The sequence below is a fragment of the Ammodytes marinus genome (assembly GCF_949987685.1).
Source record: "Ammodytes marinus genome assembly, chromosome: 14".
NCBI classification, from domain to species: Eukaryota; Metazoa; Chordata; class Actinopteri; order Uranoscopiformes; family Ammodytidae; genus Ammodytes; species Ammodytes marinus.
Window position 1 is genome coordinate 6,868,099 of NC_137218.1, and position 113,538 is coordinate 6,981,636.

The 113,538-nt window shown below is 40.6% G+C and overlaps 5 protein-coding genes across 6 annotated transcripts; 2 read left to right on the forward strand and 3 right to left on the reverse strand.

Annotated features, from left to right (window-relative positions):
• Positions 1-22,710: 22,710 nt before the first annotated feature.
• Positions 22,711-35,593, reverse strand: LOC307261081 (protein sprouty homolog 3). The gene is made up of 2 exons (XM_080041521.1): positions 35,392-35,593; positions 22,711-24,176 (listed from the first exon to the last, which is right to left on the reverse strand). Exon 2 carries the CDS (start codon positions 24,097-24,099, stop codon positions 23,185-23,187), a length of 915 nt encoding a protein of 304 aa, XP_079897647.1. The 5' UTR covers positions 24,100-24,176; positions 35,392-35,593; the 3' UTR covers positions 22,711-23,184.
• An 11,037-nt stretch (positions 35,594-46,630) lies between these two features.
• On the reverse strand, positions 46,631-72,377 carry pof1b (POF1B actin binding protein). 2 transcript variants are annotated; one of them, XM_080040587.1, is made up of 13 exons: positions 71,681-72,377; positions 68,883-68,942; positions 55,994-56,265; positions 54,425-54,458; positions 53,930-54,010; positions 53,617-53,709; positions 53,344-53,457; positions 52,901-53,053; positions 51,568-51,690; positions 50,754-50,882; positions 49,363-49,442; positions 49,136-49,259; positions 46,631-47,895 (listed from the first exon to the last, which is right to left on the reverse strand). In XM_080040587.1, exons 1-12 carry the CDS (start codon positions 72,155-72,157, stop codon positions 49,148-49,150), a joined length of 1,728 nt encoding a protein of 575 aa, XP_079896713.1. In that variant the 5' UTR covers positions 72,158-72,377; the 3' UTR covers positions 46,631-47,895; positions 49,136-49,147. The 2 variants fall into 2 exon arrangements, with proteins under 2 accessions (XP_079896713.1, XP_079896714.1); XM_080040588.1 differs by lacking the exon at positions 68,883-68,942 and having other exon boundaries at positions 71,681-72,375.
• Positions 72,378-76,150: 3,773 nt separating this feature from the next.
• Positions 76,151-87,549, forward strand: LOC307261001 (putative monooxygenase p33MONOX). Its single transcript, XM_080041437.1, has 9 exons — positions 76,151-76,274; positions 78,263-78,392; positions 79,289-79,347; positions 81,089-81,264; positions 81,522-81,636; positions 81,907-82,034; positions 82,963-83,069; positions 83,447-83,625; positions 84,920-87,549. Exons 3-9 carry the CDS (start codon positions 79,323-79,325, stop codon positions 85,132-85,134), a joined length of 945 nt encoding a protein of 314 aa, XP_079897563.1. The 5' UTR covers positions 76,151-76,274; positions 78,263-78,392; positions 79,289-79,322; the 3' UTR covers positions 85,135-87,549.
• Positions 87,550-89,652: 2,103 nt separating this feature from the next.
• On the reverse strand, positions 89,653-94,971 carry LOC307260615 (rho GTPase-activating protein 24; the record flags this gene model as incomplete). The annotated part of the gene is made up of 9 exons (XM_080040889.1): positions 94,911-94,971; positions 94,101-94,214; positions 93,789-93,996; positions 93,567-93,699; positions 92,866-92,939; positions 92,332-92,453; positions 91,748-91,982; positions 90,036-90,995; positions 89,653-89,890 (listed from the first exon to the last, which is right to left on the reverse strand). The coding sequence occupies exons 1-9, from the start codon at positions 94,960-94,962 to the stop codon at positions 89,653-89,655; spliced, it is 2,136 nt and encodes a 711-aa protein (XP_079897015.1). The 5' UTR covers positions 94,963-94,971.
• Positions 94,972-107,113: 12,142 nt separating this feature from the next.
• Positions 107,114-112,061, forward strand: LOC307260616 (dual specificity protein kinase CLK4-like; the record flags this gene model as incomplete). The annotated part of the gene is made up of 12 exons (XM_080040890.1): positions 107,114-107,150; positions 107,842-107,936; positions 108,373-108,532; positions 108,657-108,723; positions 109,285-109,398; positions 109,622-109,788; positions 110,281-110,375; positions 110,575-110,704; positions 110,817-110,899; positions 111,075-111,154; positions 111,538-111,628; positions 111,912-112,061. 12 exons carry the CDS (start codon positions 107,114-107,116, stop codon positions 112,059-112,061), a joined length of 1,269 nt encoding a protein of 422 aa, XP_079897016.1.
• Between the last annotated feature and the right edge of the window lie 1,477 nt (positions 112,062-113,538).

Consider the following 113,538-nt stretch of genomic DNA (forward strand, 5'->3'; position numbering starts at 1 on the left):
TGGTCTTCCTAAAATTGTAACACAATGCAGTAGTAGCTAACAGTTGTGCTTGTACAGGAACCTCGGGGAACATGGTTTGGTAGGTAAAAAATGAAACACAAAACTGCCGCTCATATTATGTAAAAAGATAATCCATTGGGAAGCTAGTGGGAGCTTACCAGGAAGGACTTGAACCAATAGACAACGTGAGAGACACTTCATTTTTGATCTAGTTAAAGCTATCAGCCTGCATTCATTTATATGAAAAAAAGTTACGCGCTATAGCTTTAAACGACACTTGGGGCAGAGGAAAAATGTGAATGACAGGGGATGTAGGAAGAGACAAGGAGAGACCTGATTGAAAAGGGGGAAAACCCAAAAGAAAATAATATATAGGAGAAATGGAGAGAAGAGTAAATTAGTGCAGGAAGAAGCAATAGAGAGATGGATGGATGTAGAAAAAGAGAGAGAGAGAGAGAGCCAGCCAGCCAGCCAGGCGCGGGGTTAAAATTCTTTCAGATCAGGTACACATAATAGGCCTCGTTAATATTCATAGTTTCCTCAGGTACAGCGAAGGTTAAATTTGACTTACTTTTCAACTCTCATTACTAATACATGACGGCAATAAGAGTATTCAAAGCGGACGGGTGACCAAAGGTTGATGAGAACCGTACCTTTCCTCTGACATTTAAACACATTACCATTTCAGGGCCCCCTTCCCTCTCTATCGCGCCCACCAGAATAAATTGCCAGCTAATAACGACTCACCCTGCACGACCGGCCTGAATGATGATATGCTATATAGGCAAAGAGTCCACCCCTCCTCCATTAACACCCGCCTCTCATTATATGTGTGAATAGAGAGAGTCAAAGTGTGTGTGTGAGAGGACTTGATAGATCTATCTATCTATCTATCTATCTATCTATCTATCTATCTATCTATCTATCTATCTATCTATCTATCTATCTATCTATCTATCTATCTATCTATCTATCTATCTATCTATCTATCTATCTATCTATCTATCTATCTATCTATCTATCTATCTATCTATCTATCTATCTATCTATCTATCTATCTATCTATCTATCTATCTGTGACTAGCTACCTAACTAGCAGCTATTCTGATTCAAAATAAGAAGTGTGTTATTTACAGAGCATTTACAGGGTCAAATCCCTGTACTGAATCATTCAAATATGAGCAAATAAATTAAATTAAATCTAGGCGAATAATACTAAACCATCTTCACCCATCATCTCTTTCCCCACCTTCATCTTCCTCCTCAGCTCTGTTGCTCTGTTCTTCAGTTTATTTATGTAGCCACCTTTACGCCAAACACATTTTAGACATGGCAACATCCTTTTAAAGGAATGTCTTTGTTGGCATTCATACATACGTCTCCATTATGTAAGACGTCCATAGTGGCTTTATGTGAGCATGTCGGGAAGGTGGAGTTTGTTATTTGGCATTTGGTATGAGAGGTGAGATAAGCAATGTATTATGTTGTTTTTATATTTTATACAGACGCCAGTTTAGCAACTTCAAACAATAACCCGAATGATACACATTGAACTGCCTCATAACAGACACTCTAACTCTACATCCTTCACTTGTTTGGTTCTTTTTCCGTATCTCTGTCTCTATCTACCTCGGCCATTTCTCCTTGTCCCCCTCGTTTCCCTCTGTTACGAGAGGGGAGGAGGCTGTTTACCATGCAGAGATGGTGTTTGCATAGATCAGGCCAAAGTGGGACATGTGTGTGTGTGTGTGTGTGTGTGTGTGTGTGTGTGTGTGTGTGTGTGTGTGTGTGTGTGTGTGTGTGTGTGTGTGTGTGTGTGTGTGTGTGTGTGTGTGTGTGTGTGTGTGTGTGTGTGTGTGTGTGATGGAGGGGGTGTAACTCCCTGGATTAGGCCTTGATCAAGTCGCCATCAACGCACACACACACACTCTCTCTCTCTCTCTTCCACCTCCCATGAGGGCTTGGGGTTTTTCGGGGGGATTGACACTATCTATCTGAAATGGACAACAAAGACAGAGGAGATGTTTGCTCTTATTTACTGTCACTTATACTGTGTACATGTTAAATCTCAAAAACTGTCAGGCAGTGAGATTACTGTCTCTCAATGCAGAGACCACATTGTGTGATGGCGTGTGTGTGTGTGTGTGTGTGTGTGTGTGTGTGTGTGTGTGTGTGTGTGTGTGTGTGTGTGTGTGTGTGTGTGTGTGTGTGTGTGTGTGTGTGTGTGTGTGTGCAGACATGTCCATGTATCTGAAGTAATGGCCAACATCTGTGTCTTCATATTTCCATGTTTTAGTACTGCAGCAAATGTGTTCTAAAGCGCAGAGAAAAACTAAAAATAGCAGATTTTGAAGCAACTCCCAATGTTTCTTATATAAATCAAATCACATAAGGGCCAACATATGAGATTGAGTTGGACAAAAGGCACTTGTGTATAAATGAGGGTTTGTTTCCCAAAATTAGAAAATGTATTATGGTGGATAATATGTGCTATATGTTGTCATAATACAAAAAAACAAATATTGCATTCTTACATACAAAAAATATATACTGTGCATGTTTCAATGCATGTTTGTATTCAATGTCCATATATTATACATTTTCATATGAGATACTATTCAAGATCTAAATTACAACCACACCCCCCACCCACACTCACTTATCCCAGATAATGTCCACCAGCTTGGGCCTGTCATCCTTAACATGCGGCCTCCCCTCAGCCTCCTGTGATCTCTTGGCTAAGCCGCTAACAGCCTGGCTCTTATTAGCTTTCTTGATTGATTTGAGGAAAAGGATTGAGAGCTGAGCCACTCTCATTAGCACTGGATACATTCATAATCCACCAACCTGCAGGGTCAGGCTCACTCTCTTTCTCGCTCTCTTGATTCCAAGATAGCACTTGTTAAATGATAATGAGGATTTTTTACACACAAAAAACAATGCTGAAACAAAGTAGTTTCTGATAGCAATTAATAATAGTGTTAAATGTAATGGAGTTTGAATACATATGTAATGTTAACTACCTCGTTCTATGCATCAACGTGTTTTTTGGTCTAATGATTTGAAGTGTACAGGACTTTCAGTGAATTAAAGCTAGATGTAAATTTAGACTTCTTAAAGTTATCCTGTGTTGTTTTTGACCACAACTTGTGCTATGGAGCAAATTTTTTTTATGAAGAGATATCTATAATATTATCAAACTAACTGATAGTTGTTGGTTGGTAACAGGTTTACACTGGTTTGAAAACATATCAGGCAAATCTCTGGCTTTGCAAATGCATTCAACTCCTTTGTAAGGCCTAAAATGTATCATGAATTTGGCAGGGAAACATTAACGAATACATAACTGTGTTAACATAAAAACTAAGCAGGGAACCTTTGAGCAAAAGGTTCGTAAAATGTATTCTCAGATTTTGGGGAAATGACATCCTTCACAGCAGCCCCACTTGATAAATATTTAGAGACCCTACATTATCCCTGAACAAAACTCTAATCTGCCAACTAGGAGACTGTCCAGTGTACGTTTAAAGAAATCTAGGATGAGGAAAACAGGCAACTTCCATTCATCTTTTATGTGTCAGATCCTCAAGTCATCCTCTGCACTCTGTGAAATTGTTTCTGCGAACAACAACGTTTTAAGAATTTGATAGAGCTGACTGAAATCTGATGCCTTTTCATCCAAACATTGATTTATGAAAAAACTATTCATATTCCTTTAAGATTCCGACCTTTTCCCGTATTGTCATTAGCATGGATGTTTACGTTGTCTTTAACTTGCACTGTTTTGTCCTGAACTGATTTTTGTTGTTGCACTGTCCCTCGTTTTTTGCACTGTTTCTGTCTTTTATCTATTATCTCACTTTATTTCCTTGTATTTGTTTGCACCTTGGACTTAATTGTGTTCACTGTAGACACTCCTTATGGTACATGAAAATTAAGGTGAAGATGATTAATTCATTTATCATAAGATGAATATTCCATTATGGTTCAAAACTTTTCCCAAACTGTAACATTCAGACAATGTTTTTAATCATGTCTGGTCCTGTCTGATTTATGTCGACCTGTCAATCACTCTCACTTCTTCCTTAACAGGGCCAGTGGAAACCTTCCTCACCCTCTCCTCCTCCTCCTCTTCCTCCTCTATCCATCCCTTCCACACAGTACTCACTCACGGCCCTGTGCTGTGTGTGTGTGTGTGTGTGTGTGTGTGTGTGTGTGTGTGTGTGTGTGTGTGTGTGTGTGTGTGTGTGTGTGTGTATGTGTGTGTGTGCCCAGTACATGTGCGAGGGTTATTATCGATCTGCCAGTGTGATAGGGGTGGGAGGTGCGTTCACAATGCGCTACCCGGGCTGCATCTTTCAGAGGGCCAATCGATAGCGACTGCTTCTCTCCCCTTCAAAGCCTCTCGTTCACACAGACAAACAGCCAGAGAAAAGAAAGCAGACGTGAGCAGCAGGGGAAAGAGGAGAAGAGTGAGGGAGTGAGTGAGTGACGGGAGAGTTTCTTTTTTTTTGTTGCTTTCTCTCTTTGCTCCATCGTCTCCTGAGTCGTCGCCAATGGCCGCAGGGTTAAACTTTGTTCACCTTATATGGGTTAAAAGAAAGATAGCCTAAGACAAGATAATATAAGATAAGATAAGACAGCATTTATTCATTGTACAGTCATCATACATTCCATAATACATACATTGGGAGTGCCAACTGGAGGTGCATTATGAGTTAAATCAAAAGTTTGGTAGCACTGGATTCATAACCACTTCAAATGCAATACGTGTAGACACGTCTTGATATTTTCCACAACACATTTTGTGTTTCTACCTCTATGAGAAAAAATATCTGGGGACTTTTCCCAAACTTACTGACAATAGTTGTGAGTCATTAATGGGCTAAAGGAACAAGCATACGGTATATTGTTAATGGAGTGAGGTTTTTGAGTGGGAATTGGGAGAATCTAGAGGATATAATGCAACACTGAATAGTCTCTGACATTTGCCCTGAGCCGGCTTCAGCGATGGTACGATGCTTGCTGTCTCTACTTAAAGGAATACTTCACCCATACGGAACCAGCGTTCTATCATTATAAAATAACTATTATAATATAATGAATGAGGTTTTTCTTCCCTCAGTCTTACCTTAGTCTTCCCTTGGACCAGCTGTCCTGTTAATCCTAACCCTTACTGTGATGTCACAAGAAGGAAACTGTAGGGTTAGACAGTGAGACCATAGAACACTCTTTCTGCCTTTTCTCAGGCTAAGATGATCCGATTTCAATTTTGTTTGCACATTTATACTAAATAGGATCTCAGAGTTCAATACACCTTCATATTCCAACCGGTGAAGTAGGCCTTTAATTCTTCCAAACTCAAAGTAATAGTATGATTTCAGCATACTCTTCTTTCTCATCATCTTTCTTCCAAACAAACATCTCCAGGTGTTAAATTGCTCCCCAAACATTTAAGTTTGAAGCCATACTTGACGAGATCACACGTTTTCAGTCTTCGCACTTTGATCATTGTCTTTGAGAGAAAAGTAGTTAGTATTCCCGTATATTGATTGAAGAAAATCCTCGAGCTTCTGAATACAAATGCATCCCTCTAAACGAAGCAAGGAATAAGAGCGTAATGAGCTATATACACCGACTGATAAAAAGTTGCATTGATCAAATCTTGGCCACTGCGGTGAAGGTAATAATCAAATCACTTAAAATAATTATATATTTGATTGACGAAAGCGGAGTTTGTTTCATCCTGACACCATCATAATAACATCATAACACACTTGGAAAATACTCCACTAAATGTCAAAGTCCAGCATTAAGATCCTTACAGGAGTGAAGTGCATTTTTCAGCCTAACCAAGTGAGGTGCCTTTTTAGCAACTCAAACTGGACTAAAATGTTTGATTTGATGTCGACTAAAATATGAAGGATAACATGACAAATTTGACTATAACTAATTGGAAATCGATAAAAATTCTGCAAACCTTAACACTGCCAGGGAGTACATTTCTGTTCGGCAAAGGGTTGAGATTTGTAAGGTTAAACCCTATCCATTAACTAACAGGAATAAACAAAGCCTTGATTATTCAAAAGCTGATGCCACTGTATGGCCTCCTCTGGGACTGTGGATCACAGGCATCAAAGACTGCCGGCTCACTCATTCACTCACTCACTCACTCACACTCACTCACTCACTCACTCACTCTGCTGATCCACTGACAATAATATTCCTTTGTCAGCTTTAAAGCTCCTGTAAACCCAAGTCCACAAAATAATTTTAACCATGCAATTTGGGGAGTTAGTTCAATAATAGTATACGCATCTCAAAAGAGTTAGGCATATACAGGTATGTCAAATCAAATGAAAGATATAGCCATTCAAGTTTGATAAATGTATACATATATTGTGTTTAGATGAATGCTCTGGTTTGTTCATGTCTTACACTGTGATATACAGGGAAGATAAGAACATAAATGGAAAACAATATGCTACTGACTACTTCTGCCCTCAAGCTGAATACTAGCAATGCAATTCAACGTTAGCTTAACATTTGACAGGGTAGTTGTGTCCTTGTTCGAGGGACTTTTATTGAATGTAACAGCAGTAGTCGGTAGTAAAACCCACAACAGCGCCGCCAGTGAAGTAAATTTTCCTTGAGAGCGTTTTCCCCGCATGTGTGTGTGTGTGTGTGTGTCTCCTCTCGTATAGCGTTATCCGTGGCCCGGGGCGTCACAGACAATTACATTTTTGGCGATATCTCTTCCCCCTTTCTTCAGCAGAGGTTCTGGCTAATTTGATGCTCTGGTGTGGAAGATCGTTGGCTTTAATACAAATCATGTTTCAATCGTTACTTGAAGACCTCAAACCCCAACCCTGGCCCTCTAGAGGGGCCGTGGTAATGAGGCCTGCTGGGATTTCAATCATTTCTTCTTTTTTTTTACATCTGTAGAAAAATAAGGAGAAAAGAGAAGAGGAAAATGAAGAGAGAAAAAATACACAGAGAAAAAAGAAAAATCAAGTTCGACCCCCCCCCCCCCCACACACACACACACACACACACACTCCCTACCACCCCAACCCCTCCTCCTCCTCCATCGCTTTCTTACTCTGTCGGAGAAAAAATAATTTGTTTTGAGGATTGATAATGAAAAAAAAAATATATATATATAAAGAGCTCCTTTCTTTCCCTTTCTACTTTTGTGTTTTCAAAAAATATTTGGCCTTGGAATCTCTTAGCTCCCCCAACCATTTCTGAAGCCCTCTTGTCGGCCCTTCCCTTCGTTCCAAAATAAATAAATCTTTCTGATATTAGATTTCAGACACCTCTTTATCACACAAACTCACACTCTCTCCCCAAACTGTCCGGAAAAATCCACATCCACTTCAGAGGCCATTCCAGACGATAAACAAGTCGCCTTTAAAAAGTGAACTGAAGCTTTTGAAAAAGCATAATTCTGGATTAATAGAATACGGCGATGATCTATATAGTCTGAGAGAGCCTCCAGCTGAAAACAATGTCCTCATTCTGCTCACGAAAGGGTGAGGCCTTCTCTGACAAAAATCATTGCACAATACTTTGGTCTGGTCAAGCTCATTGAGTTCTTCACAAAACTGTTGGGGGAAAACACGTAAATGCAACTGTCTTTACACGTATCCTAAATTGTATGCTTTGCTTGTTATTCAGGGTTTGGTATCTATGGTATCAATATATAGTACTCAAAATCCTCAAGAAATCGTTTGCAGCGTACTTATGTGCACATTCTTTTCTTCTCAACCAAATGACACTATTAGCTTTGGTAGCTTGCTTGAGGTTCCGGAGCTAGCTGAGATACTTTTATAATTTCACTCTCTTTCCTCCCTCAGTGAGTGTAAGTTATTTGGTTGGGAGGAGCCTGAGGCGAGGTTAGTTGGGTCAGAATGTCCCAGGTGATGAGAAACTTCTTGGTAATCTACATGGCTAAGCAGCTATGAGGCGCATCAAAAGTCTTGCAGCACTGATGTAATGGTTACACAGCCAGTCGTGGTCCACACACAACGTCCCATGTACAAAGATTACCGTATTTCATCTGCATTTGACATCCGACCAACCAACTGTTGTGTTCCCTGCTGCAATAATAAACAGTTAACTGGCAATTTACAGTTTAGAAAATGTCCCTATTAATAGGAGATCCCTGCAAACAGTATTTTGAAAACACATTTTTTTTATTATCTTTTAATAGTGAAATTAAGCATTGTCCAATTCCCATAATGTTTTTTTTCTTCTGAAAAATAGCTAGCCCTACCCCTGTGTTTACACATGGTAGTCTACACCAATGCAGACACTGTGGACTGAATTATTTTAGATAGAACCATTTCTCCTTATTCACTCTTTCTACATTTTTCTTGTATCATTCCATCATGGTCGCAGGCGCAGAGAAAATGTTGTCTTTTCAGAGCCCTACAGCCAAATCAAACATATATTTGAATACCAAGCTATCAGGGCAGACACATCACTGCAGTCTGGCCTTTGAAGAAGCCTCGTGGCAGAGCTGCGCCAGGGAGCCCACAAACCTGCTGCAGTGCTTGTTGGGCTCCATTGAAGTTAGTGTTAACACTCCACCTCATGATGGATGAGAAGCCCCCCGCAGCGAGACCTCACCTCCACGCCACAACATCACAGGGGCAGGCCGCCTCCCTGGGTGTCCGCAGGGCGGCCCACTTGTGTTTCTGTGTGTGTGTGTTTGTATGTGTCTGCTTGACTGATGTGTGTTTTTGTTGTTGCCCACCAGTCTCCTCACATTGCCAGCTTGCTTGCAGCGCTGCCCTGCTTGCCCTGCCTGTCACTTTGACTTCCAAGCTGTCCGATTGCTTATTTAGGTGAATTTTCAGAACACTCTAAGCACTCTGTGTTCTTAGATCCACTCACGACTTAAACCGTGTAAAAATAACTTGACTGAGCAGTCAATTAGTCTATTAATCGGAGGGTTAAACAGTCGGTCAGTCAAACAGACATATAATTGCACAATCCATCACATGAAAAGTCACTCTGAGAATCAGTTGGACAGATGGCAGTAAACACATGAAGAGTCAGTCAGTCAGTCATCGAGGGTGTAACCGGCTCAGGCCTCCTCCTCCTCTGCAGATGTCAGACACTGGCTGAGTGACAACTAACCTCCCTCAGTGCTACTTATTGATCAGCCCGGGACTGCTGCAATAGCCTACACGTGTGTGTGTGTGTGTGTGTGTGTGTGTGTGTGTGTGTGTGTGTGTGTGTGTGTGTGTGTGTGTGTGTGTGTGTGTGTGTGTGTGTGTGTGTGTGTGTTGGTGTGTGAGAGAGAGAGATACATATGGAGAGATAGAGATGGAGAGACAGAAATAGAGAGAGAGAGAGAGAGATAGAAAGAGAAATGAGAGATGAGTCTCAGAGGTTATAAATACAGTTTTCAGTGACCCTCGTATGAACTCTGTGTTCACCTGAACAGGTCCAGGTCCATAGATCTATCCTTCACATATCCGAGCACACCACAGCTGAACTGATGCACAAATGATTTATTTTTATCTGGACAGTGACTCAAGGCAGGTTCAGAGGGGAATGGGGCTGAACACATGTGAATTGAATCACAACTCTTCATCTGAAAAATAAGTCCTAGTTCGTGTCCAACATTTTAAATTGAGGATTACGTGTCTTAGCGTTAGACATCACAGGGTTTTTTTTTTTATATTACTTTGAAAAACTTATTTTGAGGACTCACATAGGCCACTGAGCAGATCCCAGGTGTGAATTTGTTCAACAGAGTATAACAAGCTTTTGCTGAGTCAGTCTAACATTGTGGGACCTGTAAAAAAGACTTGGCTACAATGTCCACAGGTGAATCTAAACTAAATATACCTGCCAGGAAGCGCTTGTTGAGGCAGGAGTTCCCTGAAGGAAGCAGGCTTGCAGCAGATTGTCTCCAACTCCGTGTATCACATCGCTAGTTATGGGCCTTGACTTCTCACGGCACCAGGGGGAGCATTAAGCAGCAGTAAGGCATTTTAAGTCTGCCATATAGTGAGCGTTTTAGTGCTCCAATACTGACACCCAGTGGCCACAAACAGCACTGCACCGTCTTGTTGTAAAAGTTTTTTTTTCATTTCATATTCTGCCACATACCTTTTTTTTCATCCCCTATATTGTTGTTTTATATATATACGATATTTTACCCTTCATTTAACCCGTATCTGTTTTTCTTAATAAGATATTAACTTCCCTCCTAATTTATTTTTCCCTTACTGTAAGGCGAGACACTGTAGCATTTTTCTTTTTTCAAGCACTGGTCAATGTTGGGATTTTTACTATTATAAAAAACAAAACAAAACAAGAAAAAAACTACAGGTCATTATAGGCCTATGTATATTATAGTCCTATTTAAAATACTGTCTTCACTTTTGAAAATTGAAACAGCTAAATGTATATAGAAATATATTCCTTAGGGTAAGAACAGAGGGTAAAAAAACCCTCAATGACCCACAGTAGTCGCACACTGATTGGGCAGGTTTGATCAGGTGTGTTGATGCGCGCGGATTCAGTTTAAAACACATGCTTAACATTGTTCGCCTTTTTCCAAAACTGAGTGCAGACCAGACGGACCATTAACGGACAGGTGTAAAATTCAAACCTCAGTATTCGACATTCAACGAGAGGGAATTAAAAATCAATCATGTCCTGGACCTTTGGCTGAGACGCACGTGTCATTTATCCTCCGAACGAGTCACGGAGAAGCGGTCGACGTCATGGATGACAGGTAGGAATTTTTTTCTGTCAAACTTCTGTCAGTTCACTGCTGTAAAATGTGCTTTTGTCACGACTGTTGCTGAAGACAAACACATAGTAGGCTTGTATTGTGTTTTCCTTTTTGTCAGGACTACTGCTGGTCAATTACCCGTGTTGTCAGTGTCAAAATGTATGACAGTTTTCACCATTAATATTTCCTAGATTCTAGCTTCTCAAATGTGAGGATGTATTGCTTTGAATACTTTACATTTGAAGTTTGGGTTTAAGCCTACTGACAGTAAAAACGACATACATAAAATAGACCAACCTAAACTGAAAGCTGTATTGCCAGTTGCAGTTTGCTGCCTGACATATTTTCCGTGAGAATACTTCATAGTTATTGATATTGTGTGCATTGCTGGTCAACTATGAGCAGCTGGGTTGATGCAATATTGAAATATAAAAATGACATATTGAGACATAATTTCCCAATTATTTTATGGTAAGGATTCATGATGTATTACCAACAAGTTACTCTGCTTTGAAAACAATGTATATTTTTTTCAATTATTGTATAATTTTTTTTTTTAAATTAAACTTTTGTTTCAACTTCATTACAACCAATAGTAAAATGTGTGTGTAAACACCTGTCAACGAGCCTGCCATCCATTTTATTCATGACAATATCTCAGTAAGACCACAAGAGAGAGCTACAACCCCACAGGAAAGTAAAGGATCTTTTTCTTCTGCTGTGCCCCACAGTATCTGATGAATTGATACGTTTATGAGGAATGTGGACCATCTGAAACTCCAGTGTCTTTGTAATACTTTTATCTTCTCGACTATGTAACACATGAATCAATGAGCATATCATTTCAGATTAAAATACTCCATTTCTGTATGAATTACATTGTGTGTGTGTGTGTGTGTGTGTGTGTGTGTGTGTGTGTGTGTGTGTGTGTGTGTGTGTGTGTGTGTGTGTGTGTGTGTGTGTGTGTGTGTGTGTGTGTGTGTGTGTGTTGCTGTGACTCACCATACATTTGGAACACAGAGGAAAGATTCCCACACTCTCTCTGCTCCCTGAGCCGCACACTGTGGGAAGAGAAGGAAGTGTGTGTGTGTGTGTGTGTGTGTGTGTGTGTGTGTGTTGTGTGTTTCTAGTCTTCCATCTATAGACATGGGGGCAATTTGCTTTGCAGGCTTTGGAATGGAAACTGTCATTAGTTGGTTTTGAGGAGATTTTAGAATTTGAAATTCGGAAGAAAAATTATTTTAAGAAATAACCAAGAAAAAGAAGAGCCGGTGGTCGGAAAGGAAGGATCAGAATATAATACATGATGTAATGGAGATACAGCAGAATGAAGATGGAGACGGATACATGATCAAACGAAATCCGATTCTTCTTTTCCTTTTTCCTCTGATAGAATGCAAAAAAAGATTCTAACCCCGTCGAGTTAGTTCCACGTGAATGCTCCAAATCAATTTAACAGGAATGCTTATCTGCCAAAGTTGGGATGCTCTTGATTATGCACATGATAGATGTATGTGCTTTAGTTTGCACAGCCAGGCCACTCTCAGTCAAGTCAAATCTCCCCATTCAATCCCGCTGATACCCAACTTGAGTTTTTGAATGTTACACTTTGAATAACTACATTGTAATGTTTAAAGATTCTATGAAGAACAAATTGGCACTTTTTGGAAGCTTTAGTTAACCAAACTAGCTTTCTCCCAGGGTAGCTTTGCTTCAAGTGTGAAGTAATTGGTAGTTCCAAAAGTGATGTTTTCATTTGGGTTTTTTTGTGGGTGTTTTCGTGGGAATTTGAATCTTTCTGATCAGTTTTAGGAGTGCCTATGGTTTGCACGTTCTACATTTTGTCCCAAGTGTGTCATGTTATGTAGTGTGGGAACCGTACTGGTTTAGTCTTGGTCTCAACCCCTCACAGTCTTGGTCTTGATACACTCTTGGTCTTGGTTTACTAATCTTTGGTCTTGGCGACAACACTTCTAAAAGGTCTCATCTCTCAGTGCTATGCTTTACACTTGCGTAGGCCACTACAGCAGCAGTCCAAACATGATTTTGGTGAACCAGCAGAAACATTTGAACTGTATGAATTGAAAGCAATCAAAAGATCTCTAAGGTATTCTCAGATACATGCCCGTGTGTGTCGGTCGGCCCAGTGGTGTGTTTGTGTGTTTTTTTGCACTCTGACCTCTCCTTCCTGTGGATGCAACGGGGCAGTCCGTTACCCAGGGTGCTTTGCGGGTCCCAGCTGTCAGGGCCTCCGTCCGTCCAGGGTTTTTTAAGCTCAGACTGTGGGAAAGTGGGAACCCCGGTTTGTCCCTAAAGGCTCACTAATATCCAACAAACCCCCCCACCCCCCCTTTCTCATCCTGCTTCCTGCACCAAACCAAGGCTAAATATAATACACCCAGAGCCCAAAATGCTGCACTGACATCAGGCGTGTTCTTTCAGGAGGGTTTGACTTCCTTTTTGACTTCTCTGATGTCCTACCAACACTGTTACATCGATGGCAGTTCAGATAATTACATCAAAGATTTTCCCTTTCATAGCTAATACTTTTACACCCTGATTTGATTGAAAGGGCTTTGTTTTCTGATGGAGCTCTCAAAGAATCTTAGCTGGAACCAAAGCCGCTTTTACCTTAAATGGTAAAGTTTTGTTTTTTGATGAAGTAACGTCTACTACTGAGAGAAATGTGCCGTGTAATAGCACGTGTATTGATTTTTTTCAACATTTCCCATTAACCAACATGCATATGTGCACCGCCCTTTCTTCGGAGAGTCACTAGTAGACTTTCCCATTTCGTGAACTAGGCCAAAACCCAACCCAGATAGATAGATGGATGGATGGACGGATGGATGGATGGATGGATGGATGGATGGATAGATGTACGGATGAATGGCTGGTCGGCTGGTTGCATGGCTGGCTGAGTACACAGCACTTAACCCCATCACTGAATACCACACCACCATCAGCAGCAGCAGGCCATTACTGTTCAGGAAATATGCTGAATTATTCAATCACTTCCTCTCTGCATTCTCTACAGGATGCACAGAGTCTATTGAAAATCACAGAAAGTGTGTGCGTGCTGGTCTGGGTGTTTGTGTGTGTGTGTTGTAAGTCGTGACCTACATTAAGTGTCCTGCTTGTACTCTTACCAGAGTTATACAAGGCTACAAATACGAGAAAACTGAATCTGGTTTCATATTTAACTGATAGTCTTCAGAAGCATTAACAAGTTTAAAAAAAAAGGGAACAAAAAAGTTGTGACGTATGGCAAAACAATCTATCATCTTCTCTACATTTGGCATCCTTACAGCTTACTCACTTACAGCAAACCATGCTGTAGGATTTATAGCTATGCATTTTTCTTTCATGGAGTGTTGCTTTTTGGTTCATCTCGTACACTTTCTTGTGAATCACATGATCACGTCTGCTTGAATTTTTGACAGGTTTGTCTCTGCTCCGGACATGCCTTTTGAAAGTGCAGATTGGGTTGACAGTTTTCTCTAGTATTCGCTAAATACAACTATTGTGATGGGTTAGAACAAGAGTATTAGTCCTACAAACACATAAGATGGCTTGCTAGACCAAAAAGTAACAATAAAGAAGCTATCATATTAATACAGTTGCGTTTGCTTACAGACCCAACAACACCCATTCAGTGATTCTGGGTCAGACGTGAGACAGACTTGACAGACTTTCTACTTGAGAGAGCTGCGAAGTAATGCTTTTACTGCTTTCTAAAGTTGCAAAAGTCGCTTTAGTGCATTCTAAGTGATTTTGTACAAAATCTAGCAGCTTGTTCATTTGACGTTGGAGAAGCCAAACCACATACCGTACACACATGTTGATTAACCACTTCCTGGAGCCAAGATTATGAAATTTCATATAAACATCCTTTCCTGTCATCCTATCCATAAATCATTGAGTTTTAGGGGATTTTTTCTTCAGTTGGGATCCACACTACATTTGGATATTTCTGCATGTTAGCCAAATAAAACCAGCTAAAGTGATCCTTAACGTGCCTTTTATTACATGGGCGGGAACATTGTGAACCAAATTGTTTTAGTCCTTGAACACAGCTGCGTCTCTGACCGAACGCCAACTTCTTATTTTGACCACTGGGTCATCAACAAGCTCATCAACAAGCATACAAAAATCCCCCCCCCAAAAAAAAATCAACACACTTTAGTGTACGCTGAGGCTGGTTTTAATTGATAGTACATAAAGATGGTGGCAAATCAATGATGTTGGCCATATTAGCATGAACCAACTCTGGCTCATTCAGAGCATGTATGGAACATTCTTGGAAGTTTTAATGGACTTTAACTCACAGGCAAGTCGCTATGATCTGACTTGTGTACCATATTTTGAGAAAAAAAAGAATAACTGCTTCAAGCCAGCTCGAATGCTTTTCTGCAAAATCGAGAACGTTTCAATCTATTGTTTCCCGTATATCATAATGTACATGAAACTATCTTAATGCGGACCACATATTTTGGGAGGTTTGCTGGAGGGATAAAAAAGTTAAAGACTTGGCTTGGGGGAATGAAAGAATGAGAGTGGGAGGGAGGGATGGAGGGATGGATGTGAATTCCAGAGGAGAGGCAGAGCAGAGGAGTTCTGTCATCCCAGCAGCAGAAACAGGAAGTGAGTTAAAACCTCTGTCCTGACCTCTCGACCTCTGTAGATAACATTCCCACCCTCCCCCATCCTCCCTGCAGCTGTGTGAAGCCCTCCCTCGCTCCGGGGATCCTTCTCTCCTCGACTTGTTTCCTGTACGCAAGTCCGACCCATCAACCTTACCCAAAAGCATTTCACAAAAATGACTTATTTGAAATGAGTTTTGAAAACATGATTCACATTTTGTGTGTGTGTGTGTGTGTGTGTGTGTGTGTGTGTGTGTGTGTGTGTGTGTGTGTGTGTGTGTGTGTGTGTGTGTGTGTGTGTGTGTGTGTGTGTGTGTGTGTGTGTGTGTGTGTGTGTGTGTGTGTGTGTGTGTGTGTGTGTGTGTGTGTGTGTGTGTGTGTGTGTGTGTGTGTGTGTGTGATTAGCTGTTTGATATTTGAAGATGGTGCAAGTGTCTGAGAAACATCTAGCTTTCAGTAATAATGCCCAGATTGTGTTTAAACAGTTGTTTTTACAGGTGTTAGCTGAACTGGTAGATGCAGTGTGGGGTGCTGTTGAATGTGTAAAAGTGGGAGGTTTTGAATATTTAGTCTACGAGTCTGTGTGCAAGAAAATGTTCTCTTACAGAACCTTTTCTCATCTCATATCTTCTCCTTTTGTTTCTCCTTTCTTCCATGCAACCCAAACAAATCCCTGACATCCTATTGGTACACACACACACACACACACACACACACACACACACACACACACACACACACACACACACACACACACACACACACACACACACACACACACACACACACACACACACACACACACATACACACACCACAACACATACACACATGCAAACAGGAAAACCACAGCTATGACCTCTTATCTTTTCCCAACACCCAGCCAGTACACAAGCCATCTGAGTCCATTTGGTGTCTCGGATCATTACATCATAGACCTTGCCCACAGTCAAAATAAAACCTTGAAAGTTTCCCAGAACCACAGTATCATCTGTGATTCTTGTTCCATTAACAAAAGTTATGTTGTGAAGTGTTAGCTAAACTAAACTTGGCTTAACTTCCTTGATGATTTAGCACACATTTAGCCAAACACAATTTACTTTCTCTGTTAGGCTGAAATAAATCCTTCTTACATGAATAAATGGCAGACATCAATCGTTGTAAATAAAAAAAAAAATTTAAGTCACTCTAAGTTTAAAATAAAAAAAATGATTGAGTTGTCCGGAGCTATGAGTCATTTTTGACTTAATGATGTCGTCACAGTTGCATTAGATCCACTACATTGCTCGCATTCGCTGTAATTATCTGTTTTCGATGTAAAGTTTGAGCAACCATTCACACTGCTGAAGTGTCCTTGAGCAAGACACAGAATCCCTCCCACCTCTGTTAGCCGACCCTGACCTCTCTGACCTTCTCTCAATTGTGTGTTGTTGTCAACTGTCTTTTTGTTTTTGTTTGGCCATTGACAGAAATAAACCCTAGCGATGAGTGTGTGTGAGTGACAGCAGAGCTCCAGTATCGTCTATGTAAACACACGAAGAATGGTTCGTTTGGAGTGATTGACGGCTGTATGGGGTGTTTGACGGACAGGCCGTTTTGTCCCAGACTACCCAGGGTGCACCAGGACAGCGCCTGTATAGAGACAACAAGGGCCACAGTGAAGATGCACTAGTTGGGCAAAGGGGGTAAGGGGGTCGAGCGGGGTGGGGTGGGGGAGGGGGGGGGGCGGCTCCTCACCTCTGGATCCCATTGCTTAACAGAGGGGTCGGAGAGGTCACGGCTGGAAGTGGCATCACTCATCAGTCTGTCGTCAGTGGAGCGGAGGTTGATCTAGCTTATTTTAGTAAAAGTTGGTACACCTTTTTTTCTTCTCCAAAAATGTCCTTATCACATTCTTTAAATATGGACTTTTATCTATTTATTATCAGCAAGATTTGTAAGTTTGTCAATGTTGTTCAAATTGGCCGCATCATAAACATTCCTTATAGTTAAAACGATCCAGTTGTTTTCCACCTTTCTTCTGTCTCTCCAGTGGGAATATGCACTTTATGATAGATTTTGCTGAGACGGGATTGACAGTAGGTCAGCACTGGTGAATGGGTTTATTGGTAAAATCTTGTGGAGGCAAAGAAACATGTATTATTATTTTTCTCTGTCACCCTTTACATACACACACGCACAGATTGAAACACACACAACTTTGCACATGTGTAAACTGCAAAGTTTATTTTCATTTCAACGAGCATTTGTGCACTTTTATCTGTGTGTACTCAGTAGTTCTATACAGTGTGTGTGTGTGTGTGTGTGTGTGTGTGTGTGTGTGTGTGTGTGTGTGTGTGTGTGTGTGTGTGTGTGTGTGTGTGTGTGTGTGTGTGTGTGTGTGTGTGTGTGTGTGTGTGTGTGTGTGTGTGTGTGTGTGTGTGAGTGGCTCAAGAGGGAAGTGTGTAACGGTACAGGATGCTAAGAGCTCTGCTTTAATGCACTTTGATTTGAGATGATGAACAGAGAGGTTGAGCTTTTTTTCCTCCTAAGCCACACACACACACACACACACACACACACACACACACACACACACACACTTACGTCTTGTTTCTCTTCCTCTAATAATCTCTCTCCTCATCTCTTTTTGCGTGTCTCTCACATTCTCTCTCTCACACACACATCTGTATCCACTGCTCTGGGAAGCCATTAGTGTGACCCAGCCTTGATTACTTATTTATGGGCCCAACAGAGTAGAGTGAGGGGGTGGGGTACCAGGGGCCCTCATTTATAAAACTCTTGTTTGACTTCACCCAGATCTCACCACAGTTGATTTTATCATTCATAACAATGTCAACAAAAAATGTGGTAAGCATTTGCTAACCGTTATGCTTATTTGATGCTTAACCAAGCATTAGTAAACTAGTCATAGCTAAAGCTTAAAGCATTAATTTAGCTTTAACTAACGGTTAATTAATGTACCCTTATTGTTAAGTCTATCTATCTATCCATCTATCCATCTATCCATCCATCCATCCATCCAAGTTACTTGCCCATCACTAAAATTTGAGGTGTCATATACATATTTCATATTTCTTGTCCAAACAACATAGATGTATGTATCATGTAAACATTGTGTGATTGATGCTGGAACAAAGTAGACATTAGTTCAGTTTGGAAACTCCTTTTTATTGGTTCATCTTTAGCCAGGAGGGTAGCAGCAGCCACGCCACACCAAGAGGAACAAATAAACCAAAACCCAAAAGACAAACAACAACAACAACAACATCGGTGCTCTTCCTCTCCCCCTGACCACTGTAAAATAAATACTTCACTCATCGACACCATCCGCGTGATTATTGTTAACCGCCATTAGTTGCAACCATTTTAAATAAATATCCCATGAAGCAATATCAGCAGTGAAACAGAAAAGTGTGAAATGCATATTGTTCCATATATAATATATTCATTTTAGATAGATTTCTATATATATATTTGTTCCATATACTCTCCTTAAACTCTTTTCACAACATACAAGATGCCAATTTGTACCAAAAGCGATGCTTGCTAAGACACAAGAGGAGAAGTTGAGTGGTTATAGTAAGTGGCAGCCTGCGTACGTACAGCGTCAGACAGTTTCCTGAGGGAGGAATGTCGGAAAACGTTTGGAAATGTTTTGGGAAAATCTCGGAATTAAAAGATTTATATATTGGAACGCTTTATTTGTACATACAAATACACTCGGTTGAAACAGTAGAAATGCATTTACTTGCAATTCATAAGTCAAAAAAAAAATAAGAAAGATGATTTAAAATGAGAATTATACGGAGTTGATTTGCCTTGTACCTCACAATGCACTGCTTGTGCCACTTTGCATACAGACATGGTTATGAGTGGACCGTCACTGTGAATATTCAAAGCTACGTGTGAACACAAATGAAAAATAATTAGTGAAACAAAAAAAGGAAAGGAGGAAGGAAAACAATCTGGGTACAAATAAATGTTCCTCAAGTCATCTCCCCAAGCACCAAGATCTGACTGATGTCACTCAGCCGCCAGTGTGTGTGTGTGTGTGTGTATGTGTGTGTGTGTGTGTGTGTGTGAGTGTGTGTCTGTATGTGTGTTGGTGTAGAACTCATCTGAGGCCATGACCACAGTAATGCAGTTGAATTTGAAAACAAATGAAAATTCCATTCACATACATGTTTTTTTTTTCAAACAACCTAACATAAGAAATGTTTTTGTTTCTACCAGTGTAACCAGCAGTGTCTGCCCATGGCCACCAAGTGAATATCTTCTGCTTTTGAAGCATAGTTTATCATTCACAGAGCATGCATACAGGATAGAATGTGCCAGCAAGTTATCAAAAATGGCTCCCATAACAGGCATATTTAGCATTTGAAAAAGCTCAGTCTTTACGTTTGTCTGCACTGCAAAATAGGACCAGCTTTTTCCAATGTATCCACTTTGGGTGGCCGAAAACACTTTAGTGAAGGTGGAAGAAAGTTTTCGAATTCATCAGCATTAATGTGGACATAATGTGTCAATTACATAGGTTATGGTTGTTGGTTGCCAATAGTTCTATTAATAACAATGTCAAAAGTAATACTTAAAAGTGGAAAAAGTTGCAACATCAAAACAAATAAAATAAAATAAGCCACATTTAAATTGAGCGTGTCCTCCACCATTGCCAGCCCATCTATCAAAGTGAAACCAGGGATGAGCACAGGAACATGTGGGGCAACAGTAACATATCCTGAAGGCAAACAGCAGTAATGCATTAAAACTATTCAAACATGTTTCACCACTCTTCACTTAGTCAAACTTAGTCATGTTAATGGACGTTTACGCAACATGTACGTCAACTTACAAACTCTTTATAAGCCGCGAGAGCTTTTGTTGGATTGTCTACTCAGCCAGTAAGACAAACTGATCTGCACTTCCTTTGAAGCATATACTGAGGCTTTTATTTTCAAGCCATAATACTGAACAGTACATACAGATGTGGTATTACATTGATGCTGCAGAATTTTTCTTGTCAAATGTTTGCTTCAGTGTTGCCCCAAAAGTTCCTGAATTGATCACAAGTGGACGGTAAAATAGGGAGTGTGTTCACTATAATGGAAAACAGCTGTAATTTTATCAATCTCATAGAAACCAATTGAAGCAGAATAAAAATAGTTATGCAGTTCATAGCCCATATTTACATATAAAAATATAGCAAAGTAACATTTAACAAATCAGGTCAGTGTGTGAGTGTCTGTGCTATAGGTGACGCACGTACACACACACATAGAAAAGCCCATATGCATCCAAACATCAACAGACACACACACACACACACACACACACACACACACACACACACTGAAAAACATGTACATGCATACGCACAAGTCTACACACGCACACACACCCGACATTGTGTGTGTGTTGTTTTTGTATCGGCTTTGAATTATTCCTTCCTAGTTCGGCCATGGACTTCTGTTGCATTTAAGGGTCATTTGAAATTCCAATTGTGCACCTGACGCACTGAATATGGTCAATAGAAGGGATGATAGAAGTAATTTTAAGCCTAAAAAATAAATAAATAGTCACACTGCTATTGTTTTATTAATTTTTTTAAGCGTGCCTGGTCTCCATCCGACCTAATGGTGATATCAACATCCTCTCGTCTTTCTATTTCCTCCCAGCATCATCCCTCTTTCTCTCTCTCCATCGACTGTCCATCTGCCAAACACCACAACTCCACTCATCCTGTCCCCTCCCTCCCACGCTCCATTCTTCTCCGGCCCATTAAGAGCTATCATGAAGCTAATTGCCTGTTTGATCAACTCTCCACGGACCGCAAACTGGAGGCTTTTAGGCCTCTGAGCGTAAGAGGAGGGACGGATGAGGCATGAGGGATATAGGGTGTGTGTGTGTGTGTTTGTATGTGTGTGTGTGTGTGTGTGTGTGGAAAAATAAGCCTTGTGTCAGTTGCCTTTCACTGTCTGGGTTAGAATGTAATTGTTCTCCTTTAAAATTACAAGAGGACGAAAGGAAGAAGTCGGGAATAAAACAAACTATCCCACTTTTGGTGTTTTTCCACTACATGGTACCACTGCATTTCCACTATTAAAAAGTACCTGGATTATTTTTTTGGTACCGGATGTTACTTCAAATGTGCAAATAATCGCCCTGATGAAGACTGAGCTGCTAACGTAGCCTATGATGACCAGCTACACCGAGGCGGTACTATCATGGGTACTATCCTGTAATGGAATATCACATCCAGAAAAGCAACCGGTCTCCAAAGGCTTGTAGAGTACAGTCGGTACCATGTAGTAGAAATGGGCTATTTGTCACTTGCTGAAAGATTTGTATTTTTTGTTCTGTTAGCAGCACTTGTTTATTTTCCAAATTCTGCTAATTCTGATATCCACTACATTACCTTACCATAGAAGTCTTCTTGTCTACACGTAAATTCCAAGATTTTCTTTTTGTTGGGTGGGGTGGCAAAAAGAATAGCAAAGCCAATTATATGATTGAGTGAATAGAAGAAATAAAGCTATTGTTTCTGGGTCAAGATACTAACACACACACACAAACACAGTTCAGAGAACAGTGTTTGATTTGAGGATTGGAGTGTATTGGACCAAGTGTGGTAGAGGCGGATGAGAGAGGGATGGAGGTGGGGGCTGGTCAGAGAGGAGGGGAGGTTGGCGACAGACTGACTTCGGGAGGAAACCTGACCAGACCCTCAAAGCTCCACTGAAGCAGCGCTGCTAAAAATAAGACAAGGGAGGCTTCTTCTGCTCACAAAACAACACACACACACACACACACACACACACACACAGGCTATACATACACAGGTTGTCATACAGTAGGATGACACACACACACGCACACACACACACACACACAGACACACACATACACGCTGCCCTGGTCACAATGGATTCACCCTCCCGTTGGTTAAATAATCCCCCCATTCAGCTCTAGGCTGCTGGGGGAAAACATTGTCCATCTACCTCACAGTGCTTTTCCTTTATAAATGAGCTTAGTAGCATTGAAATTCACTCAGTTTGTACAGTGCATGGTCCCTTATTTTGGTTTCAGACTGTTAACGGGTGCGTTACAAGTGTCTTTGTTCTCACTTTAATTCCTTGGTGCTTTGAGTCCCAGTCTGACAGTTACTTTGCCCACAACGTTTATTGAACTTCAATCTTTAGTATGTCAGTGTTCTCTGAATGACATTGTGGTCTATGTCCTCAATCTCCCATCCTTCTCCCTCTCCAGAGAAGAGAAAACTCTGTTGGCATAGAACATATGAATCACCAGGGGCGTCTTTCCTTCCTGATTTGGTCCATGGCCCATCTCTGTGCGTTCTCTTTGCAAAGGGTGGGGAGGAAGGAGGCTTAACAATAAATAAATAGATTTCAACACGCTCAGACTTCACCACAAAACGTGATTTTTGTCTGGGAGTTTTGGTTAAGGTTGAAGGGCAGTCCAGCAAAGCACGACAGCTTCTCCTTCTTCAGGATTTAGTTTTTTAGGCATTGAGTCTCCCAACATGAACAGGCACAGTAAAGCTTTGGTCCCTCCTGGGCTGGAGCAGAAGTAAATTCAAGGTACCTAAGGTGAACACACACTTCACGGTTAGTTAGTTGATTGGTTGGCTTGTTGTATGTAGGTAGGCGGGTCACAATGGCATTGTCGTCACAATATGTCAGCTGTGGCACTTGTTGGCGACAGCGTTGCTTTGGCGACGGCTGAGGGGAGTTATAGGACATCCCTGGCCCCCGTCCAGGCCTGTCATAAGGGCTTCTCCAGGGCCTTGCTACGGAGCGAGGGGTGGCCGGGGTTTGGGTTAGAGGCGGAGATCTTGCGGCACACAGTGTTGGTATTGCTGCACCTGCAGCCTGGACGCTTGGCGCGGTCGTGAGCGCACTGGCACAGGGCAAGGCACAGCCGGGCGGGGGGGTAGCAGCAGAGGCAGGGCAGGACCAGAGACAGAAGCCCCATGGTGCCCCAACGGGAGCAGGCGTGGGCCGGAGCACAGGAGCACGGCCGGTCGGCACAGTTGTCCTCGTCATCCTGGGCCGAGCAGTGGTAGAACAGGCCCTTCACGCAGCACAAGCAGGTGCCGTACTCCACCGCGCTTTCGGCCGAGCACAGGCAGCGTTGACCACAGGCCCAACAGGAAGGCAGTTTGCGGGGCGCGCAGCACTCTTGGCACTTGCAGCGACCGCACCGCTCGCAGATGAACGAATGGAGGCCCAGCTCCGCCTCGTCGTCCGTCAAGCCCTTACCGAACGAATGATGATCGGGTTTGAGTTCTCCTTTAGGCTGAGAGCGCACCACTGAGCCCAGGCCGGAGTGGGACGGCGTCAGACCGGCCAGTAGTCTCTGGTCCGAGGTGCCACTGGTCCGGGACATGGAGGAGCTTACGGTGCTGGAGCGGCTCAGGTGGGACAGGTGGGCGTGCTGCTGCTGACTCTGGCTGCGGGGCAGGGCTGAGTGGAAGGAGGAGGGGTGGGCGTGGTGGTGGGTATGTAATCCTTGAGGGTATCGGTCTTCGTGGGCGTAGAAAAAGCCGGTCTGCGTGGCCGGTTCCAGCGCCACAGGCCTCTCCACATAGTCATTGTTGGCGCGGATGGCACGTATCTGGTCGAGCGACAGCACCGGGACCTGCTGGAGGTCCAGGCCGTCCAGCTGAGCGGGGTCCATCCTGGAGGGCCGGGCCCAGGGCCGAGGGCCGAGGCTGGGGCAAGCTGCTCCCGACGCTCACGGCACATCAGATAAACCTGGAGACACACACGGGGAGAGACAGTGGTTAGCGATGTTGAATTTTAATTTCAGTGATTCCAGATCATCAAACAAGCTTTTGATAAGACGGACAAATACAAGTTATTTCATGATTTCATTGCAACTAGCGCTACAAAAAAATCAGGTAAAACATAAAAATCATACAATTATTAAAAAAAGAAAAAAAAGCCTTTCCCTCAATTGTTAGCAGAGAGCGGACGCAATATACCAAACAGCAAGTAGTAGCCTACATGTTGCTTTTTTTCTAAATACTTAAGCAGCACTTGATCAAAGATGGTTTTGGCAGCAGAGCCTCCACACACAACAACCATCAGCTATGTCATCATGACCGCTGAGGTTCTCTACTGCTCGGGCTAACGCTATTATTAGCCTGCCAGAGCCAGAGATACGACCATCCAGTCCACACTGTAATTTAGCATCTGTTCAACACAGCTGCTGCTGCCAGGGAGGAAAACCCACCTGCGGCATAGAGGCTGGCAGCAATACCACGCAAGCAGTTAGAAAGACTATACAGGAACTGTTACGTCACAGGTTTTATTCTGAAGTAAATTTTGTCTGTAAATCAACAGACATGTTATCTTTACTTTAAAAGGATAGGGTTTTTAGTTTGCCAGTTAGGCTTTAATAAGCCCTTTATTGGGATACATTTCACTGAGTGAAATTGAATTGAAACTTTATACAATCAGTTGATAAGTAAAGTTAAAGTAGTTCATGTTAGGTTGTCTCATTGGTGAAACACTGTGACCTTACTGGGCGTTAACAACTATTTTTTTCTTCTTTTTAAAACAAATATGGGATAATTTTAGCTTCTGTTTTGGGTGTGCTAAATACTATAGCCATGGTACAAGTTATGCTAAAAGTTGTTCATTGGTGGAGGTTCATTCTCTTGACATGTATCATTCAGTAATACTGCAACTAAATGCTTAAAATGTGAATACGAATGTGCTCATGAGTGCAGTAAATGCATGAGAACAAAATATTAAATTGAATAAAAGCTCCCAGTCTGGTTGAATATGCAGCTAATTTTATTCCCTGCTGATTCCCAGACATCAGATGTGAGCCATGCATAAAAAACAGAACCCTTGAGAAAAAAAGAAAAGCTGAATGAAAATGTGTGTTTCTCCACATTTGTGTGAATGTTAAGGCAGTATAAACAATATTATACCATACTCTTATACACACACACACACACACACACACACACACACACACACACACACACTCGTACACGCTCAGCTGTAGACACAGAAAGGAATTGCAGTCTTGCCAAGTAGCCATGGGAAATAGAGAGAGAGAAAGAGAGAGAGAGACAGAGAAAGAGAGAGAGATAGTTGGCCTGCTCCTCACATGGTGCCAGTCCTCTCTGAGAGTAATGAGGCCAAATGGAAATGCATTTGAAGCAGCTCAGATCATGATGGAGGAGGGAGGTGAGAGGGAGTAGCAGCAAATAAGGCCGCGTCCATGTGACCACAGATACATTCATAAAACACTAGTAATGTATCAGGATGTTGTGTCCAGATTAAGCTTTTTAGATCGTTGATCTGACTATGAATGACACCTGTTCACCTTTACGTTCTAACCCTAATCCTCCTAAATTAAATTAAATAAATTCAGACATAGGGCGCTTTCACACCGGCCATGTTTGGTTCAATTGAGGCAACCTATAGGGTTTTTGTTCCACCTTTGCTGCAGTTCGTTTTGGGCTGGTGAAAACACAGCAAACATACTCAAGTAGGCACCATAAGTGGACCAAACAAGTGGACCAAGACCCTGTTGAAGAGGTGCTCTCTTCTGGAGTCTGTTTGAGATGGGAAGTCAACATGACCAGACTCGATCCGACCCAATTGCAGGAAGCAGTGAGTCATTTGGGACATAACAAGCTCCCATAGCCAGCCACGCTATGCATTATGGGATGAGGAAGACAATCTACTTCCTGTAGTTTCTTTCTGTAGTTGTACCTTATGGAAATTCTTACCAATTGTACAGCAGTTCAGAAACTAAGTTATTGCTCCCACACACCAGACACATCTGACCAATGGATATGTAACCAAAGGGGGCCCACCGTAGCGAGAAACATGCCTGTTTGCAGAGCTTAGGCTGTGTTTAAACACTTCTTTTTTCAGTATACAGTACAGACAGGTAGATAATGAGGAGATATTCACTGATTTTGATAACAAGCATTATCCAAAATTGCTGACTCCACCATTAACAACTTAAGAAAAACTGTCATGTTGTCCCCAAACGATTTCACTGAAGGTCGTTTAATGATCACCTCGTATTATTGTCCGGTTGTGTACAACTAAACAGTTAAATATAGAAAGTACAAACAAAAGTGGCCTTAGGAAAATGCAGTGCAAAGGCAATAAGAGAGGGGATGTGGGTGAAACATAAGAATGGCAATCCATCACTGGGAGGGAGGGAGGGAGGGAGGGAGGGAGGGAGGGAGGGAGGGAGGGAGGGAGGGAGGGAGGGGTGGAGGGGTGATTAGCAAGACGAACTGTAAAAACAAAAATAAAACACAAAAAAAACCTGTTCCTGTCCTCAATGCTTTACAGGGAGAGTATTTTCCCCCCAAAAAATGGCAGATAGACTTGGCCAAACCTTAAAATATGTCAATCTTGGGAATATTATTTGTGTTTTGACAGCTTTTTGAAATTAAAGATGAGCAAATCTTGCAGGAAAATCCAAGTCTTTCATTCCTTAGATATACTCGAAAAATACAAATGTGTTCCAAATAAAAGAAAAAAAATAATCAAATGTGATGGAAGTAGAGTATTTTAAGCCATTAGTTGAATTTACAGAAATAAAAAAAAATATGTATACATATATATTATATATTATATATTATATATATATATATATATATATATATATATATATATATATATATATATATATATATATATATATATATATATATATCGTGATACATACCGTTACCATGATATAAAATGATTTGTACTATGAATTGAAAAAGATTTTGATCATACCGCCCAACCCTACCTGACCCTAAGGTGCTCTACCCTCCAGCATCTCTGTGCATCTATCACTTAGATACTCAGTCCCTTCCAGCCATAAATGAGCAGATAAGAAGGCCCAGGTTGGTTAGATGAGGATGCATTTTCAAATTAGTCGGAGGAGAGAGGAGAGAGTCCTGGTGACTAATCTCATCAGGCGGAGCGGTGGCCGCGGCTCGCTCCTACTCTGCCCGACTATCGGCACATCTAATTGTTAAAAAGAAAGACGCCTGCCCTCCATTTACCATGACCTCATGTTTACTTACTGGTTGAGCCATCCTCTGCCCAACGCCCCCAACACTGCACAAATGACTGCAATGTATGTCAAGGAAGGGTATGAATGAACCCCCTAATAGTATCACAGCTAGGATGGACAAATGTGTTGGAGCATACCTTCAAGTTAAATGTAAGGTCTTTAACTCAAGCAAAAAGGATTAGGATTGAAACGATTAATCAAATAAATCATATAATTAAGATACAGCAATTTTCACACTTTCATTTATGGCAGGCAATGAGGTTCAAACTGAACAAAACGCAGACTATTGTAAACTGCAGCACATGACTGAAATCGGCCACACTGATTGGCTAGGCTAAGATCTACAGTTGTTTTGGGAAGTGATGCTCAGTCTGGCACTGCTGGGGAGTGTCTGTTATCAGTTCTCTGGCAACAACAGCTGGGATGAGAAGTGTGTGTGTGTGTGTGTGTGTGTGTGTGTGTGTGTGTGTGTGTGTGTGTGTGTGTGTGTGTGTGTGTGTGTGTGTGTGTGGGTGTGTTTTAGAGGATGGTGGAGGGCGGGGCAGGTAGCATTATCATCTCTCACATTACAAGTGGAGCTGAGGGCTGTGTATGTGTTTGGTATCATGTGTGTTTAAAGTTCCCTGTGGAGTTTTAGACCTTTGGTAACTGCTGTTCTATTGTGGAGCTGTTTTTCCATAAGTGAGTCCCCACTTTGTTTGTGTTGTGTGTATGTGTGCACAAGGACGTAAATAATCAGGTGTGCATGTAAGTAACAAGATATACAGTCCTACCAGTGGTGTAACACTGTCCAACTGATCAACAGGTCCGACTCGTAACCACAAGGTTGCTGGTTCGATCCCCGGCACCGGACAGATGGGTGTTATTTGTAAAACTAGTGGTGGCTGGTATGACATCTACAGTGCCCACCATATACCATTGTGTCCTTGAGCAAGGCACTTAACCCCAAAACTTCTCCAGGGTCGCGTAATGGCTGACCCTGCACTCCCCTCCGTGTGGTAACTTGAGAGGGGATATGCGAAGAATGAATTTCGATGTACCTTGTGTTAATTGACAAATAAAGAAACTAAACTTAAATACTAGTTTTATAAAGAAGGAAATGCACTTGACATGTTTGTTTGACCTCAAGCTTAAACAATATTTGTCACTGACACTACAACGGAGTTTTTACAATAAAAAGAAAGTCGTAACATTATGTGCAAATACACTCCTCATTAAACATAACCTCCTAATCAAATTCTCTGGTCGTCAACCAAAAAATTAGATAAATGTTTTTAATGCATGTGTAAAATGTAAAAATGGATGTCAATAAGGCAAACCAAACAGAGAGAGAAACGGTCACACACAGAAAGAGCTGCTGTTTCAAGAGGCTGTCAGTAGTAACCTGAGGATGGAGCTCTGTGCTGAGGGAGTATCGGTAATGACTGAGCCTCTGCCCTGACACACACACACACACACACACACACACACACACACACACACACACACACACACACACACACTCCTGCTCCATCACTCTGTTCCACAAAACACACACACTGTATACTCTGTCTGTGCTGCTCAATCACCAGTTACACTCCCAGGTTTTTAACGGTTGCCTCTGTCTGCAGTTTAACTGTTAGCATTAATGCTTTGCTTCAAAACATAGATCTTTAAGTTAAGTTTATAGTGCAGTGTTAGGATGCTGTAGCTAGGAAACTCATGGTATCTGCAGCAAATACTTAAAGTGGCTACAAGGAACTTTCAGTTTTTGTTCATTCTAGCGCCCCCTTTGGACAAACTCAGTATTTCCAACAACACTAGCGCCTGGTGTCCTAAAGATCGTTGCTTGCACGTGCCAGCAGCGCATGCATTTGTTTTGGAAGCAAGTGAAAGAGAGACGGCAGGATGCATGGCCATGACGTAATGTATATACTGTACATGTGACTATGTAAGATTAATAATGATACTATGATGAAGCAAAGTTAGCTATGACTTAGTTCTGTTCATACACACAGGATGTCTGTCTGCTTTAATTGTTTTGTTTAAGTTTCAGGAAAATCAGACCCGAGCAAAGACATTTATAATAAATATAGGAGGAAAAATGAGACATACACACTCCCTCATAGTCTCTTTAAGTTAGAAATAACTTTAAGGTTAAAATGTCAAGTGCAAACAGGAACCTCTACACACTCTGCTGATCCCTTGTCTGTGCGCTGGCTCCCTGACTTCCGCTGAGTGTGGCCTGGCCTTGCTGATGGTCGATGGAGCTCTTAACAGAGAGAGCATCTCTGCATCTCTCCACCATGACATCATGGTTTCGGGGGCTATTTTAAAAGCGACTGCAGGCAGTGACCCTTCGCCTTGGAATGAGGAGGGCTTGACCTCTCCTCTCGTTTCCTGTCTTCTTCTCCTCCTCTCTCTCATCACTCACTCTCCCATTTCATCTCCTGTCCTATACTCCCCTTGTCTCGCTCTTGTCTGCCTTTTGGCCTAGCCAGTTTCCTATTTGTGTTCCAGTCTCTACAAAGTATTTAATAAATAGTTTGAGCAACATGGAACCTTAACAGGTTTGTTGGCTGTACAATTTGGATAGTTATGTATAACTTAATTAGGGCTTTAAATACTTTTGGGATAGTATTTGTACATTTATATTTAAATTTAGTTTACTTTGAAGTAAAAGTTTTTTGTATGAGTTAATTGTGAATTAAGAAAAAAGTAGGGCTATATAAGTCTTTACAAGATCCATCTATGATCCAATTATAATATTAGATTGTTAAGTCTGAAACCACCCTAAAAGAGGCTGTCAGCTTAGTCCTATAGGTATATAATCCATATAATGTTGTATGGAAGTAAAGTAAATCTCCCTCTAGTAAAACTAATTATCACTATGTTCCTGTTGAGTGTTAAATTCATTTTACATGAACATAGTGGTTCTCACCACAGTATACAAATGTAATGTGTCCAGTATGCAGCAAAGCAGACGGTACGGATATGAAGGTCGAGGGAGTGGATGGGCAGTTTAAAATAAACATTTCACTTTTTCCTAACCCTCAACTACAGTCTTCCTAAACTTGACAATTAAATTTGATTTCTCACCAGCCCTCAACCACAGTGGTCCTAGACTTCAACCAAATGTGTTGGTTGCCTAACAATAACCATGGCTGATTTGTCATGACCACCATCTTTCCCCAATCTAAATGTTGACAGGTGCAGACTTTGCAAAAAATGAATAATTTCAAAAACATCAGCATTGGATGTTAAATTTTTTTTGCCCTTTTACTTAATTTGAGTATTGTCAACGTACTTACGATATGTTTGAAGTAAACATACTTTTTAATCTGCTCTGAAACATACCGGTTGAATACCTACCCAACTCCTATGTGCAAGACATTAGATTTGTATTGAAATGATGACTGTGGTGTGTTGTTATGAATTGAAGCTCATTTGAATGTGTAGGGGGAAAAAAGATGTGTATTCCTGAGTCAGTTGTGTTCATTTGTTTGTTTAATGTTATCAAAAGTGAGGCAGTAGAAATAGATTGTTGTTGGAAATTTGACTGTGATGTCACTATAATGCAAAGTCGATACAAAAGACTTTAAAAGAAAATACTGTCAATACAGAAAAAAAAAACACTCATGGAATCAATAAATTCCAATTAAAATCAATAAAATAAAGTCATGAGTTGCATAAAAGCCCATTTCAGACCAGCAGATGCTTTAGGTCAAAGCATTTGACTACTAACTATGTCAAGTACGGGTTTATGTTTGTGCATGTGAGGTCCGTCGGGCACTAAGACCCAGGGGCCTTCCTCCCGACGCCCTCCGGGAGCACAGCAGGATTGAATGACAATAAACTGGATGAGATACCGGATGTGCCGAATCTGACCCCAACGGAAAGACTGAAATAGACACTGCAGACCAGCAAGTCCAGGCAGGGGGGGGAGAGAACAAGTGAACGAGTGAGGGAGGGAGGGCCATACTAATAATGATATGAAAAAAAATACGAAAGTGCTGGAGCCAGATGTAGAGAGAGAGATAAGAAAGATGGGAAAAATCAAAACACGCTACAGTGGAGCTAAAGCGTGAGAGAGAGAGCTGGGGAGGAAGTCCCAGTTGTTTTTGGATATTATTTAATGACACAGTCACCCAAATTGAGTAATACCAAATTGTCACGCAACAATCCCCTTGAGCCGTTAAGTTAAATTAAAAACAATAACACACATGATAGGACCATAGTATTTATCATGTTTGCCCAGATTTAATCCTGGCTTCATTACAAATATTGGAAGAATAATAATGTGCAAAAAAAAAAAGAATGAAAACATGATACTGAAATGCAACAGATTTACTGTCTGAGACATTTCTTTCAGTGATTTATGGTGTGATTGCTTTCACTGTTTAGTTACACAATGTGTAAAACTGTCCTCCCTGCGGAGGAAAAAACAAACTGATCGCCAGATGTTTTTCAATGTCCGATGCCAATTTTTTTTTATGTTCTTCTTAAAAAAAAAGTAGCTTAACTCCAACCTCCGTTTTGTCTTTAAGCTATCAACCTCTCAGTTGTATGTGATCCGGGGATGATACTATGAGCAGTGCAATGCTTTGGTTTTACAGGTGGAGGGTTTTCTCAATGAAAGTCCCTGAAGCTCCTAAAAAGCACAAGCATTCCAGTTTCTCCCTCGAAGTCCTTTCATGTTAGAATCCACATTTCTCTCACCTATTTTGTGGAAGGACCATCACACGCACACATACACACACACACACACACACACACACACACACACACACAAACCTTCACTAACACACCAACATCAACAGTTTTTTCGGGAGCTTTTGGACAACCAGGCTGCAGTGGGAGTGTGATGCAAGTCCCTGAAACTTCAGATGGACATGATTTCATCAAGTGTCATTTGACCTCTAGGTTCAAATTGCTTCACTTTGTTTCACTGAATGAGTAACTGCTGGCTACTGCTGGCAGCAAACTGTCTCCTTATTTCCATAATTTATTGAAAATTGAGACTTCCTGTATACATTATTTTGTTGATTATGATTTTGAAAGTGAATCGAGATCTTCCACTTCCTTTGCACTGCTGTTAAGTTATCACAAAGGCGTCATTCATACACATACAAAATGCCATTGTTGTTGGCCATGTCGGTTGAACATTTTCATCCTGAGTAATTCTGAATAATTCCATCCACCAGTGACTTAATGTAACAGTAGTCACAGCTGCCATTTTTTCTCACTGTTTAACCCCACTACAGCTTCCACGATATGTTGGGGAACTGTCCTCCATCACACGATCATAGTTTGACATAAAGGCTGTTGTCTCTGAAGACATATTGTAAAGCTCAGATCATGGGAACACCTATCACAACAAGCTTTGTGCTAGTTGTTGGAGAAAGAATGTCAAATGTAGGCAAAGGAGATTAGACTGGGTTAAGCTGAGTTGGGGTAAACTGTGACCATCAGAACTGTAGCCGTAAAGATCTGCCAAACAAGCACTTTTTGCAAATATACGCCTTGGTAAGCAAAGACAATTAATCACAAGGCCCTGCAGGAGAACTTTTTATCCACGCCTTGGATGTTCTTATAGATGCATATTTTCGTAAATCATAAAAAAGAGAAATAGACTGTTAGGACGGCGTGTTGATAATCGCTCCTTTTTTTCTTTCAATTATTGGTTTAGTCCAATGAATGTCAGAAAATATGGTTAAAAAAAAAAAAATGCCAACCACAATTCCGGATAGCCGCCTTAAGATTTTTAGTTTTGTCTAATAATAGTAATAATATTAATAATGTAGTTGTGTTTTTTGTGACATCTAGTGGCTTTCAGGGGAACTACAACCAAAAACGTAAGCACAACTTCGATAGTTAATTTTCCTGCTCACCCTGCACATTAAATTATCCAGCTACTTTCTGTATTTATTCCTAACCTTAGAAAGTCTTCACTGTCTATGCAGCAGTAGTGGATCGACTTAAAAGATAGCTCCAACGCTAAAGCATTAAAATTGAAGTAAGCAATTTATTTATGTTAATAAAAGTGTTAAATCGCTCTTTATTCATACAGTGATCACTTATATAGTGTGCGCGTTTCATAAAGCCGATCTCTCAGTCACTCGCTCTGCATGTAATCGGCAAATAAACTTTTCAGGGATCCCGAAACTGGTATCCAATCAGAAGAGAGAAGGCTACAAACTGGCACCCGTCTCACTGACGGTGCACTCGCAGAGCGACAGATGGGTGAATGTGTATGCGCCTACAATGGCGGAGCAGGTAGAAATCCTTCCCAATGTCTGACAATGTTTTGATGGTTTTTATCATGTTTTATCACACTTATGGATCTGAGATTATGCTAGATAACTCGCTGCTTGAAGACCGCAGTGCATTAATGTGGTGACAGTCCAGGTTTTTTTTTTCTCTCTCTTTTACAAAGTGTTTTTGCTGTGAATCCCTCTCTCTCTCTCTCTCTCTCTCTCTCTCTCTCTCTCTCTCTCTCTCTCTCTCTCTCTCTCTCTCTGTATCTCTCTCTCTTTCTCTCTCTCCACAAGTGTGTGGTTGTACAGTGCATTAGTCAGTGCATTATCGCCTTTTACTGTGGCATAAGAAATCCCTTCATTCTCCATTCATCCCCTCCCTACCACCATCCATCCATCCATCCATCCATGCATCCGTCCATTTCATCATTCATTCATTTATCCGCCATATTCCTCCACTCCACACATATACTGTCCCTTGGCAATCCCCCCCCCCCCCCCCCCCACCCGTACACACACACACACACACACACACACTCACGCCCATCAGTCCATCCCATCATTTGCTCATCCACCCGCCCCTACAGTCCCAGCCTAGCGGAGATGGTTATTGACATTTCTGCATCCGACCTTGAGGACAATCAATCCCAACCCCACATGTCCCCATCACAGTTGCACACACATAACATACACACACACACACACACACACATGCAAACAATGTGCTAAAACACACTGAGCCTAATGTTAACGTGCCGCCTAACAGCTGGTTAATACGACTTTTTAATTCTGTTGAGGATTGTTCAGAAACGTGCTCCCTCACGCCTCCAAGTGAATCAAAAGAGTTTGCTTAAAGTCGTCTAACTTACTCCAAAAGTCATTAAAAAACACAAATTGTACAACATGACTTATTCACCCTCGGTACTAATGAAACGATAGCCAGAAATGGTAAAGAAAGTTACAGTTATGTTTGCAGACAGACAGACAGACATCCATCCAGATAAAAAGGCGAGAAGTAACAGAAGTAAAAGAAGAAATTGAGTGAATTTAAAATTGATTTAACATGAAGCAAAAACTACATCGTCCCTTGACTTTTGTTCCATCCAACAGCCGAGTGAACAGATGAAATATGGGACAGGGATTTGATCCGTTTGAACAAATCACCAGAATATGTGGAAGATTTGGATGAGTCGTGTCAAGGCTTAAAACAATTGGGTCTTCATTCATATAGTCTGTGTGTCTGCAGAGGATTTGGGAGTTGACACCGGTTTCATAGGGAAATAAACCTGTTCTGTGTCATGTCATACCAGAAGTCAATCTTGTCTTGATCTCACAATAAATGTAAGATGGTTAGAACTAAGGCTGTAAAAATATCAACATTTTAGTGTGAAGGTTGCAATGCAGCAAAATCGATAGAAAATGTACATGCAAATATCGATTAAGTAACTTTTATGAACCATACTTTATGTCCAACATCCGTTTGCATTAGCTGCCCTAAAATGTGTAAAAAAAAACTTGAATAAAATCCTATCGCAAGAAGCAAAGTCAGTTTGCAAAACTCGTCAACTCTTCTTCATAGTTTTTCCATAAAAATTAAAAAAAAACCTAATGCAACTTTTTCTGTCCAAGGTCATGCAAATCATCATCAGCGGATGAGATGGCGACAGGATGAATTCATGCTTACCTCTGATTTGAGGGAGATCCATTCTGCGGCGGCGTGTTGGGCGTCCTGTATGTCCGTGTATCCGTGGTGTGCCACTGACAAATCACCCGCACTATTCCTTTAATATCCCTACAGTTTCCCTTCAATGACTTGTAGTATGTCTGTGCATCCAAGAAATGAATTTATCTGGACCTTAATCTACTTTTGTAATCAAAATAATTCAAAAAAAACGAAATCTTGCCTTAATGCAATGGGGTTACTTTGCTAAAATGCACATGCATATATTTGATAGCCCTTAACTGTAATTTGATAAGATTGCTTTTGCCCAGTTGTCTTAAGGGTGTGTGTAGGGAGTGATAGGCTGCTCGACGCGCCCTGCACCTCCCTCCTCCTCCTCCTCCTCCTCTTCCCGGAGTTTTCCCCCCGGGCGTCCCCCCCACCCCCTCTGAAGACGGACACCACCTCCCAAATCAACCAGCAGCAGCCTGTCCCTTTAACACACGCTGCATTGAAGTTCTCAGCTCTCTCGGTTCCAAGCTGTGAAGATGTTCCAGTTGCAAGAGGATGCTTGTGATGTAGGCGTCCCGTCAAAAACGTGCACAGGCTTTAGCGCTTTGTAGTTTTTGCAGTTTGGCAGTTTTTTTTTAGAATGGAGTAAAGTGTCCTTAGATGCAATAGGAGGTACTCTCCACCCAGAGTAGAAGGATTGATGTAGATATATACTTGCAGAATTATTTTTGGGGAAATAAAAAAAAGGTTTTTCTAAAGTCAGAGATTGAACTCGGAACTTAAAAAACTAAAAATCTTCCTATTTTTCGAAACAAAATTAGAAACTGTTTATTTTTTCCCCGTCCTGCGGTAGTTTCCTCTCCTCTCCCCGAGAGATGAATGACTGGGAGCTGGATGCACTCCTCTCTCTCTGGCTCTCTCTCACTCACACACACACACGCACACTCACGCACACACACATACACACACTCCGGTCCCTCCTCCTCCTCCCCTCCTCTCTCTCTCTCTCCCCTCCCTTTCCCATCACTGAATTTAATTCACTTCAGTTCTGCTTTATGAACATGACAGGGCAGAAGTCTGTGTTTTACTCAAATAAATGTAGTAATGGATGACTTTTAATCTTTTATTTTATTCTCAGCTTGTTTTATTGGAAGCTCAAGGAAAGTTTCCACCAAAACACTGGTACGATATAACGGAATCCAGCTACTGGCTTTATACAGAATACAGTTTAATTAGACATGAGAGTTGAAACTGATTTGAGTTTGTGGTGGAATGAGAGGACTACACATTTCCAAATGACATCTTGTTAAAATTGGTTCGGGCTGTAAAGAAAAATATGTGGTCCTTGAAGCCTAACATAGTGATTATAGTTGTTATGAGTTAACTGGATAGTTAGCGAGCTAATCATTAAAATGCTACTGCTAGCCAGCCATAATACTCTGCCAACTTAGCTGGCTAACTAGCAGATAGCAAGCTAGCAGGCCATGTCGCTAACTGGAACAAGTTTTGTCTGAAATCACGTTTACTTTTCGATGCATATTTTCAGCTTTTTTTTGTAGTCTAAATGTGATGCTCTAAATACAGTTATATAAACACAATGACATTCTACTGTAGTCTATTACATGAATAAATGATTTTCTAACAATACACACATTCAAAACTAGTTGAAAGTGCAGTTAAACCAAACCAATTCATGAGGCCCCTCCAAAATCTTAATGAAGAAGCTAACACAGTTTTTTTTATTGTCCCACAACAAGAAATTCAACTTGTAACAAAAGACAACAAATAACTATGCAAACAATTATGAAAAAGTCATAAAAATTATATTGCTAAGTTAGATCAAATACAGCGCTGCAGTGCCTGGTACTTGTACTGGAAGTTTTCTGAAAAATTCCCGCTGTCAAGATTTTATGTAGATTTGTAATGTGCAAAGTGCAAATCATTGCTTGCTTTTTATTTTTCTTTGGCACTCTGAATTAGTCTACTCATATGTTAAACCTTGTCCACATGTTCTGGTTATGATGTGCTTGGTTGTGGTTGGGCCAGAAGAGAAAAGGAGAGGGGGGAGATTTTCATTCATTCACTCGTTCCATAAGGACAAGTGACATCACTGACAATATGCTGCATGATTGTAAAATGAACCTCTTCCTGTGTGTGTGTGTGTGTGTGTGTGTGTGTGTGTGTGTGTGTGTGTGTGTGTGTGTGTGTGTGTGTGTGTGTGTGTGTGTGTGTGTGTGTGTGTGTGTGTGTGTGTGTGTGTGTGTGTGTGTGTGTGTGTGTGTGTGTGTGTGTGTGTGTGTGGATTCTCAAGCGTGAGTGTGAATTTGCTTTTGTCTCTTTTCGGTCTGTGCCCTTACTCAGCAACTTGCAGCCATCCTGACTATAGCAAGACACACCAGTGTAAGCATACAAATGTGCGCACACACACACACACACACACACACACACACACACACACACACATTAAAGTAACCGGACACTGGTTCCTAATGGGGGTGGGGGGAGCTCTGTTTCCTGTTGAGGAACATATCTGAGATGAAACAAACTGCTGATAGAGACACACTGAGTGGGACAAAGAAAATGTGATTATGTAGAAGAAATCAAAACTACATTCAAGTTTTTTTCTATTAATATTTTATTATGTTCTTGAATGGAAGCATACAAGCATGCCTTTGACTTTATTTGCCTGTTTGTTTGATTGATTTTTAAATATTGCTTCTCTAACATGTGACCTGCATCGTAAATGAGCTAAATCACATAAAAAGAGGTGTGTGTGTGTGTGTGTGTGTGTGTATGTGTGTGTGTGTGTGTGTGTGTGTGTGTGTGTGTGTGTGTGTGTGTGTGTGTGTGTGTGAGATAGAGAGCTAGAAAGAGATAGTAATTGAGGGAGATAGATGGGGACATGTTCTGGGTCAGGCAGGGATCAATGTCAAATGGCCTGGTTAACAGCATACAGCTGACAAAGTCATTCATTTCTGCCGGCGTTCCACTCTGGATGCACTCTTCCTGTGTGTGTGTGTGTGTGAGAGAGAGAGAGAGAGAGATCTGGTGGTGTGTTATCGTGCTGCAGTAACATGGGGAGGTGTCCCACCCATCAAGCACATGGGTGTCAACTTACACAACACATTACAGTATATCTTTTTCACATGAGCTATACTGCACAAACATTTCCACACACACACACACACACACACATATACACACACAAACACATGCCTTTCACTTGATGCTTTTATCTGAAGTGCTGGGCTGAACCGTCAGACATGCAGTGAAAGGACATTTCTCGCTTTTGTTGCCCTGTGGTTCATCTTGAAACTGCTCTGATGAATATATGTGCGACAGGAATGACAGTTGCCGAGCAATTTCATGGTGTTGGTTGATACCTATTGTGTTATAGGTTGAAGAATGATGTAAATGTTTAAACTATATGAACTCCAGACTGTTTGGATTAAGGTTGGATTAAAGCAGCAGCTATCAGCCATTTAAGTAATCAATGATAGATTGTATTATACAATAATCTAGTAACCTGATAAAACACCCATGGGCCATCCGCTTTGTAAGGTCAGGTGTGCACAGCTTAAAGCTGGGGTATATGATTTCTGATTGGTCAAAGTTAACATGAGCTGTACACTTTGACCAATCAGAGCGAGGCTCCAATTATCTGTTCTTATTGGCTGTTGGGACTGTCCATTCACTTTGGCACCGACTGTTGGTGTAGTAGAGCGTGTCAGGGAGGGACCATAAGGGAGGGACCAAACAAGTGGAGCGGTTGAGGTATTTGGATTCAAATCTCTATCCCAACTGCTATTTTCTCCCCAAATCATATACCCCAGCTTTAAGCACGTTGTCCAACAGTAATGATCATCTGTGCAAAACACAGTTCACTGCCGTTCTATATAGTTCATATAGGTTTGACACAAATCATTTTAATCTGTGATTTAATTTCGGGCATACTTCAGATTGCCTTGAAAAAAAATTTGGATATCAAAAGTGCCTAAACATATCTGCCAAATAGAAAATAGTTTCACAATTTTACAGTTTTTCTTGTTGTCCTCACTCGTCTTTCAGAAAGGTCCCATCACCCTGGTCCCCCACCAACCCACCCACACCTCCTAATTGTCGCTGATATTGGGGTGTAGAGAAAGAGTCAAGCCACTTATCCTTTAACTGACCAGGCCGGTCTTGATTGGCTCCGGACAAAGCCCTGAAATAGCAGGATTGGCTGTCGGCCAAGCGTCCATTTCCTGTGTGTCTGAGAGGAGCTCCAGCCACCGGGGCTCAAATGCATTTCCTGACTGTGTATAAAACTTTTATTAATGACCAGGAGTGCATCAGCGGCTAGCCCCGCTCGCCCACACACACTCACTCACTCACTCACACACACACTCACTAATCAAGGGGAGAAAGAGAGAGAGAGAAGGGATGATGTGAAAATTAGTTGCAAAGAGACCCAACGTGAGACCTGCGAAGTGTGTGTGTGTGTGTGTGTGTGTGTGTGTGTGTGTGTGTGTGTGTGTGTGTGTGTGTGTGTGTGTGTGTGTGTGTGTGTGTGTGTGTGTGTGTGTGTGTGTGTGTGTGTGTGTGTGTGTGTGTGTGTGTGTGTGTGTGTGTGTGTGTGTGTGTGTGTGTGTGTGTGTGTACTTGTACAGGCACCTTTGTGAAGCTGTGCAAATTTTAGCTTGGTGAAGGCATTAATTAAGGGTTAGTCACCGTTAGTGTAAGGGTTGGGGTTAGGCATTTAGTTCTAGGTGAGGGTAAGGGGCTGGGGAATGCGAAATGTCAATGTCAATGTCCTCACAAGTATAGCTGTACAAACTTGTGTGTGTGTGTGTGTGTGTGTGTGAGAGAGAGAGAGAGATAGATACTGTAGAGAGAGAGACCAAGAGAGACACTGATGGATGGATCAGGAGATGGGGAGATAGAATTAAGTGAAACAAACCAGAGCCGAGACATTAAAAGAGAGATAGGGCGGAGATTTTCTATAGGCTCACAGGATCTTTTACGGTGTAACTCCATTATGCACCAACACACTGCAGGTCATTCCGTGCACCTTTCATTTCCTTTCTACTTAAATATAAGATTACAACAAAACTACATACTGTTGATTTAAAATATCTAGAAAAAGTTTCAATGAAAAAACTCAAACTATTAAAGCTACAGTGAGTGACTTCTGTTGTCGCCATGAGTAATTACAACAACAATGTCGGCACTTCTAAATGAGGTAAGCCTACCGTGATCGTGCATGGATGTTATACCTTCTGCTGAACGTCCAGGGTTTTTCTTAGCAGTAGAATCAACAACTGAACAATTTCTTGGGCACTTTCTGCCATACTGAGAAATACAGAGAGAGTTTGGTGGAGCTGAATAGAACTTTGTGTCAACTCGTTTGGCGATGGCTTGAATAGAACAAACATTCATTCTCATGAAAAAGTTACGTACTATAGCTTTAATAAGAAAATATCTAGAGTCACAGGTTGCAGTGTTTTATTTCACTTTGCAAAATTTGGAAAACAACACTTACTTGAAAAAGGTACTTGAACTCCCTTCTGGAGGGAGGGGGGGGGGGCTTCCATGTGCTCAGTGTATGTCATGGTTACTGTCTATTTTGATATAGTTGGTCTAGTGGACTGTACGGTGTGGTCTGATTGTGGTGCTATAGGGTGGAGTTTGGAGTCTATTATTAACAGTTTTAAAGATACATAGTCATTGAACAAAGTATTGGTCTTGAATGCTATTCCAATGAACCTGAATAACACCAAACAAAAATACAATTTTCACACAACTTTTGGCTGCTTGAGCAGTTCGAATCAATCAATCAATCAATCAAACACTGGGGCTGAGTTCCAATACACATACAAGACTCATGTTCAAGGCGCATTATGATGAAAGTAAAAGTATGTCCCGATTGTATGCCTATAATGCATGCAAACTACTTACTTTTTCTAGTCAGCTGTAGTATGCGCAATAGTAAAAAGAAAGAGTATGTGATTTGGAACGCACAGTGTGTTGCCTTTCTTCACACCATAACATGTGAATAGCTTTGAATGTGTACAGAGGAGCATTAAGAATAAACGGATGAAAGATGAGAGCTGTCAATGCTTCCCTGGCCGGGTGGTGAGAGGAAGTTAGTGTGAGGCTGAAAAAGTGACTGGTGGAAAAGTGAAAATATCCAGACTGATTTAGATACAACCTGGACAGTCATCCAGTTCAGGTGATCTAAGAGGATTATCAAGCTGTAGCTAACCCAGTCTCACTGTGAGATGTGTGAGAGCGGGTTGGCTGTAGCATGGAGGAACAGAAGAAGTGCTGAATACTGTACTGCTGTAGGAGTTGCATCACTGGAGGCTGCAGCATTTTCTGCTCCACAAATGCCTGGCTGTGCACCAGTGTGGAAGTGGGTGGTGTGTGCGTGTGTGTGTGTGGGGGGGGGGGGGGGGGGGGTTGGTGGTGGTGTGTGTGTGTGTGTGTGTGTACATTGACTCTCTCTCTCACACACACACACACACCCACACACACACACACACACACTTCCTGACCCCACATAGCGGGGTAGGGTGCTTCAGTGGGTCACTGACCCCGGGCATGGGGCCTGGTTACTTGGACAGAGGGGTCGATAGGCCTGCCTGTGTGGGGGAGAGGGGGTCAATAAGGATGACATACACAGAAACTGTGATTTTGGTTTGCATTTTTTAACCCATACCCTATATGAACATAGAAGATTATACCTACTATTGCACAGTTTAATCAGTCTGTGTGTCGTCTTCTAAGCCACCTCTGATTTTGTTATGACCATGGTTTAGTGACACAATAAGACCATAGCTTTTCTTTAAAGTTTAAATTTGTCTTGACACAAATTTGTCTGCAATGATACTCCCTTCTGGTACATTTGGCAAGTGAAGTGAGGATCCACTCCACTTAAAAACATACAGTATAGTACACACATACATACATACATACACACACACACACACACATATTGGTGTCAAAATCAAGTTTGTAAAACATTGTCACAAACAAAGGTATCCGTTGTTTGTCCTGACATTTTATTTTCTAGTTAATTCAAAAAGTTTAATTTCATATTACTCATTTAAACATTTTGGGAGGTTGTTTAGGTACAATTATTGTTCTGTGCATTGCCACCTTGTGTTGTTATATTTCCCCCTAACCCCCCCCCTCCCAATATTAATATCATACTTCCATTCTTACCAATACAACATATTGATCTGATTAGAGAGAGAGGGACAGTGTGTGTGTCTGTGTGTCTGTGTGTGTGTGTCTGTGTGTGTGTGTGTGTGTGTGTGTGTGTGTGTGTGTGTGTGTGTGTGTGTGTGTGTGTGTGTGTGTGTGTGTGTGTGTGTGTGTGTGTGTGTGTGTGTGTGTGTGTGTGTGTGTGTGTGTGTGTGTGTGTGTGTGTGTGTGTGTGTGTGTGTGTGTGTGTGTGTGTGTGTCTGTTTGTCTGTGTGAGAAAGAGAATTGTCTGAATATTTTGACTTATTGTATTGTATTTGATACTTTGCTTTAGCAATATTTTTTTTTAAACTTTCATGCCCTTTTTGAATTTGAATTGAATTTGAGAGAGAGAGAGAAGGGGACAGTGTGAGAGAGAGAGCGAGAGAGAGAGAGAGAGGGAGGTAGACTGGAGTGCGTAATGGGGAAGCATTGATTATGGCTGTTAACTCTGGCTCTTTGATGTGGATAATGCAGTCTCTCTCTTCCTGCCTCTGCACTGCCTTTACACTCTAAAACCCCCGGGCCTCAGAGGATATTGGGTTTACAGAGAGAGAGAGAGAGAGAGAGATGGAGAGAGAGTGTATATATTATCAGACATGGTGCATATACGCTTGAACGTGACAGAATGAAGTGGTATGCGAGATACAGAGAGAGAGAGAGCATTGGAGTAAAAGTATGTATTCATATAAAAAAGACATAAACGTGCAGGGGGGGGGGGGGGGGTGCGATATATTAAACAAGCTTGTGTTTGTGTGCGAAAGAGAAAAGTTTATGTGTCGAAGAAAAAGTTGGAGATTGTCCGTCCAAGAAAGTCAGCACCAGTGTTTGTAGTAAAATCAACAACAACAAAAAACGTTTTACCTTTAAAGGTGCACTCAGTGATTCTGGAGAACGCTTGTTGTCAAAATCACTTTTGTGTCAAAAAAAATAAAAATCCAGTGTTTATACACAGCCTAGGCCCTGTAAACTGGTATGTACATAAAGGGTGTGTAAAGAAACAGGGTCCACCGTAGCCAGTGACATGCCTATATACAGAGCCTAGGCTGTGTTCTACTAACACTGGATTGTTTTTCAGTGCACAGAAAGTACAGCCAGGTTGTGGATCTTGAGGAGATATTCACTGATTTTGACTGAAAGTGATTTTGCCAACAAGCATTCTCCACAATCGCAGACTCCACCTTTTAAGTGGCAAACACAGCTAGTGGCCAAAAAGGTAATGAAACACTTTTCCATTGCTCTCAATGGAGGAAATCGTATGACGTTAGTACAGAGCCAAACAGTCTAGAGACAAGGTCAGGGTGGATGGACATTGGGTCGACAAAATATTTGTTTGCTTCCTGTTTCCAAAGGAACGTCCCTGTTGTTTCGTTTTAACCATAACCTTAAATGGCTATAAGCTAATGTGTTATATTGTTAGTATTGAAATGTATAGGCCTACTACCTACTAACAATGCAAGTAGGCCTAATGACGAAATTTGAATAAATCCAGTTTCTCTTAGCTCTTTATCTTGGCAATGTTACGCCCGACAACAGAACTATTTTGATTCATTTCTCACAGCCCTCATCGACATGGTTTCCAGGCACAGCAGCTAAAGAATAGCTAGTGAATATTGTGGAGCATTTAGCAGATAAAGTCAGATATACACACGGATATATTTCCCTCAGATGTTCGCCCGGTAGCCTGGAAAAAGGGCTAACATAATTGCTAGTGTCGCTGTGTATCTGTCCGCTATAGATTATCATTTGTAAGCGTGTGCTTGTTTCTGCTGCCCCCAAGTATCAAAAATGTGTTAATGAATGTTTATACCTTGTTCAGTTGATCAGAAAACTGATAATTTTTTCAGTTTGATACTATTGATTTGGTTGATTTGATTTAAAAGTCGCAGACAGTGAAGTTTGCCCGTTAATAGAGGGGCATCAGATGGGAACATTTAGTTTTTATGGGAAATGAAGGGGGGAAAAAGTATTATTTTTAAATAAAGTGAAAGCAACAGAGAAATGGAGTGAGATTTTGCTGTAATTTTGGCTTCATGATTTGGGTGCAGTTAACCGTACCAAACACAAAATATACCCTTTAAAAACCCCATTCTCAAAAAAAATTAAATAATATGTCATGAATGAATCCAGGGTTGAATAACTTATAACATGTTTTTTTTGTTTGTTTTGGGGTTTTTTTCCTCAGTGTGACTCCTCATATTTAATGCATGAGGCCTACATAGAATGGGCTGCATAATCGATTCAGCCCAGAAATGTGTCAGTGAGGAGAGAGGAAACATGGAGACTGATTTCAGCCTTACCTTGAACTAATCCTGATTTTAAAATAATAATACCATACATTATCAGTCCCTGTACTAGCCATTTAACAGGCTGAGATGTAACATTAAAACATGTGAGACACACACCTCAAAGAGAAATATCACAGAAATAAATCATTGCATTATTGTGCCGACTCCAAATTACCTTAGGATTTATTTTGGTTCCTTTACACATTTACGTGAATTTACCATTTCTCAAAATGAATAAGATTAGTTGTATTGCTTCTGATGACTTACTTTGTGTTCCCTTTCAAATACAATGTAATACAGAACTAAAGTCTATAAAGTTAAGAATGTTCATTCTTTATAAAAACAAAAATACAAAATTATAATCTTCCACATATACCCCCCCCCCCCCCCATGTCTTCTTATGCCGAATCCAATCACCAGTATTTCAGTATGTGCAATCATTTAAAGCAACTAACTCTTGGTAATCTTATCACTTAATTTCTTCTTCATGTAATCTGTTATACATCTCGGGCCCTGGTTGTATGTCAGGGACAGTCAGGACTTTCTCTGTGGCCATGCGGGCTAGCTATGGGAGAACAGTGACTGAAGTCAAAATGGTTGACAAGCGGCCAACTGAGCCAAGCCCTACAGAGCTGCTATGACCTCATTCTGTGTCTCTGCTCCATCAGCTCCACTCACTGACCCCGAGAGAGGAGAGGGGTACAGAGGGGAGATGCTTCCCTCTGCTGGACACAAGGAGAACTGCAGTTTTTATACAGGGGGCCAGTAACTTGCCCTGAGTTCCAATCCCCATACTATCGTCTATTTAGTATGGTAGAATTTTTTTTTATGATGTCCCGATTCTTGTGGCCAGATTTAGTATGGTTAGAAATACCCGGATGTCTACTACATCCGGCCGAGATTTTAAGGGTTGAAAACAGCATCCTATTTGGGCGACTCTGACCCACAATCTTATACTCTTTAATAACTCAGACCATCAAGATAACACCATATATGAAAAAGTTCTCAGTAGGCATTATGAAAAATATACAGGAAGAAACAGTTGTTTTTAAATTACATTTTATTCATTTTTTTGAACATGTCCAATGTATATGCTCATAGCAAAACTACGGGTACAGGTTAAAATCTCACAACATAGACAGAGGATGTTTGTAGTTTTGACTGCTGTAATGAGTCATCTTTAGGAGATAAAAAAAATAAAGTAGTTTGACTTTTGTCAGAAGGAGGGTTACACATTTAAAGCTGTGGATTCATCAGAATTGAAGGACATCTGTTCAAAGTCAGCGACAATATTAAAAGTTCCATTCCATGTACTTTATTCAGCTCTAACCCACAACTAAATGTATGTGTATAATGTCGAAGAAGCCTGTATTTGGGACACAAACCACAAATAAACGCTTGTTTTATTGGAAGGTGAAAATCGTGTGAGGAATAAAGTTTGGGTCTGCCGAGCAAGAATAAATAAACAGCTTGTGTGTAAAGCCCAAACAGGCTGCAGCCAGCGCCTTAAAGAGGAGCACACAGTGGACACAACGTCATCAAGGTGCTTTCATAATGTAAAAGGAATGAACAGAGACAACCAGCAAAAAACTTTTTAAACTAAAAAGTTTACATAATATTGTGCTTTTAACATTTTCTCCCACCAACCATCATAAAAATACACCATAAAAGCATGCTCCAGTTCCATACATCCAGGCACCCACCCCACCCCCTTCCCTCCCTCCCCCCACCCATGGGAGTCTGTACAGGCTTGCAATTTTCCTCTCATGGGTGAGAAACATCACACGGATCCCAACCCACATCCCGCTTAGCCATACACAAACACATGAGAGCTACATGTAAACAGCACATATACTGTACCCACCAATCTCAGAGATGCAAAGAACTCAAAATTAAAAGCGCTTTTTAAAGGGCAATTACACTGTGGTACACATCAAATCTACCCATGTCGCACCAAAACAAAAAGCAAAGAAAACTTTCCCATCAGATTTTTTTATTTTATTATTATTTTTCAAAAACTGTATTCAAGGAGGGCGGCTCTACAGTCTCTCACTAGAGAAAACATTCACTGAGCGTGCCTATCTCACACAACTATATATATATATACTGTATTTAAATGTATATGTATATTTACAGGCAGAGTAGCAATCTAAGTAGTAACACATCCACTTCCTTGTTCCCTTGATCTCGTGCTAAATGCTAGATGGCACCAGGTTTGTCTGAAGGTGCATTAGTGACAACTGGAAGCTGAGACCGATCTCTTTTAGTGATGTTGGCAGCATTTTTTTAACACTGAGTTTTCCATAAAATTCAGTGAAATAAAAAATCTTCTCATCATGCAAGCGATAAATACAGAATAATATATCAAAAAAATGTGTCATTGTTATTGTACATAATTCGATTGAGAAATAAAATGTTACATTTCGAAGTAGAGTAGACTTTTATTTTCAAACAATCACATACGGTATCTCATACACATATATTATTCTACTATTTCTCAAATTACATTTGGTTTCAACAAGTGAAGGCAGAATGGATAAACAAGATCATGTTTTACTTGAGATCTTTTCAAGGATACATCTTTACTAAATCGAGCAGGTTACAGTTATGAAGGTGAGAAAGGAGAAGTGTTTACGCCCTAATCTGTCCTCTTTAGCTCAAATCTGGCCCAGCTCCCAGTTGTCATGATTGCCTCAGCACTGCCACCATCACCCACTGCACAGCCAACTTGCTGTCACATACTCTGAATAGATTTGCTCTTAGAATATTTCTTATCATGTGTTCCCTCGTCATTAAAAAAAGCCCAAATAAAGCAGTCACCCCAAAACAAACTCGATTAGTTCAAACCCAAAACATTTGAACCAATGATTCCATATTAAGAGGGGGGGGGATTTATACCAACACCAACCCTGGGAGCCCTGAGGATGAGGGAGGGGGGAGGGGGGGCATGCGGTGGGGGAGAGTAGGTGACGTCTTATATCTTCTTTTCGTTTGATGGTTCCTGTCGGAGAGAGAAGCAGTGCGTCTTTAAGGGCTTTGAATGGTTTCTTGTTCTACAACTCAAAACAGGTCGACTCGCATGTTATGTTTTAAGTATCCTGTCATAATTAAAAGAAGTTTGAAAATTGTAATCATGTTATACACGCAGCCTGAGCGCCCACATGGGTCACATACAATCTACAAATGCACGAGAGAACTTGTTTAAAGTCCATTTGCCAGAAAAACCTAAGTTTACCTTCTAATCTAATGTATTTATTTACGGTAAATAAATGCACCTTCATCTGTTTGTAATGACGTATACAGTAGCTGCATCTAACCCACATTTTAACCACAAGGGGGCACCAGTTCATCTGATTAAAAAGAATCAGGTTGTTAGAAAGGAGTTGTACCTTACTTCCCAACCAACGGCGTCATATTAAATCTGTGTGATTTTATAGCATAATAATAGTGGTTAGGTTTATAAATGAATCTCTATAACTGTAACACTGTAAAAGAATGTGTGTTTTGTTATTGTGCCCATTTCTTTATATGAATGGAGACCCAGCATCATTCAAAATTAAACCTAATTCCATCTACAAGCCAACATGTGCTGCTCTACATGTTTTTTTTTTGCTCTTACTTTAAAGGCCTACTTCACCGGTGGGAATATGAAGGTGTATTGAATTCTGAGATCCTATGTAGTATAAATGAGCAAAAAAATGAAAAGGCAGATAGAGTGTTTTATGGTCTCACTGTCTAACCCTACATTTCTCTTACTGTGACATCACAGTAAGAGAAATGTATCTGCCTTTTCTCAGGCTAGGATGAACAAATTTCAATTTGTTTTGCTCATGTATACTACATAGGATCTCAGAATTCAATACACCTTCATATTCCAACCGGTGAAGTAGGCCTTTAAGTTTAAATGTGTGTTAGGCTAAGGTCTTAAACACTGTCAGAAACCCCTTTTAAAAATGCGATGCTGTGTCAGTGTTGAATGTAGAGCGACTGTCGCACCACTCGGCAGGGACAGAATTTTGCGTGGGGCCTCAGTGCCCGATGTCACAAACACAAACTTCTCTCCCACCAAAATCCTCCACGACTAACAAAAATGTCCTTGTGTACATGTACTAATTGTATTGCATTTTGTACCTTAACATTTTTTTTTCCCTGGTCAAGTTCCCGTCCTCCTTAAATCATGTTGAACCATAGTAGATTGTCTCCAACTGTTATCTCTTCTGTTCTCTCTATCCAGTATTTACCTGTGTGATCATCTATCCCGTCTTCTGGTAGGTGAAGGTCCTGCTTTCTCTGGGAGAGCTGATTTTAGCCTCGTAGTCGTCGCTCAGCAGACGAAGCATAGGGTACCGGTTAGTGAAGCTACTGCTGTACTCACACACACATGGAAAGAGAGAGAGATGTTTAGTTATCGTTTGAACAGACAGATTTGTAATGCAATCTAGTGGGATGATCTGCTGTCATGCTGTACCTAGTGTTGACGGTGGTCTTGCTGACGTTTTTGTTGCTGGAGCTCCAAGAACTCTTCTCTGTCCTCAGCCTTCTCAGCTCCTGGTGGTCATGAAAAGTCAAAGAGTCAGCAGAGTTAATACAAGGAATACATTAGTAGATAGGTACTGTATAATGCAGTTCACAAAAACAATTGATCTGAATGTATCTTCTTTGTTATTTGGTATCGTCTTAAACTACCGTAATTTTCGGACTATAAGCCGCGACTTTTTCCCCATTTTTCGACCCTGTTATTACACAGCACAGTATGTTCTTTAGCTAGTATTGCTCTACATGGTAACACTTGAATACGTTATGCAAATATGCAACTTGTTTGTTGAAATGTTAATAAATGGGAGCTTCCTCAAGCAGCCATCTCTTTCCCGACAATCCCCAAAAACTCTTACATATGGTAACATTATAACACCTGCGGTTTATAGTCCAGTGTGGCTTATAGTGCGGAAAATACGGTATATACTATGCTAGATATCAATATTTCCTTGGCAATGTACGTGTCTGTCAAGTATCAAAAGTGATAGCTTTTAATTGTGCATTTGCAATTTTAAGACTGTTTTGTATTTCGCCATTATGGCTTCTTCTGCAAAGTTTTTTGTTTGCAGTGTCTTTATTTCATTGCTGATGCAACAAACCTGGCTGTTGCTCTTTGCCTGTGTGTTAGTGTGGGAAACTAGAACAGAATGTTTGTCTTGCCAGCACCCTGAGGTGACGGAGACATTCCTGAGGTAGAATGAATCAACAGCTCCCTTCAGTTGGTGCTGCGCTGCAGTGTGCACAAAGACACAAAGCGGGCCAGAATGCAGTCGGACCCGAAAGGTGACAAACTACGCAATGAAATAAAGATGGCACCCAGCTGGCTTAAGCCTTCATGGATTATACACCTTGTCCCAGGTGACAGACACTTTCTTTCTGCACAACAGATCTCACAAACACCGTAAAGTGTGGCTTTGAGGATATCCAGGTTTATCACTACTTGGGTCTTAGTTTTTTTTAATAAATATATATGCAATCTTGATGTTCAATTCAAATAGATAACACATTTCACAAGTCCTTTACTTGATTTTTTTACTATACTTAAATAATTGGAGACAAATGGCTGTCAAAATACCTACAGAAAAATTAAATGTTATGTTAAAAATTGGGTAACACTTTTTTCCTCTCAGCAAATTGAACTACAGGGGCTAGTGATATGCCGGTCCTCACCCTATGCGACTCAAGACAGAAGTCTTCAGATTCATATTTTACAGTAAAAGGATGCTTAGTTATCATAAAGAACCCAATTCTCTTGATTCTCAATGCGCTTTATATATCGCTATCATTGAACCAGGATCAGTGTATGGGTGTTATGTTACAGACCTCTTCCTGTGTGGTGATGGTTGTTTGACGTTTATCCAGCGTGGCAAGCAGCTCTGAGATCTTCAGCTTTAGAGTTTGGTCTGAGGAAGACTGCTGGCTGGACTGGGACTGGAACGTTGACATCTCGGACTGAAGGAGGACGGAGAAAGACGAGGGACAAAAAAAATAACTTGTGAAAAATGTTTACAGTACAGCTGTTGTTACAAGTGTTAGCACGCTAACTAGCACTGCACATAAAGTGATGTCATCACTGACGCAGGTAAATCAAAGTAAGTTATCTATTTATATTATTTCCATCTGCAATAGGTCATCTGTCCAATAATTCAACTGCACAAATAAATCAATGTTTATATTGCTGCATATTATTATTGATATGTATTTGTTTACACTGTATTTATAAGAATAACAAATTTCCGATTTTTGTACATTTTACATATTTCATATATTCTAGTAATTTCTATATATATTTTAGTTATTTCCAGTGCTAACATTGTGCATATTGTTTATCTTGTATTACTTTTGTTAGACTTTTTAATTGTTAAGCTATATATCGTAGCATAAAGTGCATGTTCTTTTACACTTGCATACTTCTTGTATATATTTCTAAATTGGAGCTGTAACTAACCAAACGTCCCCCCCTGGGAATCAATATAGTATTTTTTTTAATTCTGATTGTGAAAATGTTGACCAGATGACGGCCCTATTCGAAATTCCCAAGACCTCCCAAGTATCTAAATCTCATACGGCAAGGGAGCAGTGAATGTCTGAAGCAGAATGAATGGCCTTGTATCCAGTGTTGTTGTTAAATTCTCACCCTCAGTCTGGCTATCTCTGCGTCTTTCTCTCGTCTCAAAGCGTCCAGTTGATCCTTGAACTGACGTGACAGCGCGTCTGTCTGGGCGAGCATGTCCGACTTGCTGCTGCCCTGGCTGGCCAGCTATAGGACGGATGGACAAGGAAGAAAGACAGTCATCAGTTAACATATAGCCCACCTCCTAACTGTTAACTCTTCGTTTTTTGGTACATCCTCACCAAGATTTAAAAAGGTACAGTGTGAAATATCAAAGTATTTTTGGCGTAATCTAGTGTTGAAAGTTGAAGATTGCAATGTTGCATGTCTACCCCTCCCATGAGGGGAATTTAAAGAAGCTACGGTGGCCTTCAAGGACAATAAACTAGATACTCCACTACTGCCTCGAGTCTTTCCACAATATCAAGTGTTTCCAAATGACAGTGGATGCCAACAGCTCCAGACATTCCCATTATCTAGACTGCGCATGACAGACTCAACTCACTTTTATGAATATTTTTCATTATTGACTTTCTAACACAAAAACGTCAATCCTTTTATTATATACAACCTTCTATTGGAATCCTCATTCAGATTGATGTGTCATGAAGAAAAAACCGCTGGCTTGTAAATTAATAATAATAATAATAATTAATGAATAATAATAATTGATTGGATTTATATAGCGCTTTATTTCGATGTTGTTGACTCAAAGCGCTTTACAGGGTTCCAGGTTCAATTCGTTCACACACAGTCATACCGGTGGTGGTAAACTACGATAGTAGCCACAGCTGCCCTGGGGCAGACTGACGGAAGCAAGGCTGCCATTCCGCGCCATCGGCCCCTCCGACCACCACCTCAAACATACAGCAATCATACACATTCACACAAGGCAAGGTGGGTGACGTGTCTTGCCCAAGGACACAACAACCATGACACAGGTGGCCCCGGGCGGGGATCGAACCGCCAACCCTTGGATCGTTGGCCAACCCGCTTAACCACATGAGCCACAGTCGCCCCTAAAAAACTTGATATGTAACCGCAGTTAATGATTTAAAAGCTAAACGGTTTGAACTGCAGGCTACTTGCACCTGCAGCTGCACCTTGTTGCCAAACCCTTGATAAACACATGTTTTGATTGCGTAAGTATATTTAGTCAATAGGAGAAATAAAATAAACTTTAAATACAGTTTGGCATGTCAAAAAGCTTTATGTTCCCCCATTACAAGTGGCCAAGTCCACTGGCTATAAGTTATTCTTAGGATTAAATCAATGTTTTGTGATATGAATTGTCCAGATAGATGTATTTCATGGACAGGTACACCAACTGTCCAAAGTGTGTGTGTGTGTGTGCTACCTGTTGTTTGAGCATGTTGTTCTCGTTCTCCAGCGCCCTCAGCCTCCCCTCCAGATCCTGCATCATGAACTCATGTGATGAGCTGGAGCTCTGGCTGGATGAGAGCTGGCTCTCCAGGTTGCGCTGGGCTGCACTGGACTCCTTCAGGGACATCTGGAGAGGGACAAGACACACAAAATGAACATATGACAGAATATAATAGATTTGTGTATAGATAACTATAAATAATTACTTTCTTTACAGTGTAAAATTGAAGCTTGCCTGCAAGTCGCTGTGGTCAATCATAAAGCACATACATCTTCAGTGACATCATCAATTCTGTAATCAGTAACTTTACAGACCACACACACACACACACACACACACACACACACACACACACACACACACACACACACACACACACACACACACACACACACACACACAGTGGTGCACTGTACCTGGAGCTGTCTGTTGTTTTCTCTTACTGCCTCCAGTAGCAGGTCGTACTGCTGAGCCTGGTCTGCTTTGAAGCTCAGGTCTCTCTCCAAAGAGTCTTTCTCCATCTCCAGACGCTGCAAAACACATACAAACCACAGTCATGGCTTCAAGTGAACAGCAATACATCGGCATATTTCATTTTTCTAAGAGGGCCAGTCACATATTTCCTGTGCATTCTTCTAAGATAAAACTACTTAGCATCTTGCAGCTAGCAGTAATGTTTGTCCTCTTACCCTCAGGTCTTCAGACATGCGCAGCAGCTCCTCTCTCAGACTGCTGAAGGTGGACAGCAGCAGACGCATGCTCTTATCTGCAACTAGACGAGTCTGACAGAGAACACACACAGAAAGGTCCATTAAGGGTTACAGCGTCATAATAAAACATTTCAATTTAAATTCAGTTTGCTAAATAGGCCTATAAGTCCTTCAGAAATCAGTGACATAAATGCAACAAAAGATATTAAAGGCCAAAAGTTAAAATAAAAAGTGCATAGCTTGCAGAATGTTTAGATGACATTAGATTAATGAAAAACGTTGTGTTACTGACCTGCAGCAGGTAGCGGATTTGTTGTTTGGTCAGCTCACTGGATCCTTTGGGAAGCAGCGACTCCACCTCATCTTTCTCACACTGAACACACACACACACACACACACACATAGAAACAAATGAATAAAACTGCCCAATGGAAAATAAAGGATAAGATGATGAATCATTTTACACTTTTCAATTCATAATTCATCGTAATATCATGTATGTAATGGAACCAACATTTTGGTCCTTAAAATTGACATAGAGAAGTAATATCTGCATCATTAAAATAAAACAAATATTTGCTATTTGATCTAGTAAATATGTTTTACTGTAAAAACTGTATTATGTTACATATCACCTCTTAGTGTTTTTGTATATTTTTCTTAGTAAAATTGTCAATTAATTCCAGGTTATAGGTGGACTTTGTTCTGGGAGGATGTTGTGTCTGCTGATCTGTGACACACCAGATTCATTTATCAGATGTTTGTGTGATGCAGGTTCATTTCTCACCTTGTAGTCATTGCTGGGATCCAGCTGGTGCTTCCTGTAACACACACACACACACACACACAAACACACACAAAGGAAAGACAAACAATGAGAACGGCAGCATGACAGGAGCAAACGGGGGTGTGTATGTGAGTCGGAGAGAGAAAAGGAGGGGAGAAAAGAAAGTTACATTGTGTGTGTGTGTGTGTGTTTACAGGGTGAATACGACCCTCATAGTTTCCCACAGTGACTCACAAGCCTTTCTTTCAGTCGTGAGGGCTTTAACGAGACACTGAGACAGAGGAGTGTGTGTGTGTGTGTGTGTGTGTGTGCGTGTGTGTGTGTGTGTGCGCTACACATTCATTCAAATTCAAATTGTGAGGACAAAAACATTTCTCTTTGTCACATTAAAGTTACTCCCCTCTGTTGTAGGGACCAGCATTTGGGCAGCAGAAGGTATTTGTTTGGAGGTTAATACATTACTTATTGGGCTGAGGGTATGGTTTTATTTCCTGTATTCCAAATCCAAAAGTTGAATCACTGTTTCTCATTGAGGTGCTCTTGGCACAGAGGAAGAAGATGTATCATGCTTTAAAACATTTGTTGGTTGGATCAGTGCATTTCTGGTTTTGATCTTTTAATGGGATTTTGTTGACAATAAGAAACACTCGATATTGATTTCAAAACATATAGCCCGGCTATGATTATAAGTTAAGACATACACATGTATTAAACACAGGCATCTTAGCTGGGCGATGTCATTAGTGGCTGACAGAGGGGTGAAAAGTTGAAGGGCGATTTATAATTTATAGTTTTTCTCTCTGTCTTTCACTCTCTCTCTCACACACACACACACATACATACACACACACACACACACACACACACTTTAAAATGACACCACATGAATCACCTGGGTGAACCTGCATGTCTGGGTCTGACTTGTATCTCGCCCTCATGTTCTGCGTCAGAACACTGGACCTAACAGTTCATGTCACCATCCCTTTGTCCCACCCAGGTTTCCAGTAAAGACTTATAGGAGATGCAACAAGTGAGGAATGACTACCAAAACTGACCCAAAAATGTCATTAACACTGTACCATAACAACTTTAACTTTTTAACAAGAGTGTGCGTGGGTGGGTGTGTGCGTGCGTGGGTGGAAGAAAAGTGTGAGAAGTTACCAGGGAAAGAAAACAACCAAAACTCTTTGCCTTTGACCTGTTGGAGCACGCTGCTCACGATACTAGACCAAGCTGCCATGACGATATCCCCAACAGCTCATGTCTAGTCATCTACTAACCGATATGCCTGAATAATAAAACCAGACTGAATGAAAGTTTGTGGCAGTGATGGAAGGATCCGTGTCTCAACTTTAGACATTATATGATTCATGGACCGGCGTATGTGTGTGTGTGTGTATACAGGGTGAATACGACCCTCAAAGTTTCCAACAGTGACTCACAAGCCTTTCTTTCAGTCATGCTTTAACGAGACACTGAGACAGAGGACTGTGTGTGTGTGTGTGTGTGTGTGTGCGCTATGTATCCATTCGTGATGCCTAAAGAAATTGCACATGTGTATGCACTTACTGTCCGCGGATCTTGGAGACGTGATCGAAGATGCAGGAGTGGATGTCTACGTTCTTCCTGTAGACTTCAGCCAGCAGCTCGCCAAAGTAACGCGGGTCCATCTTCTCAGGCAGGTGCATTTCCTTCAGGTCGGTCGTCATGTCTCCATAACTTGACGATGTGTTCTGTGATATGGTGGTGGTGATCACAGTCTCATCCACCACAACTTGCTGGTCCCCATTCTCTTCATCTTCCTCTTCTGCCTCGGATTCATCCTCCCCGTCTACTTCTGTCTGGAAGAAACAGAGCAGAGAGAGAGATTTGTAAATACTGTGTGTGTGTGTGTACATTGGTTATTCATTTTGTCTCTTAGAATAAAAACAGTGAGAAAATACATTTAAAAAACATATATTTTAGTTTGCAGTGTTATGTCTATCTATGTTAAGGATAGCCATAGCAGAGGGCACAACTTAGTTCTTGTAGCCATTTTTATTTTTTATTTTTTTGAGTGAAGTGGGTTCATTGTAGATCTGACTGGGTTGCCTTTTTTTTGTGAAGCAGTTACAACGTTCCTGCAGCTTGGTTTGTTTGCTGCCTGTGATTTTCCCGCCCTGGTTAACCACCTGGATTGGCTTGTTTCTGTGTTTCACTGGGTGGTTGCCATAACAAGAGACACTGTTGATGCGTTGCTACTGTAACTGTAGTGAAGATTTTTCACTTTTCAAAAGTTAAGATTGGCTGTTTGGCATTATTGTTCCCAGTGTCTGCTGGATTAAAACAAGTTGTGGAAGACATGAAAACAGACACAAGTCAAAGCCTTGATAGTGATATACTAGATCAGACACAATTAAAAGTGACATATTATGCTAATGTGTATTTCTGGTGTCTCCTTAAAGCATTTTTTTTTTAATAGTTTATTGATAAAAAAATCCATTATTTTTCTCACAATGCCCATTTCTTCATCACCTAGTTCCAGCCTTTTTCACCCTCTGTCTGAAACGCTCTGTTTTTACAGCCTAGCCTAGCCTGCTCTGATTGGCCACATCCACATGGTGGGGCTACCGTGGAGCCCAATATGCTAATACTGCAAATTGTTGCATTATGCTTATTTGAACAGTGTGCAGACACCAAAATACCCCAATATGTGTACACAATACCATGAAAAAGTCAATGCTTTATAATAATTCCACTTCAATTTTGCGCAAGTAAGTCCAAACTATGCTACATCTGTATGTGTTTAAAATGAATCCGCTCACAAATGAATGAATTTGTTAGTAGTAGAAGTAATTAGTAGTAGAAACGTTCATTTACTTTTGGCCAACTAACATTTTCAAAATTAAAAATCGCCTCAGATGACCTAAGGGATGACTACTGAGGTCCCAGGAACCCCAGCTGCAATCCTACACAGTCCAGACAGTGCTCACATGCTGCAGCCACTCTAAACAGACCCATCTCTCTCTCCCTCCTTCCATCCCTCCCTCCCTCTCTCTCACCCTCCCTCCTGTTTATCTACATGTAGCAACAGAGTGGAGTCAAACACTTGTTGCATAACCTGTTATCCAACGTCACGCTGATCTGAGCTGCTGTGTGTGCTCTTTTACACAGAGAGCACTTTCACTCTCTGCAAACACCAGTCACTCACTCACACTATTTGTTTGTCCGCACCAACATGATGTATTTAGTTTGTCTCGTCTCCATTCAAATTTTCGTCTATTTTTAAAGTCATGTTTAACTTGTTGAAATGTTTTGCAAATACTATCTTCTCAGTCCCTCTCACCAGAGCTTGAGGATCAACTTGTAGCAAAAATACAATAAGTCTGTCATCGTGAGCTTTTCAGCAGAGAGTGAGTGTAATTCAACCCAATACTGAATATTTCATGTAGATTGGCACCTCTTTTTCTGACAGTCTTGTTTTGGATAACAATGTATTATTATGTAGGTCATGTACACTCTCCACAGCATTGTAAATGAGAGCTCGATCGCAATGAACTATCTATATTAAAAAAAAGTTTGAATGAATGGATAATAGACTGAGCCTTTCGGCCTGGTGTAACCCCTGGAGTGTAAAATGTATTCAAAAGGTGCTGCTTTTTTTCCTGGTAGGGTGTGTAACATTACAGGGCCCTCGTCCCTACCTGCTCTTATAAAATGCCATAAATCATTAGTGTTGGTGGAAGTGAGTATAATTATGAGTCGCTACGAGAGTCCATGATTGGAGCCAATAATATTTCTGCCAAACTTGCTTATCAGAATGAAAAGTCAGGTGAATTAATTTTCCGCATGAAAAACCAGAGCTCCTGTGTCCCAGCATGCACCTGCTTCAACTGATAGTGAGTGAGTCCTTAGTCCTAACTTGTACTTACTTTGTGCTTTAGGGTTCCATAATACAATTGCATTAAAAGGTATACTCTATTTACAATATAACTTTGGGCGTGTCAGCGAAGTGAACATTTTGGAAGGTATATTCTCATTACTGAATAAAAACACTGGAACACTGTTTGAAGTTAGAAAGCTATCTGAAAAGTTAATGTTTCGCTGTCACCGTTTACAGCAGCAGGGCCCACAGTCTGGTTTACAAAAATAGTCTAGTCTGACATTTAGTTCAAGGTGTCTCAAAATACACATATATTTTTTAATGATGATATTAGCATTTTTCAATACTAAAAATAACATGCAGAGAAAAAAGGTTTTGTGAACTAACTGCAGTCGCTGCGTACGTAAACAAATCCCCCTGTCTTGAAACTGCATTTAACCTTAACTTACCTTTAATGTTAAGTTTAATTTCCCTTCAGATATACTCACTGTCAATAATGGCTACAGTACAATAACCTCATACTCTGTGTGATATGGAAATGTCTACTTGATAGATTACTTTCATGAGGAAGAGATGTGGGGTGGATTTCAAAGAGAAACCGAGTAGGCTAGGAACATTTTGTCTGTTGCCATGCCACGTTCTTAAATATCCAAACTGTGTCTGTATAGTACACAGGAGTACAGTGGTCTAGTCAGATTCCACATGAGCCTGAGGGAAGATTTTGGAAGCAGGGTTTTTTCCCAGCCGGAGAAGTTTACACTATTGTGCAACTGGAGGGCCACCAAAACCAACAAGAAGCCCACATAGCACCTCTTATATCATGTCAGACACTGTGTGGCTTCTTGTATTGAGTCTGGTTGTGATGGGAAAATGCTAAATATTTTGTGGTTCAAGCATTTTTTTTTTTTTTTTTTTTTTTAGATATTTTTGGGGCATTTTTATGATGATTGATAGTGCAGAGAGACAGAGGTGAAATGGGGCAGAGAGGGGAGTGACATGCAGAGAACAACCGCAGGCGGGAATCGAACCCGGGTCTGCTGCTGGGCCCGGCCCGGGTGGGGGACGCCCTATCAACTGAGCTAAGGGCGCCCCCGGTTCAAGCATTTCTGAGTGCACTTCCTACAGCTACCTACCACAGCAGAACTAATGGGAGAAAGCCTCAAACATAATAACATTCCTACCAGGAAACAATGGAGAAAAAAACTCAAGGAAACTCAACAGAAGAGAAGGACAACACAGGCAGTGAGGGTGGCTGAAAAGACCTGAAAGATCGCAGGTTTGATTTCAGCACTGGAAAACCCAAACAAGCTCAGTTATTGTATTGTTACTGTGACTGGTGCCATACAGCTTAGTGGGGCAAGGACATGAACCAACACTAGATAGAGGCTGTTAGCGATTCGACTCCTGCAGGGAACCCATTTACGTTTGTATGGACAAATGGGTAAAAAATGGAAAAAATAAATATTGGGAATTTCGCAACATGAATAAAAATTAACATTGACTATTTTAAATCCAGTCTTCACTCTTCCATAACCTGAATAACATAACAGTGAGTCAAACTAAACATAATACAGATATGAGTACAACTAAATTAATTAAAAAATACACCTGTTCCCACGCGGCTCATCCTTCAAGACACCGACTGATCTCAATGCTATCATTTGATCTCTGAGGTTCAAGTTTTTAAAAAAACAAATAAGTTTTGCATATCTCCCACTGACAGCCCGATAAAGACCAACCATTGATTGACGAGTATGATGAAGTACATATTTCAGGTCCTATAAATCTCACACCTGTGGAGTTATTAAAAACACAGATCCATCTCTCATAACACAGTGTTTGAATAAGGGCTTGGTACTAAAACAAGTGGCTCAGATGACACACTATAGTCTGGTATCTGGCTATAGTGTGAAGTTGTAAAGTCAAACCCGGTACACCTGCATTTTGGTTTATGACCCTCTGCATATCTCAAGTACCAAAGGCCGGCACTTGTAAGAGTTTTATGTCATAAAACACAGAATTTCTGAGCGTGCCAAAGCAAGAATGATGAGGATGAGTTGACAGTACGTGTGTGTGTATGTATGTATGTATGTGGGGTGTGTCTCAGGGCTGCAGGGCTGTGGCTGCTAAGGTGACATGCCTCTCATTCCAGTAGAGAGAGGGAGAGCAGAGACGACTGACAGACAGACCTGAAGCTATCTGACATATGTATACATCAGTAATCCGGAAAAGTAATCCCTTCTTCAAACAGCAGAAATGTCAAAAGAGAATCCACCAAACAGTGCATATGACTCAACAAAATGCCTTCTGTGGATGAATTGGTGAGAGACTGCACTCCAGAATCGGCTTTAGCAACAAAGAAATGATTTTCTAGATAAGCTCGTAAACACAGTGTAGTTATCAGTAGCGATGTCACCCACCTTCAATAATAATCACTGACTTGAAGTTCAATTTCAGGGTTCTTGAGAATGCATCAGGTCGAGTGTGACACAGTGCAATGCGCCGCTAACCTGCGGACGCTAAATTCCAGGGATCCACTACAAACCTGAGATCATACCACTGTGCAGAATGTGTGGTGGGATGACAGCAACTGTATGATGAGAGGTTATTAGGTTAGAGTTACAGTATGTGTGTGTGTGTGTATGTCTGTGTCTGTCTGTCTGTTTGTCTGTTTATCTTTGTATGGCAAACTGACCTAGATAAGTGTGGGAGTGCAGATAGCAAGATAAGATTTCCATCTTATAAAATCATTTCTGTCTAAAATTAGTCAGAGAAATCCTTCTTATTTTCTTAAGAAACTGTGAAATAAATGTCCCTTTTGCTACACATTATATTTCTTCTCCCTGTCTGGAGGCCAATCCTGTAAATGTAATGAAGGACATGTGTTCTCTAAGATAAATCGCTTATTTTGAAAAGCGGCACATTCCTGTTTCAAATACAGAAAAAGTGCCTTCAGCATCGGAAGCCGAATGTTGTGGTTTCACTTCTGCAGGCTGTGAAAGAGCCAGTAACCCAAGATTTAACTCAATACGTTACATCACCTCTTCACCATGTGAGGTCCTCCAGTGTGTGTGTGTTTGTTGTGTGTGTGTGTGTGTGCGTGTGTGCATGTGTGTGTGTGGTGATGTAGGTCAGTGTATTATCCAGGACAGTGTTTGACCGAGAAACTCTAGCAGTTGTTATTGGAGAGAGAGAGAGAGGAGTCACTTTACCACAGCCTCTTTGTGCAGATGTATGTGTGTCTTTGTGTGTGCACACTGCTAATCATCTCTTGCTTTGCTTTAGTATGATGGTGGATACAAAAAAGAACGCAGTAAGAGAAATAAAAAAAAATTAAAAATCCTAAAATGAATGATATATGACGTCATCATATTTAGGACAGTGTAACTGGTATCAACCTTTAGCGTAAACAGTTAGAAATAACATCTGAAACATGGACAGGTTTGTCTGCAGCACCTGGCCAAAACACATATCAGCACCAATCCTTCAACAAGTGCAAGTTAAGTAAACAAATACTGATAATCTTTCTCCGAAGCAGTGATGCAACATTAGATTAAATCTCGACAGAAGATTTCACATGCAGCGGATTTTGTACAGACGTTTGTTTTATATACGTTTGTTTTGGCTATTTGAGTCAAGCGGGAAGGGCATTTATGTATTTGTATTTTTCGGTGATGAAAGCCCAAGCAAAGCCATTGATACAGTTATGTAAAACTCACAAACACAGATTGTGTAATAACTGTTTATGTTCGAAATAGATTGAGTCGTTAATCATGGTAATTAAACTGTCTAACGGCTGGTCATAAATGTTTCACTTTTGTTTTTACTCAGCAACAAGTAGCGCAATGTAAAACCAGCGCAATATCATTATCCTGAAGTAGTTTTTGGAAGCAGCTCAGCAGACCTACTGTACGTCATCCTCTATCTCTACTCGCTCTCTATATTCATTCAGAATATACAGAAAAGAATTAGGCTTGTGATGAGTACGAAACATATCACATATAAAAATACCTCCAATCAACAAATATGCAGCAGAATGTCAACATAATAGTTTGAAAAATGTATGAGCAGCTTAACAAAACCCTGCATAGCTTACTGTTTTGTTCGGTCTTACATCACACTTAGAGAACAATGCCCATCGTAAAAACCAAAACCCCAAGTCGTTGACTGACAACTTCACAACTACTGAAAGTCAAACTATTCTTTCCAGCATTCCTTGCACGTAAACAAATGTTACACAATGCTTTGTTTAGCATTCATTTAAAATGGCAGTCATGTTTTGCTCTAACTTTCACATGGTTTAAGAGTTATTGCTCCAACTTTATTTAATCAAACTGTTTCACTGGGCTTGACATAGTCTGAATAGTTGCAAATGGAACAATGGACCTAACAAGCATAAAGTCAGCAGATTCCAACAATCAACAAACTGCTCCTTGCAAAGATAATGCAGCTTAATATGAAAGTGATGTTGGGACTGGATAGTTAATTGAAGACAAAATGACAACTCTGACCACCGCCAAGTCAAACTTTCACAATTAAAAAAGTTAAAACCACACTTCACCATGAAAACATTCTCAATACAAAAGCATGTGCGGATACAAACTGTGAGGGTATACTGTAACTCAGTCAAACCCCCAGCAGCCTGACTGCAGCAGAATCATCAACAGACAGGGGGGCGCCCTTAGCTCAGTTGGTAGGGCGTCCCCCCCCATGGGCCTCGGCCAGCAGCGGACCCGGGTTCGATTCCAGCCCGCGGTCGTTCTCTGCATGTCACTCCCCTCTCTGCCCCATTTCAACTCTGTCTCTACACTATCAATAAAAAGCATAAAACATGCCAAAAAATATCTTTAAAGAATAAAAAATAAATCATCAACAGACAGCAGAGCAGATGGCGTATAAGAAATATACAAATTACGTTTAGGTGTATGAATCTGAACGACTGAGCTAAATCAACAGTGTGAGTATACGTGTGAAGGTTCTACATGAGCAACTTTTAACAAATCACAAACAAGCATTGGCAAGTTTTAAGCTGACTGTGTAGAAAAACACAAACCGGTTTATACCAGGAATTTTGTTGACACCGTAATAAAATATTAAAAAAAAAACAATTCTTAAGATAACTACTGGTGCAAAGATATTTCCTCCACAATGGCAGTGAAACAAAAAAAAAAACACGCACCACAAGATTTATGAACGGTCTCTACCCCAAAGCATGTAGCTTATTGAACTCTAAACTGAAAGCAAACTCCAAACATTCCAGCTGCAATGTGCATTTATGTATCATTATGTGCAAATAGTATCTATGCACACTTTGTCTACCATTTTAACTTCATAACATTGGCAATGTGTGAAAGAGTAGTATATGATACAAATGCTGGTTCATTTTTATGATGAGTAAAATGTGAGTATGACTGAATGAAATTTCTTATACATTTTTATTCCAGCCCGGTCCTCGAGTGCACCTGAATGTAGTTGTTTTGTACAATGACAATAATGAATTTTATTTAAAAAAAGTTACAAATCAAACCCTGACATCATCCAGATTTTTTTTTCGGGTCGAGAGAAAGCACATGTTAGTCATATCCATTTAATTGAAATAGAATAATTTCTTAACTGACACTGAGAGATACTGCATAGATTCTGTCATACTTAAAGTGACAAACATTGCGTCCCGTTTGACGTTAGTGCCTCATCACATTGTGACGCCTTTCCTTCGCTGGCCTGTAATTAAGGCGACATACTTCACATACCATATAGTGGTGAGAAAAAAAGCCCTCTGAACAACAGAGCTGAGCTAAATGTTATTTTTTTAAAGGAGCACTGAAGCAGTAACTTAATCTGTCAAATACAGCCACACTCCCGCAATTCTTGTAACAGTTTCAACTGGATTCAAACACTCAAAAGTCATTCTCGATGTTGCAGATAAGCAGGAAGAGAGGATATACCATTAAAAAACGAAGACAAATAAGCAAACATGTCTGTCAACAACCATCCACTAAACCTGTCATCTCCTCTAGCTTTTCTCTCAGAGCACTGTCTATGGTTTTGACCTCCGACCCATTCCACACTTATTGTTTATACGGCGTCAAGTATTTGACAAGTAAAATGTCTCCGAGCTAGACAGGGACAAACAGCCATGTGTGATCTTTGAACACACCATTCTAAAACAATGGCATTTAAGTGCTGCTAAAATAGCCTTCACTCTTCTGGTTTTCCACCTTTTTAGCTTCCAATAGGCCCCAGGTGCATTCGGAAGGTCCAACACTGATGTGAAGCAATAAGGCCCGACTCAAGTTAAGAGGTGAAACCACCAGTTTAGTAATTGGTTAGTTGAAAATGTATGAACTTATTTGATAAATCGCCACATCTTTTCCATTATCCAACAAATCTCTGGTTCCCGTTTCTCCAATGTAATAATTTTCTGCTTTTTCCTTGACGTTATTTAAAAATTAATATTGTTGTGTTTCATAATGCTGGTTTGATGGAACAAAGCATGTGACAATTCAAAATTGTCTTGAACATTGACATGCTTTGACATTACATCATTTTAGGGGTTGGTAAATTTCAACAAGCATTGTACACTATTGTATGACATTTTAAAAGACTACAAGAACCATCTATTAATAGAGCAACTGATCCATCATGGAGTTGCTACTGCTAGTTTTCTTAAAGGTGTTAAATGGGATGCAGGCCAGTCACGTTCTCTCTTTCACACCACACTGGTAAAATAAATATTCTTTATGGACTTGGCTTAGGGGCCACACCATGTTGAAACAGTAGAAATGTCTTCCGCAAACTATTGACACGAAGATGAAAACACTCTGCTGTCTAACATATTGATGCATGCTGTAGAGTTCGGATTCCCTTCTTTGTACCTAAGGGGCATAGCACTTTTTTTTAAAGAGCCTAAGAACAAAAACATTTACAGGGATGTGGCTGTATTGGGCAAATGCAAAGTTGAGTAACTGACTTATGAAACAGTTGTTCTGTTTGTTGCTGGTACCGTTTTAATATTTTTTAATGGAGGGCATCAAAGATAACATAATCTTTTGAACAGTTTTTTAATATGCGGTATCCATATTTCACTGCACCCCAATTACTATTCCGTCAGGTAATTGAAGGTTGTGGCTCCGACCTGTACATACCTGCAAAGTTCGGCTTACAGCTGCAGGCAAAAGCTACTGATGTAACCATAATATAAAGGCATGTGTCAACCAATCACGTTAGAGGGCTGATTGACTGTGATGGCGTGTCACCGTTTAGTTAGATAAAAAAAAGATAAGAAAATAGTTGACAGAGACTTGGCTCATGTGTGCAAGGAGGTTAAATCATTTAATGTAGGTGGTAGGGTTATTCAAAACTAGCCCTCAAAATCTGTCATGTTCGTGAGAGAGTTTTTAGCACACAATCTAATGCTTTTCAGTCTAGTATTTTTTGTATATTTCACTGATGATAATTTGTCTCTACATAACACATTGGGTTTGAGATGAATCAGTTAATAGGAGCAGGTTGCAGGTTGTTAGTTTTACCACACCCTCCACTGATCCTCAATGTGAATCAGCCACGGTGTGTTAGTTTGGGCAAAATGGTTGTCATGTTGTCAAAAGACCATGAACAGGGGCTCAAGTCTAATTACACGAGAACAACTTTACAGTGTTCTCACATTAGTTGTAGGATTTTGAATGTTCATCTTAATGTGATTTTGCCATTCTTTTGTCGGAATTTGAATTTCTTGACATTAATTAACGTTAAAGGTAGGCATAGATTTAAAAAAAATCTGTCCTGTGCCAAACTCAGTGACACTACATCATGCAGTTTGCAGGTGTCAATACAGTTTACACCTGTCATCGTTTTTACAACAACAACAACATAAGGTACTTATCACGACAGAGCCGTCAAAGTTGTGATTGCCGCGGGTTGCGTTACATAACATCAATTATTTCTCTTGCACTTGTTTTTGACCTTTACTTTAAAAGTGCCATGACATTATGAAGGAGACAACCCTGTCAATTTAAAAAATATTTCCAAAAAGGGCAAGAGCACACCGCTAGTACCGTAACACAGTGAATAGAATCAAAATCTCAGCATGGGCACGTCCAGAACTGGTGCTGCACTGCAACTTAATTTGGCCTTTGATGAATACACTTCATATGACAACCTTGAATTAAAATTAAAAAATTAATTAAATAAAATCATAAAAGGTGGAGAGAAACACTTCTTCTGCACTCCAATAGGAGCACACCGAGGGTGTGGCCGCCGTTTCTCCCTAAAAACCAGTTTCGTCTGACTTTGCCCTCCTCAAACAATTAAAAGATTAAAAGAAAGATTACCGTGTGAAGCCTGCCAACCCAAATTATTTTCTAAAATATGCAGCTGACACAAGACTGAGGACAAACTGAGCTAGTTGGAGCGAGAAAAATTAAACAGGCAGCGCTGTCTCCAGCACACACTATGCAGATAGTAGACGTGAGTGTGATTACGCAAAAAAGCGTAAAAATGTAAAGGCTGCCCGCTTCATCTTTTACTTTATAAATTCCTTCTAAGTCCCTCAGGTTAGAGATAATATCTTCCAAAAATTGAGAGCAACAGGTTCAAGTAAGGAAAACTGCCTTCCAGCTAAAATACATATGTGGGACACTGAAAAGAACTGTACAAAACCTGACCAGACTTGAACTAGATGCAACCAGTTACAGCTCAGGAAAAAACACAGAAAAAGGAGTTCTACAAACGGATACACTGCAGAAAGGATATGTTCATTCATTCATTTGTAAATCCCCAACCAACCAGCCATTTGTAACATCTAAGATGAAAACATTGGCTAATTTTCTCAGCTTTAGAAAGCTCTAAAAACTTTGAAGGCAGACACTTGAAAAGGTTGTGTTTCAAGGCCAAACATGCCAATATGTAATTACTTTTCAACTTTTGCAGGCCATGCCAACAGACAGGCTACATCAAAAGCGCCGCATCACGTCGAAGAGAACCTCCCTGTATTGACAACAGCAATAAACATGACGCTGCAAGTTCAAATCAACAGGAATGCCACACACCCCACTGCAAAGGCCTCTGGGTAGTGGCCGGTGAGGGCGGACGGACACACCCCAAGTTAACACACCCACCCTGAGAGTGAGTGGTTTTGTCAGTGTGTTGCGACAGTTGCTTGCTGTGTCTAAAGATTAAGAACAAAGTGTTGTTTGTAAGAGTGTGAATGTGGAGACAGGGCGTAGCACACACAAAGAGAGCATGCGTGTGTTTTTTTCTGCTACTGCACTTTCCCATGTTGAGGGTTGATGGGTGTGTCTGCACCACAGCCAACAGATGGGACTCCACACACCCCCGTCGGCATTTTTTCCTGCTTTTTTATTTTTTTCAATTCGTAGAAACAGCTGCATGTTCTACCGAAAGATCTAACTGTCCTTTATTTGACGACTTGGCACAAAGGCACAAACCACACTGTACGCTTTGATTTTTACCGAAATTGCGAACTCAAGACACTGGGATTTTCATCATATGGTTCGATTATTATATCCTTGTATTCTTGTCGTATCGGACTGCGTTATATTCAGATGTGTTACTAATCTTCTGCTTCTATGTAGATATGCAGGACAAAAACTTACCTCTTAATAAGATGTACATTATTTCAGTTTAACAGCAGCTTTAACCATGAGCTCAATAAGAAACGAATGAATTAACATTCAATACATTCCTACAGATAGGATTTTAGATCAGCGCTATTGCTTTAAATAGATTGTAAAGGTGTGTCCACAGTAACGTGGCCTTTTAAGTGTTTAACCAGATCTTGGTAGTGAAACTAAATGGTTTTTTGCAACACCCAAGAATGAGTCTGTAGTACCAAGCATTAAAAAAAAAAAGTTCTCTATGAAAAGTCTGCTCCAATTCTTAACTTCTTTACTCATTCTTTTAAATTGGTCTTAAGTGTTACATTAAAAAAACAGGATTTCTCTCTTAATTTCTTTTATCACGGTGAGTGGTTTTCAGGCAGTGGGATTCCCTGCAACTTGTCGAAGCAAGTTACACGCTCATTTGCTTGGGAGTATGTTGAGTTTGGCAAGTTCAATGACTTCAGGTGTCTGTCTGTGGGGTCTTCACTTCAAGTTAGAATACATATGATCGTTAAAAATGTAATATTTAATTTTCTACATTTGAGCATGTTTTCATTAACGTTATCACAAACACACAAAAACATACACACTCACAGTGAAGTTGATGAGAAAAAAACTGAACAAATCTAAATCAATCCAAGACTTAACAAGGCCTTCGCTCCAGTGGGTTTATACAAGGTGAAGGATGCATTCTTGTGTGGTTGCCGAGGGCTTTTACTAAGAAGGAGGATTGCATGCAAAGAGGGAATTTGTAGTTTTGTCTATAGTGTTTGTGTGCATGCGTGCGTGCATGTTGTGTATGCCTGTACGTTTGTGCCTGTGTGTGTGTGTGTGTGTGTGTCTGAGCCTGTGTGTGCGTGTGAGAGTGAATGTGTGTGTGTGCGTGCGTGCGTGTGTGTGTGTGTGTGGGCGTAACTGTGTGTGCATGCATGTGTGTGTGTGTTCATGCGTGCGTGCGTGTGTGTGCGTGTCTTGCCTCCTCCTCAGCCGGACCAGACGCGAGGCTAAAGGCAATTGAAGACTCCCCGCTGATGCTCTGATACAACAGACAACGGAGGGAGAGAAGAACAAAAGAGCGCAAGAATTGAACAAATAAATAAATAACACCACAGACCTCGGACGACTAAACAGAGTGGTTATCTTCCAACGGAGTCATCACTTAGAGTCAACTGTGATTTGACTGCTGTGAGGACTCACTTGACTTGAAACAGATTAGACCTGATACAATCCCAGAAGAACAAGAATTTTTGTATGTATAATGTATTTTTGGCCCTTATGTTTGACCTATGGCCATCAGTTTGCACTTAGGACTTAAAGGCCTACTTCACCGGTTGGAATATGAACCCTACATTTCTCTTTCTGTGACATCACAGAAAGAGAAATGTAGGGTTAGACAGTGAGACCATAAAACACTCTTTCTGCCTTTTCTCAGGCTGGGATGATCCGATTTAATTTTTTTTTTGCACATTTATACTTCATAGGATCTCCGAGTTCAATACGCCTTCATATTCCAACCGGTGAAGTAGGCCTTTAACTCGGATGGCTTCGAGATCACACTTGACCTTGAACAGTTTTCAATGACTTGAGCCTTTGGTTTTTTCTTGAGTGACAAAAACTAGGATTACTTCAGATTTCAGGGACTTCAGTGAGATTTGTCTTAAATCACTTGTTTTGAAAAAGTACGGTGTGAAGCTCGAGGCACTGATAAAGAACATTTCAAAAGCAACACAGTTATCATTGAAAACAACGTTCAGTCAATAATCGATTGATTGAGGTTATTGATTTACAAATATATAAACAACTTAATCCCAATAATTGATAGTTTTCTCTTAATCTACAGATAGTTACAGACCACAGGGACATTTGAACTGGAATCCCTATTTACTCAGTTGTGGATTATAGAAAAAAAAAATCACGTCTTCACTAGTTTTCAACAGTGCGGTAAGGTGTATATTGTCTCCCCAGAAGTCTGTTCATTTTGTACAGTTTAAATATGAGAATAACACCTGCAGTGTATAACCTCTTATAAATGCATTCTGATTGAGCAGAGGTGATCCAACCAGGTGGAAGAATGTGTTTGTCTTCAAATGAAAGGGTGTGCCACATCAGACCGAGGGTGTGGCACCACTTCTCTATCAAACACACAACATGCATTTAGCTCAACTCACACTGCAGAGTGAACTTGAATTAGTAAATGATCACAATAACCAGCAGGCTAAAAAATCTAGGTCCAAAGTGAATTATGTGATAAGGAGTAAAGTAGAAAGAATATGTTTTATCATAGAGGAAAAGGCCTAGAGCAGAGACAATCCCAAGGTTAAAGGCCAAAGCATTCGGGAAGTGATTATGTATCAGAGCAAGAAAGAGTTAGCGGGTGCAGGATTATACTGGTATCTGGTAAAAAAAAAAAAAGTCATGGAAGAGTCAGATAAACCAGAGCCACATACGAGAATGTGACTAACACGGAATGATGCAGCGCAGATTGTTTTAATGGGTAGGGCCGTACAATGAATGATGCCACATTACAACTTGGCAGTGACACACCGTATATTTATCATTGAGTCAACAGGCAAAAGGAGCAAGAGTTTCTTAATCCTTTTAGTGAATGTGAGCTTCTCACTACAGCTCGCTCTGTCGGTGTGCAGATTATGGCAAAAACAGGATTTTTTTTTTTGCACTTTAAAACCAGATTAAAAGGAAGTGAAATGTTTGATACCCATGCACAAGCCAATACAGGTACATCCGCTTCCGTACCATTTCCAGAAAATGAACTGCACTATGTGCAAACCATGCAGCAGCAGCAGAAGCCATGCAAGAATCCAAACAGGCAATCAACGTCAACATATGATTCTGGACAGCTGCAGAAAACGGATACATTTTGGTCAGTATCTAAAAAGTGTTAAGGTGTGATATCCAGCCCTAAAGCAGTTTCTCTAGATGTTCAAAGTGCAATCAGCAAAACACAAAACATGCATTTCAGCCAGTGTCCTAAAACTAAAAAGAGGAGTTAAAATATATACTCCAATATTCTTTATTGTAAAGTCTTCCATTATCTCAGTCTACTGTCCATCTCGTTCACCTATTTACCCCTGACCGCATGCTGTGGAACTTCAAAGCTCAGTGTCAGAATTTATAAGTCATCGCTATGTGGGAAACATGCTGACACTGCTCTGACGGCTTCATGTAGCCTACAGCACGCAACTCAAACTGATTGTGACTGACAAACTAATGAACTATAAAACCATCACTGACATACAGTGTGTGTGTGTGTGTGTGTGTGTGTGTGTGTGTGTGTGTGTGTGTGTGTGTGTGTGTGTGTGTGTGTGTGTGTGTGTGTGTGTGTGTGTGTGTGTGATCTCTCACATCATAATCTTCAGTTAGACTTTAGTTCATTACCAGTTGTAAAGCTCTGACTCACCAGTCAGTGAGGTATTCCCTGTCATTGGTAAACCTTTATACTGTATGTGACAATTCTTGGTCTCCTCCCTTACAACATATGTGGTCTTATCAGTCTTTCATATAGCCTAACTTAATAAATAACAATAGGTCTAAATAACAAGAATAAAAGTAAACTTCAAATTCATCTCTCGGAGCAGGTGTTGAAATTAACTCATACATTGTCTGAATTGTCTTTAGATTAAATCGTCTAGATGTTTTGATAGGGCTAGGCTATAATTTTTTTTCACACTTTACGGCAGGATAATAGTCTATAACAATGTTGTTAGGCTAACAGCTCATCCTCCCTCCTAAAAAGGTTGGGGCTCATGCACTCACCTCGTCCACCTGTGTGGTCGTCTGATTGAACACGGAGTCGGACTCGTGGCTGCTGACACTGACGCGCGGCAAGGTCTGCAGGTATACCGGGGACAACATCTGCTGTTGCGGCTGCTGCATAATGTAGAAGGACTGCTGCTGCTGGGCTTGTTGTATCGGGATGAACTGTTGCTGCTGTTGTATCGGGATTAAGTGTTGCTGTTGTTGGATCGGGATGTATGACTGTTGCTGTTGAATCGGATAGTAACAAGCCTGCTGCTGGACGCTCTGCATGTTGCCCTGCATTGGAACCAGGTACCGCACCGTCTCGTAGTTACCGCCGTTCAACGCGTAAGGCAACGGGGACACGGACTCGGCCGAGATCGTTATGTTGGACGTCAAGGGCTCCGGGGAGGCGGACACGGCATTCACGGCATTCGTGGTGTGGTAAGTCGTCGTCCTAGTTGACGTCTGGTGGTGGCCTGAATGGACAGACATCTTGCTGGTGGACCGGTTTGGTTCAGACCCTCAACAGAAAATAACCAAAAGAGTAGACTAAGAACGACAGCAGAAAGTGTAAAGTTTTTTTCTCAGAGCGGATGATAAGCCGCGCAGGTCCCTCAGGTTGTTGTTGAGCTGTGGCGCAGCGGAGAGGTGATCACCGCCCCTTGAGTTAACTTCCTCGTCTGCTGGAGAGAGGAAAGTCCGGATAGAGAAGTCCCGAACTACTCTGGGAGGCGCTACTGCTCCACTGTATAGCCTTTATGCAAATGATGTTGCATAGGCTACTCTTCTGTGACTGTGCGCCAGGAGGAAGGAGGGTTCAATAGAAAATGTTGGTGGTATGCCAAAATGGGGTCTTCCTTTAAAAAATAATAATGATATAAGAATATTCAGGAAATGAAGCTTAGTAATTGTTTAATAAATATAATAGATCTGAAGACGTCCGTACAACATACCACACATGATGGTAAAGCTGAGACTGTGCATTGTAGATGGGAAACATATTCCTGCAGACAGAAATGTAAGTCTGAAATGCTTGTTATCCTCCTATAACTTTTGTTATAAAATAAAAGCTTTTCCACATTCACCAAGGTTATCAGGTAAAACGGATAAATGTAGATGGAATGGACATCTAAACAACTTCATCTAGACTAAAATAGTTTAGGCTACAGCCTACTTGTCCATTAAACAGGGTAATTGTATTTGTAGAAATGACAGCAAAGGCAAAAAGGTTGCTGTACCTGAGGCAGCCGCTAGGTGGAGACATAATGCCACCTATGACCTGTTGCTGAGCATACACCGTGTTCCAAATTATTATGCAAATTGGATTGAAGTGTCATACACTTTAAATGTTTTGTTTTTCAATTAAACTCATGTATGATATTGTGTCTCAGGGTGCCTTGGATCATTGAAATTAATCTCATACACCAGTGATAATTAGTTTGCCATGTGTGAGCCCTATCAAAGGAAAAACTACTTAAGAAGGACGTTCCACATTATTAAGAAGGCCACATGTTGCAAGTAATATGGGAAAGAAAAAGGATCTCTCTGCTGCCGAAAAGCGTCAAATAGTGCAATACCTTGGATAAGGTATGACAACATTAGATATTTCACGGAAACTTAAAGGCCTACTTCACCGGTTTCAATATGAAGGTGTATTGAATTCTGAGATCCTATGTAGTATAAATGTGCAAAAAAAATTGAAATTGGTTCATCCTAGCCTGAGAAAAGGCAGAACGAGTGTTTTTTTAACCCTATATTAATCTTACTGTGACATCACAGTAAGATAAATATAGGGTTAAAAAAAAACCTTACTTTGTAAATATTACTGTGATTTCTCCTACTGTGACATCACAGTAATATTTACAAAGTATTTTTTTTTTAACCCTATATTTATCTTACTGTGATGTCACAGTAAGATTAATATATGGTTAAAAAAAACACTCTTTCTACCTTTTCTCAGGCTAGGATGAACCGATTTTTTTTTTTTTTGCACATTTATACTACATAGGATCTCAGAATTCAATACACCTTCATATTCCCACCGGTGAAGTAGGCCTTTAAGCGTGATCATCGTAGGATACTGTGAAGAGATTTGTGGCTGATTCAGAGCACAGACGGGTTCGTTCGGATAAAGGTAATATGAGGAAGGTTTCTGCCAGACAAATTCATCGGATTAGGAGAGCAGCTGCTTAAATGCCGGTACAGAGCAGCAGACAGGTATTTGAAGCCGCTGGTGCCTCTGGAGTCCCGCGAACCTCAAGGTGTAGGATCCTCCAGAGGTTTGCAGTTGTGCATAAACCTATTATTCGGCCACCCCTAAACAATGCTCACAAGCAGAAACGGTTGCACTGGGCTCAGAAATACATGAAGACTCATTTTCACTTGTTTACTGATGAGTGCTGTGCAACCCTGGATGGTCCAGATGGATGGAGTAGTGGATGGTTGGTGAATGGCCACCATGTCCCAACAAGGCTGCGACGTCAGCAAGGAGGAGTCATGTTTTGGGACGGAAGCATGGGGAGAGAGCTGGTAGGCCCCTTTAGGGTCCCTGACGGTGTGAAAATGACCTCGGCAAAGTATTTTTAGTTTCTGACTGACCACTTTCTTCCGTGGTACAAAAAGAAGGACAGTGCCTTCCGTAGTAAAATCATCTTCATGCATGACAATGCACCATCTCATGCGGCAAAGAATACCTCTGTGTCATTGGCTGCTATGGGCATAAAAGGAGAGAACCTAATGGTGTGTCCCCATCTTCCCCTGACCTCAACCCTATTGAGAACCTTTGGAGCATCCTCAAGCAAAACATCTATGAGGTTGGGAGGCAGTTCACATCAAAACAGCAGCTATGGGAGGCTATTCTGGCATCCTGCAAAGATATTCAAGCAGAAACTCTCCAAAAACTCACAAGTTCAATGGATGCAAGAATTGCGAAGGTGATATCAAAGAAGGGGTCCTATGTTAACATGTTACTTGGCCTGTTAACCCATTGATGACGGCTGCTGCGCGATGCCACATTGGCTCTCCTGCCTGATGCTGCGTCGCGCAGCATTATTACTTTATCTAATTTTCATGGCATTCCCAGCATAGAATGCACTGTCATTGGTTCAAATACACATGAGGTGGGTTTTGTTGATTTTTTGAAGATCACGTGACCACCCAAAAGTTGTGTGGTTTGCCGAAAATCATGTCAATCAAAAAAAATTAAAATAAAAAAATAAAACAAAATAATAAAAAAAATACGCCAGCTATGTCGGCGACAGAACAGTTAGTGGCGTTTGGTGCGCAGAATCAAGGTCTACTATAGTCTACTGACGAAAATCACACAACACATTGCATCTATTTATTAACAATATTTAATAATTTTCTAATTCATCTAATTTTGACGATTTTTAGAAATATTTGTAGGTTTGTAAGCGCTAAGGGAGCATGTTTAAATAAAACCTGTGAACCTTAACTTTTAAATGTATTTTATTTCATGTTTCTATGTGCTACACAGGCTTAGATATTAAGGTTTTGGTAGACTTGACAATTCGTACTATTTTTTCAGAAAACCCTCAGGCATTAAGGACATGCATCCTAGATTGCCATAGTCATCAATGGGTTAAGATGTTTTTGATTGAAATAGCTTTTGATTTCACTAAATATGACCTTCACATCCTGCAAATTCAACAAATGACCATTTTTATTTCTTTACAACCTATAAAATGTTTTGAAACTCTGTTGTGCATAACAATTTGGAACGGTGCATTTTGAGTTTTTTATTTTTTTTAAAATACTGTTATCATTTGGAGGTTTGTTCAATACAATTTGAATCATACTTTAACGGTTGATGACTTGAACATTATACTGACTGTCATTTGCATCGACTATTTAGGAAAAATAGTCACAACTGCACAATAACAATAACCCATACATTCCCCTGTATTTTTAATTCCCCAAAAATATTGCAGGTGTACCTTAACTTATTTGTATCCTTCACATGGTAAATAAAAGCTCCCGAAGTCATTAAAGAAATATGCTTATCACATGGAAAACTTGTCTCTGAACTTGAGTTCTAAATTTTAGATTTTCTAAATATATTTATTATTCTATTATAATTTGCATTGACAAATTCAAATATTTTGCAACATCTGGTGGGGGGAAATACCAAATGCTTCAATATTTCATTACATTGTTTTTTGTATCATCAATATTGTACGTGGATGCAAATATTAATAGGCTATGTCTGTGATAATCTTATTATTTTTATTTCCAATGCAGAGAGAAATAGCCTCTTTTTTCATTTTACACCATAGATAGCCTAGTATAATAAACATTTACACAAGAGCTAACACGGTGTGTGTTTGTGTGTGTGTGTGTGTGTGTGTGCGTGTGCGTGCGTGCGTGCGTGCGCGCGCGTGTGTGTGTGTCCGGGCATCTTACTCTCGCGATGAACAGCGAGAATAGGACACGTAGTTGTACCATTCCATCTTGTGAGCGTCTATTATTTATCTGACACAATAATGGCTGCTAGTGCTACCGATCAATTCCGTCGTTTTCTGAGCGGTCCAGTCGACATTGGAGGGTCACCGATGTTTCAGTCGTCGGCCTGAAGTCGCCATTTCCTCCGGTGAGATACAAAATCCATCGGGAATCTCACATTAATGTCTATCTTCTTTTGTCGGCATCTGTTAAGCATCTTGCCCTTCACCGGCTCAGGCTGGTTCCGCTATCTGCTACCCACCAAACTACACTAATAAAAGAGACAATTTAAGAATACAACGCTCCTCGGTTGACCTGTATACATAGTATAACTCTTCTTTCATATTTTACGAATGCAAAGCAGCCATTCCTCAATTCGGGAAGATTTAAAATACACTGACAGGGATTTTTCTGTACAAATCTACATTTTAAAGCTGTCTTCCTTATTCCGCCAAGTGCACGAATATCCCGTTAGAATTGCTTGAAAATAGATTTTCTTGGGTGAATTAGATAGCTTTTGTTTTTAAACTTGGTGTCAAGTGAATATTTAAGGCATCAGAGAGTAATAAACCATGTTATCCTCATTCTAAAATGCTGAGTGGAGTTCTGTCTGCACGAGGCTGTGGCCTCTGTCGTGGATACATGGAATTACATCTGTTTCAAAACACTTTTTGCATATGGTATATATTTGTTACCGAATAATAATAATGGTGTTCGTGTGCATAGGCCTATATTTCACACAGATATTATCTTGTATCTATTATCTAATCGTTTAGGCTATTCATTCATTCAAAGTGAAAATGTTAACTATTAGAGTTCAATTTGATCTTTTATATTGAAGCATAAATCGGTCAGTGTGATGCAGCGCCCCTACCGCTGCTGCAGCAGTATATGGGTTTATGTAATCCAGTCTGTCTGCCATCATCCTCTCTGGAATAATCCAGTCATCCTTTTGTTACAACAGAGAGCAAGCAGTGTTGCCTTAGCGCTTTGTAGCCAAGAGCCTACCACACACACGCACACACACACACACACACACACGCACACGCACACGCACAGGCACACACAAATATCCATTCAATTTGTTAGACATGTTCACTTTATCTATTTCGATCTGTATTGGATTATAGGCTACATTTTACATACAAATATTTTCTCCTAACCGCTTTATTTTTGGATAAATCTGCAAAATGTTTTGAGTTTTTTTCTAAATAGGTTGCCACCACAACTGGTTATTATATTTGAATTTAAAGGGACACTGTAATGTGACATCATCAAGAAAGTTCTAGAAAGTTCTAGAATGCAGCGCTCCCTGGGTAACCCCACCCCTTTTGAATAATAACAGAAGCTACAGTGGCCTTCAAGGACAAGAACAAATCTTAATTGTAAACAATGCACCTGATGACATTCCAAAAACATGGATGCCTCCATACGACTTGCCCGCTCAATGGACAAAATGTAACATTAATATTTGTAATTCTCCGCTCAGGAGGATAATTCAGATTATTGGCAGAGGTGATTTTACACCAATGAGGACATATTTATGAATGAGGATATTGATTTTAGCTAATACATTACTTGAAATGTTACACAGTGTCCCTTTAAAACGATATATCAGATATAAATTCACTGTGCAGTGTGTAATATGACATCATCAAGTAAGTTCTAGAAAGTTCTAGAATGCAACGCTCCCTGGGTAACCACACCCCTTTCGAATAATAACAGAAGCTACAGTGGCCTTCAAGGACAAGAACAATTCTAAATTTTAAACAATGCACCTGATGACATTCCAACTATGACACTTCCAAAATGGCGGTGACAAGGCCTTGGTCCAAAGTATGGAGAAATATGGACATATATGAGACCCTTTCTAAGGAAAAAAATAATAATTCTAAAAAAAAAAATCAGCTATTATGCACTAAATTAAACATAATTATGGATATTATAGTTATTTTCTACAAAATCTGCTAGGAAATAAAACCCCAAATTCTACACACTCCACCTTTTAAAATACATTATGTAAAAAGAGCAAACAAATGTTATTACTCCCGTTACAAGGGTTTGGCTCCATATTAAAACATTTGAGATTGTCACACCGTTTGTTAACCTTTGACCTTGTGTCTCCCGTCTCCTCAGGTGCTTCCCTGTCCAGGCTGCTCACCCACAATGCATTGCCAGAGGGTTGTTTGTGTCTCATATAGACAGACGTAACTGTTGCTGCTGCCTCTTCACCAGCCACTTTACCTCACTGCAACACAGCAGGAAGGTTAGTTCAACATCGGCTTTATTTAAAGGGACACTGTGTAATGTGACATCATCAAGAAAGTTCTAGAAAATTCTAGAAAGTTCTAGAATGCAACGCTCCCTGGGTAACCCCACCCCTTTTGAATAATAACCGAAGCTACAGTGGCCTTCAAGGACAAGAACAATTCTACATTGTAAACAATGCACCTGATGACATTCCAAAAACATGGATTCCTCCATACGACTTGCCCGCTCAATGGACAAAATGTAACATTAATATTTGTAATTCTCCGCTCAGGAGGATAATTCCGATTATTGGCAGAGGTGATTTCACACCAATGAGGACATATTTATGAATGAAGATATTAATTTGAGCTAATTAATTACTTAACATTTTACACAGTGTCCCTTTAACTCCACATTTATTCTTAATCGCTGCCCGACTCTGACATATGTAGATACTATTTATTGAGACCTGTGGATTAAGAGGAGGGTGGAAGATTGACATTTGTGTTTCAGTTATCAGGATGGAGTCAGCGATTCTGGAGATTGCTTGCTGTCAAATACATTTTTCGTCAAAATCAGGGAATATCTCCTCACGACCCGCAACCTACTTGTACATACTGTGTGTGCGCTCAAAAAAAAATCCAGTGGCAGTAACACACAGCCTAGGCTGAGGCTCTGTAAATGGTCATGTTCAGTGGGCCCGCTTTGTTTACATCCGTTTTACAGCGCCTAGGACTGTTTATTAAAACTGGATTTGTTTTTAGCAGCACACACAGTGCAGACAGGTAGTAGATCAAGAGGTGTAATTCACTGATTTTGACAACAAGCGTTCTCTCAAGAATAGCTGACTCCACCTTTAATTACCTGAAGATGCAATAATCCAGAATCTTCTCTTTGTCTTGTTTTTTCCAGCTTGGTCGAACTTGTTCACTGTCTTACTGAAATCATGTCTGGCTCCAGGGACTTACCAGGTACCGCAATTTCTTCTTCTTCTTCTTCTTCTCCACTTAAATCTTTATTGACACAAAATGTGTGACATTAACATGCCGGTTGCAACTACATGATCGCAAATGTAGAAACAAAAGACAAAAACTAGCAAAACTATTGCTTCAGTTCAATGTCTCAATTTTGAGTCCTGTGTAGAATACATTTTTCCCCATTTTCTGTGTAGTTGTGCTTCTTGCAGCAAAGGTCATGACATTTTTGTTCTTTATCTGCTTTTCATGGTTTGGGCTGGGCCGTTAAGTACCGAGGGAAGGGATATTTTAATGCTACACAATGATATTTTAGAACATAATGTGTTCCTTACTTTGTTAGCTGAAGTGGGAGGAACGCCTTTTTCCTGTTTCAACCTGACAATGCCCCATTGCCCGAAGCCAGCTCCACATAAAAAACAGTTTTTTTCATCCAACCTTATCCAACAACCATGGACCTGTAGTGTATTATCTGATGGTTTAATCTTTAAATTCATGCCCCACCTTAATGTTTTACCTCTTCCTAAAACATTGATTCAGTTGGTTATTTTACTTAGCCTATGTATATTTTCACTAAAGCCTTCAGTATGATTTCCCTGATTTTCAACTTGAAGGCACCATGCTTGTTTCAACTTTGGATTAGTTGCAAATAGTAAAAAAAACTGAGTGACAGACATGTACATGTAAGCGGTGATTAGAATCCCACATTCACACTACGAGTCCCACTAAATCATTGGATGTTTATTAGTATCTATTAATATCTGTCACTACTGGCCCATTCCCATGGCTACAGCAATGCTGCATGAAACCGGAGCTTCAAGCAACAGCAGCTACTTCACAACAGCAAACCCCTGCGCAGTAAAAATACTTAAAAAAATGTGTGAACATCCTCATTGGCTAACCTAACGTTATTGAGCTGAAGGTTTTTTTGGGAGACGTGCCAACTGGTGAGGCGTTTTAATGACTGTCCTAACTAGTGTGCATGAGTGAGCAGCTCCAGTTTGCAAATAGGAACCCCTGGCAGGTTTGTGTCGCGCTGTAGGGGGGCAAACATTTATATCAATTGACTCCCAAGGCACATGTTAAATCATGAGGCTGGCATTTCTCGTTGCATAAGTTGTTAGCCCCTCCCTGAACTCTTTCCGTCAACCCAATGATTAAATGCTTCTGCTGAAGACATCTTTATAAAATGTCTCACAAATATATTTTTTCATTTTTTTGAAAAGCTCTTTTTCTTTAACAACTGGGCACTTTTATGAGGGACTATTGACATTATTTGGTTTTTCTACTGAGTATTCATATGTGCAACAGTGGACCTCAATGTGTTTTTGGACAACAATGGAGCTCTTCATGAAAAATTATATTAAGCTGAAGTTACAGGTCGAGAAAAACGTGCCATAAGGATCAATTTAGTATTGCTATTTTGTATTTTCAATAATAAATATATAAAATATAATAATAACTCATCATACAAGTTCTTATCCACTCGGTTTTCAGCACATTGTTTTTATAAAATTATTGAAAAGGCTTTATAAGGTCATGATGTTGCTCCTTCTCCTTAAAGGTGGAGTCAGTGATTCTGGAAAATGTTTGTTGTCATGAACAGTTTTCCAGAATCTCTGACTCAAATTTTAAGTGGAAATCCCATGATTAAATGTGCAGCTTTGAGTGAAATGCTGGCAGTAAGTAAGTAGAAAGCTGTTGTTTAAGTGTCCATGGTTGTTTGTGTCTTCTTCAGCCATAGAGGGTCCGGACATGGGCGGCATGAAGCTTCCCATCGGCATGACCCGGCGAGCCCTGAGCTACGATGACAACATGGAGGCTCCCATGTCCACGCCCCCTCATGACATCACCATCAACAACCTGTGGAGGAGACCGCTCATACCAGAGAGGAGGTTCAACAAGCTGGCTGAGGTTAGTAGGGCCTCCACAACCACACAGACACACACACACACACACACACACACACTTCTGAAAATTCTATTAATTCGCATTTCATAAAATATTTTCAAACAGTATCTAGTATTAATTTAAATCAAAAGAAGTGCAATGTAAGTGCTTTGCCTGTGTCCGCTAGCAGCCCCACAACTGATTTTTTTTTACCAAGCGGAAGAGTGTTATGCAGTGTGTAGATGATGTTGATAATAATGATGTTTTTTTCCCCCCCCCAGGAGGATGAGAGTGGTTCAGTGACTCAGTTCACTGTACCTGAAGGCTCCTTCTCCAGGACACCAACCGTAGTGAAAGCCAAAGCCTCCTCCATCATCATGAACTCTCTCATCACCAGTAAGTTACACCTCCTAAACATGATAACATCCACTATTTAAGTTGAATTCATCACAAGAAAGTCTGCGTATTTTAAAGAACATACCAAAAGTGAGAAATTCTTGGTTTTTAGTAAGTTACAAAAAAAAACTTTAAAATTACAAAATCACAGTCCTTTAACACATTTTTAGAGCAACATTTAAAGTGATGTTGTTGAATTTTTCAATATTTGAAAGATAGATTGTCTTTTTTCAACTGTTATTAAACCCATTCCTTTCTGTCTTTTCTCAGAGCAGACACAGGACAGCATGTATAAGTTTGAGCAGCGGGCGGGGCTGAGCGACACCAGCTACACTCCACACAAAGGCCTCACGGCGGAGGAGACCAGACACCACCACCGCATTCCAGAATCACTCCAGGTAAGACACACTCTTTCCCTCTGCTAAAAAAATGCAAGAGTCTGGGAGCGCCTTGGTAGCTGAATGGTTAAATCATTCATCATTCATGTCATTATTTCTGGTTTGCTTCCTAGCTTACTACTACTTTCTATTAAATGTGAAAATGCCCCAAAAAATATCTTAAAAACAAACAAAAAAAATGTAAGGGTATTTGTCATGGGCTAGATGCTTCAGGTAGACGTGACGCAGTGAAATGTGATATACATGCATATACAACATAGTGCAGTTTCCATAAAAGTACATAGTTTGCATGCAGTGTGCATACTATTGGGACACACTATTATGTCATAACATTGCGCCTTGAACTTGACTCTTTTGCTTATTGATCCGTCACAACACTGGTAGTTTTCTATTGGCGGCTCAGTTGATGTGACGTCACTTCTGCTGCAGTGGATTGTGAAAGAGCCAAAATGCATGATGGCTTTGCAAAATGCTACATTGCAAAATGCTACCAAATTTGGTAGGATTCAGTTTTTGAGATTCTTGGCATACTGCATTTGACTTCATGTATTGGGACATCCTAAATCAGTTTCTGTCATAATTAATAGCATGGATATATGGGTATTGTAAAGTAGCGATGGAGTGTAGATTTGAGTACAGATCGATGCATTTAAAGAAATAACAGGTAGTTGAAACGCTATGTGTGTCTACAAGGAATATATGGTTACATTTCTATGCTTTTCCCACATATGCCTGACAGGATGATGTTGCATTGTGGGAAAAGCCAGGTTAAAAAGATGATATCACAATTTCTTTGCCACTAAATAAATGTTTTGAAGGTTGACTGCTTAATATTGATTAATGACCATTCCACAATTCTGGTTAATTAAAATGAATCTACCTTGCTGTACTTCTAAAGACTAAAACCTGTTTTGTCGTTGCTGTTTAGAAACTGCAGATCCAGAGCATGGAGGCCAGAGAAGAGCGGCAGAGCGGCTCCTCTACCCAGTCCACTCCATCCACCACTCCACAAACCTCCCCCAAACAACAGCGCAGGTAAACACACACACACACACACACACACACACACACACACCCCTAAACACACCAACACATCAGTACACACACACACACACACACACCTAAACACACCAACACATCAGTACACAGACACACACACAAACACATCAACACACCCACCAAGTATACACTCTCTTGTGACCTAAATCCTGTTGAAGAGACGGTCCATCCTGACCCAAAAATGTGAAAAACTGATAATCTAGTTTACTCACTGTGTGTGTGTGTGTGTGTGTGTGTGTGTGTGTGTGTGTGTGTGTGTGTGTGTGTGTGTGTGTGTGTGTGTGTGTGTGTGTGTGTGTGTGTGTGTGTGTGTGTGTGTGTGTGTGTGTGTGTGTGTGTGTGTGTGTGTGTAGGGGCTGGTTTGGCAGTACAGGTTCACAGGCCAGCATTAGCTCCAATAGCAGCGTGGACATGGGAGGAGGAGACGTGACAGCAGCAGGAGGAGGAATGGTGGAGAGGTGGAATGTTTTTGGGCCGCGCCCGTTCGTCCAGAAGGCCACCTCTGACCTGGGATCAGACCCTCCAACTACAGGTAAACAACCCCCACTCGCGTAGGCTTGTTGGCGCCCAACTTCAAATGGCTTTTTATTTACTTAACCAACCACAAACTAAGCAAACTGAAAAGGCACAACTACCAATACATAGCTCTGTACAATGCTTCATAGTAAAAATATTTGTATCGCTCCATAATGTAATTGGTAAACCAAAGTTTTCAAATTATGAGCAAAATCATTATAACATAACAACAACATAATTATGTCATGTGCAAAGCATTTAGTTATATTATCGACCAGTTATTGCATAATGGTCTTTATTACATTTTGTTTTTGTACATTATGGGCTCTTACAAGCCTCCCCTCTGTTTGTCCAAGTGTTAAGGGTAAACTCAACAACATAACAACTATACCACCTTTTACAACGTTTAGTTGTAAAAGGTGGTATAGTTGTTATGTTGTTGATAGCAGTTTAAGCCAAAATGTGTGTTAATAAGTGAACAAATGGCCTTCAGACTGACTGTAAACACCGTGAGTGTGTTCACTTATTGGCTTTTGCTAATAGTGACGTAGGGAGTTTTTTCTGCGTCCCACTGACATAAAAGTCAAATACGACAAGTTCACATGCAGATCTCCGACTGCTGCTGAGAAGGAACATTTGGACTTTCACATGAGGAATGATTCAGACAGCTTTGGAACTATCAAAATCTTTTTTCCAGGATGACTTTGGGTAGGTCATTTTGGAGAAATTTGGAATTTAGTTTGAGAAATTAAGTCTTTACTTTTTCTCACGACAATGTGCATTGTTGTTTCACTGTTCTCTCTCTCTCTCACTCGATAAGGGTTCACGATTTTGCTTCTTTTTTTTTTTTTGTGTGTGTGTGTGTTTGTTAAAGTTTATGGCTTTACAGAGGTATTTTTCTTTAAATCTCATCTACATCTGGATCATCATGCCGGTTTTGATATTTTTTTTAAGATTATTAATATTTGTTTCTCTTATTGTATTGTATTTTTCTCTTTATTTTCCACAAGTTTTGGAGGTGTGCAAACACATGTAGCTTCATCAGTGCTCCGAAACATTTCAGGATTTTGAACGCATATTTAATTTAACAAGGGTATTCTCAGTTTATCATAGAGGGCTTAACTGAATATATGTCCTTAAATATAACTTAAGTTGAGTATTAGGTTGGATAAATTAAAGAGTTTAGACAAAGTGTTAATGTGTTTCATAGAGCTTGAATGACTGTTGTCAGAATTCAGCAATGTGATGTAAAAAAGCTGAGGACAAAATATGTTCCATTTTGTTTAAAGTTTTTATTTCTCTCTTCCCAGCTGGCTTTGCGATCCAGGCGTACCGCGGCGCACATAAGCCCACCCCCATGGAGGTGATGAAGTCCCAGGGCACACGGCTGGCTGACAACCCCTCCGCTCAGGCTGCGGCTCCTCCCAAGATGGAGATCCCTTCCATGGAGGGTCGAAGGCAGGGAGCGAGACCACACAAGCTCAAGCCCAGAGACATGAACATCCTGACGCCTTCTGGCTTCTAAGATGGAACACACCACATCTGTCAAGGCCCGTTGATGAAGTCACCTCGGATGCAAAAGGTCCCATGAAATAATACTAGCCTCATAACTGTTAAACTATCTATTGTTCATTATAAGATACACCATGAAGTCCTCTAACCCTCCAAGAAACTGAATTCTGCAGCTCTGCCTTTTGTCCTTAAAGATAAATCTGTTTTTTTTTGTAGTTTTGTACCTCATTCCCTTGTGTAATAATAATGCTGTACTCAACAAGTTAAGCCCTGGCATCTGGGATAGCAGCAGCAACAGTACAAACCAATTTACTTCCTAAATCTGTTGTAAAGCTACGTCACAGTTTGCAGACTGACTTTCTATTGACCTGAATTACTGCAGTAACTCATTCCTGACTGTTCTAAAAGAAGGGAGCACTACAGACGTTTCAGATGTGCTAACCAGAAAATACAGCAAATTAGCTTAAATGGCTTAACTGATGGTTTGTTTACAACCTGTATTATCATTTGAATGTTTTTTCCTTGCCACACTGAACTTTGGCATGTTCCCAGACTCTCAAATGACTGATAGTTGATGACATAACCCTTGTTTTCTTTTCCGTTTTTTTTTCTCCTTCAATTTACTTTCTGTCAGGGAAGCAGCTACAATCAGTGTACATTTTTCAGTCTGTTTGAATATGACTGGCATAACAAAAAGCCATTTCATGGGACCTTTAACAGCAGTTTCAACATTCTGATTGGACTGTTCGCCATTGAAGCAATTATTCATAAAAAAAATGAAGAGGCAATGTGTTTCCTGGATGCGAAATCATACAATTTCATCCTTTACACTTTTAAAATGTTACATCTAGATGCAGCATGCTGACATGAATATGGGCTCAAGTCAAGTCTGGCAGGTCACTGACTGACTGTAACTTTGTCTAGCTGAAGGCGAAGATGATAGAGATCCTTGTTTAATATGATCCCCTGTAGATGCACTTTATCCCATACTAACCTAAACCTCCCTGTGTTACAGTTTCTCAAAAATTAATGCAAAAAATTTGCTCTGCTTTAGTGTCAATAGTCTTCACATCCCTTTCTGAAATGTTCCCTTTTGTGTTTTCAAAGGGTCAATCCATTAGGAAGAGTGGGAGAGACAAGTCTTAACAAATTGCTTAAGGGTTAAGGGTTAAATACAAATGAAACCAACAGAACAAACAAACAAAAATAATTGTCTCAGGAAAAGTTGGAAATTTGGATGGCTCCTGTTCACTGATAAATTCCACTTATTTGTTTTGCTTTACACTTTCTTTGTTTGAGATATTTTAATGTATAGATTTGTATTTTTTATCTTATATTGTAGCAACAGATTTAGTTCCTTTTTGGATCAGAAGAAGGGAATACCCACCTGGTGTGTGTTTAAAAAAACCTGTGACCATGAGAAACTCGCTGATAATGGATTATATGAGAGAGAAAAAAACTGTTTAAACCAACGGTCATATAGGAAGATTTCTGTTTCTGATGAGTTTCACAGTACTTAAAAAATACTGTGTGCGCTTTGGCCGCATCCTGCAGAAACCTTGTGTCACTCAGAAAAATGTAAAGAACTTTTCAGACACACCTTTGCTTGTGGTTATTTTAAAGATGACTGCATTTGTTTCACAGTTATAGGAAACATAGTGCACTCCCTGAGAAAACATGTTGCCTTACGATAACAGGAGATTACTGAAATACAGGGTTTGATTTTAGACACTGCAGTGAGTTTAAAATAATGAACGGCTTTCAAAGCTAGGTTCCTGCAAGATAATGTGTGTGTGTGTGTGTGTGAAGTTTTGATTCATCCAATACATGAAACGCAGCTTCTGGATGATTACTATTAGTCATTAGTATTGCACTTTTGTTTTTTTTGGCAGAATTATGTGTGCTGCATACATAGTACATTCCATGTGTCATGTGGAACATCAGTGGACGAATATGTTCATTTAATGGCGTGTACAATTCAATTCCAAGTCTTTTGCAACCTGTAACTCTCCTGTGGTGTTGTTGGTCAATATTTTGTTGGTTTCCCTTTCCCACTAACTTGTGTGGATATTCCTAAAACTGGACCCAGAAGAAAACACACACTTTGCTGTCTGTAAATATTAAATGAATATGACTGTTTTTCTGTTAAAGTTTTATGTTTGTGTTCAGAAGTGCTCTGTGTTTAAGGTGTGACACTGTTCCCTTTAAATCTCTCCCAAACTGAAGAATCACATCTGAATCTCCATTGTGTGGTAGTGTGACTGTAGTGAAGACTGAATGTCATGTGTCTGTTTATCTGTTCAACACATTTCCCATGTGATGTTAAGAGACATTTTCTTTGATTTCTTTGATACGGTCTCTGTAGAGATGATTTTTCTTTGCCAAAACAGTTTGGTTTTTTGGGAATAAATGTTACATTCTCATCAGAAAACAATATGACTCAGTGCTTTATTATATTAAAAATAATAATAATAATTTTGCACCGGATTAAATGTTGATGATAATTTAGTTTCATCCTTAAAAGAGTGTCGGTTCAAGCCCCAGTAACAACAGTTATCTTTTGATGATTCATTATAATAGGCATTTATGAATAAAGGTCAGGTTTATCTACAAAAAAATACACTTTTAACTTTGTGTGTAGATAAAACCGTTTCCACAGTGAAAGGTGCATACTGTCTTTGATTGGTTGATATCAGCTTTTGGCTAAGAGGAGCATCCTCCAAACTTGAGCCATCACATTGAATAGCAACATTTGGAAGTAAGACAAAACTGAAATGAGTAAGATTGTTGTTCTCATCCTGAGTGATCCATTAAACCTCAGCGATTATGAATTAATGTTGATAATCTGTGATTTTATTGTCAACCAGCCCCATTGTACACATGCAAGCTCAAAGCTGACAAATGCACTGAAAAGATTCAGACCTGTGGAACAAGGAGTTAACGTTTATTTTTCAGGTTAAGTGTATGAGTGTTTAATTGTAAAATTGTCTTCATGCAAAGTGAACATGACATCTGGCATCTTTATGTTTGAAAAGAAAATTGTACACATTCTGCCTTTGTGATGACTGGCACTTAAACTGTAAAAACAAAAAAATCATATTTGCTTCTGTTGGAGTGCAGTTTCAGTCCATAGGAATTACAGGAAAAAATATTTCGAACAGCAACCACTATCCTATTATGGCAAAACGGTGTGGCAGTCGGTAGGAAAAACATAACATTGGTTCAGAGATCGCTTCTTATGTCTAACAAGTCCATCATCCAAAGACAACTAGACAGGATAGTGCATCCAGTTCACATCCAGAAGTCAGGACTTCACTCTGATTCTCTAGTCTCTACACATCAAAGTTGTTCCTCTTTGCTCCAGCTATTAGGTCATTAAACAGTAACCGTAATATCACTTGCAGAAAAAGAAAATACAGTGTATTTTGTGGTTAGTAAATATGTAAAAAGACTAGTCCTTACAGTGCTAGTTGCAACAATGCAGAGTTGAGAAATATTGTCTGAATTTACCACATGGTATTCATATGGTTGTCTTTTCCATTTAGTCCCATTTGGTGAGATGTCTCTCCATCCATGTTTCAAAGGTGTTATTTAAGTTCTCAGAAGTCTGATATGATTACTTTGGCTATGATTTTCCTGACCTAGATACATTTACGAGATCTGGGATAAAAAACAAATCCCTCTGTCAGAAGAAGGCAATCCATGTCTTCAGTTCCTATCACTGTTGTAACTGGGTAGTCACAATGGTTTGCCTAATGTGGTTTGGTCCGCTCTGAAACACATCTTGAACTTGTTGTAAACATTCCCAGTGCTACCATTGTCAATCATGTTTGATTTTATTGTAGCCAAAAATAGGGTGTGTTTGGTGTTGGAGATCAGTCTGAGCAATACCAAATAGGATCAGGCCAGGGAAGGGGGGTGGCAGCAACACTATATGGCTTGAAAGAAGGCAAAGACCAGCTCCACTGTCCCCTTTTTTATGTAGACACGAGAGAATGACTCATATCAACTGCCTCTGGTCTGGATTTCTGGCATCATGCACTTAAATCCCAGTTCTCTTCAACTGGAATAATCTTGTTATCAGTTGTGTTGGTTGTCAACCCAACAACAGTCTTGTAGTGTTGGGTAGTACAACAGTCCTGTCATCTTGAAGGTTGTCTGGACTATCTTTTGGTTTCCATTACTCTTCTAGCTCTTAGATGTTGAGGAACAATTCAGAATGGAGTTCTGTTTCTCAAACTAAACCTGGCTTTATGTTGAACACTGCAGGCTTCTGGGAAAGACACAGCTTGGTCCGGTTTGCATAAAATAGGGAGACACTGCTCCAGCACACAAATCCAACACCCCACTCACTAGAACTTATGTAATGTCTTGCCCTGACTGTTTTCATGCAGGGTTTGAAGTCCTCATGGTCTGCCTCAATGATCAACTCAGATAATACAGCCATCCTTCACCTTAAACTCAGTGCAACAAACCTTCCCTCTCCTGTCATATCCTCCCTCCGATCTATACATAAACTTGCTATCCATCTTCAGAGACTCGCTCCACCTCTTCCGGCTTGGTCTCCTGTTCTTCTGAACTCTCCGTACATCTGGAAGAAGGTCTCCATCTCCCTCTGCAGCGTGGTGTTGCGGAGGTCTGCGTCAGCCTTGGCTCGCTCCATGTTGAGGATCTTGAGTTCAGCGACGCTTTGACTGCGTTTCTGCTGGTCCAGATTCACCCGCAGTCCCACCACCTGCCTCTCCAGTACATCGTTACAGCGCTCCAACCTGCAATAAACACATACGCCATACAGTACATACAAAGGCTTAGACAACAAAGGCTAGCAATATGTCACACTTCTGAAGAAAAAGGCCACTTTTTTTACCCTTTATTGATCCTTAAGGTTTACAATAGTCTGTGCTGGTGTCTCACCTCTGTATTCTGGCCTGGTATTCAGCCCTCTGCTGGTCCATCTGCTGCCTTAGCTCAAACAGGAGTGAGTGGGCGTCCATGGGCTGTGACTCAGGCCTCTGGGGGTCTGGAGGACCGGAGGGGAGGAACACCTCTGAGCTGCCTGTACTGATGGGGCTCTGACTGATTACAGAACAGGAGGCTAGGGAGGTAGGGTGTCGGACATAGTCAATATCATTATTGTCTTCTTCATCATTCTTAGAATTGTCACTATTGTCTTCATGATCGTCATTATCACCATTTCCCTCTTCTCCTACCTGACTTGAGGGTGATCTTCTAGGTGTCTTTGGTGACATGCAAGGAGTAACCGCACCAATCGTATCACTACTATCGTCCAATGGTAGAATATCACAGGAAGACCATGAAAAAAGGCATTCCCGTGTCTGCCCAAGTTCCTCTAGCTCTACCAACTCTTCAAAAGTCTCAATATGGCTTCCCAGATCACTGATGTCAAGATGTCCAACAGTGACACCCTCCATCTCCTGACTTTGGGACCCTATGTTTAGGTTGTCATAGGCAGAAAGGGTGCTGTCCTCCTGAGCATCACTGCTGCCTCCGCTGGCTGTTTCAGGACCTGCCCCATTTTCCCCAGTTGCACCAGAGCTCCAGAAACTAGCACCTGCATCAGCCAGGTCTGGCATGGCGGATGTCCAGCCCATGAGCCTTGCCCTGGGCTTGGAGCTGTCTGGTTGGGGGTCTTGTAACTGGATGATGCTTGTAGAGGCTTGGATGTTTGCAGGATATGGTCCTTCTCCATCGTGGTCCTGGTGATATTCTATGTTGTGTCCTTCAGAGTGCTGTTGACTGGTGGAGGGCAGAGGGTAGAAGCAGTTCTCCGGGTGGGAGGAGGTGTAGCGATGACCGAAGAGTCTCTTCTGGGCAAAGGATAAGTCTGATTTGGCAGCAGCGGAGTACATACAGCTAAAGAAGGCAACGAAAAGGAGATTAGAGATTATTTTTTATCATAATACTAAAATAATTTTCAGACACTTTAAGACCACACCATAACAACATTTAATAAATGGTTTCATTGCAATTAAAAGAGAGCTGAGCCGGCGAAGCTCTCGACATTCCGGTCAATCTTCATTCCTACCCTCACCTATGGTCATAAAGGCTGGGTCATGACCGAAAATAAATAAATTGCGGGTAAGCAGCCAAAAAGGGTGGCTGGCATCTCCCTTAGAGAAAGGGTGAGAAGCTCAGTCAACTATGAGTAGAGCCGCTGCTCTTTTGCATAGAAATTACCCAGTTTAGGTCGTTTGGGCATGTTGTGAGAATGCCCCCAGGGCGCCTCCCTAGGGAGGAGTTAAAACTTCCTGGCACGTCCAGCTGGGCCTCGGGGAAGACCCAGGAATAGGTGGAGGGATTATATCCCAACACTGGCCTGGGAACGCCTCTGGATCCCCCAGCCTCTCATTTACCCATTCACACACACACACACACACAACTACGACAGCAGGCTAACATGCAAGGTGCTTTGCCTAAGGACACTTTGACACAACAGGAAGAGCCAAAGATCGAACTGCCGCCTGGTGTGTAAATGGGCTGCAAAACGTGCCCTTGTCTCGTTCTGCTTAAATCATGTCAATATTCCCCCTCACCTGTTTTGGAGATGTGTGTGTGCGACGATGTGAGGGTTTGGATTATGGTGAAGCTTTGAAGTGATGTTGTACCTGGGGTTCTGTGTGTCTGTGTTGGGCTGCCCTGGCTCTTTGGAGCGCTCTGCAATGAGAGGCATGGACAGCTGGCGGAGGCAGGGTGACGGGTGGAGGTGAGACTGTCTCAGAGCACTTGGTGATCCGCGAGGACCTCGAGGTGAACGGGAGAAGATGGATGGAGGGACTTTGGCGAAGAGGGACTCATGCTCTCTGATCAGCTCCAACATCAGCACCTGGACCAGTGTTGCACCTATTTGACATAGATAGGGAAATTAAGATAATATTTAAAGAACAATTTTGGTTGGTGGTTAAAATAAATAGCAATATGAAACTTTTATTGTGGAAAAAAAAATTGCGCATATTTTTTAAGATATAACAACTTAAATATAAGCCACTATATTTACACTTTAAGAGAACAAAATCTTTCAAATTATTTTGATGGAATAGGTTTTTGTTAATGTGAAATTGAAATCCAAACTACGTTTTCCCAGACAACCCAGACAAAACTATGTCAATTTATTACCACAGACCATTAACTTTGAAACAAAAAGGAATAATTCATCATTCATATGGTGCTGTTGGCCAGTTTGTCTTTATACCTCCCATGATGCTTTGCGGGTCTTCAGCTTTGGCTCTGAGGATGTTTGGCCCGAACACGGTTGCCAAGTTCTGCCCACTCATCTTGTTACTGCTGGAGTAACTCTGGACCTCATTTAGAAACCTGCACACACACACACACACACACACACACACACACACACACACACACACACAAATTCGCAATGTCTTCTCTAATGTTCTTCTTGTCAAACTGAAGGATGAAAAAAACTCATGATTGAGTTTGAATTCTAAATTGACATGTAGATAATTGCAATGACAGGGCCTGGGGACGTTGAAATTAGGCTGAAATATGGGGCCAGAGAGGCAAAATGGAGAAAAATAAAATCACCTAGACAGCACACAAGTTACAATTGCCTGCTTACTTGCTACTGATTTGAATGTAAAGCCTGAACCAAACATTATTTGCCATAATTTAGAAAGTTTCATTGAATTTAACCAAATTAATATTTCCCAATGCAAGACCTGGGAAACCTGGCCTGTCAGTCAAAATAAGAGGGTAAAAGGGATCTTACTGGCAGATAAAGTTGAGTAGGTTGAAGTTTGCAACTGGCAACTCTTGAAGGAGATTCCTCAACTCACCCAAACCCTGAATGGAAATAAGAATAAGAGTAGGATTGGAGTCAGGAAGGGATAAAGAGAATAAGGATGACAGCAAAGACACAAGGTAAGAAGGGAGGCAGACATTTTCTTCTCCCTAAATTGCATAATTTTCATCATACCTTTTATGAAGGAAGTCAAAGTTATACAATCTACTACTTGCAATGTATATGTCATTTAAAGGTATAAAGGTGTATTTTGGTGTCATCTAGTAGTACAAAATCTGGATTGTGAAGCTCGTTGTCTACCCATCCTGTTTGGACAATATAGAGCTAAGGTGGCCTTCAACGACAAGAAGGTAGTTACTCAAGATGACATCACCCACCATTGACTCAAGATTAACTTTACACCGGGCTGAAAACAGTTATTTGCTGTTGAAAGTTTTGAGTTTCTTTCATCTCTGACCAATCGCTGAGTGGCTATTGGGTGTGGTTTGGTAAAGTCATAAGTGAGTTCTGCTGCACCTGTAAACTCACCCAGCACTGATACACTGTTCATTAATGCATTAAAGTGAGAATTTAAACCATGCTCCATCAGCAAAGACAGCATTTCCAGTGGGTGTTAACTATATGACAAAGAACTTGATTAACAATGTAGTGTACAGAACTGCAGTTACCAATGTTCGGTCACTCGACAGCTTCTGACCGCAGAGAAGGAATTCCTGGTAGCGACTGTAAGGAACCAGAGGCTCCGGCAGCTGTCTGAGGTAGAGCTTCAGCAACGACGCCACCGTGTGGACGTCTGTGCTGCTGCAATCAAAACACAAAGCAAGATAACTTCTGTCACAAAACCCCTTTGTAGAACAACGTGATCAGGAAATAGTTTGGAGGGGTTGTACCTGTCAAAGGACGGTCTCTCCCCGGAATCGAAAGCCTCCTGCAGCTCTTTGACCAGACTGGCCTGTCCCGACTGGCGAAACAAGCCTACCTCATACAGGCCGCGCTGCCGGATGAAGTTCACACACTGCTCCACCACCAGAGGAACCAAACGCACCCCATAACGTCTCTCATAGAGCACCGTCTCCTCCAGACGCTGTCCAAAGACTCCTGCAAAGAAGAAAGATTTCAATGAGATTCTATGGGTCCACCTCATCCAATTACAAACAATAGTAGCACACTGTCTGGTCCGCATCACAGTCTATAGGGCGTACCTGTGAAAGGGATCCAGACTCCCTTGTTGAGGCTCTTCAGCCACTCGTCCCCCTGACCGGCGCTGTTAGATAGGAAGAAATAAGAGCCTGGGCTGGCCAACACGTCTCTGTTACCTGTAGAAACACAAACATGGATATTTTATTCAAGATTAAAGTCTTTCACAACTGACGAATACAATGAAACAATGCTGCTGTAGTATAGTTTGAATGCATTGCAAAATGTGTGTTCAAAGCTATTGCTGTACTGATGAGGAGGGGGGGGGCACAGAAGTCTGATCAATTTCTCAACATTGCCACATTTAAAAAAGAAATTGTACTATTCAGCTCAATCCGATGCTGGCCCAACTGACAACAACTTGAGGCAAAGACACATCACATTATTTCTCCCCACCCTATCTCCCTATCTTCATCTCTATGTGGTGCAGGGGATCGTAATCAAACTTATCTCTCTTCTCCCCCATGTCCCATCATGCTCTACTGTCTGTCCTCCTCAAAGTCACATCAAACACACACACACATACTGTACATACGTACATGTATGAACCACACACACACACACACACACACACACACACACACGTACATATACACATACAAAGTCACCTCCGATAGAAGCATAAAGACCCTGAGTCAGCATTTCAGAAATGTCACTTAAGGGCAACACACATACACACACCCTTAAGGGATTAGCTAATTGTATGTTGATGGTGTGTGTGTGTGTGTGTGTGTGTGTGTGTGTGTGTGTGTGTGTGTGTGTGTGTGTGTGTGTGTGTGTGTGTGTGTGTGTGTGTGTGTGCGCGCGCGTCTCACCTTTGCGGCCTGTACTGTCATGTTTCCAGGACTTGAAGCAGCTGAGTCCCATGCTGCTGCAGCACTCTAGTTCCTGCGGTAACGGTTGTAGATCTTCAGTGCAGTTTCCATCCAACGATGTGAAAACTTTTTGTAGAGTCGTGACACAGCAGAGGTGCACAAAAATAGGTGTAACGTTTAGAATATAGTCTTTAGTCCCTTTCACCACCTAAACTCCCTGGTTTTAACAAGACTTGGAGAAAGTGTTGAAAGCTCTAATTTTCTATCATCCTGGTGTATGGATGGCCATGCATAGTTGTTCCTCTGGAGAAAAGCCTTGGAATTATTGTTGGATAATAAGGACTCAAGTTCCTGGATATTTGACCTTAATGGATGCAGTATACTGTTGGTGTGTGGCCTTACATAGAGGTCTTTGCTAGATGTTTAACTGGTGTATATTGTTTTACAACAACTTTAAAAAGATGGTCCTGGTGGATGGTAGTTTGAAAGCCTGAAGATGTTGAGGGGAGATTAAACATTTAAACCTGGACAGTATAGGGAATTCAGCCTTAAAAATACATTTCCAAGAGGTTTGTAGTAGAGACATTGCCTGGAGAATATAGGATCCAAAAGTTCTTTGTAGATTTTTAACTTTTCAAAGAGGTTCCTGGCGTGGACATAAAGCCTTGTGGAAAGGTTCATGATGGATTCAGAACCTCGAAGAACAATGTTTTTGGGAGATCCAATCATAAAGAGTCCTCCTCTTTATACGTCTTAAATGTAAGACTTTACAGAGAGATTATAACCTCAATGGGAGGTGTTGAACAGGTACCAAGACTTAAATGGAGATATTTGGAGACAGGAACACACCTTCAGACACAGTTCCTGGTAAACACATTCTTGTGGAAAGTTATTGGGTGATACAAAGTCTTCAAAAGAGGTCCAAAGTGGAAAATGGGACAAAGCCCCAACCCTGCAAAAGTACTAATCTTCTTGGACTAGCATTTAAATATTTTCCCCCGACCCATCTCCATCAGGATGCATCTTGGATGCAAAGACATTTGCAGGCAATTGATTTTTTAGGGCAAAGTTAACATTTTCCAGTATGTAGTTCTTCCAGCATCCTCCTCACAAGAGCCATCTCTACAGAACAACTTAAATACAAATGTCCAACTGGTTTTCCTGAATAGTTCCTGACAGAAAGCTCAACACGTGAGAAAAATAATCTTGACACACACGTGCAGCGCTCAAAATGCTCCAAGTTGCTCGATGTAGAAACTTCTTCAGAAAGGATGTTCTGGTAGGTCCTGATAGAACTCCCCTTAAACATCAGCCTTTACCAAAAAGGTCTTCAAATAATTGATGTCCACATCCAGAAGAATTTGTCCTTTGGATGCTATGATGGGGACAGACGTTGAGGAGAATGTACCCGTTCACACCCATTAACTCGAAACTGTCTCCAGTCCGCTAAAAGGGGTGAGGTGCCTGACTTTGCTTCCTATCATTGGAGCATTTCATGAGACACAGCATCAGCACCTGTCTCTTTCTCCGTATTTGCTCTCAGCAGCGGATGACAAAATCTCAAACCATCCTGAAGGAACATGTTGCTGTTTTTCTTGTTTTTCCGTTTTTCTCTCGGCCATGGAATCAACCTACTCCATGGTCCAATAGGAGAGAGACGATTTTAGTATTCCCTTGTGCATTCTCCTTATGTCCCTCTGTGTCCTTTGCTTTATTGGCTCTTTAACGGGACGTCCCGCTCCGTTTGCAGAACACACTCTACCCATCTGAACGTCCACTTCTTCGCCATCCTCTTCCTCTCCTCCTTCTGTCCGTCTCTTATTCCATTCTATCAGTCTTTCTCGTGGTCCCTCTCTTTGTCCCTGTCCAGCTCTTCCCTCTCTCTCACTCCATTTCCCGATAGTGTGTGTGCCCCTTCGTTGCCCCCCTCCCCATTTACCTCATCAATAACCATGCTGTCTCTGTGTGTGTGTGTGTGTGTGTGTGTGTGTGTGTGTGTGTGTGTGTGTGTGTGTGTGTGTGTGTGTGAGACTGCTGTGCATTAGGAAAATTGGTTCTCTGCGACGCAGCCCTGTTTTACCAAAGTAATCACAGCTGATGGTGAGAGAGAGAGAGAGAGAGGCACAGAAGGCAAGAAAGAGAGAGGGAGAGAGAGATGATCTGGCTCAAATTCTGCTGCTGCTGAAGTATGGTCTGCTGCAGCACACACACACAATCACACACACACACACTCACACACAAACACACATACATACATACATACATACACACACACACACACACACACACACACACACACACACACACACACACTGTCACCATGATTCAAGTGGACATAAAAGCGAGAGAGGCTGGTCAGTCTGGTCAACTTTTGAACTCAATTAAAGTACGGGGAACCTCTCTCTCTCAATACAGTCCAATTCAATAAGCCTTATTGGCTTGATGTACAATACAGTTTACAGTATATATTGCTAGAGCTTAGTAATCAATATAACAAATCTAATATTAACATATGGCTAAAATACACAGACTCTCTAAGAGGCAGGGGTGAAAAATGGACAAAGGCACCTACTCCATGCGAACAAACATGGGCCCAACTGGGGTCGTGAGGCAGGGGTGTGTTGAATGACCCCAGATATTGGATTGCATATTAGTTTTGAATTAATTCATTCACACACTCACACACACATACATCAGATGAAAAAACGAGGGGGACCAGTGTGCTACGTGCCTCTATAGTCATAATCAATCAATTTATTTTTATCCTATTTTTGTCCTATTTTTGCCCTAAGGTCAAAATAGAGAGCAACCTGAGCCCCCATATGGCCTAAGGGACTGTGTAGAAGTACCATTAGCCAACAGGTTAAATACACTAGTTTGAATAAAAAAACTAAAAACTAAAAGGACAGTGCATGGTTGCCCCCTCTGCACACCTCTGTGCACACCACTGCACAACACATACAGTAGGGGAGAACGGGGTAATTTGTCACACGGGTAGGTTGTCACAATAGTTATATCTCGGAACCAGAAGGCGCTGTCTGTTAAATTTTGGTATGTAAATATCCACAACTGGGATCAGAGGTCACCTACATAGTCTCCCTTGGAGTTAGACTGCTGCATTTGAGGTGAGAGGACTGTTAGTGTTTTTCATGTCAAATTGAAAATATTTAGCTCCTCAGTATTTTTCTTCTAGGCTTTTACACAATGGGTTTATAACGAAACACTTGTTACTCTAAAAAAGTGTGAAGGGTAAGCTATAGTTTAGATTGTTTTTAGCAAGCTAATTAGTTGTCAGATGGTTGTTGGCCTTGATGCTAGCAATAAATTCCAGTTGGGGTTGGTCGTCACATTTTTTGGGGGGTTGGTTGTCACATGTTATCCAAAGGGTGCAGCCAGGAAAGGAACCCAATAACAAAATAAAATGTCAAGCTGTATCCTCACTGACACCCCAGATAAGGAGAGAATTTAGCAGGAAAGGCAGCTAGCATGCAAAAGAGAAAAAGGGCAACAAAATCAAAACGACCCAGTGCATCCCAAACTAGACCAGTTGCCAAGGCTACTGCACCCCAGTGCACTCCACCCCAGCTGGGGAAGAAGAGACAGAAGAGAAAGAGACAGGAGGAGGATGAAGAGGATAGTTTGTGTTTGGTTTGTATGGAAACGTTATCCAGCACCCGTTCAGGGGAGGTAAGGGAGAAGTGTTGTATGTGCAACCAGTGGGCACACAATCTCTGCTTAGAGTGAGCAGACCCTACATTTGCCATCACTGTAACTCAGATAGTGAATGTGTGTATCCTTGAGTTGAGTAGGCTATTATTGTTAGACCTATTTGTTTTGTTCTTTATGTTGTTACATACAGTAGGTTGGTCTTAATATGGATTTCCTTTTTGTTAATTCCTTGCTAATTTTGTGTTAAGATGCATAAAGTTATGTAGGCCTATTTTTCAACTTGACAATGAAATTAAACTTTCAAATGTAGTTCTGCTTTCTTGCCTCCTTTTTAAGATTTTTCCCATAAGATAACATTGTGACAAACGACCCCATAGTGTGTGACAACCGACCCCTTGATGGGGTTGGTTGTCACAATGTGTTAGAGTGTCTTTGATGGTAAATTTCTTCTTTATTACAATAATTTAGAAAAAGTGAGGGGTTCACATTTCAAGCCATCACCTTAACCTTCAATTTAATGTAGGAATGACTATTGGAAGATGTTTAGGTGATGAGCAATTCTCACTAGAGTAAAACGTGTGCCTACTTACCCCGGTCTCCCCTACCTATATTACCCAAAGTGTGTGGACATGTGAACATTACAGCCACATGTATAACCGCTGAACATATTATTCCAAACAGCCTCCACGCTTCTGGTTTCAGGATTTTCACAAGACCGGCCAATTAGTGAGGTCCAACATTGCTATCGGGTCTAAAGGTCTGGCACACAGTCGGCGCGCCAGTTTGTTCCAAAGGTGTTGGATGGGGTTTAGGTCAGGACACTCACTGTGCAGGTCAGTTAAGTTCTCTCACACCAAACAGGGATAATGTCATTTTTGACCTATTTGGGTGATAGGCCTACAGACAAAGGAAACCAAATAAATAGTTTTTAAACATTTCTATTTAGATATTATATACTTTTCCCATTTACCATAATCCTAGTTTTTGAATAATTTCCATGTTTTGGTAAAAATTCTGTTTCTGCTCCAGTAACAGTCAGTGGGTAGACATACATTTTCACATAGTGGTGGCATTTCTTGTAGTTAATGACATCATTCTTACCTGAACCCCTTGCAGATTTGATTCCAAAGAGATAATATTACAGTACTGTTGTACACTATAGAAGATACACTTTTGTCCAGTCTTGTAATTGACTGAATTTTCTATCGAGGCGAAGGCCCACAAGTGGGTGGTCATGACGCATGACCAAAAAGGTTATGGCAGAAAAAGAAAATTCCTCAGCATCAGCCTCTGTACCTGTCTGACCTATTTGTGTTTAAAACACTGCAAAAATGAAAGGTTAAATGAAAAACCAAACTTTTGTAATTTTGCCATTACAGACCTGTTTGTCTGCCTGTCCATCCAACAAGGCCTATACTTCTCCAAACCTGTTATTGCCTTCTGGTCCACCACTATTGGTTTGGTTAAGTTTTGACAGTACCCAAAGGTTTCACAGAGATGGACTCCTACAGGCAAAAGACAATCTGGAAGACCAAAATAAATCTCAATTTACCAACAAACCAATGTTGGCTGTTGGTTGGACAGCAATCCACTCCGACCTCCTCCCTTTAGAAATGTTTAAACTGTCTTACAGACAACCAAGAATCTTTGTTAGGTTAACAAATATTTCCCATTTACAGTAAGTGTAACATACTGAAAACCCCATATGTATTATTGCTATACTGTATGTCTGCTGTTTGTGTGACTGATAGACCGAATTCTAATCACTGCTGAGAGCTTTCCCATCTGTCTGTCAATACAACTGGCAATGGGCGGCATACTCTTCATTACAAAGTGCTGTGTGTGTGTGTGTGTGTGTGTGTGTGTGTGTGTGTGTGTGTGTGTGTGTGTGTGTGTGTGTGTGTGTGTGCTCTCCACTAAATTAAATTTGTCACGTCCTCTCCTCTTCACTTTGACTGCATGTATGCAATGAATCACAGGCATTTAAATATTGCTAACCAGCAGTCAGTCTGCGTCTCTGTCAAGAAAGATTGACCTCACTGTCTGAATCCTCTAGAGAAAAAAACACAACGACCAACATCAGCACCCTCAAGTGATCACACATGATAACTACAGTATTAATAACTTCAATACACTTTTCAATAAGAAACAATAAAACCATCATTCCAAATGAGTTGTCTAGAAAAATATTCAGATTTTTTACTGAAGTAACAGTACACATACTACAGAAGTTAAAGTCCTGAATTGGAAATGTTACCTTCTACAAGGAACTTTGAAATATTTCTCAGGGTCAAATGTTTTCCTCTTATGATTATAAATGATAACAAACATAATCTAATACAACAGAATTTTGATGAATGTATTAGTAATGCCTTTTGTCACCAGTGTATCTGTGTATCCACCTGAACCTGTATCCGTATTTCAGGTACAATATTTGATTAATCATTGAAAACTCCCAGAGCCCAAAGTGACACCTTTACCATGCTGAAAGTTGCCGATTATGTTCTTGTCAATTGACAAATTGATACATTTTTCAGTTGTACTTATATACGTATACTGTCTATATATTGTCTGGAAAAAATACTCCAGATTTTTCCTGATTTGACATCTCTAAATTAATGAATGAAAATACTCTAAATTTCAATATTTATGCTGCAAATTTCGGGATAAATTGAGGAGTTGTTAGTAGACTATAGAATATAACAAAAATGTTATTTCACTCAAAAACATACCTATAAATAGTCAAACCATAGTCACATAATTTTTAGATATTAAATTGTCAAGGTAAATTATGACTTATTCAAAGGAAAGGAGCCCATGTGCTTCTGGTGGGATCAGCATCTAGTTTCAGAATATGAACCAAGCTGGTTGTTAAATGCGAGGATATTTTTAATTTTTATGTTTGCGAAACCAATACAGGCTTGCAGGCAGTGGTTAATGTGGGTCCAAGTCGCAGTAAAACAGTCTGATGCACCAAGCTGTATTCAGATATGCCCCTGTTAAAAAGGCTGTTTATCTAGAGTTATGGACTATTAATGCATGTGTCTTATAAAAGATTCCATTCATATCTTCATTAAAGGGGAGGTACCCTAGTGGAACTCAAAACTGATATCTATCTTGGTTAAACTTTAAGAAATTACACATTTTGACACGTCCCTTGCCTTCGAAAATACAAATAATTTTCTAAGAAAAAAATGGGATTATACTGTATGTATTCAACCTAGAAACCTACTGAAAATCTATAGCCTATAAATTCCTTTGACGTTCGAAATGCACTTGTTATGCACATTCGTTTAGTCTGTGTATTTAAGGCATGGCACTGGATGTACAGCACATACTGTTCATATCAGTCACTCATCACTTGCAGCGCTGCAATGTTGACTTGACACCATTTTAACGATTGAATCTACACTTGGGGCAACATATACTGGTCACGTCACGGCCATCACCGGTGACACTGCGGTGAACTTTGATCTTATCAGCCTAATAGGAAACCCCATAAATAATCATTTTAGCGTAAGGATTTGTGAGGCGTCAGGCTGGGCCCTGGTGTTGCAATGTTCATTTTAGTTTTGCCGTCAGATTAGGTTCCGGTACAGGTTGTAAATCCAAAAATAGTTTCTTTGAAAGTTTTATATTGAAAACATGCTTGGGATTTTACAGAGATGTCACGGGCCGGTCAAATGACCTTGTCTAAGTTTCCATAAAGCCTCGCTCCTTTGGTTGCTCACTGATGCTACTTCAGCAGGGTGAAAATAATACGTTATATAATTTGTTTATTTCTTTCTGACCCAAGGCAAGCATGATCGAAAACAAATCTCCCACTTAAAAAGTATTAGATCTAAAGGAAAGATCTGTGATTATTGACTCATAGCATATAAAACTAAAGACAATGGGCCTAGATTTGAGCTCTGCGGAACACCACGTCATGTAAGCCATTGGTGGGTGCAGTATGATAGGTGGGATTGGCTAGGTTAACGTACAGTTTTGAGTGCTAATTTGAGGTTTAAGATTTCCTTTTTTAAATGTTCAGCAGGCCACTTTCTTTTCTTTTTTTAACACACTCTTAATGTAGACTGACTGTATGGTCACCATAAAACAGTGGTCAGAAAATGAAATATCTGGCATTTTATCTGCTAAATGCTACACAATATGTATGACCAGCTAGTCGCTCACATTGTCTGCCTTTTGGAGTTGAGGTTGTGGTCGTGTATGGTGGGTTTTTGGAGGTAAACGAGAAGGCCCGAATCTCAAGCTCACTGCAAAGCTTCATAAAGCTACAGATTATTTGTATTATCACATTGTTTTCATATTGTTATTATAAAATAACACGTTAAGTTACTTTAGATAACACATTATTTCATGTTTTTAATCATTATAAAAAAATTCCCATGACACCTAAACCAACAATGAATTCATCCGTGAGATGGCTGTTACCCACAGCTCTATAATAGGTTAAATGTAATGCTTTGAAAGACCTGAAAACAATTGAAATATACTGTTGCATTTGGTGGTATCCTTGTGAATCGGTTGCCTAACATGCATAGCCTGTAATTGCACTTTTTGATTCTGTCTGGGGGCCTTTGTTTCATGTCAACTTCTTCGCTCTCTAACCATATCGCTTTGTCAAATGTCAAATGAAGGCAAAAATCTTCCCCCCAAAAAAAACACCTTTATTTATTGCAAATAAAAAAGCCATTGTAGTTTAGTCTTCTCAGTTTATCGAACAAGCAGTGACTCTCAGGATAAACAAACAAAAAGCAATCCACTACAGTGTAGGCCTATTGACCTGGGTCTTATACAATGCAACCTATAATGTCCCTTTTCTTACATACTAATCTAGTATGTGTTGAACGTGTCACATGTAATTAGTGGATTATATCACACAATCCCCTGCATCGTTCTGTGTCAGTTATATTCCAGATCAGACACAGTATACTGTGTTTTCTCCAGCAGGACGAAAGAAGAGCCCCCGTGTTGGGTCAGGCCAAGAGGTCGCGGCTGCGGCTAGCCCGGGTCCCTTTTCACTGCAGCTGGCCGGGGATTTTACTGCCTTGAAGTACGTCGGAATGTTCACGTCTTGGTTTTCTGAAGCGACATAATATTTTATTGCACCTAGGGTTGGAAGCCATTTCCGTCCCTCCTTGTTTAGCGGCGTGGCAACAAGTGTTTGCTTTCCTCCCGTGGGAGAGAGAGAGAGAGAGAGAGAGAGAGAGAGAGAGAGAGAGAGAGAGAGAGAGAGACTGGCGCGAGAAGGTGAAGAAGAGGAGGGTTAGTGACTTAATCTAACAGCAGACAAAATCAGCAGTGGGACAGAGCAGAAGACATCACAGCTTCAATAACACAGATAGGTAAGCAGAGAATGATTAACTTTCCTAACGCAGAGTAATACATCTGAAATGTATTTAATACAGGAAGAGCATGCATTTCTACGTGTGACTTTGTATCAACAAGGATTTGAGCAATGTGTTTTTGAAACGTGGAAGAGAGAGATGCAAGTAAAGTTGACATTAATAGATTGTTGTGCTCTTATTCAAATCCTGAAGCAGACCAATCTTTTGAAAAAAATGACATTATAATGTTGTTAGTTGTTTTTAAGATTGTAGGGATATGTATTTTATAGGTCTACCTATCTGAAGTATACCGTGGAGCTTGTGTTAGTTTTACTATCTGTAGTTTTCTCTATTGTGGTAAGTACTGTAGACATAGGGCCTATTGTAAGAGACTGTTGAAAGAGTTCATCTAAATGCATAAACTGTTGAATGAATGATGAACTGTTGAATTTAAACTGAAAGCGCAGTATAATCCCCATCCAATCAAAGCCAGGCTATTAGTCCAATATCTCAAGCATTTGGATTGAATTAAATCATATGAATCATCCTTTTATTTATTTATCACACTTTTGCAGTCGCTGGCCCGAGACTATGGAACATGTTGCCCCCTGATCACAGACACAGTTGATTTTAAATTTTTACCTTAAAACCATTTAGAAAGGCCTTTAATACACAGTAGTGCTGTAACATTTTCCTTTTTTTCCCCCTCCTGCTTTTATGTAAGCTTTTGTGATTTTACTGTATGTTAAGTTTTATTGTTTCCTTGATTTAAAAGACTGTTGGAACCTGCTGGTTGCTGTAAAGGGCTATATACATAAAGGTTGATTGATTTATTGATGTTCAAAGTAGAAAACAAACAGAGCTGCAGTTTCAAGAATGAACAGAGCCCAAGGAGATTGTTTCGATTCAGTATCAAAAACAATAATTCTTCAGGAAAAGAGTAGTTTGGTGAAGCACCACAAGTATAAAAGTCAATTCGCTCTGTAATAATCTGGAAACCATGGATAATTTCAATTACATTTTATGAAAAGTTCAAAGTTTCCCCTAACAATAATATTAAATAAAGTTGAGGTAGAAGAATCATTAGCATCATAAACTTAACTTATATACTGTAGTGCCATTATTATTATTTCTACAGAATGCAGCTCAAAGGCAAAGATAAGTCAAAGTCAGTCCGACACAACAAATGCTGGACCGCCTGACTAACACTCACCAACCTTGACATTCTCCAAGCTTTATCTAGCTTGGCTAAAAATACTTCCACAATGACTTTCTCTTGCATCTTTTCTCTCGACCAAAACATAATGGAGATACACTTTCTTCCTTTAGCCTATATCACAATAAATTCAAGAGAAAAGCTAATTACAGTATACATACAATAATACATACTTACTGTACATAATGCAAGTCAAGTTTTTAAGGCATTCATGTGAACTAGAGTGTTTTGCATACATGAGGCTGCAGTTGGGGGTGGGTGTGTGGGTCCCTTCCCTTCCTTGTTCTGCCTAACAACGCATATGCATAGTGTAAGCCTCTTCGCTCCTGGTTGGTGAGTGTTGGAGGATCTTTAAGTGAGTGACAACGCTCTGCATGTTGTCAGCAGCGCCGAGTCGTATTCAGTGATTTACGGCCCATTAGAGAAAGCTGAGCCGGGCCTCGTGCGGAGAGACCGGTCCATTCCTGGAGGAGGAGAGTCCCCCGCTATAAAACCACTAACACGCATCCACATTGTTGGCTTAACAACCTTAAACATGTGACTGTTTTGGTACACATATTAGAACACTGTAAAAAAAAGCACAGGGAAAAGCAATCAGAAAATAAGTATTTCTGAATTTCAAAATATGAATTTAAAAGGAAAATTCTTACATTATTAAATGGAAGGAAACGCCAAACTCAGGGCAATTGTCTGTACAATTTTTTAGTTTTTGTTTTGAGGCCGACTAAAACTCTTACATTTTAAGGAAAACTGCCATCTGCCAACTAATTATTTTTTGTTGAGATAACTTATACATTCATAAAATGTTGAGTTCTACATACTCCTACTTCATACCTTCACATTATACATCAACAAGTATCAGTATTTTAAACAATATTAGTGTTAGAAAATGCCTGAAAAACTTTCTGAACAAAAAATAATGAGTTGGTAGAAACTTGATGTTACATTATATATGAATGATAAGTTATCTCAACCCAAGATTATTAGTTGGTTCAAATGTAGGCAGTTTTCCTTCATTCTTAAAATTAAGATTATTTAAAAAAAAAATCTTACTTGGTTGTAGAGGACACTGATACAGTATGTAATATCTGTTTCAAAGGTAAAAATAAAAAGACATAAAAATAGCCTAGATATACGTCAGGAGGTGATGAACATATATACCGCAGTGTAAGAGAGAAACTCCCACTATGAATGGAATTTCCTTTTAGACAGGGAGTGCCCTGGGGGCGACAGGAGAGAGCTACGGTATACATAGCAATGCATTTAGTACCATAAACTGTAAGCTTGTGGACGTGCTGTTGTCAACATTTCAATCACCCGTGGAAAATGGATTTTACGACCTGATTTACAAGACAAGTAGTTAATAAATTAAGGTTGAGATATTTTGTTCTGTTTGTCAGACCAAAACCAACAAGGATTTGATCTGTGTATTGTCTGTTTTATCCAAAGCCTGATTTAACTTGACCACTTTGCTATAGAGTTCAATTGTTGTCAATAATCTAAAACACTAGCCAAACTCTTGCACCGGTTGCTAGGAAAAACTATGAACAACAAATGCTGAAAATCCCCCCCATAAAGTGCTTTACTGTTAGAGTAATGTATACTAAAAACTAATAGAACATAGCGGTAATGCCAAAGTTATTAATTATAATTTCAAATTGATGAAATAGTTAGTCTCACAAAATACCTTTTTCAAATATATCCACGTTTTTTAAATGTGCTACATCCTATCGATATAATATAACTCTATTCTTATCTCTTTATGACTTTACCGTTTCGGATGACTGCTCTAAAAAAACTTATTTCTCCTCTGGGACCATTTCAGTTTCATGTTATCTTCATGACCCTTTGGAAGTTGACCTCAGACGGGGGAGGGGGGGGGGGGGGGGGGTCTCGTAACTATGAGCCTCTTCCAAAAGGCCAAGGAAAGCCCTCGAGATAGAGAGACGCCAGTAGGTTTGTAGGTTGGAGGGATATGTCACACTATGTACAACTCTGGAAACAGAGAGGAGGGCAATGCGGGTTGAGGAAATCTTTACCCCTGTAGATCAAGGGCTTTGGAAGAGTTAGAATACCAGGGGCAGCAGAGCACCACGGAAGAGCTGAGGAGATTCTAGAACACTCAAAGCCAAGGTTGACGTTTCAGTTGCATCAATTTTCTGCTATTAAACATTTCCGAAATTATAAAGAGGGGCTGAACATAGAAGATGAGATAAAGACGCTAAAGAGTTTCATAACCCTTTCTATAAGGAACCAAGGTCTTCGTTCAGGTATAGCAACAGATCTCGAGAGTTATAATTTTAGTGTAGAGTGTATAGTATATCAGCTTTACAGGGGGTGCCAGTGTGGCTACATAGACTTAAGGTCATGGGCATGTTACTCAGCCTTGTCTGTCCGTGTGTTATTTCCCCCTTATCTGTCCAGTCACCAGCAGACCTTCAGAGGCTAAAGAAGAGGGAGTAAACTGGAACAACCGAGCCCTGTGTGTATATCCATATTATGGGCTGGAACAACAAGGATTGTGGTTCTTGGAGAGGTAACTTTACTTCTATTTATATTCAGCCACAGTCTGTGTATGCGGTCTTACTATAGGACACATTAACTGTTACTCATACCTGTGCAGTGTTATTTGATTTAGAGTAAATTAGAAGAAAATGTATATTCAAATTGCACTGAGTGTATTTCTGATATATTTTTTTTCTTTGGCTGTTAGATGGGGACGATCTCAAAAAAGACGTCCACGCTGACAGAAAGACTGACGGCTTGATCCAGGGAAAACTCAGTACCTCCCCAGACTCCAGCAACTCGGTAAGATTCGCTTCCTCCTGTAAAAGTAGAATAGCCAAAAATAATATACATACTTTCTTTTTGTTTGCTAGCCATCAGGGGAACATTCTATACAGTATAAAGCACACACGTATGACCTTAAAACCTCCTATATGCTTTAACCCCAAAACAATACATATCCTATATTTGGAGGTTCTTGAAACTTGTTTAGTTTCGTCTTAATACACAAGAGTAAAGAACTGGACTTCTTACTATTCTTGGTGTGTTCCAAAGCTCAAAAGTTCAAACTGTCCCCCGTTTAAAAAAGTCCTTTTTGTGGTTAACAAACGGACGTGTCATATTGTCACACCCTATCCTTTTTTTAAAAACCATATTTCATGTTGACTTGTATGTCTCGATCGCCGACACCTGCCTTCATCGCTTCATCTCTTCTATCTTTGTCGCGTGTGTGCAACAGGCTGACGACACCTCGCCCCAGTTCGGATCTGCTTTTCCTGGTGACAATGCTGTCGAAGCCGGTGGTGACGGGGAGAAGAAGAGTCCACAGGGAGAGAGCAATGAGGACGCTGAAGAGGGACACCTGCTCTACCACACCGGACTCCTGCTGAAAGACAGATGTACTTGACACAAAAAACAGAAAACATTTTAAATTTTAAGTGTGTTTTTCTGTCCCTGTCATAGCTTTGATGTTTGATGTTGATTGGCTGACTCATACTGTAAATGTGTCTATCCTTTCACCAGATGAGGTGGTGTGTACACTGGGAGTGGGAGCCTTTGGAAAAGTGGTGGAGTGTATTGATAGAGAAAGGTAAGCGTGCTTGCTGATTGAACCATGAATTTTCTAACTGTTGGGTTGTCATACTGCTAAGTCGATGTGAACGCAATATCTTGTGAACCCTTTGAGGGATTTTCTCTGCAGTTTGCACAAATGTCGACTCTGACTCAAAGATGAACTAAATAGATTTTGGAAAGTCATAGGTCAAAGGTCAAGCCGGTCACAGTCACATGCATCATGCATCGTGAACACAATATCTCACAAAATTCTTTGACAGATTTTCATCAAATTGGCACAACTTCTAGGAGCTTTACTTTCTTTAGTGCATTGCCTACCACCACTGTACTTTCACCGTTCTGCAATCGTGTCCATCGTGGAGGCAGATAACCGCCATGGAGAAGTTCTAGTTAATCTTTGTGATAAGGTTTTCTTAGTTTCTATTCGTCATGACAACATCCTGCTTTATTAGCCAACAGCCAATAGCCAGAAAGAGTTAAATCATCAGTTTATTAATTACTTTTTGTAGCATTAGTTCTGTTTAATTTGTTTAATTTTCCCTGCCTGCCTGTGTGCATCTACCTGTGTGTTGGACAGAGAGGAGCATGTCGCGGTGAAGATTGTGAGGAATTTTGAGTCGTTCCGTGAAGTAGCGAGGTCGGAGATCGCCGTGCTGGAGGAGATAAACAGCCTGGATGAAGACAACGGATTGTGAGTGTATTAGCTGCTGCACTAAATACAAAACACCGTCTTTCTCCCCTAAAAGTATTTGATTTAATACATCATGTATGGGCTTAAGCTGAGGCTAGCTGGGGTTTCAAACCATACACGTGCAAAAATAAAAAATAAGCTTTGATTGTGCATTTGAATTCTTAAGCCTTTCAATGAGGGAAATGCTACACATGTTTATGGATCTTTTACTTTCCCCTGCCAGTGCCTGTGTGCGGATGTTGGACTGGTTCGATCATGACGGTCACATCTGCATAGTGTTTGAGCTGCTGGGCCTCAGCACCTTTGAGTTCCTCCAACAGAACAGATTCCTGCCCTTCAGCGTGGAGATGATCAGGAACATCGCTTTCCAGACCTTCAGAGCTGTATGCTGTGAGTCGTGTGTGTGTGTGTGTGTGTGTGTGTGTGTTTGTGTGTATGCGTGTGTGTCTGTGTGTCACAAGCAAGTGCTGTAAAAATGTTGTTTAACTGAGTTGTTCACCTGTCAATTAAATTACTGTATTGCATAATTGTACCCTTGCATTAATGAAAATAGTTAGTTTTCCAATACCTACATTCGGCACAATAAATCATGTTTGGGGTTGTTGACTGTGATATTTATCAGAATTTCCTTTTTTCAATTGGGATGTAAACTTGGCTTGTGTGTTGTTCAACTCACTTGGTGCAGTACTGCGAGAAAGAAATCTATGATTTAACCGAAACATGCAATTTACAATGTGTGTTTTCGTGTGTGTGTGTGTGTGTGTGTGTGTGTGTGTGTGTGTGTGTGTGTGTGTGTGTGTGTGTGTGTGTGTGTGTGTGTGTGTGTGTGTGTGTGTGTGTGTATGTGTGTGTGTATGTGTGTGTGTGTGTGTGTTTTTACAGTCCTGCATCGTAACAAGCTGACTCACACGGACCTGAAGCCAGAGAACATCCTGTTTGTCTCCTCGGATTACGACCTGCAGTACAATAATGAGACGGTAAACCACCTTTTATAAGAACAAGTGAGGAAAAACAGATAGACCGTGTCACGCTGTCATTTCCAGGCCAAAATAGTGACGGATGTTTAACTGTGTGTGTGTGTGCGTGTGTGTGTATGTGTGTGTGTGTGTGTGTGTGTGTGTGTCTGTGTGTGTGTGTGTGTACGTGTGTACGTGTGCGTGTGTGTTTGTGACACAGAACTGTGAGGAGAGGAAACTGAGGAATCTGGATGTAAAGGTGGTGGATTTTGGCACCGCCACATTTGACCACGAACATCACGAATCACTGGTGTCGACGCGCCACTACCGAGCGCCAGAGATCATACTAGGTACACACACCACTCTCTCTCTCACACACACACACAAACAGACGCACACACACATTACTTTTGATTATGCCCGTTTGTCTCAATCACTATCATATATCATTTTTGTGCACAGACCTGGGCTGGAACCAGTCGTGTGACGTTTGGAGTCTAGGCTGCGTTCTGATGGAGTTTTATCTGGGACGTACACTCTTTTCGGTAGGTACCTACACACAGGCACAAATACATAAACACACACATACACACGCATACACACACACAACACACGCACGCACACACACACACACACACACACACACACACACACACACACACACACACACACACACACACACACACACAGGAACATTGACAGTCCTATCTGTTGTTTTAGACCCACGACAGTATAGAACATCTGGCCATGATGGAGAAAGTCCTCGGACCGATTCCCCCCCACCTACTGAAGAAGACAAAGTAATTGTTCACCTCTATCAAACACATTTTTTTTTGTGATATGATTTTTTTTTTCATTCTTTCTTGCAAAATGTTTAAAGGAGCATGAAGTATATCGTCTTTCTAAATTTTCTGAAAACTAAGGTTGTCAAAAAATCTTTAACCCATTGACGCCTGATGCTGCGGGACGCAACATGTACAGTATCTCCTGTCTGTCGCGCAGCATCAGGCATCAATGGGTTTAATGAACAGTGTGTAATATCTAAACTAATATAGTATTTAGTGGCATCTTGTGGTAAGATTCTAGATTGCAACGCTGCCTTGCTTACCCCTCCTTTGGGGGAATGAACTGAAGCTACCTGTCCTACCTCCCACTTAACCCATACGTACTGTATTGTGTGTAGAAAGCAGCATTACGTGGAGAATGAGCGTTTGAACTGGGACGACAAGAGCTCCTCTGATGATTACATCCGGAAACACTGCAAACCTCTCAAGGTACAAATACTATGCCAAATCAATATCAGCCATGGTGTAGAGGAGGTAGCAGCACGAACGTTTCTGTGCATGAATTATGTGCAGCACTTTTACTCGGTTACTTTTATTACCCGATTTACCCTTTTTTTTCTTCTTCTGTTTTTATTGTTTGTATTTTATTCATCTGTCCTTTGTTAAGCACTTTGTAACCTAGCTTTTGAAATGAGCTATATAAATAAAATTTGACTCACGTACTCACCGTACAGTACTATGAAGTAATGGTAAAATGTGTTATTTCTGGTAGCAGTACATGCAGAGGAAGAGCTCGGAGGAGACGGAGCTGTTCGACCTGCTACACTGTATGTTGGAGTATGACACCTGTAGACGCATCACCCTGGAGGAGGCGCTGTGGCACCCGTTCTTTAGCCCGCTAAGGACGCCGCAGCGCAGCTAGCACGCACACACACACACACTCACACACAAACACACACATTCTTGTACTTATATATTTATGAGGACACCCATTGACATGCACAACAATTACAGCAGCAGCCATTGGCAATGAAATTCTTAAGCCTCATCAGGCTCCTTTGAACAATGCGTTATAGAAGAAGAAGAAAAACAAGTGAAGAGAGCAACACCTGAGACACAAATAAACACAAAAGTAGTGCAAGGACACAGTGCAGAAAGAAAGTGTAGAGATAAAGCATTCCCTAGCCCCTTACCCTAACCCCAAACCTCACACTAGTCCTAACATAAACCTAATTCTAACCTGAACCTTAAAACATTGTCTTAACCCTCAAACAAGCCTTGGAAGAAGTGAGAACCAGGCAAAATATCCTCACTTTCCAAAAATGTCCTCACGCCGGTGGTTAAAGTTGGGGCCTCAATAAGATTCCTTATACTAGTACACACACTCACACACACACACACACACACACACACACACACACACACACACACACACACACACATACATATTCAGCATCTACCTCAGGCTGTAATTTAAGCTTAGCAAACTGTTTGGTGTTGTATTTCGGAGTTGATTTTCAGACGGTATGATCCAACAGTCCTTGTGTCATTGTATAAAGTCAAGTGTAATGCAGAGAAATTCCATGTGTTCCTTCAACCATTCTTAGTGACTTTTATCAGAAGTTTGCTTATAAATATTTAGCATTTTGATGTGTCTTAATTTTATTTTATAAAAATTCTGAATTTCTAGTAATATTTATTCGCCGAGTAGCAAAGCTAGTCAACTAAAATGCATAGAAAACCATACATTAAATTTGGTAAATTTGTGTTTACCAAAGTGTTTTCTAAAAAAACTGCACAGAATGTCAACTTTAACTAAATTCTTTATTTCTCAGCCTCTGTAGCAGATGGAGAGCATGTACACACTTAACTAAATTCTTCATTTGACATGCAAAGCTTAAACTATTGGTTTTAACTTTGTGTCTTTGCCTTTGCCCTAAAATTCATTAAGTAACTAACTGTATAACTGTAAATCTTTTTTTTTCCATTGGCATTGTGTACAAAAATAAATGAATAAATACTTTTCAGTGTGTTTTGTACTATTGTATTATTCTCCCACAATGTCGTGCCCAAAATAAATTCTTACAAGTGGATTATAAAGATATTATGGATGCTGTTTAAAAACTCAAGTAACACATCAAGGAAAATGTGTTACATTTATTTTCTGAATAAAAACAGCCCTTGTTCCAACCGTTCAAGAACTATTGATATAAAGCCTTTTTGCCTGTTATGTGTGTTATCATAGACACAGTGAAATCCAAAGCCCCCTTATAGATGCACAAACAACCAAGGATGACCCTGCTGGGCACGGCTTTATGTAAACACTGCAGACTGTCAGTCTACAGTAAATGTTATCTAACTTACCTAGAAATCCCTGGCATGGTCCAGCCTAACTGCTT

Bases quoted from the DNA above. Each gene is read 5' to 3' on its own strand.
- LOC307261081 (XM_080041521.1), bottom strand. From the start codon at position 24,099: ATGGACCCCGCTCAGCTGGACGGCCTGGACCTCCAGCAGGTCCCGGTG.
- pof1b (XM_080040587.1), bottom strand. From the start codon at position 72,157: ATGTCTGTCCATTCAGGCCACCACCAGACGTCAACTAGGACGACGACT. The intron at 56,266-68,882 runs GCAAGACACGCA...TGTTTCTTCCAG, and splicing joins CTGGTCCGGCTGAGGAGGAG to ACAGAAGTAGACGGGGAGGA. The intron at 50,883-51,567 runs GTGAGAATTTAA...GTCCTCCTTCAG, and splicing joins CAGAGATAGCCAGACTGAGG to TCCGAGATGTCAACGTTCCA.
- LOC307261001 (XM_080041437.1), top strand. From the start codon at position 79,323: ATGTCTGGCTCCAGGGACTTACCAG. The intron at 79,348-81,088 runs GTACCGCAATTT...TGTCTTCTTCAG, and splicing joins TGGCTCCAGGGACTTACCAG to CCATAGAGGGTCCGGACATG. The intron at 81,637-81,906 runs GTAAGTTACACC...GTCTTTTCTCAG, and splicing joins CATGAACTCTCTCATCACCA to AGCAGACACAGGACAGCATG.